Below are 110,612 nucleotides of genomic sequence, written 5' to 3' on the forward strand. Positions count from 1 at the left end.
CGGAGAGCGCGGCCGCATCCCGGTGCGGGTGACCCCCGGCGTGGGGACCTCGGGAGATGGGGATGGCCCTTTTTGGCAGAATGGGGTAGGGGAGTCAACCCAGAAATGCCACTCCCGCGGGTCCTGTTTGCTTTTGTAGGCTTTAGGAGCAGGGCAAACCTCCTTTCTTAGGAATGGGGGTTCTGGACTCTGGCTCTGACAGCATCAGCCTGCGGCTTTGCAGCCCCATCACCCTCTTTTTCTTTCCGGGGGGCAACAATCACAGTCCATGATGTGGCTTCCCAAAGTCCCCAGACACTCCTGGTTGCTGCCAAAAGGACCAGGGTGGTGTCCTTGGGAAAGACAAAGGGGCCATGAGAGCTGAGGCGGGAGGAGCAGCTGCTGAGCTCAGCAGAGGTGTTACCAGCTCTCCCGGGAAAGGTGACAGGCACAAAAAGCCTCCCAAAGCTTGGGACTTAAAGAAGCCGAATGTGCCCAGAGCTTATAGAGACATCCCCCTCACCAGGGGTGAGGGAGGGGATGCAGCACCCTGGGGGGAGCACAGGATTGCAGAAAGCTGGGAGGAGGACACGGTTCCTGGTGTGCTCATCTGGCCACGCTCCAGGACAGGGCCAAGGGGAAGGCTGTGGTTTGGGGGGGCTGTGGTGCCAACAGGGCCCCCTCATGCCATGCTGACCCCATGGCTGGCTGTCCCTCTCTGCCCACCACCACAAAGCACAGGCTGACACTGAGGGAAAGCTGCCCCTTTGCCTTCCCTATTGCAGACACTCTCCTCCCGTGGTCTTTCCCAGCACTTCTCCATCCGTTCTTCCCAGGGCAAGAAACATTCCTCTCCAGCCCCACCTGCCTGGAATGGCTCAGCAATCTACCCCCCAAGTGCTGAGCAATTTCAACACCCTCCCATCTCCAACAACCCCCTCCGTGTAAACTAACCGTGGGTTCCTTTGCTTGTGCACAATCCTAGTGTTTTCCCATGAGGCTGATGAAGAGGAAATGCTGCCGTCATGCTCTGATTTCCATAGGGATCCCAGACACTCACACTGCTTCCTTCTCCCTGATGGAAACCAGGGGAGGCTTTGGTCATCAGGGCTCTGGGGAGCATATGCTTCAACATCATCAGCCACAGCTGGAAATGTACCACGAAACAGCACTTTCTCCTCATGAAACAGCAAATTCTTTTTCAAGCAGAAGTGAGAAGCAAAACCGTATTCTTTAGGGCTTCATAAATACAGAAGGATTTTTGTGTTCCCCCACAGGGAAGGAGTCATTGCCACATTGGGTCTGAGCAGGATAATAGTGGGCTAAGGCAGACAGGCTGAGGATTGGCAGGAAATGTGGCTCAGGAACAGCAGCCAGCCAAATCCAAACCCTCGGGTCAGCTCTCCCTGAGCTTCAATATGGGCAGCCCAATATCTTAGCAAGGACACCCTTCTCTGAAGCCCATCCTATGTGGACCTAATGGATGCGACCACTGCATGGACAGATCCAGCTGGTGTGCTCAGTCCTTGCCATTTTAGGTGCAGTTGGGAGCATCTGGCCTTCTCTGCAAAAACCTCCTAGTTTTCTTCACCTGGGCAAGGAGAGGAGCAGCAAGCTGATGAAGGGCTGTGGGGATCCTGCCACCTCTGATCTCCTTGCTCCTGATTGCTCCCCTGCTTTCCAGCTCCTGCTGCTCTGACAGGACACTGTTAGTCCCCATCTGAGCTGTAAATCACCTAAAACCTGGTGTTTCCTTACTTGCTGCCCTCAAGAGCCCAGCTCCAGCTGGCAGCAGGAGGCAGAGCCCTTCATTCTGAGATCAGCCAGCTCAATGGGGCTGGAAACCTTCCAAATGCACATAAACACACTGCGTGGAGTGGTCAACGGAGCAGCCAAATCGCTTCCTCCAGTGTGCCAGGAGCCAGCTGCACCTTCCCAAGAGGCTGAGAGGAAAAAATATCATCCCATCCCAGGGAATGCAGAGCAGGAGGCTACCAGAGCTCCAGCATGGGATGAATTCTGTGGGGGGAGATCCCCCCACTCACCTCCTTAAGGATAATGCCAAGGTCCTTCTGTGCATCCCACAGGTTCTGGATCGTGCCAAGCAGCAGCTCTTCCCCGAGGCCAATTGCAGGAAAAGGCTGGGCTATGGCAAGTACTACACACAGATTTTTTTAAGATTTAGGGGTGAGTGATATTGAGGGGGAGAAGGGACCATGGAGGAAATGTGTCTCCCCATTCCTCCCTCCAGGGCTGATCCTGGGCTGGAAATGGCCCCGAGGGCTGTTTCTTGGGCAGCAGAAAGCATGTCAGCTACCTTGGCTTCCTCCAGGTGCCTCCTGCAGCATCAGCCAGGAAACAATATCAAATAAAGTAGCATAACCAAAAAAAAAGTAAAATACAGAAATATGCTCTTGGCAATCTCCAGGCACACCCTGGCAGGGTGCTGGGGCCAGCAGGGAGCAATGGCACTTGCAATGCTGGCCAGGGAGCCAGGCAGAGTTACCTCTGCTGCTCCTGACTCCTGCCAGAATCATCCATGCAGGATTCATCACCCATAGACGGGAATGTGGCATTTACTGCACCCTCAGGACCCTTGTCCCTGAGGAGAAGTGCTGCAGCAGACAGTCCTTTCCCTGTGCTGCTGCTTGAAACAAAAGCTTAATTAACTACCAGCTCACTGTCTGTTTAGAGGGATAAATCTAAAATCCAAGGATGGTAATAAAGCAGTGAATTATCTTCTTCAGCAGCTGAGAACCAATGGCCCCAAAAATCAATATGCTGAAGTTATACTACGCACACAAACACAACACACACACACACACACTACACACACACACACACACATGTTTGTTATTCCAAATTCAGCAGCAGCAGGGAATGGAGAGAACCAGCTCAGCAGCCAGCTGGTACAAAAGAAACCAGTGTTCTACCAGTTAGAGCCCCTGCCCAGCCAGAGGTAGACCTGGAGCATCTCCAGTATGGGCTCCAGCACTGCCTGTAACTGGGGCAGGCCAGAGTTCCAGCTCTGACACCGGAGCACCCGCTGGCAGCCAGGACTCACCCTGCACCACTGGCCCAGCAGAAGACCTGGGGAAATTTTCAACTGATCTTGAGTAGCCGTGTTACCATGAGTCCCAAAGCTCCCTAAGGAGACATTGCTGGGCAGAACACAAAGGTTGAGATCACCACAGCTGGAGAAAAGGGGTTATGAATGCAGGGTGGGCTGTAACCCATCAGAAATAAAGCTTAAAATATCATAGTCCTGCAAAGGGCACAGACAGACACTCATTGCTGCTCAGCTGTGGGCACCTCCAGACAAACCACACTGACAGGATTTATGTTGGCTTTTGGTGAGTGATGCCCATGTGCCAGGGCTCCAAAGTCATCCCAGGACCCTCCAGAGACTCCCCACTCCAGCCTGAGAGTCCAGCTGGGGAGCACTTCTTCAGTGCTTTCCAAAGCCTGGGGGATGGATCTGCCCAAGTTTCTTCTTGGAGCTTTCTCTCAGGCCTCAAGGTACTTGGTCTTCATGGAAAAATAATGATCCTGGAGGGGAAGAATCACAGCAAACCACCAACTGTAATGTGCTACGACAAGCCACTTCCTTAAGTTCTCCTCGCACACAATCTTGCCCTTGAGGTAAGAGATATAATTTGATTGCAGGAGCTGCAATGCCCAAATGCTCTGGGCATAAGATCACTTAGTCACCACAACTTCTCCGTGCCCCTCGAGCGACATTGCTGGGGACAAGGAGCTCTTTATTGATATAGAGCAACTTCTCTCCATCACTGGCTCACCCTCAATTACTGCATTCACGCCTCTACCCATCTCTGTAGCAACGAGGCGGAAAAGCTCCAAGCCTGGTACTGACCTCCCTCACCGCTGAGCATCACCAACCACTTTTGGCTGTGCTGGGGGCTCCCACAGGCACTGGAGGGCTGGTACAGGCAGCCCTGCTCCACCCCTGCTTTCTGCCTGTTCCCAGGGGCAGCAAAAACAGCCCTAAATTTGCTCATAGGTTGGTGTTTGGAGAGAGCACCGAGCAAAGGGCAGGGAGGGGGTGGCAGTGTCCTGAAGCCACCTTTGCACCCCCATGCACGGGATAATCAGGAGCTCTCCAAGACTGCAGAAAGGGACCAAGAGAAACCAGGAGGGACTGTGGCTGATGGGGCATCTCCAGCAGCAAGCAGGCAAATGGCCTTGCTGCTGCCAGGGCACTGAACCAGCAGGTAGTGAAGACTCATCCATGGGCTTAGAGTCCCTGTGATGGCAGCCTCCAGAAGATGCTAAAAGGCAGTGGTGAGAGAGCACTTGGCACTACACTGAGGAGTGTTTTACCCACTGTGAGGATCCCCAGGGCACTCCTCTGGTCCCTGGGGCTGTTTTCTGGTCCCTGGGGCTGTTCCCTAGTCCCCAGGGCTGTCTGCATGGCTGAGGTGTCAGCAGGGTGCAAGGTAACCCCAAGCAGAACTGATCTCTACCCCCTCCTTCCCTGGGACAGCAGTTGGGGAGCCAGTGGTGATGTACAGCACCTCTGCACTGCCTGAAGGTCAGAGCCAGCAGCATCCCCTGGGTACAGGGTTAGAGGCTGGTTGCAGCCCTCAGAAGCCAGGCTGGATTCTCGGAGCTCACCGGATTGTCCGTGGCACTTGGGGAGCAGGAGGAGTGTTCCAGCCCTTGGATCACCACGGATGCTGCAGCCCATGGTGCTGGCAGCACAGCACAGGACACACGGTTCTGGTGCTCAGGTACCTGCTGGAGGTGCACAGCCAGGTCAGGTGTCAAACATGGGACTCTACAGCTCCCATCAGCACAGGGCCATGTCAGCACAGCCTCTCATGGGGAATTTGGGAAGCTCTTGCCCTTGCAAGCCTGTCAGCACTGTGAATCCTTCGCTTCCATTAGCTGCTAATTCACTTAGAGCAAAGGAAAATACTCCTCAGCTCCCAATGGGACGACGTGAGAGCAGCGAGGAAGCTGAATTTCCCTTTCTCTCCTTGGTTAAAGAAACTGATGCATTTTTCTTACCGTGTTAATTAAACCTACTGACCACCCTGGCTTCACCAAGAAGAAAACACAAAAGGTGAAAGGAGAGCCTGAACCAGCTTTATCAGTCAGAAAGGGCTCCTGGCTGCCCTGCTGCAAAGGGAGATGCTCAGAGGAAACAAGAGCAGCAATTAAAAATTAAAGAGAGAGGAAGATCTGTGCAGCAGAGAACGGAGATGCATTTGTATTGCTGCAGTGCATTAAGGGGAGGAACTCCTGACCCCCTCGGGGATAACAGCTCCCTCCGTGGGCAGCTCTGCCCAGCTCAGTCCAGGGAGGGAACAGGGAACAAAGGGACCAAGCCCGGGGTAAAGGGCAGGGTGGGAGATGCTGAGCCATTCCTCCTGAAGGGAAGAGAGCATCCTTTCTCCCTCTGGGTGAGGTTATTTGAGGCAAACCCCCCAGCGAGCCCCCACAGGGAAGGGCAGCGGGGAAAAAATCAGGGAAGGAGTCAGCCCCGAGGGCTGGATCTGTCCCTTTGCCGGGCAGACTTCTCAGAGCTGCCAGTTCAGGTTTACCTCCCTCTCTGCCTCGCTGTCACACTCAGCTGAGCAGCAGTTCCCAGCCTGGCGCAGTCCCAGGAGGACACTCCGTTGCTCAGCCATTGAATTAGCATCGAAAGGGCAAGAAAATCCGGCTGGAGGAGCCTTCCAGGCTTGTTACCACGTTATTCTGAGCTCCTGCAACTGCCTCCCCAGACTGGGAGTGTCCCGGTGCTCCCCCATCCACCCCACTGGATGGATTTTATATCCCCCATGTCCCTCAGCTGAACAAGCTCACTGACCTGGTGGCATCACCGTGCACAGTGTGGAGATGTGTTTGAGCTCAAGATGAAAAGTGCTGCACCACAGGGCTGGGAAGAAGGGAGAGGTTATAACCCCCCTGACAGGCTCCCACATGCACACGGGGCACAGGGCTCATATCAGCATCCCAAAGTGAGCCTGGCATTTATACCCCCTGCAACATGTCTGGGAAGCACCAGAGCTGGGAGTCACCACAGTCAGCAGTGGGATGCTGGAGGAAGGCTTGCACCACCATTAGCCAAATTAAGAGGGAGAAGACATGTCAAGCTTCAGCTGTAATTAAAGAAAATCATGTCAGGGGTCAGAAGAGCAAGAACTCTCCAGCCTTTTAATTACTGCAGGAGAGTCGCCTCTGTTGCACGGCACTCACAGCCCTTCCTGGTGGGGTCTGTAAGGAGTTTGCTGCCTCAGCCCCACGTGCAGGGTGTCCCTGAGCCCAGCAGCCACAGCCTACGGGGAGCTGAGGGTCTGTGTGTCCCCCACCCCATCCCTTGCATCCCATCAGAGGCGAGAGAAGTTGTCTCAGCTCCCCCCAAACTCTGCCGTACCCCAGGCAAAGCCCTTCTCCTGCTGACACACAAGCACACGATGGGAGCCACACATCTTCATCTCACGCTCCACAAACCCATCCAGCTCCTTCTCTTGGTCCTTGGCTAGCAAAGCTCCAGCTCTCCACCTTGGCTGAGGGAATGCAATGCTGGGATGCCCCGTGGCAGCTCCCATTCCTCTCACCTTGGCTGTCCCCAGGGAAGGAGCCAGGGAGGGTATAGAGCCCACCTCGTTATAACTGAGAGGTGGCACAGACCAGCTGGCAGCCAGGGCTCTGTAGGCTCATTTTGCAGCCCCACCTCCGCCAAAACACTTCAAAAATCACCCAAGAAATCATATATTGTCCTGACTTATCCAAATTCATGAAACAATAAATGGAAACCCTCCCAGGTATGGGTTGAGACCATGCAATTAGATTGTTAAAAAATAAACCTCTGAAACCCTCAGACATTCAGACCTGAGAGGCCAGATGAAGAAAAATGTTTGCTTTTCACATACAATGAGTGGAAATAATTTTAGATTTTTATTATTATTATTTTAGAAAGGAAATAAGCATATTTCAATCCAGTCAAGAGTGAAATTGAGTTTAACAACAAAGCAATTTCTATTAGTGGAGACCCAGGGAAAAAAAGTACAGATGAATAGGAAACTCACAAAGAAATGTGTCAGACAATGGTGGAATTAGGAATTCAAAGCAACTTTGCTTTACTGCTGATAATATAAGCACATAATGATCTACCTCACTGCTAATGTGCTCCCTTCCCATATAAACACTGTAAAACCACAACAGTGGAAAAGATTGGGATTTAATTCTGCCCTCCATCCAGCAGGGAAGGGGAAGGGGTTTTGCAAAGGTGCTTTGCTGACATTAGGGCCAGTCCCCATCTCCTGGAGAGCACCTACTCGTCCCACCCTACCCTTCTTCACCTGCTCTACTCACTGCTGATGCCCCTGGGGACAGGCAGCATCCAGCCCTCTCACATCCCCCACCACCACTGGGCCGTGAGGGACCCTGAGGGTCCCCATCCCAGGGCACACTGTGTCACCAGGGGTTCTCCCCAGGATGACAAGGTGTCACTGCTCCTCGCATCATCTCCATTGCCAAGGACTGAGGTCCTTGGGTTAAAAATTTAAAGTCTGAATAGTCTTAAGTAGCAAACCTTAAAGCAATTACGCTGCCCTAAATCTTTACTTGTTTTGGAGATTAATTTCTCATCTCCAATGAGACAGCTCCGCTTGTTTCTCCTCAGCAGGATCTGAATAGGATTTGAGTATGGAGACAAAGGAATATTGATCACACCCTATAATGCTGAACAGAATTTTTTGTACCCTTTTCCTTCATTTTTCTTTTTTTTCTATTGTTCTTCTCCCACAGACAAGCCAGTGAAGGTGAACTGCTGCAGGAGCTGAGGATGGAGCCACCAGGTGCTCTGTCACAGAGAAAGAGAGGAATGCAAAACTCAATTTTAAGTAAGTCCTGTTCCCTTTGAAATCAATTAGGTGACTCCCGAGGCCCTTGGATGAAAGGAGACAGACGGAGGCAATCAAGGGTAGAAGCACTTGAGTAAAAGAACAGTAAAAGCACAGAGCAATTCCCTAAAATGCTGCTGATCCATCAGCTAAGAGGGTCTGTGAAGGAAGACAGGATTTTTAACAGCTGATTTTATACCAACCCTTCTTCCCAGAGCATGGCTGGAACACGGGGTCCCAGTAGGTGGGACAGCTGTGACACAGCACACGGTGGGTTTCCCTGGGGTCAGATCCAGCCATGGATTAGGGACACAAATGTGTCCATTGGGGAGGAGACCCCAGCCAGCCTCAGAGGGCACTTGTCCCAGTCCTGCCCTTGCCTCAGGCTCAGCATCCCCCTGGAATGATAGGCATCCAAAAAGTGACACCACAAGGCATTCGTGTGATCCAGAGGGGCCCTGGCAGGGATGGAAAGTCAAACAAGAACAGGCAGTTCCTCAGGGCAGGAGGGTTTACGTTTTTACCTCTATATTTCCTTACTCAGGAGGGAAGAGCACGCTGCTGGCAGAGCTTGTTCCCACATTTACCCACATCAAAGCTGTCTTGGAGCCCTTCTCTTCTGAATTTCCAAAGTGAAGAGGAGAAAATCGGAATTAGCAAACTGAGGAGCAATCAGAGCTGCACTTGGCCTTCCTGAGGATTGATAAATCTCTTCCAACACCAGTAAATAACCAGACTTTGCTCCTTGCCTGGAGGAGGGAGCATCCCCCCTCCAAACACCTGCAATAAGACACTTGCAATTACTGCTTTGTCTCCTGGAAACTAGTAAATAATTCAAACAACTCTCTTTTTTTTCTTTCCTTTTGTTTTCCATTTTAATTAATCCACCTAGAATTTTGTCCTCCAAACACAATCACAGCAGCCCAGGAACAGCAGGTAGAGAATCTCATTACCCAGCTTCCCAGCCATATCCTAGAGCCATTATTAATAGAGACTTCACCAAGTGAGGAATTAATAAAACCCAATGGCAAGGGGGAAGGGAAACACTTCTGGAGCACATCACCCTCTCTACCTCGTCCCTGGGATGGGACCTCTGATGGTTAGAGGTGCCAGGGGGCTTAGGCAGAGCCAACATCCTGACTCCTTCAGCCCCCAGGTGCTTGGTCCTGCAGCCAAGAGTTACCCTTCTGTCAGTTCCTGTGGTCCAGGAGGAGATGCTGGGTTCAGAACAAGGTGAAGAGATCAGGACAGCCACCTCAGCACACACAGGTCACTGCACAGCCTCTTGCCCAGCTGCTGGCAGGAGGCAGAGTCCAAGCATGTGTTTTCACAGTGCTCTGTTAATCCTTCCTTTTTCTCCTTACACCAGTAGCAGCAACATCCTTGGAGCACTGCCTTGGCACCAGGAATTGCTTTCAAAGAGGGGGTGGCATTATGGAATTCAAACACACAGGCCCCTCCAAGTACCTGCACTGGGAGGAGAGAGCAGGATCATGGCCCCCAGCACCCCAGTTTTGGGGGTGAAACCTTGTGTCAAGCTGATTTCAGGGGTTTGGATCCTGCCCCAGTGCTCAAACCCACACTCTCCCTGTGCTCGTGGGTGTCCTGCAGCAAGCACAAACCCACCCACCCACTCATCCCTCCCTCCACAGATGCTGGGTCCACTCTCTGGGTGACCCCACTGGGAGGGTGTTTCAGAAGAAGAAAACGTCTCCTCCTTTGATCACCCACTGTTCCAATGGGGTTTTCCTGACACAAGGCATTCCTGACAGGGCAACACTGACCACAGGACACAAGGGACACCCTTCTCCCGAGGGGTGCTGTACACACAGCACACTCAGTCAGGACCAGAGAGGAAAATGCCAATACCTGGAGTCCCTTGCACAGAGACCAGGCAGGCAGCACACGCTTGTTCTGCACGGTTTTTTCCTATCTGGATGCTTTTCTCCTTGTTCCCTCAGACCCGGGAAGCGCCGTGCTGGGCGTGCAGGCTGCAGGGAGGTGCGATTTCACTTCGGCTCGGAGGCTTCCCTGCCTTGATCAGCTGCACTTAGATAAACAGCAGTACATCAATAAGCAGCTCTAATTAGAGGTGTTAATAGCGCTGGGAGCTGGGGGAAAGCACATCGAGGCAGGAGGGAGAGCAGTGGGCAATCTGAGGAGAGCGAGGGGAGGAGCTGGGAGACCTGGGGTGCTCAGGACCTTCCCTTTCTGCTGCGGGGGGGTTGCACACACCCCGCGGGTGGGACAATCAAGCTCCAGGAGCCCGCATGAAATTGCCGGGGAAATATCCCCCGTGCTGATTATCTTGAATAATTTATGCAGATGCTCTCATGCATTCATATTTTATGGAAGACTTGGAAAGCTGCGATCGTGGTTATTCACAACTCACTCCCTTCCAGAAATCTCCATCGGTGGTGGGTGTGGGAAGCTGGAGGGCAAGTTACACCTCGGGGACCTCAGCTCTCCATGGCACTGGGGACAGGGCACGGAGCTGCATCAGGGCAGCAATGTTCCCAAGGCTGGCTTGTGCTCCTCCATCCCAGGGGACACTGACTCCCACCATGACCCTGCTCCTGCACCCACTACCTCACAGCACTCCCCAGCCTTGATCTCACAAAGCAAAGAGGGTCAATGGCCCCAGGGAGGAACTTGGGACAGGCTCAGCTCCCACAGCAACATTCCCTCTGTGCAGAAAGTTATCCCACGGGAATGCAGGAGCTGGTCCCAGGGGTCCCTCTGTCCCCTGATGGGTGGGATACAGGCTGGGCCAGAGAGGACGCTTGAGGTACCCACTAGCTGGTGGTGGGCTGTGCATTCCTGCCAGCTCCAGCACTTCCACTGCTTTCCCAGTGGCTGTCTCCCTGGAAACTGGAGCAGAGGTGGGATGCAGGAAGGGACATTGCTTCCCTTTAGGGAAGGTGGGTGGACAAGCTGTGCAGGAATTCCTTCCAGCAAGGGGGTTGGATGAAAGACCATGGCTCCTCTGCTGCACAGCTCAAGGTGTGCCAGGCAGGATCCTTCCTTCCTGGTGTTCCCCAAGGCTGTGGAGGGACACGAGCCACCCACACACCTCCCCCTTGCTCCACATCTCTATCTGTTTTAGGGTCAGGAAGACTCAGTGCCTTGACTCAAAGCCACAGAGGGAAGGGGTGACGGTCACTGCAGGAAAGGCAAAGGCCTAGGGGGAGCCAACAGAGCAGAAGGAGGAAGGGGCAGGTGGTGGATAGGGTGGAGGAGAAAAGATGGGAGTAAGGGAAAAATTGGAGGAAACCTAGAAGGGATGCTCAGAGCATACTGGAGGAGGATGTGGCCACAGGGAAGCCTGCCAGCACCCAGCAGAGCAGAAAGTCAACGATATTAAAGATAAGACACTGGATATTTTCATTCCCTGCAGTTCCCTCTCCTCAGAGGAGAGCGAGGATGTCTGAAACGCAAGCAGAAATTAAACAAGAGGCGCCTCAGTCTGCTTGTTCAGCCTGTAAAAGGTTTGGGGAGCAGAGCAGAGACACGGCTCAGAGGGGGCAGAAAGGACTGGCCCCTGTGTCACACACCACCACACTCTGGGTTTTGCTGTTTTCTTTCCCTCTGTAGACACCCGGGGAAGCTTTTGCTCAAGCCTGGCTGCCTCTGCCTGCAGCAACATCCATCCATTTCAATTAGAGAATCTTCCCTAAAAAGGGACCAGAAACTCCAGCCCCTGTGAGGCAGAAAGGGGGGGACACAGACAAACAGCCTCTGCCACGCTTGGGCTGCTGCTCTGAGCCTCATTCATCATCTACTGACCCCACGGGCGTGTCCAGCTCGCTGGGCAGGGGACGAGCAGCACCCCATCACTGGCAGGTTAATCAAGTTTGGCCTCTGCCAGCAACATCCCACAGCCCAGGGAAGGAGCATGCTGTGGATCTGAAGGCAAGGAGGCACCTGGGGACTCACCCAGAACCGAATTTCCTCCAGGAGTTTGCATCAAGCTCAGTTAGAGCACTGGTGATTTATTAGGAGAGTTATTCCTGGGAGCAGCTGTGAGCTGTAAGGCTGTAGGACAGGAATCTGCTGCACCAGGGAGGGCTTGGGAGCAACACAGGGGGATTTCTGGGGCAAAAGCTGCTGGTTTGGCACTGGGTTTGTAGCACAGGGTCACCCTCGGGGCAGGAGAGCTGCAAAGGAGGCTACAAGCCCTGCTGCCAGCAAGTTGAGAAACAGGAGGCAGGGAGACCGCAGCTCAGCTCCAAACCTACAAATGAGCCTCTCTTTTTAATCTTTTCCATGGAAATGGCTTCTCCAGTTTTTGTCTAGAGCAGCCAATCAAACCCAAAGAGTTGCATCCGACTGTGAGGGGAAAAAAGAAATCCAGGTCTATTAAAATTGATGAAAGACACCTTGACAGTGTCCCCTTAATGTAATTAAAAACGTGTTTAAAGGCATGCCAAATGTTTACTAATTAAACGAGTACTTCATTCTGTAGTCATAATGAAAAAAGTAATTGGGATACCTTGAGCAAATCCTGGGTTTTTAAAGAAATAATTACTTTATAGAAAATTAGTTACTAAATTAAACCATTCTTTACCTGCTGTTACTTTGGCTCTTTTTCTCCTTTTTGTGCAGTTGAATCCTGAAATTACCTGGGACAGATTTTTATCCTGGATAATGAGTATTTCAAGGGAAACAGGAAAAAAAAGAAGAAAAGTAGGAACTGCTAGTGGGTCCCCAAACGTTAACGTGTGGCTGGTGGGGAGAACACAACAGGGTTGGAACAGACTGGAACGTGGGCACGTGGCTGCACACCTGGTGCTGTGCTGACAGGTCTCCATCACACCATCCCACTGCTGCTCCAGCACTGCCACCAAGGCAAACGAGGGTCACCAGCTGGGGCACAAAGGGGGGTCAGCCCTCTGAGCAGGTCTGCTGTGCTGTTCATGGAGTGGGCTCATCCCCTGAGGAGGAGGGAGGCGGTGGGTCTTCATCCTTGGAGATATCCAAAAGCCAACTGGAATAGACCTGGTCAGCCTGGTGGTCCTGCTTGAGCAGGGGGTTGGACCAGATGACATCCAGAGGTCCCTTCCACCCTCAGGCACTCTGGGATTCTTTGATGACCAATCTGAGGAGCAGGAGAGTAGGAAAAGGTGGTCCTGTAGGACCATACCACAGCCCTGCCTGCAAATCTCAGCTCCATGCTCAGGTGCCGCCAAGAAGTCAGGTCACATCTTTGTGTCCTCAGTTAGGCTGTGAGTTCTTCCAAGGCAGGACTGTCCCCTTAGGGATCAGCTGCAGACCTGACATGCTGGAGCCACACATCCCAGGGCTCCCAGACACTGACAGTGTTCCAGCTCTGAACAGGTCTGAGGTCAACATGTTCAAGGCCAGGTTGGATGGGGCCCTGAACAGCCTGGTCTGGTGGAAGGTGTCCCTGCCCATGGCAGGAGGTTGGAACGAGATGATCTTTAAGGTCCTTTCCAAACCAAACCATTCTGTGATTCCATGATTCACGCAGAGGGAGGGGGAGGGAAACCAAGCACTCCCACTCATGTCATTAATAAATACTCATCACAAGAGCTTCTCTCTGTCTCCTCCACCTGCAGACACTCTCCAGAGCAATCCTGGCCAAGACAGGGCTCTTATTTCCATACCAGAGCACACAGCACTCAATTTAACGTGGCTCTGTAAACCACTCAGTGCTTGCTTTTCAGCCAAGGTGTGTGTGCTTGCTTCATCCTGTCAGCTTTACCTGGCTCTTCTCGAGAGCAGACACAGACTCTGAACACAAACCCACTAATCTGAGATGACACCAGGTTGAATCCAGAGAGAGGCAGTGAAGGCACGTGGTGACCAAGCATCTGTGCAGGAGGCAGTGGGAGGCTGTGGCCCCAGTTGTGGGGCTGCAGGGGCCTGTGACAGCAGATGGAGAGTCTGATTGCATTTGCTGATAATGGATTAGGAGGCTTTTCTTGGATCTCCACTTTCTCCTGCTTAGCCAGTTCCTTGAGGGGCTCTGCAGGGAGGTGTTACAGGAGATTTATTAACAAGATGAACTGCAATGCCAGGAAAAGTGACTCCTGAAAAATGCACTTTCCCTCTCACATGTGCACAGGCTTAAACCCACCTTGTCTGAAAGCACTCAGCATCCTTCCTCCTCTCCTCAGGGAACTTCAGCAGATCTGCTCCTTCCCTCACAGCTGGCAGTTTCACCAATGCAATGGGAAGCTGCTGCACTCCTTGCCCATCCAACTTCCAAAATGTCCTTATTTGCCAACAACAGTAAATGTAAGCCCCTTAAAAGCAAGGCACCCACGTCAGGAGAACCTGTGGGTAGAGGTGGTGTGTCCCCAGCAGCACCACAACCTTTCCCCAGGGCCAAACTCCTCTTGGCTGCTCTTACAACAGGGCACAGCCCCCAGCTCTTCCCAAGGCTGGGGAACAGGCAGCTCCTCCAAACATGTCCTGGTAAGGTGAAAGGTTGGTTTAAACACCCACAGGGAAGTACTGGAGAGCTGGATCTGACTGGCAGGCCAGTCTCTTGGCTCAGCTTCTGCCAAAGAGATGGGTGCAAGGAGCTTACCTTACAGCCTCCAAAAAGAACTGAGTGCTTCCAGCAGCACCGCCTGCTCCCAGCTGTCCTTCAGGCAGAGGGGACATAGACACACACTGCCCCCCTGGGTGCAAGGCAGCTTATTTGGGGTTCCTGAAGCCAGGTGTCACATCTGGAAGCCCTACCTGGCCCCCAGTGTGCCCATATACAGCCCAAAGCAGGGCTGTTCCTGCAGGGATGGCTCCCAGCCCAGGGAAGAGCGAACTGAAGTGACGTGTTGCTGGCCAGCAAGTCTGAGTAATTCATTTTCACCTGCTTCCCCCTGGACCTGATCCACCAAGAACACTTCATGCTGTCCCAGATGTGGGCAGCAACAATCCCATCCAGTAGGTGAGGAAGCCAAGACCTGCCCTAAGGCACCTGTCTAAGGCCAGCAAAGGAGCCAGGATTAGAAATCCAAAGCTCAGCTCACTAGACTGCCTGACCTGTATCACACATGGACGTGGCCTGAGATGACACTGTTGAACCCTGGAGACAGAGGTGAGCACAGCTCCCTGCCAAGCAGGAGCTACAGGGGAAGGGGGGAGTGAGGAGAAATGAGATGCAGCAAAGGGGGAGGCAGACAAGAAGCAGGGAAAGTAAAGGAGAGAGAGGAAAGCAGGGAGCTAAGTGAGCACAGGGGTAGAGGAACAGGAGTCTCCCTGCTGCGTGGTTCATCTTATGCTTCACTACAAGTGAAATAAATTGCCTTTTTCTGAAAAGATGGATGCAGTGCACACCATCACTGTGCCTGGGGGCCTGACAGCACCTCAGAACCACTGTCCAGAGTGAGCTGTGGGATTAACAAGTGCCAGATCAGAGCAGCTGTGCTGCCTTTTAGCAGCACATTCTCCATGAGAATTAACCCTTTGTCTCGTAACCCTGTCAGCCTCAGGAGTGGTATCAGACTCTCTGGTCCCTGAATGCCATTGCAACACCCCAGCACAGATAATCCCCAGGGATACAGCCCAACAAGCCTTGGCTCTCCATCAGCACGTGGGATATTTGCAACAAATGAGGCCACGGCCAGAGGGCTGTGGCAAGTTACAGCCCAGGCTGTACAGGAGCTATTCTTGTGTCTGCCTTCAGACCCAAAGATGAAAAATGAATTCAGCAACTCAGCCACAATTCATCTCAGCTGGCTGAGCTCTGCCTTTGCAGCCAGAATTCAAGCACAGGCACCACTTAGCCTGTCCAATTTCCTGTGTCTATGCTTCACCCAAGACCCTGGAAGAACAGAGCCATTAATTACAGAGGCTGGAATTGTCTCTCCTCCACATAAGAGGGAACCAAACGCAGGTCAGGAGCTGGACGTGCCCGACAGAGGAATGAACTGCTACAAGCCAGCCCAGCAGGGATGACATGAGTGCTGAGTGCTCAGCTAAACCCCAGCCAGGGCTGCCCCAGCCACAGGTCCTCCCTGGTGGGTGGAATACGATGCCTTGGGGAGGAGATGCTGCCACACTCAGGACTTTATTGGCAGCTGTAGCCAGTGAGAAGAGGCTTCTCCACTCCCCTTGGGCACTTGTTCCCACCCACTCAGCTGCAGGTGCTTTGCAAAAGAGGTCAGGAGATCCCAGAGGTGCCGTGTCCGTGGTCAGCCAGCAGCCACAGGGACAGGATTAATTCCCACCTCCCAGCTGTGACACATCCCCAAAACAGGGCAGGTAGGTGGGATCTCACCTCCTGCAGCCAAGCCCAGCACAGACCCTGTAACCCCTTTGCTCCAAGGCTGGCTGTGCCATCACACTGGAGAGTGAAGGGGCTAAGGAGGTCACACACAACACCCACCCCAGCCAGGCTTCTGATGATTCCCTTAACTGCAAAACCATCACAGGGTGCCTCCCATTCCACACAATATCCTCAGAGGATAATACTCGGAGGCTCTTACCTTCCTGAACCAACAGGATGAAGCTGCCACAGCACAAAGAACAGAGGAATTTCCCAGGATGAGCCTCACCCTCAAATGCCCGACCAGACCAGCATCCTGTCCACCAGCTGGCTGTGAATTTCCCATCAGCACCACATCATCTCCCCCTCCTTTCCTGTGTTCTTCTTACACTTCCCCCTTCCAAGACTCCCTCCTCCACAGCTACAAGCATTTGCTCCAAAATCCAGCCCTTCCCAGTGGAGAGGTCAGCCCCACACTTCTCCCACTTCCTCCCTTGATTTCCCACTGGAGCTGACCCTGCAGCCATTCAAGCAGGGACAGTGGCTCCTGCTGACTCTCAGCTGGAGCAAGGAGTTACCTTTACACCTGGGTGCTGATGCAGCTACACTTGCTGGTTTGCTCATCACAGGGGACCTGTCCCACCCCATCAGCAATGCCTGCTTTATGTCCTGTGACAGCAGGGCAATGGGGCTGCTCACATTCAGTGCCTCAGAGCAAACAACATCATTCCTTTCCTTTGGTTCTGTACAAAAGATGCTACAGAGGACTCAATTATAAGCTAAAAAGATCTTCCATCTGTGCTGCAGCACATCAAACAACTCCTTAATGAGGAACAGTTATAATTATTGACATGGGGGTAACTGCAGAAACACCATCAGAGCAGCACTTATTTGGAAGCAGCTCTATGCTCCCAAACTCCCAGCTCCTGAACCACAAAGCATCATGTTCTGGCAGCTTCAGGTGGATGCAAGACACCCTTTGCAAACACACAGGACAACCTGCCCTCACTCAGGTCTCTCTTCCTGGTTTCTAGTACTTAGAAATTGGCTCAAATCCACCAGCACAAGGTCTGAGAGCCCTTCTGCTATTTCTGTGGTCATTAATTATGACAACTGGGTCTCTATCAGGGTTTTACAAGCTGGAAGTGCTGCAGGTACAACACCTAATTAACATTATGCTCTTGGTCTGCACGACCTCCCAGCCGAGCCACAGCTCTGCCAAAGGACTCGCTACAGAGAAGGAAGGCAGAGAAAGAGAAAGAAAGAAAGAAAATGGTCTTGGCTCCCAGCCCAAGCCTTTGTCTTTTTAAGATGCGTTTCAAGAATCTGCTGGCTGGTGACCTCCTCGAGTTACAAGGGAGGCTGCTTGTCAAAAGCTGACCTGAGCTGGATTTAATTGAAAGCCAGTTGCTGGTGGTGGGAACAAGATCCAAAGGGCACTTTGGGGAAGCTCCGTGGAGAGCAGGAGAGGACGGAACAGGCGCCAGGCGAGCAGAGAGCACCCTCTGCAGCCACATCAAGGACAGCCTGGATGTGGAGAGGGTTTGGGTTGGAGAGCCCGGGGCTGTTTACAGCTGCAGGCGGCTCCCTCAGGAAAGCAGCGCCGGCCGGGGATTTGCAAACTGGATTAGCTGGGAGCAACCAGCAGCTAATCTCAGCTCCTCCACTGAGGCTGCCTGTTGCCTTAGGCTTTCCGCTTCGAAATTCTCCTGTTTTGCAATATTTATCTCCTGCATGAAGTTTTTTGGAGAGGAAGAATATATTAATAGAGGGAAAAACAAATCAAATATTCTACAGCAGTACTTCCCAGTAGAAAATATTGACCAGTTTCCACATCTAAGTATTATCGATATCCTAAGCCTTTAATTCCACCAGAAACAAAACAAGTACACTTGAGGGTTTCGGTCAGTGACTCAGGAACATTATCATTCTTGCTAAATATTTCCCCTCAGGAATATATTGACCACGAAACTGCACTTTCAGCTGTTTAGAACTAACCAGGGTATTCACACTCCTTTATTCCCCAGCCTAAGCACCTGCCACCTTAAGGCTTCATCACCATCTGAAAAGAAGTTTAATTTTTAATGGAGCAACGTGACCTTTCATTCCCCTTAAAATGAAGTGACACATGTTCACACAGAGCAAAACCAAACCACGCCACGACATGCTGTGAGTTCAAAAGCCAGTGAAGAGACACAGAGAGCTCTTTCTGTGCTCTGCACAAGGCTGGCTCACAGGTTCATCTTCACAGAAAAGCAGAACCTGAGCTTTGGTGATCCCCTGCTGCCTATCAACACATCATCATATTGAAACTCCCAGTTGCTTGAATATGAAGAATAATCCCCTGTTTTCCTTCTGCATATTTAATCACTCACCTCGGCTTCCCACCTGGCCCCTACAGCCTTGGGCTGCCTCACAGGCTGAAATCTTTGGCTTTGATCCTGCAGGGAATCCAGATCCACAGTGGGGATGAGCTGGTGTTGGAAAGCAAAGTGAGACCCATATAAAATATATTTGTTCCCCAGAGTTTGGGGCGGGGTGTCTAAAGCTGCCCAAGCAGAAGCAGTTTATGCCCTGGGAACCCTTTCCCCAGCCCAGTTATGAAAGCCAAACAATACTTCTCCTGCCTGCTGAAAGGAAAATGCTCGTGGTGAGTAAAAATCAAGGTCTGGTTGCCCATGGCCTTGTGAGAGTCCCAGGAATGCACCCCTGAGCCTGGAGCTCCATCCATAGCAGACCCACTGGTTATCAAGGCAGACTGAGCTGCTCAATGTCCAGGAGCAGCAGAACTGACAACCCTGCAAGGCAAAGCAGTGCCATCCTCAGCAAGGGCACAGTACCCAAACAAGGACCTTTAGTAACAGCATTACACAACATACCAGGATCTCCCCCAGCACAAAGGTGTTTTATCCCAGAAGCATGAAATCTTCAACATGAAGCAGCATTTCAAATCCTCCCTCCCTCACAGTCCCTGCAATTGGTGGTTTGTTTGCTGCAGAACAACATAAATATTTTTTTTTACCCGCTAGCAAACTCTAAATCCAATTGCTGTCTGCATGAAATGAAAGCCAGTGTGCATAATGCCCTTTTTCTTCCCCTACAGTCTTTTTTTTTTTTTTTTTTTAATGTGTGTGTCAAATCACAGCAGCACTGGGATGAAAGCACAGAGCCTGGGCAAAGTGCTGTCCCACACTGAGCCTGCTGAACACCCACGGGGTGCTGAGCCCTGTCCTCTGCCACCCTCTGCAGAAGGGCAGCACTTCGTGTCTTACCAACACATCTGAGGCTTCACAGAATTAAGCTCTTACAAAGTATAATGATTATAATTATTCATAAATGTCATTGAGATGTGCCTGTGATTGCTGCTCTATTTCACTCTGCAATGAGGTAAGGGCAGCAGATGAATGTGAACGCTGGAACACTCATTTTTCAGGCTCACTCATGCCCTATTTTCGCCAGAACTTCCAATTACAGCACAAGTGGCTGTTGAATCCCAGCCCTGAGGGGAGGAAGGGGAGATATTTCCATGGCTGGGTCACCTGCACACAGAGAACACACCAAAAGGGAAGCAGTGTTGGGTTTGCCCTGTGTCAAGCTGAGCCCAGGAATACATGACAGTGATCATTTATACCCTATATAGGTGGGATATTTTATTTCCTATCTTACAGAAATACATAGAGTGGGAAAGAAAGGCAATTTTAGAAGTTTGGCCTGCAAGTTTTAGGTGAGCATTTATAGAAATCTCAGCAAGGGAAAAGGCTGAGCACTCACTGCTGTCCTCCACCTGTGCTTCCCTCCATCAGTCACGCTGTGGGAACAGGGCAAAGACATCCCAGGAGCTTCTGATTCTTTCTTTCCACTGCCCCTGCCTTCAGCACCCAACACTCAGTGCCATGGCAGAGGAGCTCAGCACAGATCCTGCTGAGGAAATACTTCCTTAGCCCCATCACTCAGCTCTGGAGCTGTGAAGCAATGCTCCCCACCACAGTTACACTTTTGTGAGCACAAAACAAATAATGATGTATGGTGGTGAAGCTCTTTTAAACAGGTTATTATCTGTGTAATTGGCTGTTGACTTTTAGGTGTTTTGCGTTTTTTACACAGATTAATAATCATAAACTCTGCAGGTCAGGCATTACAAGATGAGTGGCTCTGACAATAAGCAGTCACCACTACATTTACTAAAGATGCTTAATTGAAGCTAATTTCACTAAGTGACCTTAAATAGCAATTTCCCTTTCATATGACAGAATGACTAATTTTTTTTTTTTCATTTAAGGCATAAACCTTCTATTTTTTTCCCCCCTTCGTGATTAACTTTGAAGTGCAAACTCCTAAATGTCCTTTTATCCAAGATTTAAAGGGCTGTGTGCAGCAAAAGTTAACCTGCAAGGTTCTTTTCTATTTGCTCACATAAAGGACTGTACAGTCAGGTGTTGAATACAGATTCTTTCTCTCAGAAATCAGAATGCCAAGGCCATCCAAAGATCACACCAGCAGAACCACAGTGGAATTTGACAAATCTGCAAATTACCGAATCTCGAGGGAAAAAGTGCGGCAGGAAGAATTAGTCTGTGCTGGCCTCCTTGTTACCTTCCCTCAGCATTCTCACCTCTGCAACCGCATTCTTTCATGTATTATCCAGACAAAGGAGAGGCAGCAAAGCTGTTCCCTGCTGCTCCCTCCATGCCCTTCAATCACAGGATAAAGCCTGGACTGAATCCTGACTTTTAGCCTCGCAGTGTCTGCCTGGACAATGGCCCTCCACATCTGCATTTAATTTTAGACAAACAGGACCCAAGCACTCCACGGCTCTGATTCATATTGTGGAGCCTTTCAGACATAAAACTCTTGAGTTAAGAAAAAAAATAACTGAAATCATGGGAAAGGATACTGGAAAAGAAACCCCCCAAAAATCCCAAACTAAGATTAGAAACATTCTCCTCTCAACAGCAGAATCAGTTTTCTTAAGGTGGGCTTTCAAACAGAGAAAGAAAACAGGCTGAAGCAGCCACCCTGATTTCCCTGAGACACTTAATTAGTCTACACCACGACTAGAATTAAGCGGTTCCTAAGGGCTACTTAGCACTAAACCGAACATTTCCCTTTTCCTAAGCAGGCCCTTATAAAGCACTAACAAGAGCCATCAGTTCAGACTCTGTCTCTCTTTTCCAAAGCCTCTGGCATAACTGTTTAAAACACTGACAGGAGCAATTCCGACAGCTTAACAAGCCTATTAACAAAAACAATGTCTGTAATTCACTTTTATTTGCATGGCTGTGACCATGAAAAGAAAGTCAGTACACTCGGTTGAAAACAGCGTTTTCATTAGGGATAATCACTGTGTGAGCCCGCTCTCTATTACCACCAATTCGAACCCAAAGACACCTTTATTAAGGTAAAAAAGTTTCAATCATTTGGACTTCTGGCCAGTGTCAAAATGTAAACAAAAGGAGGGCTTGGGGGAACACACTCACCAGCTGAAATAACCAACTTAACAGAGACACTATGAACTAAATAGAAATTGAGCCACTCCCCAAACTCAATTGAGCAAAGCACCCTCTTCATGTGCCCACTGAGACTAATTCTCACTTCCAGATTTGCTCTCTACTGCACTTCCAAGGATATTTTCCCCCCTCTCCCATTAGTGCTGCTCTGTGGTACAACCTCTGGAGTCAAACTTATCAAGGCACCTTTCTGAATTTATCCATGAAAACTACAGGAGTCTCAACCTCACTTCTGAACCAGCCTGGTCATATCAGAAGGGCAAGGACCTTGTTAAGCAGCAAACTTCCCAATTTCAGCTCCATCTAAATTTTCCCATCTTTTAATATTTCTACCTGCATGTTAGCCAGGGATCAAGGAGAACATGATACCAACTGCTGCTGCCACTCCATTTGCATTAGTGGGGCTGGAAGACTTCCAAGGAAAACAGTGCTGTGGACAAAGTCCCTGAGAACATGTTTTCCTAGAAAAATTAATGGTTGTGATTGTAAAGTCCTGTCTTAACTAACACACTTGCACAAATTGAGTCCAAGTTGGATATTGTGTCCCCCAGCACCATGTGGAACATCATGTTTCCTGTTTACACTAACAGCAAACAATCTTTGTCCTAAAACACAAACCTTGGGGTTCTCTTATACACCCCTACTCCTCAGGAGCCAGCTGCCAGGGCACCTCTGTCACTTAGGTTGGACTCCAGGGAACCACATTCCCCATCTGAAGCAAACTTGTGGAATTAAAAAAAGTCTAGTGGGACTTTATCTGTCTGGTTAACTGACTTACGGGTTTCTGCACTTCATTTTTCATAAAGTTACACCAAACACCACCAGGAGGTTCTCTCTCCAGTATACTTTAAAATGGTCACAAAAATTCTACAAACTTACCCACAGAAGGCTTTTTTAAAAGTTTTAATAACTGTACCCATCTGCTAAGATAGGGACCTTGGTAAAGCTTAGGGGTTTTGAGAAGGTTTTGGTTGTTCTGTAGGTTTGGGGGGTTTTTTATATCCCTGTTGAGTTTAGCACAATCTGCACAAAAATTATAGACTAGAATTATTTATAAATGACATTTTATAAATCATTCTCTTCCTTATCTCAACTTGACAACATTGATTGTGCATAATGAAATTAACACACAGAAGGTCTACGGTTGTAGAAATTCTTTTTCCATACATTCATGTATCACAAATGAAACTCAACTGGCAAAAGAAAAACATAGATATGTTTATATGACATTCATGAAAGACTAATTTTTTAGCAGCTTCTTTGGCACTCAATGTCAAGAATATCAGTTTTCATTTCCTCTTTAGCATTTGTTTGTAAAACTTGTGGGTGTGACACGTCAAGATATTAAACCTTAGTAACAACCCAAAAGAATGGGGAGGGGGGGAGGAAAGAGGTCTTTTTAGTAAACCCAAACAAATGTGTCATTTTGCTTAAAAAGATAAAATCACTAATATAAAACAAACCCACAATACCACAGATACAGGAAAAAAATATTTTCAAATCCCACTTAATTTAACAGTAAGCTCCCAATTCAGATTAACATTAAAAGGCCACTGAGGTGAAATGAAGGGGGTGCAGCCTCATGGTTGGTAAATGCTGATAAGCAGATTCAGAGATGGAATCATAAATGGATGTCAGCATTCCTGTTCTTTATATTGCTGCACCAAAGATTTCAACCAAACTAACAACTGTGTATATGAGAGGATTTTTCACCTCTTGACAAATCAAAGAAACATGAATAAGTGAAAAGCAGTCACATCAGCAGCAGCTTGAGTAACTGAAACCTGTCTCTTCAGATCAAATGTCAAAAGCAATAAAGTTAATAGTAAAAAAGAACAGTTATCCATGATACAGTTTTAAGAATTTCATGATTTCTTGTAAAACTTGTCACAAAACAATACTTCCCTTTAATGACCCAATAAATAGTTCTGAGCAGCCTTCCAACATTGCCTGATACTGAGTCAGGCCAGAAAGGAGAAAAGGAACAGGGAAAAAAAAGTAAAGCATCAGATTCACAAAGGTACTAAAAACCCACATTCCTAGTTCATTACTATCCCTTTAAGTTGACTTCAAAATGGTTTTTGAAACCACAATAACTTAGCAATTTTTTAATTTCTAATAAAATAGTCCATATAATTTATATGGCAAATGAGCATCACAGAAGTTCATAATTAAAAGGAATCAATTCAAAAAGCAACCTCATGAGAGCCATAACCTACTTACAATTAAATGACATTATTTTAAAAGCATTTAATTACTCATCACCACAAGACCCAAGAATCATTTTTTCCCCAAATACACTGTAAGACAAAACTGCCCCTTGTGAACTTTCAAGTCTTTCTGCTCTCGTTGATATACAAGGAAAAACAGGTCCCAGAAAACATTTGGAGGGAAAAAAAAAGACCCTATTTATCCTGTTTGGTACTTTGGAGAAAATATAAATGTGTAGCAACAAGAGAGTTTTAATCACTGGCAGCATCCTATCATCTATACCTTTATAGTGCTCAGTATATTAAAAATAGTACTCTTCAAGTTACAGGATAAGAGGAGTGGGTGAGAGAGAGGCTTCACTGTGCTGTTGGTCACATTAATCAGATATTGATTCAATCCTGAATGCCTTTTCAGTTTGCCTGACAAATTGGAATGGCTTCAGCAACCCCTCGCTGCAATGTGTGTCCTGTCTCATTCTCTTTTACATCATTCATTAAATCTCCCAGGAACACACAAAAGCTTTCTCTCCTGCCTGTCCTCAAAGATTTCTTTTGCCTGCTGGATGTTCAGGTGCCCTCTCGTCCTCCCATTAACATCTTACTGATCTCACAGCAAAAAACCTGCAGTGAATTTAAAAATCCCTTTCTGTAGCCCTGTAAAATGATGCCCCTGGGCTGTTTTGCTGTGCTTCACAACTCTGTGCTTCACAGGAGTTGTGTCACTGCTCTTTGAGAGCAAAAGTGACAGCAAATGTCACAGGAGATGCCACTCTCCCTCACCAAGTTTAACCTTGGGTACACCTACCTAGTTATGACACAGGGGAGCTACTGACACATAATGAGTCGACTTTAACTTGTCTTTAAAGACATTAACATCCTGACTGTGCATAAAAAAAGGTTGGTGAGTGGTACTTTTCTAAAAATAGCTACATGGAGTGTCTAAAAACACCTTCTCAGTGTTCCATCCCTGCTCTCAGGTGCATCTTATTGCCCACCAGACAGAAACATCACTGCAAGTACTGCAGAGCCACGCAGACAAAGTCAAGGTGAGCTGCATTCACTGCCTGTTTTATCAACTATAACAGTTTTGGATTAAAATTTAGTTACTATGCTAGTAACCTTGTTTTCATATTTGGTGGAGTAAGATTACAGTACAATCTTCCCAAAATACACTGAATAAAGCAACCTAGGACAAGCATTTCAGGTGTTTTCAGCCTATGCAGTAGAAAAAACACTGCAAGATTATTCTGACCATTCACATTCTGAGTCTATTTGTACTTTTTGAAGTTACCTCAGACAATGCTCCCATCACAGATTTTCATCATTTTATGATAAAAACTCCACTGAACTCAAAAGAACTATTTGGGAGTCTGTGAGGGAAGCCATGGATTGTGGTCCTTCATATTGCACAGCCCTGAGGAAGTTTCAGCACCTTTCCCAACACAGTTCAATTCTGAGATACTGAGCCACGAGGCTGTTTTCAATTATCAATAATTCACAGGCCTTGGGATCCCATCCTTAAGATGGCTAAAGGTAATAGCTTTAAATTCTTGTAAAAATCTTTCATGTCATACTATAACCTGATTCATTTTCTTACAAAAAAAAAAACCAAACAAAAACGAAAAAGCATGAAACAAAAGAAAAAAACAAACAAACAAAAACCCCCACGGATCTGAAAACTTAGGCACATGAAAGAGATTAATAAACAAATTGTTGGGAAACAAGAAGCTGAGTGATACAAAAAAAGGCAACATTTCCCATGGAAATACTTGAGCATATCTAATTGTTGAAAAAGTCAATGCCAAATTGATTTCTCAGTTGTGCAGACAATCTGTGATATAATCTACCTTATAAAAACATCACTCATTCAATACCAGAACTCATGTGTCTGCAGAACTAGTGTATAGGAAAAATAATTTAGGGGGCAAAAAACAAAACTAATCCTGTAGTGCATGGTAGAGTGAAATAAGGCAATTACATTCTGAAAGGTACATCTCAGAGCAGAATGGTTCAATACACAGATCTATACATCTCCTTCCAATGCTAATATCAGGTTTTTAAGAACACTTACACCATGCTTGGTTGAGTAAAGCAAGAAAAAAAAAAAAAAGCCTTTCAAATTTGGCATTTTTTCCCCTCCTGTTTCACATCCAGTTGGACTGACGGTGATTTAGTAGCAGCTGCCTCCATCTCAACCTCTGCAGCAGCTTGACCTTTTCCACCTTTTCACATCACTTCCCAAAAAACATGCCTGTGCTGTTCCTTAAGTCAGAGCAGCCATGGTTATCAGGATCAAATGCTGCTGTAGTCTGAGCCACGGGCAGCCAGGGCTGCTGCTGCTTCCCACTCCACTGCAAAGAAGGTGATTGTTCCAAAGAATCCCACGATCACCATGATCAGGAGCTGCCACTGCAGAAGGAAGTAGTTGCTGTAGAAATAGGCAACTGCAGCACAGATGGACTGAGAGAGAAAAAAAAACACCAAGTAAAAAAGATTATCAGTGGAGATTTCCAGGCTGATGTTACTACATGAGGATTATCAAACTGACAGGAGTTTAATATGCAGCTCTCAGTAGAATCCTGCTGTAGGAGATAGGCAATCTTAAGGCTTCATTATACCTCAACATATGTCTTGATGTGATACACAACAGATTTAGTTTTCACTTGTTATTTAAACAGTGTTCACTGTAGAAAGTGAACACCAAACTCAAAAGTGTTTGGAGCATTGCAAGTGCAGCTCTCTGGTATTTCAAACCAGTTTGTCTAGAAACAACACAGCCAAAACTTTAAGATCACAGTCCAGGAAACTGTTTCCAGCATCACAAACTACTTTACACCAAAATTCAGGATGAAATGATTTGCAGAAACATCATTTTTCTCAGCTCGTTAAAAAGGCCAACCCAGAATTTCAGTAACATCCCAACAGTTCAAAACATTTCGAAAGATTGTTAATTATTACCTGAACAAACTTAAAGATGGCAAAGGCAGGAGCACTGTCTTCTGAATACAGGAATCCTAAAATACTGAGGAGCTGGGTGTTGAAGCAGCTGTCCCCCAGCCCCAGCAGGAAGCTGCAGAGCATGGCCACCTCTTTGCTGAAGGAGAAAGTGAATCCAGTTTAAAAGCCATTTTTTCAAACAGCTCACACATCTGTAAACTATTTTTGGCAGATGTATTTGGAACTTAAGAATGGAAAGGTATCAAACTTTTAATTTCACCGGAAAAGAACTGGGAATGCCTGGCTTGGCAAAAAGAATAGTTTCATCAGCTTTTACTTTCTGGAATGCTAAGACTTCTGTTACTGTTACCTGCAGTCAATTCACACTGAATGAGAATCAGGAAAAGAACTCATTTTGGTGCTTGGAGCCACAAACCCCACAGAGCAGTGATTAAAAGCTGAGACACATGGTGAATTCTTGAGCTGCAGGAATATTAGAGAAATACCAATTCATTTTGCAGAAAAATACCCCAGTTAAGACCAGTCATCTGCACAGGCACAAATGCTTAGAATTCCAAGTTAGTCACTGGGTCTGCACAAACTGAAAACGTTGTATTTTCACACAAATTGGCAAGAATAACCCCCAAAAGACAGTTGCAATGGTGAGATAAATAAAGTTCCCCATATTCTACCCCAATTATTATAAGAGACAGGCATAGCATGGCTTCAGTTAGTTCAATAAGAATTTGGTAATAAGCATTGAAAGACTTTGGAAATGGGTGCAACAGTGCAAGGCTGGGGCTCCCTGATGTAGTAGAACTGAGCCCAAGACAGACTGACTTCTTAACACCTACTACAATAGTTGCTGGTCTCACTATTGTGCTACACCTCAAACATCAGCTGTTGAGTGACAGAACTGCTGCCAATCATCCTCAGGCTTTTTATTCTTATGCTATTTAAGTTCCTAAATTGGGTGCAGACTGGTAGAATGCCTATCTTTAATAAAAGCCAGTTTCCTGAAAGCTTCTTCTGTGGAGTTAGTCACTACATGGAAAAACAACTTCAAGGGATTTTCTGTGGAGAAACAAGCTGTTTATATACAACCAGCCAAAGGAGAAAGCTCACATACCTTGGAATCATATAAGCAACTTCATCTGTTCCTTCCATGGGAGCAATAGGAGCATCATTTGGCATGTTGAAAAAAATTAAATAAAAGGCTATGAAGTGGACAAGGATGCCCAGCATCACCACTGGGTTCCTGCCAAAGCGACTGTTCTTGCTCAGCAAACCAAAGATTCCTCCACCTGCAGGAGCAGAAAAGATTGGATAGCTGAATCAGAACTGAAGATTTAAAGAACAGAGCAAAACCTTAAATACTCACAGCTGGAATTATAAACATGCCCATACTGGATAACTGAAAGATCAAACAGGAAAACGGCCCCAAGGATCTCCCAGCCCCGTTTGCCACATGAGATGAGCTCAGGGTTGTTACAGGTGTCTGAGAAATGGGGGCAGGAGATTTATCAGATGGTTGCTGATGAAAACACTTCACCTTTTAACAAGTACTTTACTCCAGTACTGCAACAGTACTAAGTGAAAATAGACAACCTTGTGCTCAGCTCCTAATTGCAAAAGCCTGCAACTCTATGGACCTAAGCTGCTGATGAACAGACAGTGGGTTTTTTGTTAAACACCATAGTTCTTGAGTTTACAGAAAAAAAGAGAAATCTTTACTTGATGAACCTTCCCTGTATCCAATTTTATTTAAATATCACATCTTATTTAACACAAGTTCATTTTTTTAAAACAAAGAAATCCTTAGTGCAACAATTCATTAAAAAAATTAGAAGTTACTACATCACTCAAGTAATAAAAATGTAAACATAATACTATTTAAAAACAACATTTAAATAGCAAAATGGTGTCAGCTCCCTAATAACACTGCAGGCTATTGTTCCTTGCATTTTGAGTCTTGTGTATTTCTCCACACCAATCCAAATAGAATGCAGAATGTTAGGATTCATAGGCAGCAGTATTTCACATGCTGGTCTACACCCACTTTACACAGTGCAAGGTATAATTCACAGTGCAACAAGGAACCACATTGCCAATTACATTTCTCCTATTTCATTTTTTGTTCACATAATCATTGCTGGAAGCTTGAAATACACTATTCAGTTAAATACAAAAAAACCCATTTTGAACAATTACATCACTCTAATATTTTTTTTTGTCAAAAGGTAGCAAATTTAGACTCACCCAAGATTTCTCCAACACCGATAAAAATACCAGAGAGACCAATTAGGCTTTTCTGTTCACTGCCAAATCTATTCACAGCACCAATGCATGTTCCATACACTCCAGAAAAGAATGTTAATTCCAAACCTTTGAAGGAAACAAAACAGAATTGACAGATGAACTATTATGAAAGTCATGAAAATATTCTTTATGTCTAAAGGCTCTTTTCCCCTCAGGTATCTTTCAAATAATAAACTTAAATGAAGTCTGTGTAATAGAAGCAAACAGGAAATTTTAAACTATGTGATTATTATATTCTCCAATGCCAGTTTACAAAAACCACATTAGAAAAAACAGTTGCACTAATTGGTGTCACTCAGGTTCAGTAGCCAGTGCTGTTGACACAATCCCTATAAACAGTTTATATTTCTACTTTTCAAGAACTTTGGAATTTCATCCAAATGAGAAGTGCCATGTGAAATAACACTTCAGGTAACTGAAGAGATAAAGCACAATTTCAGCATAAGATTTTTTTTCCCCCCAAGTTATGACATTCCTAAGAAAGACTCTGCATCCCTAAAAACTAACAAGATGCTAAGATTCTTAAAATTGACTTTTCTACACATACATAATGAATTTAAACTGAGAAAGAACTACTGTTATTTGTTTAAAATCCTTTCTTCTTTCTATTGCCATTAATGTGAGGGAGGGTGACACAGCAGAGTCCAACTAACACAACTATAAGCAGCCATCAGTATAAAAATACCAGCTCCTTAATAAAAGAAGTGTATTTAAAACAATGCAAAGTGTTCTGCCTAAACAGAGCAAAACAGCTCAAAATAAAACTTTCTAATTTATCTCCTTTGCCTTTTGCTACAGTAAAATGATGGCCCAGCATCTCCTGGTCTGCATTTCCAGGCCACCCAACACAGCAGATGAACTGCACAGCTTCAAAATTCGGGTGGGCTTGAAGCAGCCTGAACCCAGCCATCAATTCTGGAATAAAAGCCTTTGTTGGCCTTATGGGAGTTTGTATTTTGCTACAAAAAGTGGCAATATTGGCAATATTGAGCCACCAGATGGCAGCAGCCATTTTTCCCCAATCTGGAGTGATTTATTTTTATGCCACCTGTAGAACTGAATTGCAGAATAGTCCAGGAAAACCTGACTGACTCCCTTCCTTTGTCATCCTGCTCCACATTCCCACTGCACTAAACACCCAAGAGGAATTCCAGTGGGTTTATCTGGCTTAACACAACTGTGTGAAGTAACTTGTAACTCAGATTAGTGGTTGGAGCGACCCAACTGCAGAGCTGCTGTTGCTATTTCTCCTCCAGGAGCTGACTGGAAACTTCAGCAGATGTTTGGGCACTGTTTGGTTTGTTCACATCTAAGTTTTTGTTTTCACCTACAAGATCTGACAATTTTTCATAATGGTGACTCAGAGATGAGGTTCTGAAAACACATTTATTCCTCCAAAAACTTAATTTGATCGTGAACAAAACCATACCTGAAGCCAAATAAGGAGCCAGGAACCCCACAAAAATCTATTCAAGGATCTCAGAAACATTTTTGAACATTTGATGGCATTTTTGCAGAAGAATTGCTTTAGTTTATGGCAAAAAATAACTTCATTTTTCATTTACAACTCATACCTTGGTCTAATAACAGCAGACCAAGTTTAACTAAAGGTTGCTAAAAAGAAGGAAGACCCTTGCCACACCAAATACTAATTACAAAAATGGCTGAAAATGGCTTAGCTTGTTCCCAATAAAACCAAGACTAAAATGAAGGCCATCAGCAATCTCCCACATCTTAATGAAGGTGTGATGTACAAACATTATTTTAATACAATTGTATTAAACAATCTATGAACCACTGGTAGTGTAATATAAAATCACATAAAAGCCAGTAAATTTTCCCTAAAATTCCAACCATGATACACTGATGGCTTCATACCTGTGTAGGCTGTTGTGACACTGAGAAGCATCATCTCTTTGGTGAAGCTCAGTGTAATAGATTTCTCTGTAAAGAAACAATAATGGAAATTAGATTAACTTCTGATAATACTACTAAGATAATCTACACTTTCTTTTGCTCTTTGCTTAAAACAAAAATAGGTTAGAATTATATAAACTGTACATTATAATTTTATTTACTGTTTATTACAGTAATGAGAGTGCTAAATAAACCAACCCTGACATGCCATCTAGAAGAAATGTGTCATCCAAAAGTCATTTTTGTAAGAAATGCAATTGGGGAAACATTAAAGAGAAGATACAGTTTCCAATTAACAGGCAATTTTCTGCTCATTGTATTCTGTATTCTCTCCCAGCTCACAGCAATTGTCTCCTGAAATAAATCCTCAGTGAACATCCCCACATTCTCCAAACAAACTTAACAGTCACAGGCAGAACACATCAAACTTCAAAGGAAACTACAGATGCTCTAGTTCTAAATTGTTAACTGGTATCAACCTGTGACAAAATAAAACAACCTGTAACTTTTTATCTTGTTATGTTTGTTGGTTTTTATTTTTTAATCTTTCACACAGTGGCTTTCCCTGTGGTGATCTGTTCTTTTTGTGTTTGTCTATAGAAGGAAGCTGTTGAAAAGCAGCTTGGATCTGACACTACATCAAAGGAACACTTCAGATCTTTCCTGGACTATACTAGTACATGATTGATGTGAAGTCACCTCACTTTTTTTGCTTTCAGTCAAGCTTTGTCAGTCACATGGTCACCTGAAAAGAGGCTTTGCTGAAGTGCAGGGAGCCAGTTCACACCAACCCCACATCCACACTAATTTCCCCACATTAGTTCAGTGGTTCCCAAGCTTTTCCACTTCCAAGCTCCATTTTGGATAGGCTGAAATTCCCAAGATGCTCACAGAGACATCTGAATTTCTGTCAGGCTCAGAACTCAGTCCTGTGTCCCTGTGTGACCTGTCATCCCTGGGCTGGAACCCACTGCCATCTGGAAGTCCTTTTTCCAAGCAGACCATCCCTGAAAGTCCATATTCAAAGAAGAACAACTGAGATACACTCCCAAAACGTTACCTGTTCACAAATTTTTGTTCCAAGTGATTTGTCCATGACCACATTATCAGCAGAACCATGGACAGCTGGGAAGTAGATGCCAGTATTTTATGTGGAAATGTACTTACTGAAGGCAGCCACTGCTCTCATCATTTTGTTTTGTGCAGACCTGGGTAAACAAATGACTTGGTCAAAATGGAGAAAGAATTAACCACACAGTACTTCTATGCTGGAAGGCACCTTCATTTTTTTAAACCTTCTGTACATTTTCTAGCCCAGCACTGGAATATACCAATATATCCTTAAAAGTGTCTGAGATCTAAACTACTAACCACAAAATTTGTTTGCTTTCTGCACTACTGAATGCCTGCTTAACAGAATCTTCCTTCTGAGCATTTTTAGCTTCCAACATTTTTTTCCATGGGCATACTTATTGATGTTTTTCTAACTTTTGCCTTGTTCTTTTAAATGAAGCAAAATATTTAAGCTGATGCCTCAGGCAAAACTCCACAGGATCTGTCTGTGTACTTGTCATTTTTAATGTATTTATTAGGGTGGTATGTATATATTTAGAGAAGACAGGAAAAACATGTTCCAGTTTGTCAAAGAACCCATAAAAAAGGAGTAATTTCTGTTTATTCCAGACTTTAAAATGGGCTGATGAGGGCAAGACAAACTATGAAAGGCAGATAAATGTTTAATAATAATCAGTTGAGAAGTGAAAGGTATCTTTCCCAAGGCACTTACTTATTAAAGGAAAAACTTAATGTGCAGTACTGCACTCCACCCTTGAGAATATGCCATCTAAAGAAAAATAATTCTGACTTGTTAAAGAACAGACACTTTTCTAATAAATCTGTACATTCTACAGGTTGTTGATAACATTCATGTCTCCAGCACAGAGAGGGAAGTCATTGCACAGCATCCCACTGCGGAGCAGGAGCACAAACAAGGAGATTGTGACAACATGTTATTGCCGTAAGCACTCACGAGCTCTCCCCCAGGATTTCATTAGTAGAATCTTCATCCCCTGGAGCTTTTGTGTCCTCTTGTTTCCTAATCAGAAAGAACAGAACTGTGCCCACAAGACTGATAACAGTCAGAGCAATGAAGACAGTTCTGCGATCGCTCTCTGTGGGAAAACAAACAGGAGTCGTAACCAGATGTGCAGAAAGCAAATCAAACCAATTCAACTACCTTCAAACAACTAACAGGGACATACTACAGTGTTTAACACACCCATTTTCTAACTCACCTTCAACGTGCAGCAAAAGGTACCCAGTTGCTGGCAAATTGCTGTCTCAGTTTTATGATGCTAATAAAGCATCAGCATGTTAAAGTGTCTCTCGCATTTTCTGTCACCCAAAGGCCATGGCCAGGCAGGAGCCAATTAAAGGAAGTGCATCAATTATTAGCAGAAGAAAGCACATCTTTGAAGACTTACATAATTCAGAGTGGACATAAACAACCTAAAGCCCTTCAGATCTCTCAAAAAAAGCTCTTTAGCAGCATCAGAAATAGCAGCCCCATGATATCATAAACTGGTGGGTTTTGAAACTACAAAGGCCTTAAAGCCACCAAAACCTCAGTAACTGCCACAGCAGCTGCAGGGAGGCAACTGCTGCCCTGTGCACCAGCTCTGCTGCACCAGCCAACTTGTTTGGCACAGACACATTTAATACAGAAGTTACTCCCATTTACCAATATTAAGCAGGGGAAAAAAGCCAAGAAACAGCAAATACTTGTGATTTAACTACTATATGGCTCTGAAGATACTGCCTGTGCTTGTATTTATTTCCCCTTTAGCTTAGTGGCAAATGCAAAATTGATCAAAAAATAACTTGTGTGTGATTACAGATCAAAAAGAGGAAGTGCTTCACACCTTGAACAGTCTGTAGTATTTGTATATAGGTAGTAAAAGGAAGAATTGATTTTTAAATGCTAGTAAAACTTCTGATATCAATTTTTTCAATAAAGAGGAATCTCTAGACATTTAAAGATGGAGGAAAATGTAACAGCAGAACTGCTTTGTAGTTAATTGCCCTATTCTGTGGTTAGCAAGAGCAATGGAATGTAGAATGCACAGAATTTCAGGGCCTCCAGGTTCAAAGTGTTTCCAACACTTTCAGTAACACTTAAACCTTTGTCCTAAAGGTGAAGGAATGCAGAAGATGACCTGTAAAATTAACCTTTGCTGCACTACTGTGCTACTTTTCAGGAGAACTTGAAAAGATGGATCTAACATAAGAAAGAAGTGGACTGTTCATCTCAACAGGGCAGTGTTTCTGAAGCCTAATAAACATAATTTTAAAGCCAACATTTTGATGATTGACTAGAGCAGAAGCATCCTCATCTGTTAAAGGTTAAAAGAATTGACCATTCGAGTAGATATTTTACTTTAGGACTACAATAAGGAAAATTCTCAGCCATTATAGAACAGGACAATCAAAGTTCCTTGTTTACAGAACATTGTTTTCCTAGAAGTGCTCACCTTTGGTAATTAAAATCTTAGCCTTTGCTCTATTTTCACCACTGCAATTTTCTTAGTGAATACCCACACATACCTTGCCTGGCTTAAACAGTTGCCAGAAATCTTCACTTTAAAAACACTGAGTCTCAACCACTGTCCAGCTTCTTAACAGTATTACTTAAGACCTCTGTTCCCCAATTATTGCTCTTTACCAGTCTAGTACAATAACAAATGGAAAAACTAGAGTATTAATTACAATCCCATTAGGAAGTTAGTCTTCATAAACTAAGCCAAGAAAGGAAGAGAGAGTTCTTTATTCCCTCTGCCAGCAATGCTGCCAGTTTAGACAGCAGCAGCCCCTTCTCAGCTTCTGTCTTCCCTCACTGCTTTGTGCCAGCACAATGAAGAAAACTGGGATGGTTTGCCTTTATTTCATAGGTTAATCAATCTCCAATATGATTAGAGGGACACCCTACACAAGGAACTTCCTTTAGAATGGGATAGCATGTATAATATTAAACATACAGCCAGAATAGCTTTCCTCCCAAATAGGTGTGTTTTGGCCTAAGTGTGCCTGCACAGGGAAAATCCCAGAGTGGCTATTGTGCAAAATCTTATCCTCAACTTGCCTTCTGAAGAATTCCATACACAATACCCTAAAAGAAGGTACTCAAAGTGCATTTCAGGCAGGAAAACAACATACATAGTACAAGGGCTGTGAGTGCCCAGAAACACTGAATCAAAATCATACTCCAAAAAGAGACTATCTAACAATAAACTGAAGGAAAGAAATGTCTGCTATTGTATAAGCTTTATGTGACTTCCTAGATCATCATTTCATCTGTTTATTCATGCTACCATATTTTGAAGGATGGCTTCCCACATCAACAAGCAGTACTCACCTGATATGTGAGTCTTTCCTTGCCAGGCAAAGTATATATAGAGGTTTCCAAAAAACAAGCTGTGAACAAAAAGAACAACCAAGAGGTGCATTTTTTGTAGTAAGATTAAGGTTGGGTTTGTGGAAATTGCTACTCTGATAACATACCAATATGTTAACTCTGGAAGAGAAAGCTTAAGGAACAGAACCAGCATGCCACTGGTTCAGGCTGGTGTTTTACAATCCAGGATTCTGTGCCCACAGCAGCATTAGCAATGCCATCTAGTGCAGGCTCACCAGCCTAAGCATTCCAGCAATCCATTTCCCTTGTTACTTCCCAATTTCCAGAACTGCTGTATCACAGTGGGGTGGGTAAAAGGGATCCTTCTTCAGGAACCACTTGTAGACCTGTCTCCCATGAATTTGCTTGATTCCTTTTTGATCTTGCTGACACCATCCAACTCTACACCCTCCTGTGGCAGCCAGCTCCAGAAATTTAATCACCCATTGCACAAAGAAGCATTTTATCTGTTTCAAACCAATCCTCTTTAGTCTCATCAAGGCATAGGCTTGACTACAACTGAGCTGGACCCCCACTTGTCCATCCCAGCTCCAGAAGAGCCAAAGCCCCAAGGCTGAGTTTAAATAGGGCTCCTGAGCCCATGGGAAGGGTGTGGTGGAGGTGCCAGGTGAGGCTGCTCAGGACCAAATTAACACAGCTGACACAAATTAACACAGCTCTCCCCAATCAACAGGACTGCTGTTACAGATGTCAAATGCTCTCCTAACAGAAAAGGAACTTTTCAGCACCTCAAGAGCAGAGACTTCCAATATCCAGCTTTCATTCACTGCTCTGTAATGCATGATAGCAATAGAAGTGCTCAGTTCACTGACTTGCAAGGTACCACTGGAGTATTTTTGGATGCAGTCTCTTACAAAAAGAGGTAAAAAGTAGAATGTGTACACAACCAAAAAAAATAAGATTAATAAATAAACCTTACCTGGACTGTAGAAGTGCCCAAAACACTCCACTGTTCCTTCCAATGGTGTTTTCATCAGAATTTACAGTCAAGCAATTTCCCTGTGCTGTCCAGAGGACTGGAATAGACAGAATATATGGCTCAGGAAATAAAAATATTTTAGAGGTATATTCAAATATCATAAAAAATAGTCAGCAGAATAAGAACAGTGCTTACCAGCAGCTGCAATGCCAATAAAAACAGAAGCAGTGTAGAAAGCCCATGTAGTAGGTTGGATAAAGACTGCAATGTATAGGCTAGAATAGAACAAATCAGTTTATTGAATACACACTTAAAATGGACAGTGCACTTTAACAATCAGACACTGATCTGCTTCTAAATCAACCACTCTCTCCTAAGAGACACTGGAAAACAGGTTAGGTTGTATGTGAAAAATCTTACCCTACTAAGCACGTGGAGGTTTTTTTATGTAGTCATTAATCTGAGACCACAACCTGAACTCCACAGTCTGCAAAGTCTGGAAGTGCTGTGGAAAAAAATGTGCTGTTTCCAGTAGGCTGAAGTACTCTGCAGTTACAGATCTACAGTATCTCTGTGAGATGCTTTTCTTAGCCAGTATAATTTCATGCATGGCACAGTAGCACTAGGTGTGAGAAAAAAATTAAATATTTCAAAGGAAGCAGCTAAAAACTCAATATTAATACTTACCTATAAAATATGCCACTAATAACCATGCAGAATTGAGGTCCTACTATTGCAACCACTGAAGGTGATATAAGATTTGATGCAGATAATACTCCATAAATAATGGACATGCTGCATAAATAAACAACAAAGATGATTAAGCACTTAAAATATAGGGTATCACTGCAACTGATTTAAGAGTGATCAGTGGATTTCAAAATATCCAGTTAAGCACATACACAACTCAAGTAACTCCATAAAACTTCCATGGCCAAACATTTCCTCCCTTTCTTCTGTTCCCTTCACCCACCATACTCCATATGGGAATACAGGAGTGGACAGTGTTTCCTGGATTGCTGAGTAGAGTCCCAAACTATTGCAGGCAAGCATTCTGGTAATTTAAAACATGCATTTGTCAAACTGCCTTAACAACAGTTACTGTATTTTCTACCCTGTACTTCTAGAGGAGAATGTTCCAGAGCCTCACTTGTCCAGGAGTGACGTTTTCATTTTCTGTCAAATACATCACAGAAATTCTATAGATATATTTTGTGCCAATTGTATTTTCAGTTTAAACTAAGACAGCAAACCCTTCAAAGCAGCAATCAGGTTTTTCTACATGACAGAATTAATTTGGCATACAAGAGGCTCCTGATCACGCTTGGCAAGTTTGGCTGTGCCAGTGCAACAAAGAGAATGGCTTTTTGTGGCTTTGCTTCTGTCTCTCTGACTGCTCCTTTCACATTTACATTGCAGTGTTCCCTGGGAGCTGATCCACACCACCTGTTCTACACAAACACACAGAGGTGTACAAGGGCAAACAACCAAGGCCTGAGTTAGCAGGTTTTTTTATTTTTAAACTTCCAGCTTCTTCGTCTCCTAAGACAAAATGCCGAGAATGAGATGATGGTGGTTTTTCTCTCTACAAAGAAAACATGCAAACCAGATATGTAGTTCAGCTAGAAATAATTCAGAGCAGGGCTGTGAGAAGCCTGTTTTATTTAAAGTGCTTTAAGTATGTCAATAAATTGTGAAGTCAGCAGAACACTTCGATCTCTTGAGAGTGTATCTCTACTGGATGAAACTGTAACCAGCTTCACCCTGCAAGGAGCAAAGTAATAAGTAATAATTTACAATCTGTGTAAATTACCTTGTGTAGCCACTGCCATGGAAATCCGTGTTGTTTAAATTTGTGATAACAGTTTGCTGTGAGGAGAAAACCATACGCTGTCATATGTCAGAATCTGTCTTGTAGTTTGAGAACACTTGCATCAGTTTGAAGTCAGTAACAAACGTCAGACTTAATCATTAATAGACTCTAAAAAGTACTTAAAAGAATTTAAAATGTTAGCTACAACTCACACCACCTCCACAACAAAGATGCAGGAGATATTTGGCAGGGAAACATCTATGTGTGAAGCAGTAATTAGTACTTTGCTATTAAATCGTTATTTCACCAGAGACCTTAAAATACTTCACAGAACTGCTGTTTCACTAAAGACCTCTCTTAGGTATGATAGTCATATGTATGACTATCTTAATTTAATAAGCAGAGAGGAAAAGGAGAAGTTTCAAAATACTCTTAACTTGACCTAACTATGAATTCCTAGTCAGAGTTTCCATTCTTTCTGGCTTCACGTTATTTCTCTGTTCCTTTTTTTTTTTTCCCCTTGAATCAGCTTTAGTGATCATGAGACCATGTAATTAGCCAGATTGGCAGGCAGATCTGGTTGAAAGTAACTTCTAAAGACTTTTATGACAATAAACTGCATGATTGCATGATCACAAAGTCCAATTCAGTGAGGTGCTGAATTCATCACAGAACTTCTAAGATCACTGGGCTGTACTTATGTGCTCACACACAGTATCACACTGCACTGTGACTTACCAAAACCATCCCAAGTAGTTATTTATATTGTAGTGAAGGACGTTTATGTGTCTGAACCCAGAAAGGATTCTTCTTCCACGAAAGAAAAGAGCTGTAAGACCTGGAGGCTCAAGAAGGATGTTGAAATCTAACTGCCTTCAGGCACAGAACTGAAAGCAATGTCAACACTCAGGAAGTTAAAGGGCTATGTCTCTTAGTAGCAGGACTCTAAAAATTTAAGTAGTAACAGTAAATTTGGATTATGTTATGCTCAATTTTGCTTCTGCAGACAAAGATACACGATACTAAAACAGTAAATAACTTCTTCAGCTAGAAGGTGACTTGGCAGTTTAGCAATTGTGCAAGTCTGACTATTTGTCAGGTGTTATCCCCATACTCCCCCTCAATATCAAATTTGTCAGAACAGAAAAATATGTTAGATTAGGAAAAAACAGTTGATAATTGTGTGGTTAATAATAACTTAGGCAAATATCTTGAAAGGGACTACACAGAATATGGAATATAGACTATGGAAGATTCAATGTAATTCAACTGTTCAATATTGCAAGTGTCAAAGCAGACACTATGTTAAAAGTTCAAACATTTGATAAGATTAATTTTCTGTTTTCCAAGCACTCTGGTACAGTTATATGTGTAGCTATGCTATCTTAAAGAAAAAAGCTGCTTAATTATTTGGTTAACCAAGTTAATCTACTTAATACTAAACCAAAGGAAGACAAAGTGACAAAGTATCTCGCACATTAGAAAATCACAAGTAAAACAAGATTACAGTAGACAAAAGACAAGACAGGATAAATAACTGTAAGAGAAACGCAGCACATTTAGAAATTCACACCTACCGCAATATTTCCACATGTCTGGAAAGCAGTGAATATAAACATAAACGAGACTCCCAAAATAATGATGTTGAAAAGTTTTTTTCCTTCAGAAGACATTTTGTGTTTTCTCGCCAAATCCTCAGCTTCAGTCTGGAAAAACTTTTTTTTCTTTTAAAAGTTTCCTCTTAACCTCTGTTAAAAAAAAAAAAAAAAAAGGCAAAAAGAATTAAAAAAAAGGTTTGAAAATTATGATTACTTGGGACTACTTCTTAGCTGCTAGAAAATAACCTTCAATTAATTAAGAAATCTAGTAACTTAAATAATGCACGGCAAAATTGGCAACTTGGAAAAAAAACCCAGAAAGGTCTAGTACAAAATGTAAAGACCAAGATTCCCTCTACCTGTTCCCATTAAGTTAACAGAGCTGCCTGCAGCGTGTTATTTCATGACATCATCTTCCCACACACGAAGCAGTTTTCCCAATATCGAGCAGGTTAATCAGCTCAGCTTCTTGCCATGGTTGAAATCAGAATCTGGTCCACGGCCCTTCAATCACCTGACGAAGGGAAGATGAGCCATTGGCACACACGAGTCATTTCCATGCACCGGACAGGAAATAAGGCACATTTCACCCTCTCGATCAGCTGACCCGGCCCTGAGAGCCCTTGTGCACTATGGGAAATGCAGTTTTATGAAAGCACTTTTATTTTTTTCCCCTACTTAAAATGGTGAAAATCTCCCAGTTCTTAAAATAAAAACATTTGTGCTACGTTTTTAAGAATTGTGATCTCTATCCACTAAGTAAGATCTGGCAAGATTAAAAAGAAAAAAAAAAAGGACTTAGAAAGTTGTCGAAGAAAACTTTATTTAGCTGAACTCAAACACACAAAGTCATTTCCAAAGGACAAATGAATCCCACCTTGGAGAAACTACAGACTTCAGTGCCACCAACACACACACTCGGTGCTGTTGCTTCTGCCTTTCCTTGTCTCAGTGACTCAGGAGAGGAGTCTTCATAATCTTTCCCTGCTTTGTCTCAAGGAAAAGCTTTTGGGTTTAGCAATTACATAGAATTATAGAATCATGGAATCACAGACTGGTTTGGGTTGCAAGGGACCTTAAAGCCCATCTTGTTCCATCCCCCTGCCACGGGGCAGGAACACCTTCCACTAGACCAGGTTGTTCCAAGCCCCATCCAACCTGGCCTTGGACAACTGCAGGGATGGAAGTGATACCCTTAATCTTTTACTTCACAGTATTTCTAAACAATAAACTTAAGATCAATTGATCTTTAGGTTGTGACGATCTCTGTTAGCACATCAGCTGAACTGGCAGAGGATCAGATCAAAAGAATGGTTGCTTTTTCCTCTTAACATCTTCTGTCCATTCTGTGGGGCCTCCAGGTCAGGATTGGAGTGTTCAGCTAAATCAGCTACACTTGAGTGCTGGCCAAAAAGACAGGGGAGGGAAATGCAGAACTGAATGAAGCAAATGACAAATCACCACATTTTACCTCTGCTGTCTGCAGTAAAAAGTTTAAACAAACAGAGGCCTCAAAGGGGAAAAGGGGTCTTAGCCCAGGAGTTAGCAGGGCTCATTGGCAGAGCTTTAAACTTGAAAATTTGAAAGGGGACACCTTGACAGGTGGGATAGGTGGGCAGAGAAGAACTGTCTGAAGTTCAACAAAGGCAAGTGCAGGGTCCTGCACCTGGGAAGGAACAACCCCAGACTCCAGCACAGGCCAGGGCTGACCAGCTGGAAAAGCAGCTCTGTGGAGACGGAGTGGGGGGTCCTGGTGGACAACGACCTGTCCATGGCTCAGCAGTGCCCAGGTAGTACAAGAACTGAGAGAAAGGGACACAGGAGACTTCCCCTGTCATTATAAGACAATTACTGTAAAGGTAAACTTCAAATTTCTAATTTGAAAAAGGGTTTTTAAGCAGAAGTCTCTGGGGGGAAAAAAAAGGAACAAGCATGAAGCAATACAAAATGCGAAACTAAAACTAGTTTATTTGATTTCTTAAGTCATTTAGCAGGAAACAAACAGCTGTTTCTGGTTTTGCATTGATGTCACTGCTTACTTTTATACTTCTTCATTGCAAAATAAGATTAAACACAGTTACAGTAAGACTAAGACTTTAAATTCTAATACTGAAATTGCTCTCTCATATCAATACTGTGACTGAACAAATCAGAAGGAAATGGTCTTGTTTCTTTACTCTTTTTTTAACATAGTATCACGAAACAGATGGCTAGAAACTTTTAACACTGTTGTGCGATGAAAACTAGGTATTGCAGTTCATACATGGGGTTTGGGCATTTTATTCAGTGCTTGAAGTGACATAGCAACAACTTTTGAGGCAGGGGAACAGCTTTCACAGAATTCCCCGGCCAAAACTGTGGGAACCTGCTTGTCATCCTTACACAAGGGGTGTGCAAGATTTCTCTTTTGCTCCAATTCCAGAGCATGCTACCACAGCACGAGTTTGCAGAGCAGGCTGGGGTACGGAGGATTTTAATGTTTCCTCGCTCAGCTCCCACATGCACCGATAAGCTGCGTATCCATCGAGGCACATCCAGAGCTGGAGGGACCGAGGAGGCTTCACGGGGCACCGCTGCCGGCAGGAGGTGAAGAAGAGCCCGCACCGGGCTGCCTGGTCCCTCACGGCGGCCACCGGAGCACAGCGGAGCGGGAGCAGGAATGGCACGGAGCTCCCACAGCAGCTGTCCCGGGAGAACCGCCCTCACAGAGCGTCGGACAAGCGCCCTGAACCGACTCCTCTCATGAAGCCGAGCCCCGACCTGCCGCCGCCCCTCATGACTCTGCCCTCACAGCTCTCCCCGTCCGCCATTTTAAACCGTCCCCTCCCGCCCGCGCCACAACCGACTCCCTTCACCATCGCTTTTTTTTTTCCCTGCTGCGGCGGTTTCCCACCCCTCTGCCCCCTCACCTCACGCGCACAGCCCTGCTCTTATTTCCTTTTCTTTTTATTATTGTTTTTCTTACGGTTTTCAACACACATTGTTCAAAAAAAAATAATTCCCCGCCTCCCCGGAGCTCTTCCGGGTCACAGCGGCGCCGTTTTCAGGGCCGCTTTCCAACGCAGGGGCGAATTATTAATTTAGGGGCGGATTCCCCGCGCTCCCCGCGGGACCACCTCGGGGAAAAGGGGTAAAAAGGGCTCCGGGGTCGGGGTGGCGGTGTCGCGGGCGGGGCGGCTCCGCGTTTCCCTTCCGGGGTCCCGCCGGCCATTTTGTGGCGTTAAGCCGCGCGCGCGGGCGGTTCCCCCTCATTTCCTCGCCGCGGCGGACGGGACGGGGCGGCCGCTCCTGGCGCTTCGCTCCGGCCTCGGGCCGCCCCTCGGACCCTGAGGTTGGTGCTGCTCCCTGCGGGCCCCGCGGGCTTTTCCCTATGCGCTGTAGTTCTCCTCGTTTCTGGGCTCTGCCGCGCCGCCGCCTCGGCGCTCGCCCCGCGGCGTGAGGCGCGTCGCCCTCAGGGCCGCGCCCGCTGCTGACCCCTCACATCGCCCTCAGGTTTATTCTCGTCGGCCGCCACCGCCCCTCAGGGGCTCCAGCCCGCCATGAGTTACGGCCGCCCGCCGCCCGACGTGGAGGGCATGACTTCCCTCAAGGTGGACAACCTGACCTACCGCACCTCCCCGGACACCCTGCGGAGGGTCTTCGAGAAGTACGGCCGGGTGGGCGACGTCTACATCCCGCGGGACCGCTACACCAAGGAGAGCCGCGGCTTCGCCTTCGTGCGCTTCCACGACAAGCGGGACGCGGAGGACGCGATGGACGCGATGGACGGGGCGGTGCTGGACGGGCGGGAGCTCCGCGTACAGATGGCCCGGTACGGCCGCCCGCCCGACTCGCACCACAGCCGCCGCGGGCCGCCGCCCCGCCGGTACAGCAGCAGCGGGTACGGCCGCCGCAGCCGCAGGTGAGCAGCGAACTTATGGCAGTAGATGGGGGGACGAGGGTTAGGTCCTAGCGGGCGTAGCGGGGGCCGCGTGGTTGTGTATTGGTTGCCTAGAGAGGTGGTGGAGTCTCCCGCGGTGGGGATACTCCGGCAGCTGAGTACACGACATAATCATGTGCTCCGGGATGACCCTCCTTAAGCAGGGAGTGTAGACCAGATGACCCTCTGCGGTCCCTGCCAACCTGACCGGTTCTGTGATTCTGTAGCCTTTCCCAGTGAGTTTCGCGGCGGGGTTGGGCAGGGGGAGTAGGGGCTTAGTAGTGAAGGCACATATGGTCCCCTCGGAGTGGAAGGTTTTTGCCCTGTAGTAAATTTAGCCCCCGGCCACTCGCTCTGAACAATGGCGCCCTCGTAACGCTCGTTTTCTTGCCCACGTGCGTCCTGTCCCGCCCTCCCTGTCCCGCGGCACTCACTGGATTCTGCGCTGCCCGTGAGCAACTTTTAACGCGTCTTTTTTTTTTCTTTCCTTTTCCTTCCCCTTCCTGGTATGTTTTAGCCCTAGAAGACGCCGTCGCAGCCGATCTAGAAGCAGGAGCCGCTCTAGATCCCGCAGTCGGTCCCGCTACAGCCGATCCAAATCCCGGTCTCGTACACGCTCTCGGTCTCGCTCCACCTCCAAGTCCAGGTCTGCCAGGAGATCCAAGTCAAAGTCCTCATCTGTCTCCAGATCCCGGTCCAGGTCAAGATCCCGGTCCAGATCTAGAAGCCCTCCCCCTGCTTCAAAGAGGGAATCCAACTCTAGATCCAGATCTAAGAGCCCTCCCAAGTCTCCTGAAGAAGAAGGAGCTGTATCCTCCTAGGAACATGGTAATGTACCTCGGGATCAGCACATGTTGCATGTTACTTTATTAGAGCACTTAGGTGGGGTGTTGGGTAGTTCTTAGAGCATTAATATCCTGAACCAAGTGAATCCTAACGGGGCACACTGTTAGTTGTTGGTTTTGGTTTTTTTTTTCCTGAGCAGTGCTTTTTGGTTATTGGTTTAGGGAAGTTATTACTGAAGGGTTTTCTACGGAAATATTTTTTTTTTTCTACAGAGAAAATGTTTTATTGCGAGATTAATGCCTTGGTTTTATTAAAATATTGTATGAGACGCAACCTATGATGCAAATGACTATTTCTTACTGTATTTATCCAACATCTGCATTTTCCCCTTTAAAGCTGCGGTCTCCTGTTTGCTAAAAGAATATTGGCCAGTATTGCAGATTTTAACTGATTTGGCTGATCCTCCAGGGACCAGTTTCTGTGGGCGTGTGTTGGAGCAGGTTTGTCTTACACTGTTAAAGATACACTATCCTTTTAGAACGGAAGATCGGTTCAGTGGCCGTTGTACTGACTGGAGGTAATAAGTGTCCTAGAAAAGGGGCAAATTCCATGGCAACGAGAAAACCACGGAAACTAGTTTTTCCTCAAGTCGACATCTTGGAAGAGGCATCTAAGGATACACTGGGTGGGGAAAGGATAGTGTGTCTTTAACCCTTCAAACTGTTTGGTCCTGTTTTTTAAAAGGAAAGGGCCTAAGCTAGCTCTGGAGTTAGATAATTGTAGCAAAACTAGTCACGTTTTCTGTTTTGAATGCTACTTAAGAGTTTAGTTAAGTCTTTATGAAGAAGTATTAGCTTTTTTAACTTTTATATAGCTTTTAATAATCGATTGTTGAACAGGCTGAATTGAAGTTAATGGTGGCTTGATCTACAGCCTGGTGCTTGTTCTCCTTTGTAACTAAATACTCTGACAGAACCTTACATTTGGCCTCTGAAGTAAAGCGACACAAGGGGGGGGAGGTGGAACACTGTGGAAATTCCTAAAACTTAAAATTAACTTAGGCAAAGCCAGTTGAAACACAACTAGAAGTATCCCTGAAGTCATCCACACCCAAAACAGACAAGGTAGAAACCTGGCTGAACTTTCTTTTCTTCAAACCTAGATGCTTCAGCTAAATGAGAACCCACATAAAGGACGCCTTTGGGGGGAAAAGATCGCTTGAGTCTTCAGCCCATTGGAGAGACCCTGGCCGAGCAACCAGCTGTTGAAAAGGTTATTTTGTAACATTTTGTCTAACTTTTTACTTGTTTAAGTTGCGCCTCAAGTGGCAGATTTTACATTTTTATGTGCCATTTTGTTGCTGTTATTCAAATTTCTTGTAATTTAGTGAAGTGAACGACTACCGATTTCATTATTGGCTTGGATATTTGAGGTAAAACTTCATTTTTGTTTATATAGTGCTGACTTCTATTGGAAATTAAAACTGATGGTAACTTGCTGCCTCCAGTTTCATACTGAGGAATCATGCAGCCATTATATGCCGAGTAGCTAACTGTCAGAAAGTATTCTCAAGTTTGTTTTCATTCCTTAAGTAAAATTCTACAGAACTTCAATTTGAAACTTAACTGTAAATGCTTTTTTTTTTTTTTAAGAAAAAACAACTTTGCATTAAAATAGTATCTTCAAATTCAAAATTGGTAGAAATCTTTTCAGGTGACAGTTGATATATGAAAGGATTGTTTTATCAGACTCAATTCTAATCTCTTCTCTTATGTATTTTTGTGCACTAGGCGCAGTTGTGTAGCAGTTGAGTAATGCTGGTTAGCTGTTAAGGTGGCGTGTTGCAGTGCAGAGTGCTTGGCTGTTTCCTGTTGTCTCCTGATTGCTCCTGTGTAACGATGCCTTGTCGTGCAGAAACAAATGGCTGTCCAGTTAATTAAAATGCCTGACAACTGCACTTCCAGTCACCCGGGCCTTGCGTAAAAAATATGGAGCATACAGTGAGCACATCTAGCTGATGATATACACACCTTATTATTTCCAGATGGTAAAACCAACCTACATATATGAACTTACATATGAGATATGTAATGTTAAGAACAGAAATGGTTCATTCCTTTGTAAGTACTGATTGGTGTATCTTTTGCTTACGATATTCTGTACTATACCCACTGTCTCTGTAGTTAATATTAAACATTTTTCTGTGTTAACTTTTCTCAACTTAATGTCTTGGGTCAGCTTATTTTTAGCTTGAAAAGATTTCTGCAATTATACTGTCTATGTTTAACTTCTATATAGTAACTGAATGCATTCTACTGCTTATAAATTTTATCCACCGGGGTTGCTTTTAAATTACTGTGGGCAAACTCAAATTAGTATTGTGACTAACCCGATGTTGTGTGGCAAGTGTTGCACACCAGGCTGTGAACACTGACCCAGCCAGGTCCTGAGGTGTTGTGGAAGGTCCACACTGAGCAGTACTAATTGCATTGCTGTGTGCTTGCCCAGGCTGCTGCTTGATGGGGGCTGATCTTACAGTGATGATTTTTCTTGATTTGGTACCAAATGAATTGTAACTTCAACCATCCTGTGTCAAGGGTTATTGTAATGCCTTGTTAATTTTATGCATGTATGTTAAATGGGAATGGAAACATCTGAACGCTGGCAGTATGGCTTTTGTTGAGGATTAAAAGTACTTTTCTACAAACTGGGGAGTTTGTATGTTCCAGGTTAGCACAGTCTACACACACTCATTTACAAAGGGGCTGGCTTTTGTATGTGGATTCCAGGATTCCCAGTCCTGGGAAACTGATCTTATGGGGCTGGTCTTTAATTTGAAAGAGTGCAGTTACCTTTCCATTGCTGAAGTTGTGGATTTAGGTTGGATCTCATGGATTTCCAGGTTAAGCTGTGTTGTGTAGTGGCTTGACACAATGGAATTGAGTCTCTGAACTATTTCATGGGCTTTGGGGAGGAGCACAAATTTCTCATAAGCCATAGCTGGAAAAAACCAAACAGCTTTATTTTTACAATGCATGTTTTAAGAATTAACTGCTTCCCAGAAATACACACAAGGTTTGCTGTAAACAGGACTGTTTTCTGCAGATCAGAACAGCTGAGTATCACCTTGTACTGGAACCTAAAGTGGAATAAACTGAAGTGCCCTCTGACTGTGCCAGTGAGATGATCATCATTTCGATTGTGTGCCTTCCTGGGAGAGACGAGCTGGCCAAGTGCTCCTTGTCTGCACCAAAGGAGTGTAGGGGAACGTGGATGCTCCTCAGGTTCCATTTGCAGAGCAGAGCCTCGATAGACCAGTCAGCACTGAGGGGAGGATATACAGCACGTGAAAATGTAACCCAAGGTTACAACTGCTGCAGTAACTAACAGGCTGTCACCAAACTTCAGTACAGCACAGATGGGTTTGTAAGAGTTTTCTAGGCAACAGCAAATTGAGGGTTCTTGGATTACTTTCAGGTTTGGCTGCTTTTGCCTGCTACCCCCAGGATTTACTGGGCTAATAGCAGCCTCATGCACAGTAAGGAGCTTTTCTGAGTCAGAGCAGTGGTGCCTCTGAGAAGTTAACACTCATCAAAAGCTGAGACAGGAATTAAGGTTTGAGTCCTAAATATGGAAAAGATTTTACCTTCGGACTTGATAAGTAGTCCAGAACTGAGCATGTGGATTCTTCTCCAGCAAGAAGTAAATTGTAGTTAATATATCTTCAAAGTCTGCAGTTTGGGGAGAGAAGGCAGTCTGGGTTAGTCTCTGGATTTCAGGTACAGAGAAATCTGTCTGGTTCTATGAAATGGGAATTAAAAATTTAAACAAGCAGATTACATCTGTATGGGAGAACTGAGATACAGGGTCTGAAGCACTTAGTTATTACTCCATTTTCTATTTCCCCTCGGTTGTATTTCTAACAGTTCAGAACTAGAATAACAAGGTCAGTAGCACAGTGTCACCTGATCCCTCCACAGTGTTCCCAGCATTACTTGGCCACCATCTCCTCGCTGCTTGTCACAAACCAAAGATACCTGAGAGAGCATTAACATACCTTTGGGGTCAAAAAAGACATCTGAGCCTAAAATAATGTCTACAGGAGCAAGAGCGAGCAGCTCTGGCGACACGCGGCCCCAGGTGAGCCCGATGACGGGCACGTGTGGCAGGCGGTTGCTGAGGCAGCTGCGGCGGCAGCTCTGCAGGCAGCAGGGCAGCTCCTCGCTGTCCGACAGGGTCACCTGCGCCCCGCACCGGGCGGCCACCACGCCCGGCAGGCTCACACCGGCTCCGATCTGCAACCACAGCGTGTCCGTGGGGTCGGGCCCGCGGGCACCCGCGAGGTGTCGGGGTGCGGGCAGGGCCGTACCTCCAGCACTCGCCTGCCGGGCAGGCTCCGCCGCTGCGCCCACACGTACTGCGCCAGGACCACGGCGCTGGGCCACGCGTACAGCCCGTACTGCGAGTCCAGCACCTGCAACACACGAGGCGGGATGCTGGGCCGGTGTTCCCAGGTACCCCCGCTATTCCCGGGGATCCCCGGCATTCCCGGCGTGCCCCGGCTGTCCCCGGTACCTCGGGCACACGCACGGCCAGCGCCGCCGGACCCTCCTCGAAGCGGTACCGCCGCGCGCGCCGCCGCGGCTCCGCCATGCGGAACCAATGGCGGGCGGACACGTGAGGGCGCCGGGCTGCGCCGGCCAATCGGCGCCTCCTTTCGCCGTGACGTCACGCGGAGCGCCGCTGCGGGTGACGATGGCGGCGCCTGCCCCGGGCACCGCTGGCACACCAGGCCGCGCCCGCCCGCACCGCCGCCCCACCGGGGCGCTGCGGGCGCCTCCGCGGGCCGGGGCCAGGAGAGCGGAAGAAGCCGGGTGATGCGCGGCCGGCCCGCCGCTGTCAGCAGAGCAGGAAGCGCGGAGCGCGGGCCCGCCGCGGGACGGGGAGCGGCGGCGGCGGGGGATCCCCGGGGCTGCCTAGGGCGCCCGCGCTCCCTCCGCGCTGCCCTTCCTCAACATGGCGGCGCGGGGGCGCCGCTTCCCCGGCCCCGGCCAATTAACGTCGGGGCGTGGCGGAAACCGCGGCACAAACAGCCAATGGGAGCGCGGCGGGGGCGGGGCCGCGGTCACAGCGGCGGCACCGGGTGAAATTTCTGGAAGGTGCGGCCGGAACGGGGCCGGCACCGGGATCGGGATCCGGGGAAGGTGACGGCGGGCGGTGACGGCCCCCAGCACCGCCGCCGCCGTCATGAACCACAAGAGCAAGAAGCGGATCCGCGAGGCGAAGCGCAGCGCCCGCCCGGAGCTGAAGGACTCGCTGGACTGGACCCGCCACAACTACTGCGAGACCTTCCCCCTGAGCCCCGCCGCCTGCAAGGTCTGAGGGGAGAGAGAACGGTGGGAATGGGATGGGGGAGAATAGGGAGGGGGGTGCGACTGGAGGAGTCCTGAAGGGAACGGAGGGCGCCTAAGAGACTTGGGGGGGACACGAGTGAGGGAATTGGAGGGAGTCCTGAGGGGAATAAGGAGGTCCTAAGGGAACGGGAAGGGGAAATGACCCTTTTGAGTGGGGACTGGGTGGCCTGAGAAGAACGAGGGTCAGAGGGGAAGGGTGCGGAAGGGGGCATGAAGGGATTGGAGTTGCCTGAAGGGGGAGTCTGAAGGGAAGGGGCCCTTTCCCGAGGCCGAGGTTGCCCCAGAGCTGGCGGGGCTCTCCGCTGTGAGGGAGAGGTCCGGGGGGGGAGGACAAGCAGCACCCACGGTTTTTTCCTCCCTCCACGTGGCGAGGGGTGCGGGGAGGTGCGGGCCCGCCGGGGTGGGATGGGCACCCATATAATTCCCTGGAGTCCTCCCTTGTGTCCTCAGGGGGTGGAATGCGGCAGTGGACGTGTCAGCCGAAAGGGCAGCGTGGCCTCGATGGGGAGCAGTGCCAGAGGCTTCAGGCTGCCCGTGACACTGGTGTGTGCGGGGAGCGGGCCAGGAGGAACAGGGCTGCAGCCTCGGGGAGCTTAAAATAACACGTAGGCAGCTCCGTCCCCTCGCGGTGTGTGAAGCTCCCCCACTGGGAAGCGCGGTCCTAGGACGTCAGCCTGTCCTGATATCTGTTCTGCTTCCCTCCCCGGTCTCACAGGATAACGTGGAGAGGGCAGATGCGCTCCAGCTGACGGTGGAGGAGTTTGTTGAGCGCTATGAAAAGCCTTACAAGCCCGTGGTGTTGCTGAACGCCCAGGTGGGCTGGTCTGCCCAGGAGAAGTGGACGCTGGAGCGGCTGAAACGCAAATACAGGAACCAGAAGTTCAAGTGTGGGGAGGACAATGACGGTTACTCTGTGAAGATGAAGATGAAGTACTACATAGAGTACATGGAAACCACACGTGATGACAGCCCCCTGTACATCTTTGACAGCAGTTATGGGGAGCACCCCAAGCGCAGGAAACTCCTGGAGGATTATAAAGTACCCAAATTCTTCACGGATGATCTCTTTCAGTATGCAGGGGAGAAACGGCGGCCACCCTACAGGTACAGTGCAGGGACAGCAAGACAAAAAGGGCTATTTCTCACCTCCTTGACTATTCCTGAATAGCTGTGATTGTCTCACATTAAAAAAAAAAACCACCAAAAGTACAGCTTTAATTTGTCTCTTAAAATAAGAGTGTACATCTGTAATCCAGAGGAAGAGAAGATTTGTGTGTAACAAATTCTTGTTCTCCCACCAGAGCTGCTACAAGTTTATGGTGTTTTGTTTTTTTTTTCCCTTTTTTGTTAAGTCAGTTTACATCACTTCTTAGATTTTTAAAAATCTACATAGTTACTGAAAGATATGAAGATTGATTTCTTGCTCTGTGTGCCTTCAGGCTCTCAAATTTTAAGTGCCTCAGGACTGGCTCCTGGGTTTTGCACCAGTGGCTTATGTACAGTGTGGAATTTTGTTTAATTATGAGTCAGTCCTTTTAAGGTAAAGATCTTAAACTAGATTAGGATCTAGTGTAGGACTAGTTCTTAGCTTTCCTTCAGATGATTTTGAGAGAGAACAATATTTTACATCCATGTAGTCTTTTCAACTCTTTTTTCTTCAGATTGGAAAAGGATTGAAACAACTCTTCATTCATGAATTCAAACGCAACAACCTTGTATTTTCACTGTTAGATATAAAAGCCATTTCTCTCTATGTTGATGCAACACTTCATAGCAGTATGAGCATGAGCTGAACCCTCCCAAGTAATTAAAGTCTTTACAGCAACGTTATAATTGTCAGACAATGCCTTTTGCCCTCTGAGTGACATGAGGCTCTGATGTGGTTTATTTAAATAAAACAGAGCAAGTCATGAATAATGTACTTCCCTCTGCACTCTCTCACGTGTCTGTAGTCCAGTTGTGATTTTGCAGGAGTGAAGCAGGAGCTTAATTCCATTTAAGATCACTGAAGTGGGCGTTTTTACAGTGTTGTAGCAGACGCTTTTTATAAAGCTCTTCTAAGAACGAACTACTGTGATTGAACACAAAAGCACAGTATCTGTAGTAGAAACTGAATACACTTACAGGACTGGGAATCATTTATCCAAGTTACAGGTAAACAAGATAATCTGGTTGTGATTCATTTATATTGGTGCCTCTCTCCCCCACACCCTCCCCACCTACATGCACATGCTGAGCCTCTTTGTGATCTTGGTATTCACATTTCTTGTACTTTGTTCAGGAAAACGTGGGTTTGTTTCAGGCTGTTAGTGTTTTTTTGAGAGATGAGTGGTGCACAAGAGAGCACACTGATCCCTTCTGGAATTAGAGGGTTCATCTGGGTACAGAAATGGATGAAGAGTGTCCAGGACTTTCAGAGCATAATTGAAAATCTGACAGGAAATGGTACAAATCATATGATGAGGATATGACCTGTATAGGTTGGCCTCTGAATTGAGAGGTGTGTGATAGTGTGTAGACTTTAAAATAAGAATTGGTGCTGTTCAGAGCATTTTTATTGGTGTTGTTCCTCTCTAAGATAAAGACAGTAATTTTTGGAAGCCATTGGCTGAAGCAGCTCTTTTAGTCTGGGGAGAGGGGTTGGGGTTTGCTTTCAGATTGAATTTAGGAGACAAGAAGTTTTTAACGGTAAATTTGATGTCTTGTGGCAAATTGGGTTTTGTTCATTGTAAGTTAATTGCCTGTAGGAAGATGCTGGTAAATGACAGTGTTGCTAAATAAGGGTTTTAAAACCTGCACGTGTAGATTCAGGTTATTGTCAGGAAAATGGTATTGAGCAGTGCATCTGTCTGTGCCAGTCAGATCTCCATGAGTTTAATGTTTTCTGTCTTCTTAGTGAAAGCCTTGACTGTTCTGCTTGTGGTTTAACCAGCTTTCCAAGGCTAATATGAATCTGAAGAGTGAGCTGACAATAGAAATTATGAACACCTGCTTGTTTACAGCTCCTTTGTGAAGAAGGAAGAAAGCAGCTTGATAATCAAACTTACAGTCCTACAATTGGTGCTGGCAAATGATCCTTGACGACCAGCTTGATTTACACCTGCACTGGAAAGGGCAGATGGAGAACTTGCTGATTTCCAATATTTTCTGAACCTCTGCACTCCTGTTGCTGGGCGTCACCTGCCTGTCAGCCACACCATGGAGGGATCTTGCTGTTGCTCTAATTTCTATACTCTCTGCTACCAGTCAAGCATTTATTGCCATTTTTCCCTCTTGATGCCTGGTGTTGAGTCACCTCACACTGCTTTTTCTAGAGTAGATCTTACTGCTCTGTTAAGGGGAAATGAGCAGTTGAAGGTGCTGCTGCAGTTGAACAGATGGAGTAGATAAAGTCCTCTTTTGGAGAAGTAAACCTTAAAAGTGGGAAATGGGAATGTACACCACAAATCCTGAACAAACTCCATGTAGTCAAATGTTGGAATGAAAAGCCTGTTGTGACCAGAAGACGCAGAAAGAGGCCAGGGTTGCGTAACTTGTTCTGTTCCTTGTGTTGCCTTTTGTTTGTTCCTCATTGTTCTGCAGTTCTGGATCTGCTTGAGCAGCAGATTTTAGAAAACTGTAGGAGAATCCCCCTGCCTAGATCCTAACACAGGCTGTTGTGACCTAACAGCATTCATTACCCTTGAAATCACTATATGTTGTACTGAAGAAATGTTTAAACCAAAATGCAGCTATGAAATATAAAAAGTTATCTTTGCTTTCTTATCCTGCAGTCATTCATGTTGGTTTTTAGGTTAAACTCCTGTTTGTATATTTTTGCTGTAGTGTGAATCTAACAAAATCAGGAATGTAAATGAAAGAATTGTAACTGTTTTGATTTCTAACTGTCTAATGTGAAGGAAGGGAGCTACTTGCTTGCTCTGTGACTAAAGGACTTTCTTTATTCCCATGCAGATGGTTTGTGATGGGCCCACCTCGGTCTGGAACAGGAATTCACATCGATCCCTTGGGAACTAGTGCGTGGAATGCCTTAGTCCAGGGACATAAGCGTTGGTGCCTGTTCCCAACCAGCACTCCCAGAGAGCTCATCAAAGTGACTCGAGAAGAGGGAGGGAACCAGCAGGACGAGGCAATCACTTGGTTCAACGTCATCTATCCTCGGACACAGCTTCCCACCTGGCCCCCCGAATTCAAACCCCTGGAAGTGTTACAGAAACCAGGCGAGACAGTCTTTGTGCCAGGTGTGTCCAAATCTCTCCAGCAGGGAAATCTGGGAGAGAAAAGTGTATTTTTAATATATTCATGTGTTACAGAGGTGAAGAGAGTATTTCAGCTTTTTTATACAGCCCATCTCTTACAAATAAACTCTCCTGAGCTCTTTCAAAAGGGATACATAGTGCAATGCTTGTTTTGAGGCTATCCAGTTATTTTTGGAATGTCCCAAAATGTGTATGGCCTGTGGCATGGGATTGCATGTGGTACAGATGACAAAACAAGAGGGACTTGAGTGGCAGCATCACAGAAATGTGATCCTGTACTAAATTGCAGTAACAGGAAACTGTCTGGGCATAAAATAAGAAGTATTTGAGTACTAATAACTGTTAGACAGAAATGTTTGAGTTCACATACACTGTAGCAAATTCATGACTGAATTTTGTAGCCTGGTTAGTTTGACTGCATGTGAATTTTTCTTAGCTGTGGGAAATTAACTACTTAAAGGCACTGACACCTTCCACCCACCTCTCTGTGGTTATGTTTCATCTTGCATTTGAAATCAAAAGCTAAAGAAAGCTCTGCTAAAGATGCCCTTCTCTTTGAGTGGCTGCCCACTGTGTGCCCATTGTAACTGGGGGGTGAGGTGGTGGTGGATGAACACGTGAGTTCAGTGCCAAATTCTAAGCTCTGAATCTTGCATCATTTTAGTGCAGCACGGCCCTTAGCTTCTGTCCACATTGCTTGTCTCTAACATACAGCTGACTTCACGTGTGAAGAGTGCCTTGTGATTGTCTTGGCACTTATTAGTGACTCCTCAGTGTACCTTCTGTTAAGAGTTTGTAGCTGTCGGGTTCCATTAAACTGTTCCCTTAGTCTTTTATGAGACTATAAGTGGGTTGTAAGAACTTCACTGTCTATTTTTATCCTGTGTGGGGAAACGATTTTGCGTCTATTTTTAAATGAAAGGTTAGTCTGTAGTCATAAGAACCTTACAAAATCAGCGTGGAAAGTGCTCTCCAGCTGGACAGAAAGGGCCTCTGTGCTGTCTGGGTTACAATGGCTCCTGCTGTTAAATAAACCATCAGTAGCCAGTGGATTGCTGTCAAGTCAGATCTTTTTGTGAGCTGGGTAATTTGGTGAGAGTGTGGAGCAGCCTTCTGTAACAAAACCTGTCAAGCACTGGAGTGAGAGCTGAAATTAGCCTGAGGAAAGGTAACATGGTGGCAAACTTGCCTGGGTGGGGGGAAGTAATGTCCAGTTTCCACCTGCACTATGGGAAAAGTGTTCTTGGCTGTTCTTGAACTTGCTCTCTGCCATGTAGCCAGCAGTGGTCATTGGTGTTGTGTTTTAGGTGGCTGGTGGCATGTTGTTCTCAACCTTGACACGACTATTGCCATCACACAAAACTTTGCCAGCTGTACCAACTTCCCCGTGGTGTGGCACAAGACGGTGAGAGGGAGACCCAAACTGTCACGGAAATGGTACAGGTGAGAGGTTTAGTGGCTTTCTTTTCATGTTCTCTATTTAAAACAAAACCTAAAAATACTCATTTACACATAGTGTTACAGTTCAAAGGCTAACCCTGAAATTTCAACTGTGTTTAGGATCCTAAAGCAGGAACATCCTGACTTGGCAGCCTTGGCTGATTCAGTTGACCTGCAGGAATCTACTGGTATTGCTTCCGACAGTTCGAGCGATTCTTCCAGTTCCTCAAGTTCCAGCTCCTCAGACTCTGATTCAGAGGTAATGCTTTTTACTGCAATAAGTGATCCATATCCTGAAATTATATTGCTTTTTCCATACCTGATCATGTGTCCTGATCCTAATTTTCCTGTCTTATGGAAGAAATTAATGGAAAGCACCTAAACAAATCTACATTGTGGAGGAGCATGTGGTCTTAGCAGGTTCTGTTTGCTGAAGTCTCTCTGTGTTGCTAAATGGATTTGGTTTGTTTGATCTGTGTCTGTGTTATATATGAATCTGTCACTCATTTAGCTAAGCCATGCTTTGTAAAATGGCCACAAAATGAATGTTCTAAAAATGGGGAGGAGGAACAAGATCCAAAACAGATCAGTTATGACAGGACTCTTCTAGGCACCTAAATCTATCAGGAGCCTCTGAGTCTGCTCTTGGAAGATGAGATCCTTCAAGGATCCAAAAGGAACACATTCACATTGTCTTGCCCCAGTCAGCTTTAGTCAGTGATGAAATCTAAGAACATTCCTGATCCCGATTTTTAAGCACTTAATTTGAAATTTGTTTCACGTGTTTAACCTCAAATAGCACGTTCTTTGAACGTGGATTATTCGGGGTTGCTGAGGCAGCTCTGACGGTGAATTCCACAGCACAAATTCTGAATTCTGGTTTCATCTTTCCACTCTTCAGTGTGACTCTGGCTCCGAGACAGAGGGGATGATGCACCGGAGGAAAAAGCGGAGGACGTGCAGCATGATGGGGAACGGGGACACAACCTCCCAGGACGACTGTGTGAGCAAAGAGCGCAGCTCCTCCAGGTGACCAGATGGCATCTGTTGTTTTTAAACAAGCACAAGACAGAGGCAGAGCTGGCAGACTTCAGATAGGTGATTCCTCAGGACAGAGGGATGGAGAGCAAGGGATTCCTTACAGGGCATAAAGCAGTTGGCCAGTGGTGGTATCTTCCCTCCATGAGTTATTTTAATTGCTCCAAATGGAAAACTAATATTCTTGATATTTTTTAAAACTAGGGGTTTTATTTAATAAACAGTTTATTTCTTTTCCTAGTTGTCTGTTTTAATAGAGGTAAGGATTTGATTTTATTTTTGCTTAGTGGTCTGAGAGGTGGAATTTTTTAACTGTGCTCTTCAGAGAGCACAAATGAATAGTGAACAGTTAAAGATGAGGAATGGTCAGGCAGGAGTCAGATTTCCCTGCCTTGTTCAAACAGAAAACCTTCAAGCAGTTGTACGGTTTTTCTTATTGTTGCCTTGATTATTTCAATTTGATCCACTGTTTTATCTGTTAAATGCAAAACTCATCCAAAATTCCAAATGTCTGTGTTTATATTTCAAATTAATAAATAAACGACAAGCAAGTTTCAGTCAGTCTGGAAGGAGGGAACATTAATATTGCAGAACCAAGAATAGATAGGGTAAAGTTGCTGAAGAAGGCAGTTCTCTGGACTTGCCAGGTTAAAAACAATGGGACACTGGGAATCTGGGGGTATGCTGCAGGGAAGAACTTAGACATTCTCTGCTGAATGAAGCATTTTTCTCATGTAGCAGAGGCTTGCCAAAATTCTTAAGCAAATTCCTTGCGGCTTGGTTGCTGGACTGGCTGCCTGCCTGCAGTAGGGTGCTGGCTAGTTCCTGAGCTGTTGGATGCTGCAGGTTTGGCATGGATGCAAGTGCTGTGGTGACTTACTGTGTGGCCTGCTAAAGGTGGTGTGCAGCAGTAATTTGCCTGAGGAATTCCATATTCCCAGCATTATGCCTGAATTCCCAGTGTAGGGTCCTGCCTGAAGTCCTGTGTGCTCCTGTACTGCTCTCTTGTTTTCAGGAGTTGCTCGTAACTGAATACAATTGAATTACAAGTACAGAGCATCATTAAACGTTGGGGAGAACTGTACTGACTGCTTGTTTTGCCCTGGAGGTTTTCACAATTTGTTTGTTACGACATTATCAAATCCCATTTCAGCAGCCAGTGTGACTCCAGGCAGGGAACAAGCAGCAGGAGAGAACAAACCTTACTGCAGACCCTGGTTTAGAAAAAAACCTGTAAAAACGCAGATCTGTTCTTCTGAAAACCCTGTGCATTTTTAAATTGTTTGCAGTTCAAATTTTAAACCGAATACCTTAAATATTAAAAATTAGCACCTTGTCTGGAACATTTGCTTTCTGGGTTTCACTGTTCTTCCTCCTGCGTGTTGATTGCGAGGGTGGGTGGGCGTTCTGTTCCAGCTGTGTGATGGATTAGTTGATAGAAACGCTTCCAAACATGAAACCTTACCCTGCTTGTACAACTCTGGAGGAAGAAATAAGCCTGAAATTAATCTGCATGCTGCGATCTCGTGCCCTGATATGAGGGGAATGCTCAAAGGCAGTTGTACCTTTTTTTGACAGGATTAGGGAATCTTGCGGAGGCCGCAGCTACCCCTGAGCGATAACACCACCCGATCGAAGCTCCGTTAGCAGCCAGCCAGCTCTGTTCTACCCCCTCCTGCTTCTGTTTCTCACAGTCCTTACGTTTTTGTCACTCTTCCTCGATCCAGACATCTGTCTTCGTTATGTGCTGTCCAAGGTTGGCTCCTGAGTAGCTTGTAGGGGAATGCCCCACCACGTCCTTGTGCAATGCTTTGTCCCCCCTGCGCCCCGGGTGAGTGCACTATAACCCAGCTGTGGGTAAGGACACGCCGAGTGTTTAATGGGTCACGTAACTGGCAAGGAAGACAACGGTCAGTTTTTAAAGAACTGTTTTTAAAACCAGCAGGTAAATAAAAGCCTGCCTTGCTTTGACACTGTCATATGTTTACATGTTGTCCTGTACACTTGAGGAAAGGAACACCAGCCCTGTTGGCCTAATAGGAACATCCGGCGGATCTTGCACTGGAATTTTGGGAAGAAGGAGAAAGAAATAAGCTTCTGCAAGAACTGAGCTGTGGAAAATGGGTCTTTGGATCTTATCCTACTCCAGGAGAACGTTGCTGTCGGGGCTGGTGCTTCCGACTGCGGGTCACATAAAATCACAGAATATGCTGAGTTGGAAGGGACCCATCAGGATCATCGAGTCCAACTCCTGGCCCAGCACAGGACACCCCAAGAGTCACACCGTGTGCCTGAGAGCATTGTCCAAACGCTTCTTGAACACAGACAGGCTTGGTTCTGTGACCACTTCCCTGGGGAGCCTGTTCCAGTGCTCAGCCACCCTCTGGGTGAAAAACCTGGTTGTGATATCCAACCTAAACCTCCCCTGACTCAGCTCCAGCCCTTTCCTCGAATCCTGTCACTGGTCACAAGAGTGAAGAGATCGGTGCCTGCCTCTCCGCTGCCTCTCGAGAGGATGTTGAAGACCCCAGTGAGGTCTCCCCTCAGTCTCCCCCAGGCTGAACAAACCAAGTGACCTCAGCTGCTTCTCATAAGGCTTCTCCTCCAGTCCCTTCACCATCCTCATGGCCCTCCTTTGGATGCTCTCTAACAGCTTAACATCTTTTTTCTGTTGTGTCCCACCAAACTGCCCCAATGTTGCAGGTGAGGCTGCCCCAGGGCAGAGCAAAGCAGGACAATCCCCTCCCTGGCCCAGCTGGCGCTGCTGGGCCTGATGCCCCCAGGACAGGGGGCATTGGCCTTCCTGGCTGCCAGGGCACTGCTGACTCATGGCCAACTGGCCACTCACCAGGACCCCCAGGGCTGTTTCCCAGCACTGCTTTCCAGCCTCTCATTCCCCAGTCTATACACACAGCCAGGGTTGTTTGCCCTGTCCCAGGTGCAGAATCCAACACTTCCCCTTGCTGGACTTCACTCGGTTGGTGATTGCCCAGCCCTCCAATTTGTCAAAGTCTGGTGTCATCAGCAAACTTGCTCAGTATTCTTTTGAGTCCTGTGTCCAGGTCATTAATGAAGATGCTGAAGAACACTGGGCTGAGAATGGAGCCCTGTGGAACCCCAGTAGTGACTGATGCCAGCCCGATGTCACCCCAGTCACTGTCCCCCTCTGTGCCCAACCAGTGAGCCAGTTGCTCACCCATCCTGTAACACAGTTATCCAGCTGTGGGCTGGACAGTTTGTCTCTGCCAGGATCCTTCTGGACAGCCTCAAAAGCTTTGCTGAAGTCCAAAAAGATTCCATCTATATGCTTCCCTTGATCAACTAGGTGGGTTACCCTGTCGTACAAGGAAATCAGGTTCAACAAACAGGACTTTCCTCTCCTGAAGCCCTGCTGGCTGTGACCAATGACTGCGTTGTCTTTCAGGTGTTTTTCAATACCTTCCAGAATAATCTTCTCCATAACTTTACCAGGCACTGAAGTGAGACTGACAGGCCTGTAGTTTCTGGGGTCTACCTTCTTGCCCTTCTAGAAAATTGGGACAACATTCACCAGCTTCCAGTCAGCTGAGACCTCTCCATATTCCAAAGGCTGCTCAAAAATCATCGAGAAAGGTTTTGTGATGACATCAGCAGTTCCTTGAGGAATCCCATCAGGCCCCATAGATTTGTAGGGATCCAGATGGAGCAGCAGATCCCACACAGTTTCAGGGTCAGCTGGGAGTTGATCATTCTCACAGTCATGGTCCTCCAGCTCAGGGCACTGAGACCCCCTTGGTCCATCATCTGTGTTGAAGACAGAGGTAAAGAAAGTGTTAAACACCTCTGCCTTGTCCATGTCCCTATTTGGGAGGGGACCACCCCCATCCTGGAAGGGCTGATATTATTTCTCCACTGCCTTTTGCCATTAATGTATTTGAAAAAAACTTTTTATTGCCCCCCACATTTCCGGCAGCCTCAAACCCGGCTGAGCTTTGGCCACACGAATTTTCTCCCTACAATGACAAGCAGCGTCTCTGTTCTTCCTGTGTCACCTGACCTTGCTTCCACTGGGCACACGCCTTCCTTTTCCATGTTACTTCCAAGAGCAGATCCCTGTTCAGCCAAGGAATGGAGGGTGGTGTGAATGCTCCCAGCACTGAAGCATCTTCAGTGGAGGTGACCACCAACCTGAAGCATCTTTTGTGGTCTTAATGTACGTGCTCCACGCACACACCTGAGGTGCAACACCTTAACCAGCACCTGGCCATTTCCTTCTGCTCTGTGTCTGTTATGATGACAGGTAATAAAGCTGCACTAGCACCTCGTGACAGGAAACTCAGAGCAGGAGAATCCTGGAGTTTCTTGCACAACAAAAACTGGGGGAAAAGTCAGCATTTGCCAGTAATTACCATCCTTCAGGTGCAGGTGTAATATTTAGCACAAGGCAACTGCTGGGAAAGTCTGACTCTTACTTACATGATCACAGCAGTTGCTGGGCTTTAAATACCCAGCAGTTCTGGGGCTGTGGGCAGTTCACATCCCTAAATGGCTTTTCTTTGAGGTTGTGGGTTCAGATGTTTCTGAAACTTGCAGTGCCAATTTTAAAGGACTGGGAGGAGGATGTATTGTTGTTTTATGCTTTTTGAAAATGCAGTGTGTTGCTTCAGTCTGTGTAGGTGCATTTGTATTGTGCCTGGTAAAGCTCTCGTCCCCAAGGGATCTGTTGGAGCTGCTGGTTTGGTTTTTTAGCAGGCATGTCTGTCTGGCTCAAGGTGTGCTGCAAGGAAATCTGAACAGCACAGGCAGAAGCTGTCTGAGTTGGGTGCTCTTCCAGGGGTGCTCTCCTGAGCCCTAGGAGGTGGTTATAGGATCTCACTTTACTGGGAGAGGAAACTTGACAGCAGAAGTGCCATGTGTGTTGTAAACATGTAATAATGCCCAGGCACTGATTAAAGAGCAGATTGGCAGCCTCAACTGTGACTTTCTTACACATGTTGGGTCTGATGGAACTTGGAGCAATGCTTTTCTGGGTTTTCTGATCTTTTTTAACCTTGTCTTTTCCTATTTAAACACTCACTCCCTTCTTGGAGACCAGGCCATATCCTGTTGTACAAGGGAATCCTAAATATGTTTGTCAGGATCTCTGTTTTTGACTCTTCTGTGCCAGTCAGTTTGTGTAGGAGCAGCGTGGTGGCAGGGAAATGGTGAGAGGGAAGTTTTTTTGGTACACTTGAGCTGTCCAGATTCCCAAATTTTTTGTGATGACCAGGCATAAGCGAGCACCTCTCTGTACACTGTGCACATTGTTCCACAAAATTACTTTATTTAAAAAAAAAAACAATTTCTCAAACTACTGGTGTTTCTGGCCAGGGCAAAACAGCCTGGGAGCCTGCACAGTCTGTGTATGTCTCCTCAGAGCAGGCTGCAGCTGCTGCCTTTTTGGAAGAATGTGGGGCCTGGAGAAGCAAAGGCTCACAAGGATCAGCTCTGCCACGGCAAGGGGAGTCCTTGGAGAGCTGTCCCCTGCCCGCTGTGGTGGCTGGGCAGCACCTCAGTGAGATGCAGTTGCATTTGGTATGTGTGATTCAGTTCTGCAGTCTTAAAATCTTACATGTGTGTGAACACCTGAGCCCTGTGCTGGGAAAGCCACACGTCTGCCTCTGGAAGCACAGTGGGAAGATCAGAGTGCAGAGCATTCTTCCACGCCTGTGAACTCTTCCATGGTGTGCAATAACACAATTTCAGATGAAGCCTGTGTTGGTCTGACACCCCTCACAGAAAAGCAGCATTTGCAATGGACTGCAAGACATTGTGATACCAGCAACACTCTCCTGAGTGCTCCACAGGGCGCTTCCTGCCGTGAAACAGTATTTGTTCAGGCTACCTGGGAACCAGGACTCTGGGATCTCCAGTTCTTCCACTTACAGCTTTTGTCTCGGCCAAATTGGTGAGATTCTGTCTTTGAGCAGTGAGGAAAATCCCTACCTCACAGGGGTGTTGTGAGGCTGAACTGTAATTACTGTGTGAGATGCTTTGAAGTCATCCACCCACAAAAAGTGTTCCATTCATCCCGAGCAACCTGAGACTTCCGAGCCTCGTGGTAGCTCTTTACAGCGGAAAACATTGGGGATGTTGTTCAGCTCTCCTGGCCACGTGGTGTTCTGTGGTGGCCCTTCCAGAATTGCTGGTGGCACATAAACTGTAGCAGAACAAGGCTTTTTGTTTTCACCAGGGTTGAACTGTTGCTGTTTCATGGCCTGCTCTAAACAGCAGGTCCTGCTAGAGCAGGATTTGTTTTTAAATAGGACTAGATTAAATTCTCTCTCATCAGGGAGTCAGCCTCGCTGGCCTTACAGGAAGGAGGTGAGCTGGTGCTTCCCAGGCCCTCATTCCAGGCTGGATAAGTGAGGAACAGAGTTAAAAACTGTGCTCCCTTTGTGCCTAGCTCCGTGCTTGTGGGAGGCTGACTGGGGACAGTGGGGTTTGTGCTCTCACTTCTCCAGGCTTGTGCTTCTTGGGGCATCCATGTCTGTTGTTCCAAACCCTCTGCTTTTGTATCCTGTAGAGCCCCTGGATGCAGCTGGTCCAGCACCCAGACCCCATGGGCCCCTCATTTCCTTGAGCCCCAGAGCAGCTCTGCCTCAGTGCCCTGGGCCTCAGGAGGCTGCCCTGTCCCCTGGGGATGGGCTGGGAGCCTTGGGCTGGGTGTGGACTGTGACCTTCGTCCTGCCTGCTCTGGGAAAGGTGGAGGGATTTGGGAGCTCTGGCCATGCTGTTGGGTCTGGTGACCGACACAGGCTGTGACAGTTCAGGAGGAAGCAAACACACACTCGGTCAGACCCGCAGATGTGAACAAGAGGCTCCAGTCCCGGCACCTGTTCCCTGCACAAGTGCTGTGGGAGCAGGTGACGCTGAGGAAGGGCTGGCAGACCTTCCTCCCCTTTCCAGCTCATGTGCACTGGCTCCAGTTTGTCTTCTCAGTTACATTAAACCTCTCCAAGTGCTTAGAAGAAAGACAGCAACCTCTTTCATAATTAACCCCAACCCTTCTCCTCCCTGAATCCCCAGCCATCGTGGGGTGGGAAGCAAGACTGTTGGCTGAATCCAGTCTGAAATGCCTGTGTGGGCTCATTGTACCAGGAGGTTTTTGGCATCCCCCTTGCAAAGGGGAGGAAGGAAAGTGTTACCCATTCATGTGACAGTCCCACTGTCAGCTCCAAGCCCTGCCACTGCCCTTTAGCTGCTTTTATCACCCATCCAGCAGAGCTGGGATACTTGTCTTGTTCGGATGATTGTGGTTTTGCTTTTTATTTTAAATAAAATCAATTATTTTGCATTATCCTGTCAACTAGTCACTTCTTTTCATATCATGGAAGTTACCAGACTGTACCACCTGCTCTTTGCCCCTGCCCTGCCCTCCCAGGTCTGTATAACAAGATGCTTTTGTGTTGTATTTCTGGTGCCACCTCACACTGGCGAGAGGGAGATTCATGTTCCAGGTGTTGTGTGTTGATTTTGGAGGGCCACCAAGTTGATAAGAGGGATGGAGCACTTCCATGAGGAAAGGGTAAGAGGATTGGGATTGTTCAGCCTGGAGAAGAGAAGCTTCAGGGTGACCTAAATGCAGACTTCCAGTACCTGAAGGGAGCTACGAGAAAGATGGAGAGAAGCTATTTACAAGGGCCTGGAGTGACAGGACGAGGGAGAATGGCTTCAAACAAAGAGTAGGTTTAGATTAGATATTAGGATGAAATTCAAGACTGTGAGGGTGGTGAGGCCCTGCTGCACATTGCCCAGAGAAGCTGTGGCTGCCCCATCCCTGGAAGTGTTCAAGGTCAGGTTGGATGGGGCTCTGAGCAACCTGGGATAGTGGAAGGTGCCCCTGCCCATGTCAGGGGGGTTGGAATGAGATGGTTTTCAAGGTCTTTTCCAACCCAAACCATTCCATGATTCTAGATAAGCCACACAGTGCAGAGAGGCTCTGGAAGGGCTGCACTCCAAGCAGAGCTGACTGCCCTCCCCATCCCTGGGGGTTGGGGGCAGAGCTGCCTCTGAGAGTGCTCCTTGTGTGCCAAAGCTGCCTCAACAAACCTGGCTGTGAGGGGGAACAAGGATTGGGAAAGTGGCAAATCTTGTATATATTTTGTCAGTGAGATCTATTGAAGCTGGTAACTGTAGGTAAATCAGCTGGAACAGAGTGTGGGACAGCAGCCTGGAGGCTTTTGAAATATTTATAGCAATACATTGTAGAATGAAACACCTCAAAGAGTAAATGGCTTTGTGGCAGCAGACAGGCAGTTCGCTCATTTCCGCATAATATAAACCTCTCTCCTCCCCTTCCCAAACACTGCTGGAAACATTCTTCTTGTTTACTGTCACCTATAAAACCAGGTTTTTTTCTCCCTTCACAGCTCTCTCTGCATGCCCTGCTCACCTCCCCTGCAAAATGCATTTATAACCGATTTCTCCTGCTTTCCAGTCCTGAGAGAGGCAATTTTGGGTGCTTCAAGATAACCCTGTTGTTCTTCCTAATTTGCAGGTGCTGCTGGTACCTCCTTCAGTGCCTCTGTTGGCCTTGCAATCAGGCCTTGCAAAAATTATTTTTATTCCTCTTGATTTATCTACACATCTTTCTTATTGTGACAGTTGCAACCTCATTTCAACAAGGAGGACAACATACTGATATTTTAGTTACTGCTGGGGAGCCAACAGTGCAGGGTTGGATTGTTGATGCTGCACCTTGCCAGTGTTCTTGCTCCTTTCCTCAAGTTTGATGAACAAGTAAATAACTCCTGCTTTTTCTTCTGTGGCAGTTGGAGAGCAAGTCACAGACAGGGCTGTGTTCCTACTGGAGTGTCAGGCACAGCACTAAGCAGCTGCATGTTTAAGGCTGGGGTTGAACTAACATTTGCAGCATGTTTTTTTTCTTCAAGGCACACAAGGGCTCCTCTGTGGTGCTGCACCCCCTCTGGTTCTGGAGCAGTGTGAATCAAGGCAGGTAGAGCTGATTGGGAACCTGTTCAGAGGAAAATAATCATTCCATGTCCCTCCTGGTCTGAGACCTGGTGGCTCCCACCTGTGTGATGCCTCTAACTGTGAGTGCTCTGGTTGAACAGAAGGAGCTGGGGGCTGCCACTGCAGCAAATCTGTGCATCCTGCCCAGAGGAGGAGGAGGAGGAGGGTCAGGGCAGCTGGAGCAGCAGCAGCTGGTCCCACCATGTCCCGCTGTGTCCCAGCTGTGCTGACAGGGAAAGGCGTACCAGGGCTGGAGGAGAATTTTGGAATTGCTTTTCTGATGCAGGACTGCCTTGTTTAGACCCAAGGCTGTGTCATCTCTCAGCTGTTCCACTGCAGCTGGGGCTGGAATGGCTGCCAGTATCCAGGAGCTTTTGGTTCACTGTCGGGAGTATTGGTTTGTATCAACTTGCTGTCAAGGGCAAGGCCAGTTGTACAGCTGGTTCAAAACTTTGAAGACCCTCAACAACAACAACTTGGACCCTGCCCTGGTTCAGGGATTAGGCTGGAAAATGAGTGTTAACATGATGGAAGAGCTGTACTGGGTGACCTAGAAGAGGGGGTAGTGACAGAAGCTGAGGGGGAAAGTCTAGAAACAAGAACTCACAGGAGAGCTCTTGGGTAGGATCATTCCATTTGGTGGGAGCTATTCCCACCTCTGTGCTGGCTTGAAGCTCCTGGTGAGCTGAGCTGTGCCACTCCTGGATTGAACCTGAGCACCTCTGCAGCTCCAGAGCCAGCACAGCCAGGTGTCAAAAGGCAAAGGAGCAGCCAGGCAGGTGGGTGAGTGATCTCCGAGCCTGTGTCAGCTGCAGAACAGTGAGTACAGGGGCATTTCCTGGGATAGCATCTCATTTCTGGCATCAGCACTGAGAGGGCTGTGTTCTTGGCAAGGAAAAAGTGGTATCAGTGACTGGGAGCATGACTGGGGCTTGTGGAAATAATCTGAGTTTTGGACCAGTTATAAGACTGGTCTGTGCTCAAGCTTTATGTGAGGGAAAATGGGTTCTTGGAGGATCTTGGAGAACACAGAATCGTGTCTTTCCGCACTGGAAACCAGCATGTATCTGTCCACCCCACTGCACAGGATCACGTAGAGATATGCTTGGGTTACAGCTGGGGTGGAGAGAGAGGCATTGGAGCCCGGTGACTTCCTTGCTTTGGGTGGGAGGGACGCAGAGCACCTCGGAACAAGGCGTGCCTGTGCAGCTCACAGGCTGCCGGAGACTGAGAACGTGTAGTGTGGTAAATCAGGTCTTTGCCGTGCCTCGGAAGGCTCTCCCGGCTGTTCCGCACGTTATCCCCGGATCCCGGGAGCGGCGCCTGGGAGCCAGCGCAGCTCAGCCCCTCTCGCAGGCAGATTTGCAGCGCAGCGCTGGCCGGGGATGTTTCCCGGAGCAGTTGTCGCCGCAGCTCTTCTGAATCCCCCTTTGTTGGTAAAGCTCTTCAGCTGCTCCCAGCCCTTGGCTCCCACGGCTGTGGCCCGGAGCTGGGCCCTGTGAAAGCCGCTTCTGTGCGGGGTCGGGGCTCTCGGGGACCATTCCCAGCCATTCTCTGCCCGGCCGGAGCTCTCAGGGACCGTCCCCGGCCCGGCGGGCGCTGCAGGGCAGTTCTCCTCCCAAGAGAGGGCAGCGTGCTCATGCTGCTGCCCCGCTCCGGGTTCAGCCCGACCCTGGAACGGGGATGGGGATGGGGTGAGAGTGCTGTGTCCAAGGGATCGCCCTGCCCGAGCCCCTCTTTGCCAGCAGACTCCCTGCTGGTCTCTTCCAGAGCCGGCGGGCAGGACCAGGGCAGAGATCCCTGGCTGGGAGCCTGCCTGGCTGACCTGGAATGTGAATCCATCCCCTCCTGTCCGGGAGCGTGCGGGAGGCATTAATCGCGCCTTGTAAATTGATAGGGGAACCCTACGGATACCTCTGTGCCTCCCACTGGGAGCCTTGGCCACAGACCAAGCCAAGTTTACTCCACCCAGTTCCCTCTGGAGAGCCGTGGAGCAGCCAAGTCGACATCACACGGGATCTGCTGAGCCCAGTTTCTGCCCGGGGGATCATCCCTGTCAGGTCACATTCTGCAGGACAGTCAAGCTCTCACTCCAGGTCTGGATGTTGCTGATCCTGTCACCTTGTTACTGCATGAGGTTGGCTCTGTCAGAGCAGCTGTTCTGGCAGATGTGTCCTTGCTGCTCTCAAGACCAGGAGTGTTGTTTTTCAGAGACATCCAAACCCTGCAGTTCTCACAGCTCCTGTGAGTGCAGCAGGTTCCAGCAACTTGATAGTGCATCGCTGCAGGTCCAGAAGCCACTAACGAGCATTTCTGAGGCTCCTGCTGATTCCCCTGTCAGGGATCCCGACCTCAGGAGAAGATGTAGCAGCTCTTATTTTAAGGCAGTGATAAATCCTGCTTGGGAGGGTGCTCGATGAAGTGCTCTGTGCTCTGTGCTCCATACTGGGTTAATGCAAGCCACATGCTGCTGCATTCCTGAGCGGGCAAACACCCTCCAACAGACTTCCAACCAAGAGCCATGGAAAATTTGTACTGCCAGGGAGAAAGAGCAGGAGGTGTCTTGGATGTTGACACAGTAATCGAGGGCACTGTGACAGCTGGAAATCTGTGCATCAGTGTGTAAGGCCAAAACACCTCCCAAGTCACCCTACCAGCAGCTCACAGTGGCCAGTTTCTGTCAGTCTCACTCAAAATCTCTCTTTGTGCTCAAAACTGTCCTCATGAACACAGAAGCAAGGACCTGCTCCCTGGAGTTTCCCCACCCTGGTTCCAATCTCTAGCCATGAGGAATTTTCAGGGCTCAGGGGAAGCCTCCTAAAGCAAGTGATGGACTGGACTTGGGATGGTGCCTTTATGGCTGCTGGGATTTGGACAAGCAGGGAGAAGAAGGGACTTAATACACATCAAAAACCCTGCTGAACCAAACAGTGCCGTGACACTGCCAATCTCTGGGTGTTTTGGCCCAGCTCTGGAGCAGCTCTGGTGATCAGGACCCAGGAAATGCAAAGCTCTGTGGGACAAGGGGAGATAAGTACCGTGGCTGGTTGTTACTAAGAATATAATTATCCATACGCAAACGATTGCCTGCCTGATAGGATTACCAATAAAGACAAACACAGGGAGGATCATGGCTTCACTTCCTTCCTCCCACCCCGGGGATTTAATCCCATCTTTGTGTTTTGTCTATAGCCAGTCAATAAAAAACTCCGTGTCACTTCTGGCGATATCTTCAAAGTTTTTTCCCTGGAGGAAGCTTTGGGGGCGAATTCCCATGTCTGCTCTCCTTGCACGCAGCTGGGAGAAAGCTCCGTGCTGGTTTTACCCTGGCAGGAATAGCTTAGGCCTTCTAATTTCAGCCTGCTTTGTAAAAGGTTGGCTAATCCTCCCAGCAGTCTCAAGAGGTAGGAAATCCTGGGTGGTAGAGTCTGGAAGGACCTGACAACCCCTTGGCCAGTCTCCGTGCCAGCCTGTGGTAGGTTTTGGGCACATCCCGAATTTTGAGTCTCCTGTTTTCCAGATCCCCCAGCAGCAAGGTGCTGGGGGGGAGGCTCTGGCAGCCCGGCTGTTCTCAGCACCCACTTAGCTGGTGGGTGTGACAGCAGTTTATGGCACAGTTAATACCATTGCAGCTCCTGGGGAAGGTGCAGCGATGCTCTAAAGCTTGGCATGGATGTGCTGCCAGATGCTCCTCACCCAGGGGAGTCAGGACAGCCTTCCTGGCCCTGCCAGCCCCTCCACTACCCAGCCAAGGGCTAACAAGGTGCAAATGGCCATTAAACAGTACCCGGAGGCCAGCTGACACCCCAGCCTGTCAGAGCTCACCAAGCTGTGGGTGCCTGCCTGCCCACAGGGAGCACCTCAGGAGACAGACACCTTCCCAGTCAATGGTTATGAAGGGGACCCGTTAATAAGTGGCAGGACAAGAGGAAACGTCCTCAGGTTGTGCCAGGGGAGGTTTAGATTGGATATTAGGAACAAATTCTTCACTGAAAGGGGGTCAGGCATTGGAACAGGCTGCCCAGGGCAGTGGTGGAGTCACCATCCCTGGTAGTGTTCAAAAAGGTGTGGATGTGGCACTTGGGGACATGGTTTAGTGGTGAACGTGGCAGTGCTGGGTTAATGGCTGGACACGGTGATCTCAGAGGTCTTTTCCAACCCAAATCATTCTAGGATTTCACCATACAAGAGCCTGACAACCGGTCTGGGAATGATTTTGTGAATGTAGGGCAGTGTTTAATCAAAGATCCCCGTGTCCCAAGCTGGACACTCGCATCAGGAAGAGCCCAGCTTGCCCCTCGAGCCTTCCTCTGCCGGTCTCCCCCTTCCCAAACCGCACCCCTGGGTGCGGGTGGATGTGGGTGGCGCATCCCCGGCGGGCGGGGATGTCTCTGGCCGGCGGCTCGGTGCGGGAGGTGGGTGCCCGGGCCGGGAGGGCCGGGGGGGCCGGGGCGGTGGGCAGGGCCGGGCGGATGACGCCGGGCAAAGCCGTCCGAGAGCCGGCCCAGCCCCGCCGCCGGCCCAGCGCTGCCCGCGCACCCCCCGCGGCCGCGCAGTCGGGTCGGGCGGGCTCCGGCGGCAGGGCAGGATGGACCTGGCCGTGGACTTGTACCTGGCCGTCCCGCTGCTCTTCACCGTCCTGGCCATCGTCCTCGCCTCCGTCTTCGTGAGGCTGCGGGGAGGCGGCGGCGAGCGGGCGGCGGAGCGGCCCCGGGATCCCGCGGCGGAGCCCGCCCGGGAGGACGGACCCGGGGGCGAAGCGGCGGGAGCGGGACCGGGAGAGGGGCCGGAGGACGAGGGGAGCCGAGTGCCGGTGGAGGAGGTCGGGGCGGGCGAGGAGGGGAAGGAGGCGGTCGCCCAGCAGCGGGAGGCGGCGGCGGAGCCGGGCCCCGCGGCCGAGCCCAGCCCCGCGGCGGCCGAGAGCATCCCCCGGCAGCCGCCGGCAGAGCCCCGGCAGGCTCCCCCAGAGCCCCGGCAGGCTCCCCCGGAGCCCCGGCAGGCACCCCCAGAGCCCCGGCAGGCTCCCCAAGATCCCCAACAGCCGCCTCCAGAGCCTCGGCAGCCCGACCACCGAGAGGATGCGGAGAGCAAGGTAAGGCCGGCTCCCCGCGGACCCTCCCCCGAGGTCCCCGCAGCCAGTGTCCCCTCCATCCCCTCCCCACCACCCCCGTACCTCCGGAGCAACACGGGAGGGGTTTTCCCCTAGAACAGGAAAGGTCCCCAGCAAAACCCGAGTTTTTGTCTTCGAGTGGGGACGAGACAGTTGTCCCCGGGGACGGCACAGGTTTGGGGAGGAGGTTTCTGGCTCCTTCCCACTCCCGCCCTCCAAGGAATGCTCCTAAAAATAATCAAGATAGTGAAGATTTAAGGGAAGAGAGTGTGAGCGTCTACTGTCTGCACATCTAACCCCTGGGTGTCTTTTCCTTCCCCCGGGGGCTTATCCAGGTGCTGGGGAATGTGCGTGTGTTTATTCTTCCTGTCTGCATCCCCTTTCTGTGGGTAACAGCGAACTGTCCCCGTGCCAGCGCCGGGTTCCTTACGCTGTCCCTGGCTGGCTGTCCTTGCCTGCCCCAGGGAAGGGACCGCCCCACTCCCTCCAAGCCCCAGCAGGATGCTGGCCCCAAGGTCTGACCCCTGGCTGAACTAGGGGGGCTGGTGGGGGCAGTGATGCCTATAAACGCACGGTAAATCCTGTTCCAGCACCGGATCTTGTTTAAAAATAAAAGGGTGACCCAGTGTCTGTGGAAAGATCTTGTTCTGCTCTTGCCCAGCTTGGATGGGACTCGGTGACACCCCAAGGTGCCTGAACTCCCTGCCTTGGTGGCTTCCTCCCACGTGGCCCCTTGCCCCAGTGGGGGGAACTGAGTAGTGGGGTGGCTCAGGAATCCAGGAGAGATGCCTTATCCATGTGGCAGCAGCGTGTTTCAGCCGGGGAGCTCAGGCCTGGGGCCCAGGAGCCTCCTGGCTATTATTAGCAGCATTTGTAATCCTCAGCAACTGTATCCAGGCTGCTGGGCAGTGTGCAGACAGCCTTGGAAAGCATCTCCACTGACTCACTGGATGGCCTTGGGCAGGTCCCGGGGGCAGCCTCCCTCTTGCCCTGTACTGTGATGTTCTGCAACACCCAGGAGTGAGCCCTGACCTGCTCCTGGGGCTGGGACCTGGCTCTTCCTCCCTGTGCTCCTCCTCTTCTCCCCTGGCAGTTTCTGTGCCTTGGAGCTCTCCCTCTCCCCTTCCTGGCACCCCTTGGCCATGGCTACTGTTCTCGAGCAGCCCCCTCCCTCATCCTGGTGTCCTGGAAGGCACATCTGTTTCTCTGTCGTGTGATTTATTGGTGCCTTTGAGTACCAGGATCTCTGGAGAGCTCCTCGGCCACCGTTAGCCGGCTGGATCCTGGCTGGGCCAGCTCGGCACCAAAGCTGGCCACCAGCTTGGGCTGCTCTGTGCTCAGTGCAGCCCCCATTGGGATGGATGGCTGTATCCAGTGCTGCCAGAGCTCACGAGTTCCTCTACTGCCTCGCTAGCTCAAGCCTTGGGAATGTTTTCCTCCCCTCTGGCTGCCCTTCAGTCCCCGATTGCTTCAAACAGGGACTGCAGCGAAGATTGTTGCCTTCAGAGAGGGGCTCAGCTCCTTTATCCCCGCTCAGCACAGCTGCAGTAACAGGGTTTAGTGCAGCTGGAAGTGAGTTCTTACTCAAGGCACAGGGAGTCTTGTGTCCTCCAGAAGCCTGGCTGGGCTCTGGGGGATTGGGGGTCTCCTCACTGCCCTCAGCCCCTCTTACAGCAAAGGGGGCACTGGAGCTGAGGAGGGTCCTGGAATAGCCCTGAGAGGTTTCCTCCTGGGAAATGATTACCTCACTGTAGGAGCAAAGCAGGACAGGTCACCCTGGACCTGAACAGCATCCCTTTGGGAAGGACAGGGAGCAGACGTGTGCAGTCTGGGTGGTGGTGGGGAGCAGTGGGAAGGGGGAGGGATGGTTCTCACTGCTGAGTAAGTGTTTGGGAGCTCTGGCCTGCACATGATCCCACGGCTGCCAGGACTGCTGGGTGCAGGCTGGGCCGGGCTGGCTGTCCCACGGGGATGGGTGGCACAGTGGAGGGAGTACGTGGGTTCCAGCAGGCACCACACACGTGTGTGCCCAGCTGCTGATCCAGGGGCTGATCCCGTGGGCAGAGTGGAGGAGACCATCCACAGCTCTGCAGAGTCTCCCTGGGTTTCCTGCTTTTGCTCCCTCAAAATTGCTTCATCCTCTTCCTCCAGCACTACCCAGGTCCAAGCCCAGCAGGTATTACAGGCAGGGGTGGGACTGGCCCTGGGCAGAGCTGTGAGTGCTTTGCATGCGGCTGCTGATGGAATTGTGCCCTGTCCAACCCATCTTGGCTGGCTGAGGGCTGCGGTCCCCTGATGTGACTCAGCAGATGAGGCTCCCAGACCTTGTGCTGAGGTTGGCTGGGGGCTGCTGCAGGCTCAGGGCTCTTCAGTACATCAGCAGGCAGAGGGCTGCACTCGGCACTTGGAGAGCTTTCTTTCCTTATTTTCTTTCCTTAATTTCATTCCTTGTTTTCTCTCCCTCCTGTTTGCTCAGCACGTACTGTGCCAGGCTGGTTTGGATTCACCGCAGCCATTAACCACTCAACTGAAATGCTGATGGATGAACCTGCTCAGGGAGAGCAGCCTTGGTGTGTTCTAATGACTGGCTGGAGCCGTGCATCCCTCTGCATCCCTCCTTCCCTTCTCCCTGCCAGTGCAAACTGCTATCTGCTGGGGCAGCTGTGTGGCAGAGCCTCCCTCCTGCTCCCATCTCCTGCAAGGCTGATGAAATCAGTGTGGGTTGAAGCTTCCCTGCCCCTCTGTAGTGACCAGACCATTTCAGCATCGTGCCCAGGGCTACAAAATGAAGCAGCGGCAGAGCAGGGAAAGGAGTCCTTGTTTCCATTAACTGCTGATAGTGGTTCCCCTTGTCTCTGCTGGCTCCCATCACTGAAATAAAGTTAATTAGTCTGTCATTGTCTGTTCTCATCCCCATCCCCAGCTTGTTAACGGATGAGGCAGTGCTGTCAAAGCAATCCCCTAATGAAAAGCTGTTGGGTGGGAACAGCAGCATCGCTGGAGCTGCAGAGCATGGTCCTTGTGAGAAACAGTCAGAAACTTTAATTCTCTAATGAGTAGTTCTGTCCTGGAAATGGCAGGTGGCAGGGACAAGGCAGGAGTTTCAGTGGTGTTCCAGAGCCACCTCTGGGATGCCATCCTGGCCAGAATGTTCTGGAGCTGAGGAGGGTGAGCAGGCAGTGCCAGGCTCTGCTGGGCACGGCAGCCTGGCTGGTTTGCCAAGGGTTAACTGCAGCTGGGGGCTTCAAACAGAGCAGGGTCAAGTGGGTGACAGTAGGAGAGAGGGGACATGCAAACCCTGCCTGAGCAGGGCAGCTGCAGGGCTGTCACCCGGATAGCAAAGGCACAAAGGCTGTGTCATCTGTCTCTTCTGCCAAGTTCCTGGCACCTTTCCCCTGTGCTCCCCACCTTCCCAATCTGTGCCATCCTGGGGGCTCCCAGTGCCCTCTGGGCACACCAGGCAGCACAAAGCACCTAGCTCTCAGCAGGAACCCTCTTTACATTTAAAAAATCAGCAACTCCCCCTCTAATGCCTCCTTCCTGCCTTCCCTGTGCCGGAGGGGAGAGGGTGTCTAATTAAGTCTGGCTTTAATTGGCAGCTGTGTAGGCTGTGTCTGCACTGCCAGTGGGCTGGGGCAGGAGCTCCATCATCCCACAGTGTGCTGGGAAGGGATGTGGCGATGTGCTACCCTTTGTCACAGCCCTAGCAGTGGCACAGGCCCTTGCCAGGGAATTTGGGGCTCCCCAGCCAGACCCTGATTGCTCAGATGTGCTCAGCTCTCACCCAGAGTAGTTTGTGCTGATGACAAATGCATCATCTCTTGCAGTGGCTGGAAATTGGGAAGCAAGACAGGACATGTGTCACCTCCCAGGGAGCCTGTGCACGTGTCCTGCCATGGGCTGGAGCACAGGCCTGGTGCTGGGACGTGCTGTGGGGTATGGGGGCATTGGGGCTCTATGTTGTGTCCCCTACAAGGGTCCAGAAGGTCTGGCTGCTGCCCAGTTCCTGCTGAGCTGGGTACAGCCCTGGGAGTCAGCCTGGAGTCAGCCTCTGCACTCCTGGAGCAGAGGCCACAAGGACTCTTTGCCTTCTGAAGTGCCCATCCATGTGAACAGCTGCCAGGTCAGCTTTCCAAGTGAGGGCTGGGTTTTCCTGCCCCTGCTCTCAAGGATGCCATCTGGCTGATCTGGGCAGCAAGGGATGTCCCAGTGTGTGGTGATTGCTGGCCAGAGGCCAGAGCAAAGAGGGGAAAGCAGTGGATGAGCCATCTGGGTGTGATCCCAGGGGAGCCACACTGGGATGTGATGGTGCCTGCAGGGGAGGGTGCTGCTGAGCTGGAACTCCTCACCCCACCGTGGGATGTGCCAGTGTTTTCCCCATCAGATCTGGCACTGCCTGACCCCTCTCTGAGGGCTGGGTGGTCCTGGAGCTTTGGCAGTGCTCTGTCCACTCCATGGCTTGTCCTTGCCCGTAACCGTGATAGGGGAACTGGCAGGAGCAGATGCTCCCACACTTTGTGGGGGGGTCAGACCTGCAAAGCGCCATCTGCATGTGAGGCACATCCCTGCCAGGCACCCTGGAGCTGGCAGGACCATTGCCAGGGACTGGAAAACTGCTCTTGTTCTGTAGCAGCTGCTTCTCTGGCCGGCGGGAGGATGGAGAGCCCCAGTGGTGGGCTGAAGGGGAGCTGCCGACACAGCAGCTGCTTTGCTTTGCTAAACTCTGCCCAACATTATTATTTAGTCTTTTTTTAAAGGCTTCTTTCTTCCCCTTTTCTCCTGGCTTCTCTCTTTCTGGCTGACTCTCTCCTGTCTGCTTTCTTTCTCTCTTGCAATGTCTTGCATCAGGCTTGGAGCAGAAAGTGCAGCCATAAATGGCAACACACAGGGCCTGGGAGTTTAATCCAAGATAATTTTCTCTTGCTTTGCAGTCTGGGATCTTCCCTTTTCCTGAAGCTGGAGCAGGGCACTTTGTGGTCCCTGACCTGCACATAGGTGCCAGGGCTGTCCTTTCAACTAAGGAAAGGGAGAGGGACACACCAGCCCTGTGGCCTCCTCATGTGTTTTCTGAGAAGGAAGTGTGTTGCTCAGAGGTGTTTGCACCAGGGATGGAGGAAGTGGGGAGGAAATGGCCAGAAATGAGCTGAAAACCAGATGATGCTGTGATGGGGAGCTCGGCTTCCATCTCCTGTGGGGCTGGGAGAGGGGTTGGTGGTGGCAGAGCCATGAGGGGGGATTTTGGGGACTTGATGCCAAGCTCCTCTGCCTGAGCCATCTTTCCCTGGCAGACTCAGCGTAGTCCTGGTTGGTGCTGTCTGTGTCCAGAATGTCCCTGAAGGTTTTGTCCTCACTCTGCTTTTGTCCAAAGCCCCCTCTGACAGACTCAGCTCCACGCAGGCATCTCGCTCGTGGCCACGAGCTAAAGGGCAAAAGCACGTTCGTGATGATCCAACAAACGCTTCGGCTCTGCAGCCAAGAGCTGCCAAAGGCCGAGGCGGATGGATCGCTGCCTTGTTATTTAAGGTAGATGACTTGCTGGATTTTAACCCCGGGCTTTTCAGAGCCCCTGGCAAGCCGTGCAGAGGTGTGACTCAGAGCGAGCGGGCACGGGATGTGCTGTGGAGTGGGCTGGGTCCATCCTGCCCGCAAGCGGGAGCAGGCAGGGAGCGCTCCCAGCCCCGGGGCCGCGCAGCTGCCGCCGATCGCGTCCCCTCGCCGGTGCCGGCGGCAATGAGATCTTTGTTTGCCGCAGCAGCTGGACCGGGCGGCCCGTGTCAAGCCTCCTCCAGATGCTCCCGGATAATGACGTGCGCGGGCTCCCTGCAGAGCTGCTTCTCGCCTTTTTTTTTTTTTTTCCGCGGGGAGGTTTTCGTGGTCGGTGTGCACCGTGGAGAGAGGTTGGCTTGTGGGCTGTTGGCTGGAGCGCTCAGGTCCTGTCTCCTCCAGCAGCTCCTGCTGCCATTTGGCCCTGATCCACTCTTCCCTCACTCCCCACCACTCGAAATGGTCTTCCTGCATTCCCCCTGGGCTGTGCCTTCTATAGAGGAGCAGTGCCTGCAGTGCCATGGTGTCCTCTTTGGTTGTCAAGTCTCCCAGTGTTGTCCTTACGCCTTCCCCCTCCCTTTTTTGGATGCTGCCCCCCCTCTCAGAGCATTCCATGGCTGGGACGCAGCAATCCCCGGCTTGGCTGTTCTTGCCCATGGCTGTGAGGGAGCCGGGACAGCAGCACTCACGGGCCACAGCCGGGCTGAGGAGCTCTGAAATTCGGGGCAGGCTCCCTGGAGGTGCTGGGATGCTCCAGGCAGGGAGGGCTCTCTCCTCCTCCCCGGCTAGCAGGGGCTGTGGGCACAGCCAGGCTCGAGGTGGGGCTTTGTCCCTGCAGAATGTCTCTCCAGCCAGGCCAGGGGCTGCTCCCAGCCCAGTGCTGGGATTTCATGGCAAGGCCGATGAACACGATGTCCCTGCTCCCTGCCCACGCAGATCCTCCTCCACAGCTGCCCTCCTGGCACAGCAGGGAAAGGCTCAGCTGAGAAGTGTTTGGGCAGAGGAAGGCAGGCTTTGCACGGGGGTCGAGGCCATCCAGAGCCCATGGGGGGCTGAGAGGGCTGTGAAGCCCCATCTCTGGATTGCAGGGGGATGGGAAGGTTTCCAGGGGGTATTATGGAGAAGGCAGCTGGCAGAGCAGGCCCTGAAAGCATTAACGATCTGAGCACGCTGTGATGTTCTTCTCCTCTCCCCTCCTGCTAGTCCTGATCTGCTGCATCAGCATCCCAGGAAGGTGCCTCCAGCCCTGCCAGGACACACGGGGAGCCGAGCCTGGCACTGGCAGAGCTGCTCCCCCTCACTGATGGCTCCTTGCACTGGTCCCAGTCCCGCAGACTGGGGCTGGCACAGAGAGCAACTCATGAGCTCCAACCCCTGGCTCCAGGGCTGGGCACTGGAGATCCCTGATGTTCCTTCCTCACTCCAGCAGCCATGCCATGGCTTGGCACATGGATCAGAGGCAGCACAGGCTCGGGCACAGGGGCAAGATGGTCTACTGGCTGCATCCAGAGACTTGTCCCTGTGTGCTGATGCTGCTGGGGCTGGTTGGTTGAGCACGAGGAGGGCTCAGGGGTGTTTGTGCTCAAAGCCTTTTGCCTTTTTCCAGATACCACCATTGGGTGCCTCACCTGGATCCAGCCTCGGGCACACAGGACAAGCAGAGGATGTGTGTGGCCATGCAACACTTCCCAGCCATGCAGAGGTGCGTGGGATGGAGATCCAGCCTGGGGAGGGTGGCACAGCAAACAATGTGCCAGTGTCCCTGCAGGGGTGGGACATTGTCCCAGGGTAGCAGTGGCCATGGGGAGAGGGGGGCTAAACTTGCCTGCTGTGCTCCCCCAAGGGAGGTTGGGTGGGATTTTAATGGCTTTGCCTATTTAAACCAGGGAGAAAAAGTGCTCCAGGGGCAGATGTGTTTCTCAGAGGTGGAGGGAGCAGTGCCTTGCTCCGGGGGGGACCAGCGAGTGGGGCCACACTGAGACAGCTGGGGGGACTCTGGCAGGGGGGCAGCAATGGCTGCAGGAATGAACAGCCCTGGCAAGACATGAGGACAGGGATGTTGAGGCTGGAGCCATGGCATGGGGGAAGGGAAGTGCTGGCACCTGCCTCTGAGCCATCCAAGCAGAAAAATGTGGTGCTGTAGGGAGCTCCTGGCTGCCACGAGCGGGGGCTTCCCAGACAGCCAAGGCACATTGCTGTCGCCTGCCAGCCTGGCTTCCCTGGCTGCTCCCTCTGCTCCCATCAAATGTTTCTTTCTCTGTGTTGGAGCAGAGGTATTTTTTCCTTCCTTGGAGCTTTGGCACCCAATTTCCTGCTTGCTTCCATTGTTAAATGCTCAGAAATGCTCAGCTCCTAATGCCCAGGCAAGGAACAGGCTAAAATCTCCCTTCTTGTGTCAGGTTGTGGAGGGTCTCCCTGGGGGTGTCCTGGCTCACAGGGAGACAAGGATATGCTGGGGAACTGCTGCCCTGGGCTTGTGGCTGAGTCACCAGGGCTGAGCATTCCTTCCTTTCACCCTCTCTAAGGCTGCTCCTTTGGGTGCCTCCCCAGCCATCCTTGGGGAGAGTCCATGTGTCCAGTGGGAAGTGCCCATGTTTGGAAGTGTGGCCCAAAATAGCAGTGGCTGCAGTGGGCGGGGGTCTTGGTGGCATCTCCTTCTGGGGAACAGAGTGGCAAGAAGAAGCCAAATGGCTGTGAATAATGCACATTCCTCCCCGATGACAAACTAACCTAGTTCTGGGCTGGGGCCACGCTCCAGCAGCTCATCCAAAGCCAGTTCTTGACTCTGTGCATGGTCCTTCTTAGATCATGTTTCCCTTGGGTCTCCTTCACCCCAAGTTTTCCCATGTGCCCCTTGATAACGTGGTGGCTCAACAGCCTCCCTCCATGCTCCGTCCCCTCTCTCCCATGTGCTTTGCCCTTTGCATGCCAGCCCATGGGATGCACTGGGAAGATGCAGGAGGACATGTGCCCCAGGGTGCTGGTGACTCTGGGCTCAGCTCACAGGGGTCTACAGCCAGGGGCACTGTGCTCTGCAGGAGGAACTCACACATACAGGGGCTCTGCCATGTGTCCTTGACTTATCTCCAGAGTTGGAATGCTCCTCTCCCTCCCTGCTTGCAGTTTGCATGCCTTTCTGCAAGGAAAAGGAATCTGGGCTTGATAAAGCTTGTAGTAGCTTGTAGGAGGCAACCCCAAAACTTCCAAAATTGCTTTGAGTTTAAAAAAAAACAACCAAAAACCTGCTGTTATTGCTCCTCTCTGTGCTCCAGAGATCAGAGATCTGCTGCCACCACAGTGTGTGTGTGTGGGCACCTCTTGGAGGAGCGAGAGGCTGGAGGTCCATGGGCAGCAGCCTGTGGTGTCTGTGGGGGTTCCTGCCAGGTGAGGCTGGAAGGGCTCCTGGAGGGGTCCCAGCACAAACCCCCAGCACTGGTTTGACCACTGGTCCCGACTGGCGAGTGCTCCTGTGCTTTGCAGCAGCTGCTTGGCCTGTGGCTGCAAGGTGGCTTTGGCTGGGGACCCCTCCTAGCTCTGGGACAGTCTGTGCAAGCCTGGCCTGGGGGCACACAGAAGTCCCCGTGGCTCAGTCCCTGCATGTCCCTGGACAGGGTGGGGAGCACAGTGGGTGCATCCTGGGAGGGTGCTCAGGCACAAGGCTGTGCCTGGGGACACCGGGAGAGCAGGTTCTTCCTGAAAACATTAATATCCCCTCAATTATGAGGAGGCACTTGCAGTCTGCAGCCTTTGGGTGGACCAGATCCCCCTGACTGATTAGTGAGAGGAAAGCAGACTAACAAACCTCGCTCATTAGCGAGCACCCTTTTGGCCTGTTCCATGGAAGAAGCAGGAAAAGGGTGTCCAGCCCTCGCTCCGGGCTCTGCTTCCCAGCCCTGAGGGCTCTGGTGCCTTAAGCAAGCACAGTTATTTAGCACAGCACCTTCTCCTCATGGCTGCTCTGTTTTTTACTCCTCCAGGAGGAAGAGGTGGACTCAGAAAACGAGAAGCTGGTGGTGAGAGAGCCGGAGGATGAGGATGGTGAGTGCCAAGCAAGACAGCACCCTGCAGGGAGGGTATGGACAGGTCTGAAGCCTTGAGTGCTTGGGGATGGTCTCGTTCCTCCAGGAAATGGAGAAGAAATTCCTACCCCTGTTTGCTTCCTGAAATGCTCTTGGGCTGTTGGCCATGGGGTAGCTTCGTGAGGCAGCTGCCCCAAAAGCTCCTTGCTCCCATCCAGGACAATCTCCAGGGGCTTTAGTCAGAGCCATGTTTAACTGATTAGCCAATTAGTTGATTGGAAAATGATTAATTGACTAAGTGGGGTGACAACTGCTGCACTCCTAAGGAAATGAAACAGATGGTGCCCAAGCAAGAATGTGTGTCTGAAGGGGACTCTTGCTCTCCTGAGCAGCCCTGGAGGTGCTGGGATGTCCCCAGGAGTCCTGGTTGGGGCCAGCTGGGGCAGCAGGAGAGCTTGGTGTGTTCCCCCTTCCCTGCCCCACTTTCTGCTTGGCCATTTTAAGGTGCTATGTGGCAATCCCCCAGCTTGGGAGGATTATGCCTAATGCCACAGAGAATCAAATTTTAATCCCAGTGCCATTCCTGCAAGGTGGGGGAAGCGCTTTTGGAGACAGGGTTCCCAACATACACTTATTCCACCCTGTTAGGCTTCCTTGCAGCACTGGTTACCACACAGGGCTGCAGATCTGATTTGAGGAATGATGGATTTATCCTGCCAAATGGATGCTCAGTAATGCTGTTCTGCTGGGCTCTGCCTCCCTGGGTTCATCTCTGTTTCAGGGCTGCTCTGGCACTGCTGGGCATGATCTTGAAGTGGCTGTGGCTTGGGATCAGGAGATGACAGTCCCTGGCTGTGAGTCCAGGCTAACCCAGTATCCTCCCCAAGCATCTCCTACAGACAGGCACCAACTCCCCTCCTGAATTTTTCACACCATTTCTGAAGTGTTTTATAATGGGACTGGGCAAAGCGATGGCTGGGCTGGATGTGGAGGCAAGAGGGATGCAGCTGGGAAAACTGGCACTGCCCTGGCTTTGCTGGGATCAGCCTCACTCCTTCCTTCACTGTTTCCAGTGTGTTGCTTGGCCCTGCTCAAGCCTCTGAGCTGCTGCCTGGTGAGCCAGAGATCCCCCTTGGGCGCGTGGGGATCGTGCAGGCAGCCTGTGACCAGCCTGGGATGCTGCCGTGGTGACAAAAGCCACTGGAGCAGCCTTCCCCCCACTTGGGGCAGGGAACTGGCAGGGAGCACATGTGGAACACAGAGCAAGCATGTTCAGGGGGAGAGGTGCACTCTTGGGGCTGCTCTCACCCTGCCAGCTCAGGGTCACAGTGCTGGCAACGCGAGGGCAGAGAGATGAAAGACAAATGTTTTCTTTAATATGAACTCACAGATGCTCTGAGTAAGTAGGTCACCTCCTATTTCTGCAGTGCTTTCACTGCCTACATGAAAACCCAGCCTCTCCTTATTCTGAGTGTTTCCTGAAGTTTGTTTTCGATCTGCATAGAAAGTTCCTGAACTCAGAAAACAGCCAGAGGTTTCCAAAGCCGCAAACTGGCTCCTTTTTAACCACACCATGTGGGCAGGGAGAAGGGGAGTTTCTCTCCCTCCCTCTTCCCTTATTATTTTCTGGTGAGGTGGCAACTAAACTGCCCTTTTGGGGCCAGGCAAAACCCCAAATCTCAGTTTACTTGGCAGAATACCACGTGAGGGAAACGATCTGAATTGTCCTTGAAATCAGGCGAGCTATACAAAGGTAACAAAACAGCTCCTGCTCTGCACCAGGGTAAGGAACAGGATGTTACACCCTCTTTTTTTTTTTTTTTCTTTCTCCTTATATCTCCCAAAGCAGCAGCCAACTGAATTTTGTTTCCATGCACTTTTGTGGCCATCCAAAGGGCTGATAAACTGCAGCATTACTGCTTGTTTCCAGCTGGCCAGGTTTGTTTGTCTGCCCATGGGGAGGGTTTTCCCACAGAGGGAAGTGGGATATGGCCAAGCTGAATGTTTGGGGCTGAGGGATCAGAGCATTGGGTTGGGACATTTGTGGTGATGGTAGGGAAAGGGTTTGCCTGTTGTTCCCCCAAGAGCTCTGATGGCATTTTGGGATTAGAGAAACACTCCAGATCAGTACCTGAGCAGCAACCCACCAGGACTTCCCAGGGAAGCTCCCCAAGATCAGGAAAATGGAGTTGTAAAGAAGTGAGGAAATGTGGATGTTAGTACTGCTCATTTCTGAGATCTCTGGTTTCCTCACCTATGAAATGAGGCTCTGACTTGCCTTTTACATGGCAGTCCCCAGGGTCTGGCAGCAGCTGAATGTGTGCACGAGCTTGGGGTTGGAGAAATGCCTAAATCAAGCAGCTGATTCTCAGACACAGGGAGAAAAATCCTTAAGGGCAGTGTTTATTGGAAAATAGAAGGGAAGCTGCTGATGCTGAATCCTTCTGGGTGAGGAAGGGAGGAGAGGGGCTGTGAGGTGCTTTTCATTTGGGCAAGTGGAGGAGGAAAAACTTTCATGAATGTGGTGCCCATGATAGCAGTAGAGAGGATTGGAAGGGGCTTCCTAAGTGACTGGGAGCAGAGGATGGGTCCACAGGTTATGTACAAGTCAGAGCTTTCTCTCCTGCCACAGAAATCAGGGGAGTTTCACCATTTTTGGAGTCCTGCTGGTACTGGGATGTATCATCCTCGAAATCTGGTTTGTGCATAATGTGCAATTTTGAGGGGCCATGCAGATAATGCAATAACATCTTCCTTTTGTGCACCCCAGGGCTCTGAGGGTTGGGGGAAGCAGCAGATGCTTCTAGGTGGATGTGGAAACAGCAGTGCTGGATGGCTTGATGTGAAGCAGCTGAGTCCTGCAGTCCTTGAGAGATAAAGGCTCCCAGATAAGCAGCCCACGGATAACTGGAAAAGGCGACTACCCAAAGCAGCCGCTCCTCCTGGGCCGCCTTTTGGATTGACCTCCCCTCCTGTTGCTTCCTCCCATCTGTAGGAAGATAAAGCAGGGGAGAGGTTTTTAAAAGCAAATAGTGCTCGAGCAAAATCCGATTGGAAAAGGATCGGCTTTGGCTCAGAGTCTGTGAGCTTTGGTGCTCTAATTAGCACAGGGCTGGGGCTGGCGAGCTGGGTGGGAGAGCAACCAGGCCTGGAGAAGGAAACCGTGGTTTCCTCTTCAGGTCTTTTGGCTGGTGACAGAGGGACTTGGATCCAGCTGTGTTGGTGCTCCTGGGGCTGCCCTGGCTCAGTGCTGTTTGCAGTCCTGGGATTTGCCATGCGGCATCTCCTTTCTTCACAAGCTTTGTCGAGTGCTGCAGGGAGCTGCTGGGCTACGTGGCCTGGGACAGCTCTTCGTGGCACCATTCGTGAGCCCCAAGCATGGGAAAGGGCCCCTGGACAGGAGAGGGAGGGAGGGAGGAGGAATGCAAGTCTGGAGAGGAGAAGTGGAAAATGCCGGGAGTTAATCAGGGCAGGATTAGCATGTCTTGATAAGCCAAGATGGGCTTGCAAGGCTTTGAATCCAGGGAGAACAATAGCATATGGTTCCTGTGCTTTAGGATTTACTTGGATCTGCTTCCAAGCAGGCTGCTCGCTCGCAGCAGCCCTCAGTGTTGCCAGTGCTGGCTGCAGCAGGGACTCCTACCATCCTTTGGCCAGCAGCACCTTGGCTCTCCTCTGCTATCCACACTGCTTCCCTGGCTCTGCTCAGGCTTTCTGGAGACTGGAGCCGACTCAGGAAGTGTGTTGGGGTGGCCACAGCCTTTGGGCTGCAGGAGCAGAGGTCAGGGAGCATCCCGAGGGAACAGCCCCACCGCTGTTGGTTGTGCCTTGGGGAGGTCTCTGGGTCACAGATCTCTTGCTCTTTTTTGTCTCCCCTCTCCAGCTGCAGATGGGACGTTCTCTTTTAAATACAGTCCTGGAAAGCTGAGGGGAAACCAGTACAAGTCAATGATGTCCAAAGAGGAACTTGAGGAAGAACAAAGGTAAGTTGAGTTTCCTTTTTCTTCTTGCCCAAGCCCAGCAGATTGACGTGCCCTTGGAGCAAGCTGGGTGTGCTCAGACCTCTCTCCCCCCATACTGCCCTGGTAGTCTTAGGCTCAGTGTCTCAGAGCACCAGTGTTCCAGACCTCTCCCACCCAGGAAGACAAGAGAACAAATGAAGTCACTCTGATTTAGATGGAGACAGTGGCCCTATATACTTTTATAGCTGTTCAAGCTTCTTCTCTGGATGCTTAGACCAAATTTTCCAGCTGATGCAACTGCTGTAGTTCTCCTGATCCCGTTAGTACTGTGTTGATATATATCTGTTGAGGACCTGATCTGTAGCTACTTCCCCTCCCTTTGCCCTGTGGGTGTTCTCCAAACCAAGGACATGGGCACAGCTCAGAAATACTGGAGCAGACTGAGTGAGTGTGAGGCTTTAGAGCTCCCTGAGATGGGGCTGACACTGGAAGCGTCCATACCCAGGGCTGCCTCCTCAGCTCTAAGTGGTGAGGATTTGCCATGTAGTGGGCCCAGTAGAGATGGAGGGTTGTCCATGTCAGACTTTTTCCTGAAGTGTCCTCCTGAGCCCTGTATGAAGAAAGGAAGAACCTGTCCTGTTACAGAAATCAAGCTTTCTGGCTCAAGATTTCCCAGCCTATACAAGGGAATAACCCCACAGCTGAGGGCTCTGTGGCAGGCTGCTCCCTTACAGATGTCTGCAGCTCACAGCCCTTCCCTCTTGGGTGAGCTCCAAGGAACTGATTTCCCAGTGGTGGCTCAACAAGGGCTGTTGGACTCAATTCTCCTCCCAGTGGTGTGCACCTCCCAGAATGATTTAGGGGCATTTGTCATCCCTTGCCTGTCATATCGTGGTCTACCACCACAGCTGGCCTGGTGTAAAAACCAAGAGGAAACTTGAGAGCAGTGGAGAAGGCAAAGATGAGGGATCACACCTCTCCCCTGGCTTAGGCATGTCCTGCCTTGCCTCGAGGCCCTTGGGAATCATCTCTGTCATGCCAGCAGTTGGGCTGGCTGAGGTTTATCTCTGTGGTGTGAGCAGGGTATTGTGGTAGGCAGAGTAAATCCAGAGAGCTGCCCTGCTCTGGGGCCAGCAGCAGAAATGATTCTGCATTGGTGACATCAGGAAAAAAAGTCTGTTTTCTTTCTTTTTTATATCTTTGTTGTGCCTGAAGCCCTCACCCTGTAAAACACTGAGCAGGGCTGTTAGTGTCACTGTATTTTTCACCTGGGAGGGAGGTGGTGGAATGAACTGAGTGAAGGTCAGAGATACCCATGGGGCTCAATGGGAATTGCTTTTCAGGATCCTGCTAAACACCAATGGAAAAGCATACCTGCAGCTGGCAAATTCAAACTCTTTGCACCAGCAGCTCCATCCAAACCAGCTGAGCAATGGCTGCTCAGGTTTCAGGGCCAGAAGTCCTGCAAGTCCTTGGGCTGGTTCCTCTGTGGCAACAAATGGCCCTGCTGTCCCCTGGGGACACTGAGAGGACATTGCCCATGGACAGCAGTGGGATGGGGGTTTTGTACTCAGGACTGTGGAACAGGCTCCAGGGGGTGATGGACCTGTCCTGGGCACACAGCATCTCCCAGGCATCGCTGGTCATGTCTGTTTGGAGCATTCCCAGGGCAGGACAGTGCACCTAGAACTGATGGACAGTGCCTGGGCTTCGGGTCCCTTGGAGGCTCTCGACAGCCTTCCACACCGAGGGCCATTGGCAGATGTGTTTTTCCTACTGCTCCTTTGTTTTCTTCTCTTCCATATTTGTGTTGTTCATTTCTTTAAGGCAGCTGTGTGAATTTTTTTTTGTCTTGCTTTGTTGCTGGCTTACTTTTCCCCCCCTCAAATCTTCACTGCGGCATCAGCAGCTTTTCATTGCAGGCCTCGCAGGCGGTGCAAGGGGGCAGGGCTGCTACCAGGTAAGCTCCTGGGCGAGCTGAGCACAGTGGCTCAGCCTTGTCCTGCATCCTTCTCCTTGTCCTTCCATCCCTATCCCCCATTCCATGCACCCCGACTGTGCTGCTGACCTGCTGTGACCCAGGTTTGCCGCCTTTATGTTGCAGGATTGAGCTGACCTCTGATCTCACATCTCTGTAGCAAGTACCTTAGGTCCTCGGCCACAAACATTCTTGCAAATCTTTTTGGTAAGGAAATGCTGCTACTTAGAAGTAGTGGTACCACTGGTAACATCTGCTCATGTGTTGGTTTGCGATTTTTTTTTTTTTTTTTGCTTTGTTTTGGTTTTGGGTCTTACTTTCCAGGGGAGGGTTTGTTCCTGAGCTGCAGTTGGTTGCCTGTCCCACCTCCCTCCCCATGTCCCTCCCCTTCCCTCCTCATAACAGATTAATGAGCCTGCTCCTCTCTGCTTCCATCTCACTTTCCATGAGCACTCCAGGGGAAATGAGGGCTCTCACATTGGGATGATCACCTCTTCCATCTTGGATGCCTGAAGTTGGATGTCCCACAAACACTTCTTTTTACTGATTTAGAAAATTTGGGCTGCTGAGTGGGCGGTTAAGTCCTAAGGTGTGTTACCAAAGTTGAAACAGATTTAGTGTTTGCTTTTAGCCCTGCCACTCCTCCAGTTTTCCCACAGACCAACAGGTTCCCATGTGAAGCATCTTGTAAGCAACATTCCAAAAATGCAAGTGGTACCCCCAGATTCCCTTGAGGCTACTTGTTGTGTTGATCAGTAGACCACAAGTCTGAATTTTGGGATTCTTTGTTTTTGGAGATGCCATTGAAAGTATTCCTTTTCTGTTCTGGGAGGAGCTATAGGATTCAGACAGGAGAGGATGGACACGCAATAGATTTGGCTATTTAACCAAAAAACCCACTTCTGTTCTAACCTGCATCCCTGCAGAAGTTGTGGTTGTCCTCCCTGGTATTCACTTGAGTCTTGTGGTTTCAAACTGGTGCTAAATCTGGACTAAAAGGGGAAGGAATGTGACCTTTACTGAGTGATGCAATTTCCTGCTTCTGGTCTTAAAAAATAAAGGGAGTGCTCAGTGAGGGAGGAGAACAGTAAATCCAGTTGGCAAACACATCTGCTGGGGTAGTGGCTGTGCTTGATCACACCTGGTGGGTCACCAGTACTTCTAGAACAGAAGCACGTAGCCTTTGCTCCCCTGGGGGAGAAAAACAGTCTGGGTAGGAAGGGGAAGAGTGCAGGGAAAGGATGCAGCCCTTGGTCAAGGCAGCACAGTGTATTTCCCTAATCCTTCTCTTCTGCACCTGAGGCTTTTGGCCATCTGTAGCTGCCATGGTGCAAAGCTCTAGTTCAGGAGATATGAGTTGTGGTGGCGCAGCTGCCCCTGCTCAGGCAGGGCTGAGGTTGTAGGTGGGAGACACAGCCCCCAAGTGCTGGCTGTTGGGTATTGCTGTCCTGGCTGGGCGCCTCGTGTGGGTGAGGGAGCAAGAGGAAGGGCTCCCCAGTGTGCCTTCAGGGCCTGGGCCTCATGGATAGATTGGAATGGTCACTGCCAGGGCCTGGGCCTCATGGATAGATTGGAATGGTCACTGCCAGCTGCTCTTGAAACCTCCCTTAAGGTTGAAAGAGGTTAGTGGGTTTTTTTTTTAGTTAGAAATGAATATGGTCAGGGCTCTGCTGAGCATTGACAGCTGCAACAAGGCTCCACTCATAGTAAAAGAGAAAACAATGAGGAGAAACCATCCCCTTGGGTCTCTGCTTTCAGTTCACTCTTTCCATGAGGCAGAGCAGGTCCCAGCCAAGCCCTGGTTGGCCTCGGTGATGCCGAGGGTTTGAGCCGTCTGTGCTCTGTCCTTGTCACTATTGACTAGGTGTGTTGGCTGGAGCAAGGAGAGCAGATCCCAACTGACAGGCTGTGGAAAGGTCTCACCTCTCTGTCCTCTGTCTTGTTTCAGGGATTGAGGGAGAGGTGGGAGTGAAGAGCCAGAAGTTGCCCCATGGGGCCTTGGCTAGGGCACCGTTACAGACCCCTTGAACAGGGTCTGAGTGAATGGCACCAAACTGCTCAGACACGCTCTGCTGTTGGCAGGGCACTCATGGATGGAGCAGGTGATTCCCCCAGACCACAGTCAGCCTCTGTAAGACCAAGGAGAAGGTAGGGATGGCTGCCCAGTTTCCCTGGCTAATGGGCTCAGTTCCCACAGCCAGGTGACCCATTCTAGGAGCAAACTCTCCTCCTGCCTCTCAATCCTCCCTTCTCACTTCCTGGCCAGCCGTGGATGGGTTGAGGTGGCACTGCTTTAATACAGACTGGGTTTAAGCCCAGGGTTCTACTGCAAGTTTGGATTCATGCAAGGGGAATTGGATGGCTGTAAATCTCACTCTCATCCCTTTTCTTGGTGGTAGCTTAGCAATGGAAACCTGTCTCCTCCTCAGGTGGTTTCAGAGTGCCTCTTGGTTACAAGGCACTGAATAAAACTGCGCTTGGATCCTGGAGTTTCAGCAAGGCAGGGTGCCCTGGGCAGACCCTGGCTCTAGGGAGTGGAGGAGAGACCATTCCCTGCTCTGCCAGGCATCCTGGATCAAAGTGGGGATGCAGCTGTGACTTGAGAGACAACCGTGCTGAAGTTCATTTTTGAATGAGACAATGCTGGTGATGACAACTCTGATGCTCACAAGGGCAGGAAGCAGCTGCAGGGGTTTAATGACTGTGTTGACAGACTTAGACCTATTTCAAACATCGCTGCTACTGGCCCTCCAAAAATAAGTGGCTGGACAGGGCTGGAGGAGGTTGCATTTCGGGAGAGCTGTCCGTTGGCATCTGTCCCTGTCCACCCCCTGCATTGCCATCACATAACCCTGGCTCACTTGCTTGCTCCCCTCTCTGTATGGCATGAAATCTGGGCCTCTATCTCCTTCCTTCTCTTTTGCTAACCTTCCCCCTACCCAGTGGCTTTGTTGTCCTGTCCTGTCCTGTCCAGCATGGTGCTTCTTATGGATGAGGGAAGCTGGTAAGTTTGGGCTTTTATTGGGGTTTTATTATTTGTTTGCTTCTCATCTTCTGCAGCACGATAGTCGTCCCGGGCTGAGGGAAGAGGAGCAGCAGCAAGGGGAAGGGAGCAGCAAGGGACTGCAGAGCCCAGGGCTGTGGGACTCTGCAGGTCAGGCTGGCCACTGCTTCATGCAGCCACCAGCCGTGGGGATGGCCCCACCACAGGCAAGGCTGCTTTCAGCCACAAAACACCCAGTGCATGAGGGTTTCCCTTCCACCTGCCTCTTGTAGGAAAGGGCACTGTGTGTTTGGGGGTTCCTGCTGAGGTCCCCCTGCTCTGACACTCCCTCCATAGGTCCCAAGCTCCACTTGTACGAGGAGGGAGTCTGCTGGTGGCCTGGTGCTGTTCTCTGCCTACACCATATCCCAAGGGAAAATGTCCTCTGACCTATGAGATGTCAATGGACTGGAGCTCTGGCCGTATTTATAGTCATGACTGAGTCATGAATCCCCAGCAGCTTTAAAAACTGAGGAACTCAGGATGCCTCCCTTGGAAAGCCAGGGAAAGGGAGGCCAGGAAGCCCCTTCCCCTTCTCCTCCTCCTGTCCCAGAGAGGAAACCTTTGCAAACTCCCCCATAGGCTTTGCAGCGTGAGAGTCTCTGACCCTGCCTTGGCATGAGATTTCAGTTCAGACAGCAACTCTGCTGGAGCTCCTGGGTGTTTTCTTCTGGCTCAGGTCCTGAATTGTTGTAGCTTGTGGCTGCTTCTCTGTCTCCCTCACCCAGCGCTCACAACTTTTCTTCATCTGCTTCTGCTTAACCCCATGCAGCATGGACAGCTGGCTGTTCTCTGCCTGCTAATTCACTGGGAGCCTGGCTCTGCCTCCCCTGCAGCTCCTCTGCAGCCAGGAGAGACTGAGGGCTATGGGGAATTGGGATATCACACCAGGCTGGGAGCAAACTGGTAGGCAGCAAGCTGGAGTACAAACACCAGAGGAAAATGCAGGCTGGCCCATCCATGGCTTTTCCCACTGCTCTGGTGTTGGCTGGGGGGTCAGGAGTGTTGCAAGGGAATGAGCACACGATTTGTGGAGGTGGTCATGGCCTCTTGGCTGAGCTGGTCAGAAGCCTGAGCCACCTTCCTGGCTGTGCTCTGGCCTTCTTGACTGTTGCTGCTGTGGCTGGGAAATGTGGGAGGCTTCTGCCTTGAAACAGTGGTGGGCAAGGTCTGCTTGGGGGGTGACACAGCCCCTGACCCCACTGATTCCTCAACAGCCCCTGTCCTAATGGCCGTGTGACTTGTGCTCCCTGGTCATACCAGCTCTGGCAGCCCCCACTGGTGTTCCTGAGGTATTGTCCAATGTCAAATGCACCTTTCAACTTCTCTGTCCCACTGGAGGAATATCAGATTTGTGTTGATAGAAGCTCCTTTTGGTACTTTTCACTCTCCTGCTCTTCTCTTGTCTAAGCACTGTCTCCCTGTCCAGCATTTAAATCCTCTCTTTGTGTTTTACTGATTGGCTGAAGGAACTGGTCTCTGCTTATGGGACCACCAAGAAAGCTTAGATTTAATATGTCATTCCTCTTATTCTTCCTGTGATATCTTGATCCTAGAGAAGAGTGGGTTATGGTCACTACCAGAAATGAGATGGTAGCTGTCCCCATGGTAAAGAAACAGGGACAGGGATGATGGGACCAACCCCAGCAGTGAGATGGGAGAGAACTGCCTGGGGAGAGCTTGACCATCCATTGCCAGGTCTGCCCAGCACTCAGGGCCTTTCTTCACTTGATCTTGATCCTCAAGGGTCGGTCCTAGTTTGTTTGGAGTGCAAAGAGTCTGAAGCTAGATTGCCAGGATTTCAGACAGCTGATGGTCCTGACAAGCTAAGCCAAGGAAAGGAGTTGGGAATGCTCCATTCTTCTGAAAATCAGCTTTCTAAGTGAAACTTCTAAAAAGGGCACATGCCAGAGGTGGTTACAGCAAGATGCTACGGAATCTTCTCAGAGTGACTCAGGACTCCTTTAGAAAGCTATAGGTTACGGATTGGCTACAGGATTTCCTGATCTGCTGCAGACTTTTGCACACAAGAGATAAATGCATGTGGGAATGCCAGTTTGTCAGTGAGGTCTGCTCTCAGAAGCAAGAACCCCTGTGCCAATGCCATGGCTGAGCTGGAGTGTGGGGAATGCTTCTGATGCCACCAGAAGGACTTGCAGTTTCCATGCTTCAGGAAAAGCATGGTCTTTGAGATCTTCAGTCCCTGAGCCACCCTCATATTCCAGGACCTGCCTTTGTCTGGGTTCCTTGTTCTTCAGCTGTTCCTTACATAGAACCATGTCCAGCTGACAGATCATATGATTCAGCAACTTGGGCCTGAGCTTGGGCCAGAGCAGATATTTGGATAATCTATATCTGAAGAAAGGATACAGCTTCTGGCAAAAGAAGACCCTAACCTGGTTTGATTGATGTGCTGCTGGGGGAAAGCATGCTGATCCAAGGAGAATGGAAAGGAGAGAAGAGCCAAGGATAAGCAGTGGCTCAAATCTCTGAGCCTCCATCCCAAGTTAATTAAGACTTTTAGGTTCTGTGGCAGCAATGCCAGAGCTTCTCAGTCTGGGGTGTTATATGGCCCCAATGTCCCAGTGAGGGGCTGCCTTGTGCTCTTTAGTCTAATCCCTCTCACAGCTTTCTCCAGGAGCAGAAAGGGGTATCCCTGTTGTGCAGGTGGAAATTTATGGCTCTGATGGACATCCTCCATTAAGGCCATGCTTGTTTTGAGGTCTTCTCACCCCAGGTGCCAGCCTGACCCTGTCCTGGAGGTGAGTATTCCTGTGAGGTGTTACCACTGAGACGCTCTGACAATCCTCCATCCCTCCCTGCTCCAACTGCGGTGGGCTGGAGGGGACCTCCCCTCCTGGGCCCCCGTGGCAACGAGCTTATGCCCTCACACGTGAAATCTGATTATGCTTGCGTGACTTGAGCGGGATGATCCGGTCCTCGGCACCGCGGATCCTGCGGAGCGATTATCCACCCCGGAGAATTTCCTTGCTTTGTCCTAATGGTCCGGCCACTGAGCCTCCGCAACGTCGCTCGGTAACCGCGGTCCCGCGTGATGCTTCACCCGGCGTCTCCCGCCCGGGATCCGGGTCACCGGCTGTGCTGGCGAGGCTGCTGGAGAAGGGAAGGTTTTGCAGAAGAAGAGAGGAAGAAATGAGGCTGTTACTTGGTGGATGGCAGGAGTAGGCGACTTTTAAATGAGGTTCAGGTGTTATGGACAATGAACCCGATTGAATTCAGGAGGAATTAGGCTGGAGTGCATCTGTGTGTGTTTGTAAGTGCCCAGGTAATGTGTGTTGTAGCTTCCCTCCACCTCAGGTCTCTGTCCGTGGGCAGCTGCCCAGCCTTCTGTTGGGTGTTCCCTGTTGTGGAGCATTGATCCATGAGAGATGCTGGGGCAATAAGGGCAGAGTGAAAGGTTCAAGCTGAGACCACATTTTCTAGCCCTGGCTCTGTCAACAACATGCTGCAAGACCTTGAGGGAGTGCCTGGATGTCCCCCTACATAAAACACATCTAATCATCTCACCCTCCTTCCCTGGGATACTGGGAGAGCTTCCCAACAAAAGGAAGCCTTGTGACCTGCAGAGAGTCTGGGGTTTTTACCTCCTTCCCTTGAACAGACACATCCGTGGGAAGATTGAGAAGGGTCGACACTGCCTTGAGAAAGTAGTACTCGTTCCTGGCTCATATGGCTGCAGGTGGGAAGAGGAATCTGGGCTGGACAAGGGTGCCAGCAGCCCAGGGAGGCTCTGCACAGGATGGTGAGGCAGCTAATGAAAGCTTCCAATTAGTTGGGCTTCTCCAGCTCTCATTAGTAGTCAGAAGGGCTGTAACTTAGATTGGTGCCAGAACAAGAGGATTTACACTTCTGATTGGGTTTCGACTATCCTGCTGCAGGTGACTTTGAAGCAAAATCCTTCTTAGAGGCATGATGTTTGCAAACAGTGCCTTGTTCTGCCCTGAGGGGGGAAGTTGCCTTGCCTTCCCCCCAACACACACACACACTCTGAGTGTTCCACCTGCTCCTTTTATGTGAATAATAATGAACCAACCTGAGGGGTGAAATGACTGAAATGATTTCTCTCCCTGTTTCTCTTTGCAGACCTGAAGACTATATGAAGTTGTCCCTAGCCTCCTCCTAAAGGCATCCCTTGGCATCCTTAAAGGCTTGAGAGAAATACCAAAACCAACCAAACACGCCCATAAGAGAAATCCATAAACCCTCAAAACTTGGGATCCCCTCTTGGTCTGAAGTTGAGTTCTTCAAAAACTCCCATGGTGTCAAGTTTGAGGAGATCCTGTTGTGTGGCTCCATGGACTGGGGCTGGGCCCAAGCAGTGACTTGAGTTGTGTCTGGGGGGCTGGGATGAACCTTCCTCCCTCTCCCCCAAACAGAACCCGAAGTGAACACTAAATATGCAGCGAGTCTGTTGTGTTCCTTACCATGTATTAGGCCATGAAATCTGTGTTGTTCCTTTCCTGGGGTGGACAAACCATAGCTCTTCTCCCAGACCAGCCTGGATCTTGTACCAGACTCTCAAGTTGTTTTGTCCTGGGGCCAAACTCCTCTTTATTTCTGGGGGGTGGGAACTCCCTGTGATTTCAAATGTTGTACAAAGCTGCTTTACTCTGAGGGGTGGAGGGACAATGGGGGGTCCACATGAGGTATGGCAGACTGGACTGACTCAAATCTTGCTTCTGTAGTTATTTTAGCAGAGACCTGATTCTGTAGGTGTTCAGGAGACTCGGGAAGTGCTGAAGATTGATAGTTTAGCTGTTCTGTTTGTGGCAGAGGTTTAGGAGACCACACTTTGGCTGCTGTAAATATCTGGATCCTCACTTTTCCCTATTCCAGTTCCCAAGGAGAGGAGAGGCCCAAGGAGGTAGCTGTGGCATCAGGGGTTTCCTCTGGCTCAGGATCAGACAGTGGGGGTCCTGGGAGAGGCACATTCCCTGTTCCTCTGCCTGTCTGCTGTTCCAGTGCCCTCTTCTCTTGGTAGCCCTGTGGCTTGTCCACGGGAGCCAGAGTTCTGCATTGCCCCCCGGCGCTGTCACATACAGCAGATTATTTTGGCTGGGCACATATTCCTGCTTCAGACATGGCAGGTTTTAAATCAAACCCAGCTAGTCTGTGAGAGACAGAAGAGGGTCTGAGTCCTCTAGTGGTGTTGTAGAAACACCAGGCTGGGTGGGGATGTGTCCTTCAAAGCTCCTCTTTCACGACAGCCTCTTGGCTAATGCTGCAAACATATCAGAAACCCAACAGGCTGCTTTTTTTTCCCCTCCCTTTTTAATTCCTCTGCAGACAATACTTGAAACCTTGTACACAGTTGTCCTTTCCAGCGCCCGGGGTTGGCAGACTCTCAGTAAAAGGGCTCATTTAAAGAACAGCAGGAGGCTTCAGCTTTAGAAGAGGCTGGGCTGCCCCTTCCCAGCCGACAACTGCAAGCGTGTTCAGTGGTTTGCATATGAATTTAGGCACATCTGGACCCTCTGCTTCAACATCCCGCTGGTCCAGCCGCTGTCTCCCCTCGGTGCTGGCTGGCTGACTGTGTCCCGAGCACCCAACTATGCAAAGAATGCCTTATATACGTTGTGTTTAAGTTACATGGCAATATGTACATCCAGCAAAGTCTATAGTTGAGTCCAGATTTTTTGCTAGTGGCAGCAAGCCAACCTATTTCTTCAACTCAAATGGCTGTCTGGGTATTTTTTACTTTTGTTTGTTTTGTTTGTTCATTTTGTATCTGATGGTGGCTCTTATACAAAGGACTGTAATTCTAGTGGCTTGAATCTGTAAAAATTGCCTTTGTTTGGTCCAATAAACCTTTGAATAGTTTATTTGGTTTGTGCTTGTTCTCCCTGCCTCCAGCAGCTTGTAACTTCTTTCTCAAGAGATTTGTGTTGAAAATCTGGATTTTAGGTTACAGGTATGCTCTGCCCTCCTATGCCTTTTACCACGTAAATGATTCCACTGGCTTCCTTAACAATAGAGTCAGATCAGGGGGAAAATCAGGGATATTACCTTATTTCTGCTGGAGCAACACTGTTGCAGCAGGATTCTGGTCTTGTTTGTCTGCAGAGCAGTTCCCAGTGCTGAGCTCTGCCCAGGATTTCAGCTGCTGTGGACGTGGGTGCCAAGCAGTTCTTGAAATGGGGTTCTCTAACATACCTATAGCTCACTGATCCAAACCTCCAGTTACTTGCAAAAGACTTGGACTGAAATGTCTAAAAAGAGCCCAGGGGAGCTAAGTAGGCAAATTCAATTGCCTATCAAGAAGAATTAGGCTACTTTGAAAATCCTTAATTAATCTATTTTGTCAGCAATAAGTAAAATCCTGTTTGACTTCCCAAATCCAAGTAGTTTTAAGGGCAGCACTTATGGGAAGAGAGGATGATTTTACTTGTGAACGGGGTAGGTTTGATCTGAACTCATTAAAAAAACCCAAACAAAACCAACCCGGAGCACTACAAAGTTGTTTTGCAAGGTCGCCTTTGACAGGAGAAGCTCCTCTTTGAACACAGTTTCGTGTTTGTGATGCCTTACTCTTCCTTCCCAGGCTCTTTTCTCTCTTTATCTTTGTTTTGCTGTCCCTTTGTTGTAGGTTATGTAGCACAGAGTAACAGCAGTAACGGCTCTTTTTTCTGATTTTCAAATGCAGAGTCATGATAGAGGGGAGAGCCAAAATGCATTGATGTTGTGCTTAAAAAGAGTAGAGCGAATACTGTCTGTGGTCCTGATTTTGGAGACAAGGAAACAGGCCTTTGGGGAGCTTTCAGCAGTGTTAATGTCTGTGAAATAACGAGTGAGGGATGCAGACCTGCGTGGAGCACTCCCAGCTGGCACGCATTGCAGACACAGGAGGCCAGGCTGTGTATCGAATTTCTCCACACCAGACTGGCAACCTGCCCTCTGGTGCCCAGCGGTGATCTAAAATAAAATATTGATCACTAACGACCCTGCTTCCCTTCCTCTCGTCTGGAAAGGGCGGCTCTTCATGTGAGCACAAAACATTACAAAAGAGACAGACAAATACAGGCTTTCATAACTGAAAGATCCCACATCATTATCGGGATATGTTTGGCCTCAGGACCGTTGCATTTTAATTGCAATAGAATTGGCAAACAAGCTTGATTTAGCCAGGATCTGCTTTTTTCCTGCCCCGTTTGCTTCAGCAGCGCTGAGAGGACAGGCTGTTGTTTCTGCTTCTGCTGGGGCTTAGCCCAGGAGAGGGAAAAACACAGAGCAGGAGTTCAGCACATGAAAAAGGTTCCTCTGCTCACTCCTGTCTCCTTCCACTGATCTTGTTCATGGGGTGGTTGCTGCTCGTGGGTTGATGCTGTCTTTCCTTCCAAGCAAAGACTGTGTCCTGGGTTTGCCTGTCAATAGTTATTACTACCTCTCCTGTTACTGGAACAGCTGATAGCTTGTCCACACTGGCCTTGCAGGAAGACTACCCCAGTGGCGTGTATTTAAATGGATTAATTAAATGGTTTAAAGCCCGATGTGGGAAGCTGACTGTGGCAGGAAGGAGGACTCTTGAAAGGATGACCACGTGGAAGCAAATGCCAGATTTTGTCTTTCTAGCCCACGGGAGGTCTAAAGATGCTAAACAAGCAGGAGGAGCTGGGATTGTGGCAGATCTGTGCTCTAAGCTGTCACTGAATTCTGGCCCCACACTCATGCAGAGGCAAAATGAGCCTTGAAGTAATAGAATGTAATAGAAAGCTTCTCCCTTGTTACAGCTGTAAAGCACCACAACCTCATTAGTTCTTTTAATCTCACACAGGAGAGTCGGGTACAAGATGTGTTGGGCAATACAGCAATGTGACTTCAGTCAGGTAGGAGTCCAGCAGTGGGAACGTACCAGTCCACAGCCAGCCCTGCCTGGAGCCATGTGCACAATCATTTTAACCCAAAAGAGGATTTTGTAGACAGTTACATCAGTTCATGAGCTACTTGTGAGCAAATGACACTCCTGTGCTGCCCACCCTCCTGTATCCCTGAATGATGACAAGTAGGTGTATGACCAGAATAAGCCCTCCTATAAAGCTTCCCCAAATAAAGCCCTGTCACAGATATCAATCTTTGTGTAAAATGCTTAACTGCTTCAGGGTAGGGAAAAATCAAGATATTCTCTGCTATGGGGAAACGGGTGTTAATCATCTACTAAGGAAATCTGGGTGGTCCACTGGTCAGCCTCTGCCCACACTGGGGTCACCTCATTGCTGGACTGGCTGCCTGGGTCCATCTCACCATTTCCCACTGGCAGACAAACTCAAATCAAAGCAAATTCCTATCTGTGATCTTATTTTCCACTGGCTGATTAAAGTCATGTCCACACTGAGAGGTAGTCTGGTCTCTAGTTTTAAGGTGGGATATGCATTTCGAATTTAATAGCTATTCTTGAATTACTCTGTATCTACATACTCTCATTACAGAATAAAAGGACACTGCTGTTGAATCTTAATCCAGGTTCATTGTGGAGTCTGCTAAATTGGGAGATGCTGGTCTTATGAAATTCCACATGTCAAGTTATCTTGAGAAACAGAGTTTCAAGTTATCTTGAAACTGTGAGCATAGATAAGCCTTAAGGAACTCCAAAGCTAGTGTTAAAGCAGTCTGGTTTATCTCCATATTGAAAGAAGTGCAGAGAGACGTGCAGGATGATGGGGCAGATGGGAAAGGGGAGGAAGGAGAACCAGAGGCTCTCTCTGTCTTATCTCACACGGGCAGATTTCCTGCAGCCAGTAAGGCTTGTACAGTGACCTGCGTTTGGCTCCGTGTTTCATTTGACCATGGTGTTCTTGCTCCAAGTGCCTTCTGGGGACCGGCTACTCCTACTTCTCCTTTTCTTCTTGACAGGGTTCAGAGAGAGCAGCTGGCTGCCATCTTCACACTGATGAAGGAAAAAAGTGACACGTTTGGAGAGATGTCTGAAGGAGACATGAAGGAGCAGCTTAGACTGTACGATATATAACCTTGCAAGCCAGGGGAGGATGTGCCCAAAAGCTATTTTGGCCCTTATTATGCAGGATGCTGGAGTCTGTAGTGCTTTAAACGTGTCTCGTTAGTTATTTTGCAGTTCCAGTTTGTTTTGCAAACACATACAGGCTGGTGATATGTATTTCAAAGGACTTGTAATTCCTCACCTTTTTTATCTCTCTTTTTTTTTTTTTAAAGAGCTCTCACATTATTTTCATCTCGTACAGAGATTTCTTACCTTTTTCTGGCTGGGTCACATGTCTCAGTCATATAAAGCAGTTAAACTCTTTAAAGCAGTCATATAAAACAGTTAAACAACTTTTTTCTGGCCATGCTTTATGCAAATGAACTTTCAAGCCTAGTTTCAGATATCAGTTTGATATCTGGAGAAAGCCAAAGATGTTAGAGGTAAAATGGATGAAAATAGTCGAACTACAGAATACCTGAGGTTGGAAGGGTTCTAAGGAGGTCTGTAGTCCAGCCTCCTGCTCAAAGCAACATCAGTTATGAGACCAAGGCGAGTTACTCAGGGGTTTATCCTGTTGGGTCTTGAAAACCTCCAAAGATGGAAACTGCACAAACTCTCTTGGCAGAGAGGCTTCCAATCCTCCAGTTAGAAAGCAAATAGCCAAAGGCAAGGCATTAGTGCTCTGATTAGGGGTGTGTTGCCGTTCTCATCTCCTGGGAAGGAACCCTTCATCCTCCTTCACGCTGGCTTTTTGAAACAAATCCAACAAATCCAAGCTGGTTCCATCTGACCTCCTTGAGCTCATCTTCACGCCCGAGGAAGCAGAAGCAAACTTCAGCCTGGAAACACAAACACCTCTTCTCCTCCTGGCACTGGTAAAAGGAGCACACAGAGGTGGCTGACTTTAATAAAGGATGATTGTGTCCCCCTCAGATACTGCTCTTCTAACATAAAATTGTGTGGGAAACTGCATACTTAGAAAATCTCTGTGAATTTATCAAGTATTTTCAAGTCTTGACCAACACTTGGTGGTATGAATAGAGTAAATCAATGAGCATTCCTAATTATAGCTAAATGTCTTCTGGTGTACTTATCTCTCCTATGAAATCCTGTTAAATACTTTCTTATCAGGAAGGATTTTCTCAGTTTTAATAACTGCTGACAAAGGAAGGCAACATTTTTTGACCCAGTTTTAGGGAATGATCTCTTAAAAGATTAGGTTTGCTTTATTTTGTGTAATCCTTTTGAGTCTGAGAAACCTAATATCTCATTATCTGTTCACTATCTCCCACTACAGCATATTCTATAAAAACAGACTATTAGACTTTTAAGAATTATTTTATCGTCTAATTGTTTCACTTAGGTCAAGGCATATTTATAATGAGATGAAGTGGTTTTCCTACCAGTCATGATTTAATCTAAATTTAATGTCTGAAAATTACCTCTTCTTATCCAACATGAATGAATTAAGTGGGAAAAGCAGTCCCACGATATGAAACATCATGCTGGCTTGCTGTGTCCCTAGGACATGATTTCCTCTGTCAAGCTGTGCAAAGGGAGAAATGTAGAACGTTTTTATATGGGACTTTTCCCTGGTTCAAAACTGAAAGTAGGATCTTTTCCAAAGCTCTTTTGTGAAAGCAACCAAAGGAGAGTTAAGGTTTAGTTGATTTTCAGTCTCTGTCTTGTAGACTTTACAGTTTATTTCCAAAATATTTTTGTATTGCTTATGTTATGTTTGTGTCTTCTCTGAATAGGAACATTTCTGGGGATTAAAAAAAAAAATAATTCCTCAAACTCCTCAGTTTCACATTATGCCAGCAGTGATAACGCTGCTTAAGGCAGAATTCAAGGCTGGAATTCAGCCTGTCCTGCCCATACCAGTTCTGAGCAGTGTCACCAAAATGTTTAGATGCTGTTGATGACAGGACAGTGGTGAAGCTCTGTTATTTACTAGCTTGAATTTAAGAAAGACATTAAGAGAAATAAAAAAGCCTCTGCATAAGACATGAAACAAAAGGGTTTCTAGATGTGAAGCCCATGGGGTTTGTATGGTACATTTTCTCTGTGCATTGGCAAGGCTGTAATAAAGAGGAGCCTGCTGGACATGTCTGTGTGAGTCTGTGAGGGCGGTGGGGAGGTGCTGCCTGGAGGGACCTGCAGCCATGGGGTACATCCTGGGGTACTTGGTTGGGCAGCTTCTGAGCTCCTTTACCCGCTGGGCTCATCAATATTTATACAGGAAATGTCACCAGTTGCTCTGGCAGGGTCTCCCCTTTATACAGGAAATTTCACCAGCTGCTGCAGCAGAATCTTCCCCTTGTGGGTATTGTCCTTTCAGCAATCACAGAGTCATAGAATTACAGATGGTTTGGGTTGGAGGGACCTTAGAGACCGTCCAGTTCCACCCTCCCTCCATGAGGGGATGGTGGCACTGGGGGGTCTCCACAAGGGAATGGAGGCACTCAGGGGTCTCCATAAGGCAACAGTGGCACTGGGGGGATGGCAGCACTGGGGGTCCCATGAGGAGACAGCAGCACTGGGGAGTCCCCATGAAGGAACAGTGTTACTGGGGGGGTCCCATGAGGGGATGGCTGCACTGGGGGGTCCCCATAAATGGATGGTGGCACTGGGGCATCCCATGAGAGGATGGCAGCACTGGGGGTGTCTCCACGAGGGGATGGTGGCACTAGGGACTCCCTATGAGGGGTTGGTGGCACTGGGGAGTCCCTATGAGGGAACGGTGGCACTGAGGGATCCCATGAGGGGATGGAGGCACTGGGGGTGTCTCTACGATGGGATGGTGGCACTGGGGAGTCCCTACAAGGGAAAGGTGGCACTGGGGGATCCCATGAGGGGATGGAGGCACTGGGGGGTCCCCATGAGGGATTGGTGGCACTGGGGAGTCCCTACAAGGGCATAGTGGCACTGAGGGTCCCATGGCGGGGTCGGTGGCACTAGGGGGGTCCCATGAGGGAATAATGTTACGGGGGGATCCCCATGAGGGGACGGCAGCACTGGAGGGTCCTCATAAGGGGACGGCAGCACTGGGGGGGTTCCCATGAGGGAATAATGTTACGGGGGGATCCCACGAGGGGATGGTGGCACTGGGGGATCCCCATGAGGGGATGGTGGCACTGGGGGAATCCCCATGAGGGGACGGCAGCACTGGAGGGTCCTCATAAGGGGATGGCAGCACTGGGGGGTTCTCCACGAGGGGATGGCGGCACTGAGGGGGTCCCCACGAGGGGACGGCGGCATTGGAGTGTGTCCTCATGAGGGGATGGTGGCACTGGGGGAGTCCCCGTGGCTGCTACACCCCGTCGCCACGGCAGGCAGGGACGATCGCCACAGCACACACATGTCCCCGCCGGGCCCCCGTGCGGCAGGGCCGGGCTGTCCCCGCCCGCCCTCCCTAACCCGCCATGTCGGGGGCGGGGCCGCTCCCGCCCTCACAGCGATGGCGGCGGCTCGGGGGCCTTCGTGTGGGCTCTGTGAGGGCTCTGTGAGGCACCCGAATTTAGGAGCTCGCTAAACACAGACACACATCCTAGTTTGGGAAAGGACGCACTGTTCATCCCGCTCATTGCGCCTCCACAAATCAGGCAGCCCAAGGGGTGAAAACTCATCTCTTTTATGCAGTAAAGTTCACACGAGCCCGCCCGCCTAATACATATTTTCTTGGGTGATGTGATCTTACCTGAAACACAAAGCTCTTTTCTTCATTCAGCAGCTTCTGTTGTAGAAGTTACCAAAAGTTATCTGGCAACTTCAGTTTTGTTTACAAAAGGTGAAAAAAATCAGTCTGGGGACTGATAATTCGACTTGAAGGGCACATTGTTTATTCTGTTTATTCTTCACAGGGTGCAAGGTGGAGGTTTCCACTAAAGAAACACACCAAAGGGTAAAAAGTTACCTCTTTTATACAGTAAAATTCACCTTATAAAAAACCCCCACCTATCTAACGTATTCCCCACCGACCTAGTGCATATTTATTTGGGTGATGTAATCTTGCCCAGTGCTTGTTTTACTCGGGTGATAATAATCTTCCTTTATTTAGGTAAATAAATTTCTTCCTTTATTTAGGTAAATATTTCTTCAATCCAGTATCCTCTGTCCTGGAGGTTATCAGAAGTTATCTGACGACATCAGTTATGTTTAGGAAAGGTGGGAAAACTCATCCCAGGGACAGACAGAAAGACAAACATCCACCTCCACCTGCCTGTGCACTGATGGTTTAAGTTCTTTATTAAATCTATGTACTGTTCTTTATTAAATCTTTTTGCACCTACAAGTTTTATTTTCCATCTTATGTTGCCTCCTGTGCTGTGCAGGGGAGTTCTGGGATTTTTTGCAAACTATGTCAAATATTTTTTAATAAATTCCTCAGGGGTATTTCTCAGAATGAATCAAAGGCAAAAGTCCTCACTTAATACCCTCGAGAGGAGAACAAGCAGGAGTTTCCAGATCACCTTTGGAGTTATAACACTGAAAAGCATCTCACTCATTCCTGCCTCAGCCCTGCAGTCCCTCATGTCTCTTAGTCACTGTTTCCAGGCAGGGAATTAATTTATAATAGTCAGGATTTATTCCCCTAAGAATGGTGGGAACAAAGTTTAAAAATCATATAGATAACAACCCATTTTAGAGAATATAATTTTCTCTAGGTGGTGAAATAACTAGTTCTGAAACTTGTGGTATCTGGTGCCTATAGGGAATTTGGGTAGTGAGTGAGGGGCACAAGCAGCTCCTGTTTTAAGAAAGCAGCTTCACCTTTGCTGCCATTTTTATTGGTGAATCACATTTTGATATAACATAAGGACTGTATAAAAAACAACCCCCTTGTTACTGAAGCCTTTTCTACCTGCATTTCTCTGTCTGACCAACATAACCTCAGATGTGTTGGAAAATGTACAGTGGTGTCTTCTACCTTCTGGCTGTGGCAACTGAGTGGTATTTGGGGGTTTTTTTGTATTCTTTTTTCATAATGTGACTAAAGCTCAGGAATGTCATCCTTCTTGTGAGCCTTTTCTAAATGTCAAGTGAAGCAGCTCAGATTATGAGTTATGGAAGGAGCACTGGATGGTAAGAATTCCTAAAGATAGATGGGGATGGAGTGCCAGTGCCGTGGATTTGAAACTGACTTTGTGCTGGGACAGGAACAGAGCAAAACATGGAAGTCCCTGTGGTTTGTTTGGGGTTTTTTTAAACTTTGAATAGAGCTACTGTTCAAATGTATCCAGTTACTGGATCCCAGCCAGCACCTCTGGAATAGCTGTGAGAGATACTTTTTTTTTTTTTCCCCTAAAGGGGAAATTCTCCTGTCTGAAATACTTTCTTAATTCCCAAAGTAGGTTTGGAATGCAGTCACTGAGGTTTGTGCTGTAATGAGTGAGTCACGGTCTGCTCAGCTTTTGGGAATGGTGTGTGTACTGTTTGCATTTGTCAACTGCTAAATTGCTCCGGGAACAACACACTAATTAAGATGAGATATTGCATAGTTTGTTTCCTGTTAATTTGTCTCAGAGAAAGTGGATAATTGATTTTGTTTTCCCTCAGAGGCTGGTGCCAAACATACTGTGGGGATTGAGACATTTTTCAGGTGTTGAACCAAGTTGTTGGGGGTGCTGCTGTAGAAAGAGATGAAAGAGCCAACTGACATCATTCTGGGGAATCACAAGCAGTCTCAAACACATCTCCAAAACTGGCAGTGTGACTGGGCCAAGCGTGGCAGGGGGGGCTGGGAGCCTCCTCTGTGTGGGTCATGTGGACTCATTGCCCCACCAGTGAGTTCAACCAGCTGTTCCTCGAGGTAAAATCCAAAAGGTGAGGTGTGATGAGTCACCTCCAGTGGGGTCGATTTTTCCTTCTCTGTAACTGTAAAGAGATTGCAGCCCTGGTGCAAGGAACACTGACACTTTGGAGAGAGAGAGTGCTGCCTGGCAGTAGAAAGCAGGGTTCTTTTTGGAGCTCTTTGTTACTGCTCTTCTAAAATGGCTCGTGTTTTCTTACCCAAGGCTTACCTAAACACAGGCCTACAGCGCTCACAGCTGGAAAAAAGCTCATACACTGCATGTTCGTGAAAGGTGTGGGAGAGGCAGAGCGAGCACTGTTTATCCTCTGGAGGGTGCTGTTGTTTTGTACTAACAGCAGAGAGGGCCCGCAAACCTCCGAGGGAACATTTCGGGTGCTGTTTGCTTTAGGGAGGATTAAGGATGTGCTGTCCTTTTCTCCTTCTCAAATCTCTCACGAATCCTGTATGTTGTGATCCACCTGTTCTCCAGCATTCCCGAGACTGGCTGAACTTAGCTAATGACTCAGATTTTTCTTAGCAAATCCTCCTGATCAGGACTAGGACTTTTTTTTTAACATTTCTTAAAACTTCCCTTGATCCCCCAGCCCCCAACAATTGAGCTCTTTTTCAGCTGCGGGATGAGTATTTGTTGGCTCGGTGGAGGTATTTCCTACTGTAATGTGTGTGACATTGTTCTAATGGTCTTGAATTTTATTGCCTTGTTTTATAACTCATAAAGATATAACTGCAATCCTAACAAAGGAGATGATGTCTTGGATCATTGCCTCTGTCATTTTTCTTCCTTGTCAACACTGTTATAGCCTTTTTATCAGAGAGGGAACCAGTACCCTGTGTGCTGTAAGTAAAATTCTGAACTCAGTTTATAACACTGCCTATGACTCGGTTTGTTCTAATTTTGCTACTCATAATTGATGGAAGCAGAAATTAACCTCAGGATGCTGGTTTTGAGGAAATGGGAGGGTGGGAAAGGAGTGTTGGAAGTGGTTAGTTTGTAGTAAGTGAAGATGGTCTTATTGGTTCAGTAACTCTTCTGAAAGGTGACACTTTGACTCTGTGGTGCCTTCCAGCATCAGAGGACTGGTGTCATCTTCTTTCCGTTTCCAGATACCCCAAATTCTGCTAGCAGAGGAGAAAGCTGCAGTCTGCTGGCAGTAGCTGCTTCTGACAAGCACTGCTAGTGCATGGGGGACAGGTAGAACCCCCTGTGTGATATCGCTGGTTCAGCTCAGAGCACTGTATAGTGAGATATCCTCTCTGAGGATGCCAGTGCTTCATATGTGAAGCAAGTTCTGACTTCAGGTGAGTAGCAGCATCAGATTCATGCCTTAATTTCTTATCTTATTGTAACCTGTTTGGACTCAGGTCCCAACTGAGGCACAGGATCTTTTTAATCCCTCCTGTCACCCTGAATTCCCTTTAGCTGTCACTGTTTATGTGGAATGTGTCCTTTCATGTCAGCAAGGACCACTGAAAAACCCAGCTGTTTAACTTTGGAGGAGAAACAGTATAGCCCAGGAGGCAAAGGAGATGACTGTGACCTTTGGAGTGAAGAGGGACTCTGTGAAGTGACTGGGTGGATAAACCAGACTGCCTGGGGAAACAGATTTGCAAAGAGCTGGAATGACTGCTTAGGCTTGTCCCAGCATCTGACACTTTACTAAAAGTTAGAGCTATGTCTTTTACAAAAGGGAAGAGTTATAGATTCTGGATACTTCCAAGATATGGTCAGAATGGCTGGGAGGGAGACTCACACCTGTTGATTTCTGAACTTTGTTTGTTTTGGCTTTTTGTTAAAAGATCTGTCTATGTGCTTATGCACTTCAGTTCTGATGGGTCTGAATAGATATTGTCTGTTCCACTTCCACGCTTTGTTCTGTTTGTTTTTCCACTGTGATGTGAAGCCAGTGGATGAGTTACACAGGGTGTTACCTGCACAGCAGCAGTAGAAAGACCAGCAGAAACCGGATGGAGAAAATAGAAACCTCAGCTTTTCTCTGTTCAGACTGTGCTGAAGTTTTCACACCCACACGCTTAAATCAGCTTTGTAGTGGTGAAGTTTGACTTTTGGCATGAGCAAGAAGACTTCTATTTCAGGCAGCACCACACGAAAATTTTAGGTTGGGTTTGCCAGTTCTTTCTCCTCTGTGGGCTGTGTTTTTGTCCTGCAGTGAAGGATTCCTGTGTCTCATCCGCTGTCCTTGTGGCAGGATAGAGCTGTATGACCTTAGTGAAGAAGGGGAGTACCACTGTGTGTGAACCCAGTGACCTTGAGATAGGAGCAGAGGCATACTGAAAACTTGTTTTTAGGGGGAAGTTTATCTTCCAGCTATTTTCAAGCTGCCCATGAACAGCCAAGAGCATTGGGCCTCATTCTGTCTGTAGACCACAACAGATTCAACAGCCCTACAGTCACACTGTTAAATTGGCAGTGCTGTGAGTGGGTTGATGAGGTAGTTCCCTAAAATGTCCTGAGGAAATTGCACTCTGTCCTACACACCTCCTTTGCCTTGCTTTTTAGAAACTGCTGTCAGCTGAGGTGGGAAACAGGCTCCTCAGGGAAGTGGTCACGACCCCAACCCTGCCAGAGTTCAAGCAGCATTTGGACAAAGATTCCAGGCACATGGTGGGATTTTTGAAGTTGTTCCTGTGCAGGGCCAGGAGTTGGACTTGATGATCCTTATGGGTTGTATTGAGTTTATGTGGCCAGGTTTTGGTAGCGGGAGGGGGGGGTCTACAGGGGTAACTTCTGTGAGAAGATGCTGGAAGCTTCCCCCACGTCTGGCAGAGACAAGGCCAGCCAGCTCCAGGACAGACACACCACTGGCCACGGCTGAACCAGTCAGTGATGGCAGTGACACCTCTGAGATAACATGTTTAAGAAGGAAAAAAGTTATTGCACCGGTGTAATTGCAGGCAGAGAAGAGAGGAGTGACAGTGTGAGAGGAACAGGTCTGCAGATACCAAGGGAAGAGGTGCTCCAGGCACCGGAGTGGAAATTCCCTTGCAGCCTGTGGTGAAGACCATGGTGAGGCAGCTGTGCCCCTGCAGCCCATGGAGGGCAGTGGGAGTGCAGAGATCCACTTGCAGCCTGTGGAGGAGATCCCCACTGGAGCAGGCAGATGCCCGAAGGAGGCTGTGATCCATGGGAAGCCCATGCTGGAGCAGGGTCCTGGCAGAGACCTGCAGACCTGTGGAGAGAGGAGCCCACCCTGAAACAGGTTTCCTGGTAGGATCTGTGACCCTGTAGGGGACACACACTGGAGCAGCGTGTTCTTAAAATGTTTGAGTGCACAGGCAGAGAAGATGATGGACCTGCATCCAGTACCTTTATCCTGGTGTCCAGCAGAAGTGCTGCCTTGGCTCATCCGTTCCCAGGCTCCTTCATGACAAAGGTCTGTCTTTGCCAGACAGTCAGATCCTCCTATGGCCTTTTGTGGCAAATGGTTTCTTACTAAAGGGTGGATTATCCTTGTTTGTACATGGATATACTGCACCCATCAGTGATCTGCACTGTGTGTGGCAGTTTGGTAGTATTTATACTGACAAGCCTGTGGTGATGGGGTTGATGTCCCTGCTCACCTTTCTGCAACAAAAGATGAGGCAGAAGCTCTCTTGCTAATGGTATGAAAATATGGTGGGTTTTATCCTGCCCTCTGCACTTATAGTGACTGGCTCAGTCTGTGGGGGCACAGGAATGCAGACCCTTGGGGTTGGGTGGGATCTGGGAGCCCAGGACTGATTCACCACGTTGTCCTAAGGTGGGAGAGCATGTTGTGATGGTAATGGCAGGGTTCTGTCCTGGCAACCTAGAGGTTAACAGCACACAGTGTTATCCAAGACCCCCTTGTACAAACCTTTCCTTCTCTAAACAAATCTACCAGAGGACAGGAGGGTTTTTTTCCTTCTTTGTGAGCACAAACTACAACAAAAAGAGCCATGTGGACCTAGTTTTGGAGAAAGAGCTGGCTGGGTGCTTCTCAGGTCACATAGCTGACAGTTGTCTTTAGGTGCACATAGGAAGGGATGGTGTAAGGGTGGTCTGTTGTTTGACAGCTCTACTCATCTCTTCTCCATGCGTGAATTCCACTTGCCAGTTGCAGTGTTGAAACAAAATTCGATCGCCAGGACTCTGCTTTGAGTCAAACCAGGTTAATAAAACTGGTGCTTGCAGGCATGAGTGCATCTCAGTTTGGCCTGCAGGAAAACCCTGGTAGTGTTGGTGACCACCTAGTCCTTTTTAGTGAAGCATGCACTGATTATTTATGCATAAATGGAATTGCAGGCCTCTGGTTTACTTGAAGTTTTAAGGCCAGACCTTGTCAAATGCTGATATTAAGAGAAGCGTGAGGCTGGGAGAATACAGTGTTTTACACCTCAAGGAGTGGCCTCGAGAAGCTGACTTGCAATTTAGCTGCAATCCTTAGACAATAAGGGTAAATTTAGGGTAAATTACAAAAGGTTTATAAACCCGAGGGCTTCTTATTTCTCTTGGATTCTGAGAACCCTTTACCATATGGTTTCACAGAATAGCACACATTATTCTGATATTAAACAATCAGAAGAATAACTTTCCACAGTTCTTATTTTAATAAAGAGCAATGTGTCCTCTTGCTCTTGATTGTTTTGTGCATTTAATGTGTTATTTTAGTTGTCTGAGCTTGTGTTTACTTATGGTTACAATATTAAGGGGTAAATATGAATTTGGACATTGAGCAAGCTGCAAGGTGGAGTGAAGCAAATGGGGGTCAGTGAACTGTGATGCAGTGGTGTAGATTGCTTAGAGAGAGGGAGGGAAACATTAAAGGCACTGAAAGGTAGACAGGACCCAACTAACATCTGCTTGCAGTCACAGGGTTTGTTCAGATACCACTGAAGCTTGGAACTGCACAAGGTGACCTTGCAGGGCGACTTTTCCAGCCTCTGTTGCTGTGGCCCTGCAGTGTAACTCATTCCAAATGAACAGATAATGTCTCAGTGCCAAATGCCCACTACAGAGAGAGCTGTAATAGCAGAATAACAGAGATTAACACAAGGGCTGGACACCCCTCGAATTTGACATTGTATGTAAACAGCACAGCTTAGACTGTTTCTGTTGTAGGCCTGATCATTGTCATTTGATAACTAAACGTGGGGACACAAAGTGTGAGGTACAAGCTGCAGAGTTAGCAACGAACACGCTGGGTGTATGTCCTGCCTGACTTCTCCATGGCACATCTTTAGGAAGTGCAGCTCTGGGAGGAGATGACGAGTGTCATCATGAAGAACTATTAGGAACAGGCTGGCTGATCCTCTTGGCTCTGGCTGAGACTGTGCATCCTGGAAATCCAAGGCCTGTGGGACAAACCCAGACTGAAGAGATGCCAAGCAGTTTCCAGGGAATCAGGAGAGAATGTAACGCCCTTCCTGAGCACAAGGATCTCTATTTCCAGTGCAAAGGCACAGTGCTGCTCTCCTGCCCAGCAGTTACTTTGCCTGGGGATTTCCCTGTACGAGGTTGATGGGTGTTGTGCAGCTGATGTGGCAAAGAATTACCTTCTCTCTGTGGCTGGCAAACGTCTCTGTCAAGTTAATGGGAGGAGGATGGAGATAAGTAGCACCCTGTATGTGTCTAAATAAAGCAGAAGAACTGGTACATAGAAGACAATAGACAGAGAGAAGGGAAGAGAAGCATCAGATTTCCAGCAGCAAATCCATCTTGCTCCTCACAGAACCCTGTGACTGTCCTACTCTTGCAGCTAAAAATGTGACTGTGCTTCTCTGATGCTCCTGTCAGTCAGGAACAGAGAGAAAGGCACTGTGAGGCCACGTTTTCCAAGTGTAAGACAGGGACAGGATGATTTATACCACTCAAGAAGCAGGCTTACATCTTGCATTCCTTGTAGCACTTTTCACCCCAAAGGATGCCAAATGGTACATTTGTCCTGCCAGAGATGTCAAGAGGGATGGTTTCTGATGTTAAATCAGTGCAAAGAAAATGGGAAAGACCTTTACCAAGAAATATTTCACTTATGGCTCTGAAAGTAGTAAACCCACATACAGATGTAATTTATATCTGTGCAGGGACTGAATTTTGCTGCCAGATGTGATGTGCTGAGATAACACGCCTGCATTTTTTGCCGGGGGTACGGAGAGGAATTTGGGCTCTGTGATTCTTGTGTTTCTTTCTCTGCAGCAGTGAAGAGTGCTGGAATGCTCCTACTCCTGGCAGCTGTCAGGGAGAGGAGCTGTAGAGGCTGCTTTTCTGATGGGAGGGCAACTAGCCGTGAGTCTAATAAATTACCTCCTCACCCACCTGCAGTGCTGCCCTGCTCCTTGGGGGACCAAGTCTGAGAGATTCCTGGTCAGGAAACAGAATGCTTTCTTCCTTTCCAACAAATAGATTTTAAAGGGGGTGGGGGGAAAAACTTGACAGCCCTTCACAGCCCTGAAGTGGTGTAGGTTTGTCTGTCTGTCTGTCAGCTCTGGGGTGCTGTGCTAAGCTTCCTGCTGGGATGGCACAGACAAAAGGCTGCTGAGGGAGGCATTTGGATAAAGGATCCCTGGTTCTTTCCAGCCTGT

The 110,612-nt window shown here is 48.6% G+C and overlaps 5 protein-coding genes and 1 long non-coding RNA gene across 18 annotated transcripts; 4 read left to right on the plus strand and 2 right to left on the minus strand.

Moving 5' to 3' along the window:
- Positions 1–25,953: 25,953 nt before the first annotated feature.
- MFSD11 (major facilitator superfamily domain containing 11) lies at positions 25,954–40,273 on the minus strand. Its single transcript, XM_064675732.1, has 14 exons — positions 40,137–40,273; positions 39,757–39,927; positions 38,180–38,235; positions 37,054–37,161; positions 36,562–36,641; positions 36,367–36,463; positions 35,388–35,446; positions 33,006–33,147; positions 32,144–32,184; positions 30,938–31,003; positions 29,000–29,125; positions 27,870–28,044; positions 26,762–26,897; positions 25,954–26,263 (listed from the first exon to the last, which is right to left on the minus strand). Exons 2-14 carry the CDS (start codon positions 39,850–39,852, stop codon positions 26,096–26,098), a joined length of 1,350 nt encoding a protein of 449 aa, XP_064531802.1. The 5' UTR covers positions 39,853–39,927; positions 40,137–40,273; the 3' UTR covers positions 25,954–26,095.
- Positions 40,274–41,725: 1,452 nt separating this feature from the next.
- On the minus strand, positions 41,726–49,446 carry METTL23 (methyltransferase 23, arginine). Its single transcript, XM_064675762.1, has 5 exons — positions 49,058–49,446; positions 48,852–48,956; positions 48,540–48,777; positions 48,129–48,213; positions 41,726–47,806 (listed from the first exon to the last, which is right to left on the minus strand). The coding sequence occupies exons 1-5, from the start codon at positions 49,133–49,135 to the stop codon at positions 47,605–47,607; spliced, it is 708 nt and encodes a 235-aa protein (XP_064531832.1). The 5' UTR covers positions 49,136–49,446; the 3' UTR covers positions 41,726–47,604.
- SRSF2 (serine and arginine rich splicing factor 2) lies at positions 43,317–46,702 on the plus strand. 5 transcript variants are annotated; one of them, XR_010435248.1, is made up of 5 exons: positions 43,317–43,678; positions 44,214–44,524; positions 44,879–44,982; positions 45,645–45,754; positions 46,273–46,702. XR_010435248.1 is itself a non-coding variant. In XM_064675764.1 (3 exons), the coding sequence occupies exons 1-2, from the start codon at positions 43,317–43,319 to the stop codon at positions 44,515–44,517; spliced, it is 666 nt and encodes a 221-aa protein (XP_064531834.1). In that variant the 3' UTR covers positions 44,518–44,524; positions 44,879–46,702. The 5 variants fall into 5 exon arrangements, 2 of the variants coding, with proteins under 2 accessions (XP_064531834.1, XP_064531833.1); XR_010435247.1 differs by having other exon boundaries at positions 45,645–46,702; XR_010435246.1 differs by lacking the exon at positions 44,879–44,982.
- Positions 49,447–49,558: 112 nt separating the features above from the next.
- On the plus strand, positions 49,559–63,951 carry JMJD6 (jumonji domain containing 6, arginine demethylase and lysine hydroxylase). The gene is made up of 7 exons (XM_064675751.1): positions 49,559–49,858; positions 50,612–51,000; positions 53,851–54,137; positions 55,463–55,598; positions 55,716–55,854; positions 56,497–56,624; positions 58,212–63,951. Exons 1-7 carry the CDS (start codon positions 49,730–49,732, stop codon positions 58,246–58,248), a joined length of 1,245 nt encoding a protein of 414 aa, XP_064531821.1. The 5' UTR covers positions 49,559–49,729; the 3' UTR covers positions 58,249–63,951.
- Positions 63,952–70,092: 6,141 nt separating this feature from the next.
- Positions 70,093–100,345, plus strand: MXRA7 (matrix remodeling associated 7). 9 transcript variants are annotated; one of them, XM_064675755.1, is made up of 7 exons: positions 70,093–70,719; positions 77,888–77,983; positions 80,259–80,319; positions 84,184–84,283; positions 86,169–86,222; positions 86,367–86,447; positions 93,388–95,126. In XM_064675755.1, exons 1-6 carry the CDS (start codon positions 70,216–70,218, stop codon positions 86,398–86,400), a joined length of 849 nt encoding a protein of 282 aa, XP_064531825.1. In that variant the 5' UTR covers positions 70,093–70,215; the 3' UTR covers positions 86,401–86,447; positions 93,388–95,126. The 9 variants fall into 9 exon arrangements, with proteins under 9 accessions (XP_064531825.1, XP_064531826.1, XP_064531823.1 ...); XM_064675756.1 differs by having other exon boundaries at positions 86,172–86,222; XM_064675753.1 differs by lacking the exon at positions 86,367–86,447.
- A 1,040-nt stretch (positions 100,346–101,385) lies between these two features.
- On the plus strand, positions 101,386–104,920 carry LOC135424491 (uncharacterized). The gene is made up of 2 exons (XR_010435249.1): positions 101,386–102,143; positions 102,347–104,920. It is a non-coding gene; the product is annotated as an uncharacterized LOC135424491 (long non-coding RNA).
- Positions 104,921–110,612: the final 5,692 nt, after the last annotated feature.

Source organism: Pseudopipra pipra, chromosome 19 (assembly GCF_036250125.1).
Source record: "Pseudopipra pipra isolate bDixPip1 chromosome 19, bDixPip1.hap1, whole genome shotgun sequence".
Lineage (NCBI taxonomy): Eukaryota > Metazoa > Chordata > Aves > Passeriformes > Pipridae > Pseudopipra > Pseudopipra pipra.

Bases quoted from the DNA above. Each gene is read 5' to 3' on its own strand.
- MFSD11 (XM_064675732.1), bottom strand. From the start codon at position 39,852: ATGTCTTCTGAAGGAAAAAAACTTTTCAACATCATTATTTTGGGAGTC. The intron at 38,236-39,756 runs GTAGGTGTGAAT...TTCTCCTCACAG, and splicing joins AGACATGTGGAAATATTGCG to CAAACTGTTATCACAAATTT. The intron at 26,898-27,869 runs GTATGTGAGCTT...TTTCTCCTTCAG, and splicing joins GTTGCTTATATGATTCCAAG to CAAAGAGGTGGCCATGCTCT.
- SRSF2 (XM_064675763.1), top strand. From the start codon at position 43,317: ATGAGTTACGGCCGCCCGCCGCCCGACGTGGAGGGCATGACTTCCCTC. The intron at 43,679-44,213 runs GTGAGCAGCGAA...GGTATGTTTTAG, and splicing joins TACGGCCGCCGCAGCCGCAG to CCCTAGAAGACGCCGTCGCA.
- METTL23 (XM_064675762.1), bottom strand. From the start codon at position 49,135: ATGGCGGAGCCGCGGCGGCGCGCGCGGCGGTACCGCTTCGAGGAGGGT. The intron at 48,957-49,057 runs GTACCGGGGACA...CGTGTGTTGCAG, and splicing joins TGGCCGTGCGTGTGCCCGAG to GTGCTGGACTCGCAGTACGG. The intron at 48,214-48,539 runs GTATGTTAATGC...CCCAAACTGCAG, and splicing joins TGTCTTTTTTGACCCCAAAG to ACTTTGAAGATATATTAACT.
- JMJD6 (XM_064675751.1), top strand. From the start codon at position 49,730: ATGAACCACAAGAGCAAGAAGCGGATCCGCGAGGCGAAGCGCAGCGCC. The intron at 51,001-53,850 runs GTACAGTGCAGG...ATTCCCATGCAG, and splicing joins AAACGGCGGCCACCCTACAG to ATGGTTTGTGATGGGCCCAC. The intron at 55,855-56,496 runs GTAATGCTTTTT...TCCACTCTTCAG, and splicing joins CCTCAGACTCTGATTCAGAG to TGTGACTCTGGCTCCGAGAC.
- MXRA7 (XM_064675752.1), top strand. From the start codon at position 70,216: ATGGACCTGGCCGTGGACTTGTACCTGGCCGTCCCGCTGCTCTTCACC. The intron at 70,720-77,887 runs GTAAGGCCGGCT...GCCTTTTTCCAG, and splicing joins GAGAGGATGCGGAGAGCAAG to ATACCACCATTGGGTGCCTC. The intron at 80,320-84,183 runs GTGAGTGCCAAG...TCCCCTCTCCAG, and splicing joins AGAGCCGGAGGATGAGGATG to CTGCAGATGGGACGTTCTCT.